The sequence below is a fragment of the Manis pentadactyla genome, chromosome 3, assembly GCF_030020395.1.
Source record: "Manis pentadactyla isolate mManPen7 chromosome 3, mManPen7.hap1, whole genome shotgun sequence".
NCBI classification, from domain to species: Eukaryota; Metazoa; Chordata; class Mammalia; order Pholidota; family Manidae; genus Manis; species Manis pentadactyla.
The window spans coordinates 554,682-686,532 of record NC_080021.1 but is presented as its reverse complement, the minus strand read 5'-3'; the positions used below and the strand labels follow the sequence as shown (position 1 = coordinate 686,532).

At 55.8% G+C, this 131,851-nt stretch overlaps 11 protein-coding genes across 36 annotated transcripts; 3 read left to right on the top strand and 8 right to left on the bottom strand.

The window, feature by feature from the left end:
• Positions 1 to 54: 54 nt before the first annotated feature.
• On the bottom strand, positions 55 to 3,122 carry FBXL6 (F-box and leucine rich repeat protein 6). 5 transcript variants are annotated; one of them, XM_036923104.2, is made up of 9 exons: positions 2,702 to 3,122; positions 2,252 to 2,410; positions 2,028 to 2,091; positions 1,591 to 1,722; positions 1,409 to 1,516; positions 1,290 to 1,322; positions 909 to 1,140; positions 574 to 820; positions 55 to 303 (listed from the first exon to the last, which is right to left on the bottom strand). In XM_036923104.2, exons 1-9 carry the CDS (start codon positions 3,079 to 3,081, stop codon positions 153 to 155), a joined length of 1,506 nt encoding a protein of 501 aa, XP_036778999.1. In that variant the 5' UTR covers positions 3,082 to 3,122; the 3' UTR covers positions 55 to 152. The 5 variants fall into 5 exon arrangements, with proteins under 5 accessions (XP_036778999.1, XP_036778998.1, XP_036779002.1 ...); XM_036923103.2 differs by having other exon boundaries at positions 1,209 to 1,322; positions 2,702 to 3,120; XM_036923107.2 differs by having other exon boundaries at positions 1,209 to 1,322; positions 2,963 to 3,113.
• Positions 3,123 to 3,136: 14 nt separating this feature from the next.
• On the top strand, positions 3,137 to 5,807 carry SLC52A2 (solute carrier family 52 member 2). Of its 6 annotated transcripts, none has more exons than XM_036923111.2 (6): positions 3,169 to 3,250; positions 3,624 to 3,683; positions 3,860 to 4,051; positions 4,162 to 5,029; positions 5,127 to 5,250; positions 5,359 to 5,807. In XM_036923111.2, exons 3-6 carry the CDS (start codon positions 3,922 to 3,924, stop codon positions 5,569 to 5,571), a joined length of 1,335 nt encoding a protein of 444 aa, XP_036779006.1. In that variant the 5' UTR covers positions 3,169 to 3,250; positions 3,624 to 3,683; positions 3,860 to 3,921; the 3' UTR covers positions 5,572 to 5,807. The 6 variants fall into 6 exon arrangements, with proteins under 6 accessions (XP_036779008.1, XP_036779006.1, XP_036779004.1 ...); XM_036923109.2 differs by having other exon boundaries at positions 3,232 to 3,484; XM_036923113.2 differs by lacking the exon at positions 3,624 to 3,683 and having other exon boundaries at positions 3,137 to 3,250.
• A 22,027-nt stretch (positions 5,808 to 27,834) lies between these two features.
• On the top strand, positions 27,835 to 42,120 carry ADCK5 (aarF domain containing kinase 5). 5 transcript variants are annotated; one of them, XM_036923098.1, is made up of 15 exons: positions 27,835 to 27,950; positions 35,541 to 35,647; positions 36,464 to 36,613; positions 39,610 to 39,685; positions 39,817 to 40,017; positions 40,095 to 40,235; positions 40,304 to 40,417; positions 40,506 to 40,637; positions 40,707 to 40,790; positions 40,863 to 40,944; positions 41,029 to 41,107; positions 41,177 to 41,268; positions 41,333 to 41,585; positions 41,660 to 41,776; positions 41,861 to 42,120. In XM_036923098.1, the coding sequence occupies exons 1-15, from the start codon at positions 27,939 to 27,941 to the stop codon at positions 41,964 to 41,966; spliced, it is 1,746 nt and encodes a 581-aa protein (XP_036778993.1). In that variant the 5' UTR covers positions 27,835 to 27,938; the 3' UTR covers positions 41,967 to 42,120. The 5 variants fall into 5 exon arrangements, with proteins under 5 accessions (XP_036778993.1, XP_036778992.1, XP_036778996.1 ...); XM_036923097.1 differs by having other exon boundaries at positions 40,506 to 40,790; XM_036923101.1 differs by lacking the exon at positions 36,464 to 36,613 and having other exon boundaries at positions 39,916 to 40,017; positions 40,506 to 40,790.
• CPSF1 (cleavage and polyadenylation specific factor 1) lies at positions 42,108 to 62,534 on the bottom strand. 2 transcript variants are annotated; one of them, XM_036923094.2, is made up of 35 exons: positions 62,255 to 62,533; positions 49,978 to 50,005; positions 49,742 to 49,884; positions 49,526 to 49,606; positions 49,279 to 49,430; positions 49,050 to 49,196; positions 48,806 to 48,945; positions 48,624 to 48,734; positions 48,430 to 48,523; positions 48,244 to 48,331; positions 48,043 to 48,165; positions 47,910 to 47,961; positions 47,714 to 47,808; positions 47,577 to 47,651; positions 47,414 to 47,494; positions 47,251 to 47,340; positions 46,908 to 47,018; positions 46,694 to 46,835; positions 46,418 to 46,596; positions 46,188 to 46,324; positions 45,941 to 46,115; positions 45,663 to 45,869; positions 45,501 to 45,590; positions 45,273 to 45,416; positions 45,040 to 45,192; positions 44,102 to 44,218; positions 43,924 to 44,014; positions 43,769 to 43,853; positions 43,552 to 43,693; positions 43,078 to 43,474; positions 42,958 to 43,005; positions 42,730 to 42,885; positions 42,530 to 42,659; positions 42,312 to 42,450; positions 42,108 to 42,231 (listed from the first exon to the last, which is right to left on the bottom strand). In XM_036923094.2, the coding sequence occupies exons 1-35, from the start codon at positions 62,396 to 62,398 to the stop codon at positions 42,184 to 42,186; spliced, it is 4,335 nt and encodes a 1,444-aa protein (XP_036778989.2). In that variant the 5' UTR covers positions 62,399 to 62,533; the 3' UTR covers positions 42,108 to 42,183. The 2 variants fall into 2 exon arrangements, with proteins under 2 accessions (XP_036778989.2, XP_036778990.2); XM_036923095.2 differs by lacking the exon at positions 47,577 to 47,651 and having other exon boundaries at positions 47,414 to 47,504; positions 47,652 to 47,808; positions 62,255 to 62,534.
• A 5,685-nt stretch (positions 62,535 to 68,219) lies between these two features.
• Positions 68,220 to 73,155, bottom strand: SLC39A4 (solute carrier family 39 member 4). Of its 3 annotated transcripts, XM_036923087.2 has the most exons (12): positions 72,470 to 73,152; positions 71,700 to 71,984; positions 71,024 to 71,219; positions 70,787 to 70,932; positions 70,523 to 70,694; positions 70,068 to 70,240; positions 69,774 to 69,911; positions 69,567 to 69,698; positions 69,386 to 69,440; positions 69,138 to 69,290; positions 68,624 to 68,811; positions 68,222 to 68,531 (listed from the first exon to the last, which is right to left on the bottom strand). In XM_036923087.2, exons 1-12 carry the CDS (start codon positions 72,833 to 72,835, stop codon positions 68,403 to 68,405), a joined length of 2,133 nt encoding a protein of 710 aa, XP_036778982.1. In that variant the 5' UTR covers positions 72,836 to 73,152; the 3' UTR covers positions 68,222 to 68,402. The 3 variants fall into 3 exon arrangements, with proteins under 3 accessions (XP_036778983.1, XP_036778982.1, XP_057353599.1); XM_036923088.2 differs by lacking the exon at positions 68,624 to 68,811 and having other exon boundaries at positions 68,220 to 68,531; positions 72,470 to 73,155; XM_057497616.1 differs by lacking the exons at positions 70,787 to 70,932; positions 71,700 to 71,984; positions 72,470 to 73,152 and having other exon boundaries at positions 68,223 to 68,531; positions 71,024 to 71,100.
• Positions 73,156 to 78,171: 5,016 nt separating this feature from the next.
• On the bottom strand, positions 78,172 to 83,149 carry VPS28 (VPS28 subunit of ESCRT-I). Of its 2 annotated transcripts, XM_057497617.1 has the most exons (10): positions 83,105 to 83,149; positions 81,557 to 81,620; positions 80,928 to 80,956; positions 80,772 to 80,809; positions 80,394 to 80,483; positions 79,556 to 79,661; positions 79,330 to 79,431; positions 78,760 to 78,813; positions 78,565 to 78,656; positions 78,172 to 78,425 (listed from the first exon to the last, which is right to left on the bottom strand). In XM_057497617.1, the coding sequence occupies exons 2-10, from the start codon at positions 81,591 to 81,593 to the stop codon at positions 78,215 to 78,217; spliced, it is 759 nt and encodes a 252-aa protein (XP_057353600.1). In that variant the 5' UTR covers positions 81,594 to 81,620; positions 83,105 to 83,149; the 3' UTR covers positions 78,172 to 78,214. The 2 variants fall into 2 exon arrangements, with proteins under 2 accessions (XP_057353600.1, XP_036778985.2); XM_036923090.2 differs by lacking the exon at positions 83,105 to 83,149 and having other exon boundaries at positions 78,172 to 78,477.
• Positions 83,150 to 83,268: 119 nt separating this feature from the next.
• Positions 83,269 to 95,333, bottom strand: TONSL (tonsoku like, DNA repair protein). Of its 3 annotated transcripts, XM_057497614.1 has the most exons (26): positions 95,101 to 95,333; positions 94,913 to 95,008; positions 94,608 to 94,750; positions 94,150 to 94,333; positions 93,710 to 93,839; positions 93,278 to 93,449; positions 93,085 to 93,199; positions 92,633 to 92,778; positions 92,406 to 92,558; positions 92,113 to 92,238; positions 91,782 to 91,962; positions 90,667 to 90,746; positions 90,479 to 90,568; positions 90,104 to 90,176; positions 89,853 to 90,016; positions 89,647 to 89,770; positions 88,780 to 89,513; positions 88,599 to 88,675; positions 88,023 to 88,176; positions 87,874 to 87,952; positions 87,056 to 87,357; positions 86,751 to 86,922; positions 85,902 to 86,077; positions 85,391 to 85,464; positions 84,794 to 84,927; positions 83,269 to 83,692 (listed from the first exon to the last, which is right to left on the bottom strand). In XM_057497614.1, the coding sequence occupies exons 1-26, from the start codon at positions 95,300 to 95,302 to the stop codon at positions 83,499 to 83,501; spliced, it is 4,275 nt and encodes a 1,424-aa protein (XP_057353597.1). In that variant the 5' UTR covers positions 95,303 to 95,333; the 3' UTR covers positions 83,269 to 83,498. The 3 variants fall into 3 exon arrangements, 2 of the variants coding, with proteins under 2 accessions (XP_057353597.1, XP_057353598.1); XM_057497615.1 differs by lacking the exon at positions 83,269 to 83,692 and having other exon boundaries at positions 85,391 to 85,460; XR_008996087.1 differs by lacking the exon at positions 83,269 to 83,692 and having other exon boundaries at positions 84,869 to 84,927; positions 85,391 to 85,460; positions 86,751 to 87,357.
• Positions 95,334 to 106,780: 11,447 nt separating this feature from the next.
• On the bottom strand, positions 106,781 to 119,334 carry ZFTRAF1 (zinc finger TRAF-type containing 1). 2 transcript variants are annotated; one of them, XM_036923083.2, is made up of 4 exons: positions 118,770 to 119,334; positions 110,062 to 110,300; positions 109,126 to 109,337; positions 106,781 to 107,550 (listed from the first exon to the last, which is right to left on the bottom strand). In XM_036923083.2, exons 1-4 carry the CDS (start codon positions 119,106 to 119,108, stop codon positions 107,159 to 107,161), a joined length of 1,182 nt encoding a protein of 393 aa, XP_036778978.1. In that variant the 5' UTR covers positions 119,109 to 119,334; the 3' UTR covers positions 106,781 to 107,158. The 2 variants fall into 2 exon arrangements, with proteins under 2 accessions (XP_036778978.1, XP_036778977.1); XM_036923082.2 differs by lacking the exon at positions 106,781 to 107,550 and adding an exon at positions 107,909 to 108,738.
• Positions 119,335 to 120,265: 931 nt separating this feature from the next.
• TMEM276 (transmembrane protein 276) lies at positions 120,266 to 121,423 on the bottom strand. Its single transcript, XM_036923086.2, has 2 exons — positions 121,227 to 121,423; positions 120,266 to 121,033 (listed from the first exon to the last, which is right to left on the bottom strand). Exons 1-2 carry the CDS (start codon positions 121,317 to 121,319, stop codon positions 120,548 to 120,550), a joined length of 579 nt encoding a protein of 192 aa, XP_036778981.2. The 5' UTR covers positions 121,320 to 121,423; the 3' UTR covers positions 120,266 to 120,547.
• Positions 121,318 to 129,483, top strand: KIFC2 (kinesin family member C2). Of its 6 annotated transcripts, none has more exons than XR_008996086.1 (19): positions 121,318 to 121,520; positions 122,471 to 122,528; positions 122,772 to 122,853; positions 123,005 to 123,156; positions 123,252 to 123,369; positions 123,516 to 123,640; positions 123,719 to 123,784; positions 123,865 to 123,993; positions 124,408 to 124,485; positions 124,600 to 124,714; positions 124,796 to 124,905; positions 125,362 to 125,470; positions 125,578 to 125,735; positions 127,320 to 127,424; positions 127,508 to 127,629; positions 127,725 to 127,848; positions 127,926 to 128,083; positions 128,174 to 128,430; positions 128,539 to 128,754. XR_008996086.1 is itself a non-coding variant. In XM_036923074.2 (19 exons), exons 1-19 carry the CDS (start codon positions 121,318 to 121,320, stop codon positions 128,791 to 128,793), a joined length of 2,496 nt encoding a protein of 831 aa, XP_036778969.1. In that variant the 3' UTR covers positions 128,794 to 129,483. The 6 variants fall into 6 exon arrangements, 5 of the variants coding, with proteins under 5 accessions (XP_036778969.1, XP_036778970.1, XP_036778968.1 ...); XM_036923074.2 differs by having other exon boundaries at positions 127,954 to 128,083; positions 128,539 to 129,483; XM_036923075.2 differs by having other exon boundaries at positions 127,954 to 128,083; positions 128,523 to 129,483.
• A 98-nt stretch (positions 129,484 to 129,581) lies between these two features.
• FOXH1 (forkhead box H1) lies at positions 129,582 to 131,563 on the bottom strand. Its single transcript, XM_036923085.2, has 3 exons — positions 130,924 to 131,563; positions 130,486 to 130,590; positions 129,582 to 130,389 (listed from the first exon to the last, which is right to left on the bottom strand). The coding sequence occupies exons 1-3, from the start codon at positions 131,221 to 131,223 to the stop codon at positions 129,592 to 129,594; spliced, it is 1,203 nt and encodes a 400-aa protein (XP_036778980.1). The 5' UTR covers positions 131,224 to 131,563; the 3' UTR covers positions 129,582 to 129,591.
• Positions 131,564 to 131,851: the final 288 nt, after the last annotated feature.

Genomic DNA, 131,851 nt, shown 5'->3' with positions numbered 1-131,851 from the left:
GGCACTATCAGGTACAATCCCTGTCCCCTCACCCCAACCCCAAGGACCACACAGTTCTTAAAAAAACGCTTTATTGTAACAAAATGTTCAAACATCCAAACTGGGTAAGGGGGCAGGGCTGGCTGGCTGAGGGGTCTGTGGCCTACAGCCACCTAGCTGGGGCAGGGGAGGCTGGTGAGCAGCTGTTCCAGGCACCACTGGACTTCGTTCTGGCCACGGTAGGCCCGCTTCAGGCCCCGGGGAAGGCAGCGGCAGGATTCCAGGTTGAGGTACAGCAGGCCTGGGCACCTGCTGACCACAGAGCTGTGGGGGCAGGGCGGGCCATGAGGAGTTGAGCCACTGGATCCCAAAAGACACAGGCCTCCTCAAGGCTGAGCCCGGTGAGGGAACTCGCCAGGTGCTGAGACTGGCTCTGCCACCCAGAGCCACTGAGACCAAGCCCAGTACCCTTCCTCTCTCCAAAACCAATCCCAACGGTATGCACTCCCCTTTCAGGGCCAGGAAGCCGGAGAGCCAGGCAGGACAGGGAGGCAAGCCCTACTGGCTCCAGGGGACTGGGGAAGTGGTGCTGACCTGACCGTGCTTGGTGTAACCCGGGTGCCCCTGAGGTTGAGTGAGCACAGGACTGAGTGTGAGCCCCCAGGGGTGCCTGAGAAGGCAGCGAGGGCCTGTTCCAGGTCCTTCTCGATGAAGCCCTGACCACTCAAGTCCAGTTCCCGCAGAGTGTGGCACCACTTCCAGGTCAACAGGGGACTGCCCTCTTTGGCGAGAGTCAGCCGGTCTGACGTGCCATAAAGGCCCAGGTGAAGCTGCTCCAGCTCTGGAGGTGAGAGGAGCAAGCACGAGCTGTAGGGTGGGCCAGGGTCCCCACATCCCACCTGCCCGGCCACCACCCAGGGAGAGCTAACCCTGACACGGCAGATCATGCAGGCCAGCAGGAGTGATGCGAGCACAGCCACGAAGATCCAGCAGGCGCAGGTTAGGAGAGCCATGGAGCAGGCGGCCCAGGGTCTCATTGCTCACAAAGTTACAGGTGGAACTGGCAACACAGAGCTCCTCGAGGCTGGGGAAGCCTGGGCCAGGGATCACCACTCGCCCAGAAGGCTTGGGCAGCCACATCAGGTTCAGTAGTCGCAGTACCTGGGAGCAAAGCCCAGGCTGCAGATGGGGAAGGGAGTGACAGGTGGGCAAGGTGGGGCGTCTGATACCTGCAGCTGGGGACAGCCTTTCTGCAGAGCCTCTACAGGCAACTGAAGGGGCGTGCTGTTTCGGCTGATACCAGTGCTCACCTCCAGGACCTGGAGCTGGGGGCAGCAGCTGCCCTGCAGAGGTGGGGTGAACACAGGGTCAATAAGCTGGCAGTCACTGGCTTGGCATCCAGCTCTGATCTTGCCTGTCACCAACCTACCAGCAGTGTACCCAAGATGGCTGTTGTCTGGGAGCTGTAGGTCAGCCACAGCTTGCGCATTCGGGGCCCCACCTCCTCCAAGAAGCTCACCACAGCTGTGGAATCCACCTGGGGACCCAGCACAAGGGTACCTGTCATCTCAGCCCAAGTTTCTTCAGGGCTCCTAGGGACACAGGGCTCACCATGGAGTGCTGTACATCCAGGCTGTGAAGCTGGGGGCAGGCTTTGGCCAGCATGACCAGAGTGTCAGGGGTCACACCGTGGCAATTGGAAAGCTTGAGGAAGATAAGCCGAGGACAGGACTCGCTAACCAGCTGTGGATGACAGAGGGCCAGCAAGGATTATAAGAGGGCAAGCTGTGGTCCACAAGGGAAAAAAAAATCAATGGCTGGCACCATCCTCACTGTACTGCCTCAGTTATAACCTTTCTACCCATGCCAGGCCTTCCTGGATGCTCCCACCTGATACTTCCCTGCTGTTGGAGACGACAGAAAAAGAGAACCGGGCAGGCATCCCCATGGGGCAGTGCTGGACCCCATGGCACTTGACCCGCTCCCTGGAAGTACTGGGCAACCCCAGAGTGTCATGGCTGGTGTGCAGGGCAGCCTTGAGCTCTCACCTTCAACACGGGTTGTACCTGGGACTTCCAGTGGATGAGGGTCAGCCTCTGGAGCTGTGAGAACCTGGGCCGACAGCAGAGGCAAAGCTGCACAGTGGTCCCACGCTGCCCCTTCGGTCAGTGTCCTCCCCACCCATCACTTTGGTGCAGGGAGACAGGAAGGGGCCCTTGGCCATCCACACACCACAGAGATGGAGTGAGGGGATAAGGAAGAGGGTCCTTACCGATTGGGTATAAACCACGCCAGGGATGCAAGGAGGTTCTTCTCCGCCTTGGCCCCACCCTTGGGGGGACGGCCAGCCAGCGGGGGCGACAGGGTCACTGTGTGCCAGAGTGCGGGCTGGGAGGCGGCCTCGTGCCAGCGGCGGCACACGCGCGCAGCCCTGGGAGAAAAATCTCTGCTGAGGGGTCAGGCCTTTCGTGGCGAATGCCCTGCCACCGGCTGCTGCTATGGGGTCCTCTAAGAGGATGGACCTGCCTCCGCAAGTCTCACAACGCTGCGGACACCTTTCCCAAAGGCGGGCCTCTGGGGCACCAACTGGACCCTCAGAGCCTGAGCTCTCCCGCAAGCGGGTGTGCGCGCTCAGACGTTTTCGCCCTCTGCTCCCGCCTCAGCCAAGCGCTCGGTGGGCAACAGGTCAGCCTGAGCCATGCTTCTGATGGGCCTGGGGTACCTGCCGAGGAAGGGCATGGGCCCATCGGCCGCCACTAGCAGCCCGAAAATTTGCAGCAGGATTTCCAAGGGGATGCGGTCGCCCCAGCCGGGGTCGGGCTCCTGAGGCCCAGGCGCGGGCCTGGTCTTGGCCGCCGCTGCGCGGGGTCCGGGGCGCAGCGGCCGCTGAGCGCGGCGGGCGACGCGCCTCTGCGCGCGGGTGCGGACCGGTCCCGGGCCGGGCAGCACGAGCAGCGCGCTGTCCGAATGTAGCAGGTGGTACCCTGAGCCGCTGGGCGCCAGCCGGTCCCACCACCAGTCCTCGGCCGACCGGGCCCACGCCCCGGGCGGCGACGTGCCTCGGAACCTGCGGCCGGCCCGCCGGGTTGCACTGGGAGCCATGGCCGACTGCTCGCTGCCGGGGCCGCCCCGGCGGAGCGGAAGGGGCGGTGCCTGCGGCGGAACCTCCCCTCCCCCACCGCGTCGGCCCCGCGCTCACCTCCAGGGGCGGGGCTTCTGGCGGCGGGCCTTGTCGGGGGCGGCCCGGCGCCCCACTTCCCCGAGCGGGCTGGTGAGTTGGAGTGCCCGCTGCGGCGCGGCAGCGTTCTCATGCCCCTCCGGCGCTGGGCTGGGCCGGACGCGGCGCCCTCAGTCGGGGAGGGGCGGGTGCTGGACCGGGAACCCCGGGAGGCCCGTCGCCGCCCCCCTGACGCACGAGGGGCGGCGCCGGGGCTGCTCCTCCAGCCGGGGCCCGGCTGGGCTCCGACCGACGGTCCTGCTTCTCGCTGAAGTCTCGGATTCCCAGGTGGGCGCAGCAGCCTCAGAAGTGTGCGAGGCCCTTGAGAGGTGCCCCTGTCCCGGGGTCCGTGTCCCTGTGTCTGTTTTGGGGTGAGGGTGGTGCTGGTCTCGGCAACTCAGGCCCGAAGAGCCGATCCCTCTTGCAGCATCCTCCCCCGGAGCCGGGGCGCCTGCTTCTCCGACTACTGGCCTGGCTGTGCTTCTGGGTATGCTGCTGACCCCCCATCCCACGGCACCCTCAGTGTCCCTGGCCTTGGCGGGCTGGCCGTCTTCTGGCTCCACTTCCGTGTCCTTTCCTTGTGATCCCGCATGTCTATCTGTTCTTCAAGCTCGAAGAGGTCTTAAGATCCCAGAAGAGGGCAAGTGTCTTCTGCACATTTAGGTGGCGATAAAGGAGCTGTCGGTGACCTCCGCCCCGTCCTGAGGGGCCCAGTCTTGGGCTGAATGGCAGCACCCCCGTTGGGCTGTCTGGTGCTGACCCACGTGCTGGTCGCTCTCTTTGGCATGGGCTCGTGGGCTGCCATCAACGGGATCTGGGTACAGCTGCCAGTGGTGGTGAAGGACCTTCCAGAAGGTGAGTGGGAGTGTGCAGGGAGGCGGGGCAGGTGGGCCCAGAAGGTGAGCTGCAGCTGCAGTTTGTCCCTTGCATCCTGCCCCTGACGTGGTCTCTTCCCTTCCCCACAGGCTGGAGTCTCCCCTCGTACCTCTCTGTGCTTGTGGCACTGGGCAACCTGGGTCTGCTGGTGGTGACCCTGTGGAGGCGCCTGGCTCCGGGCAAGGGCGAGCGGGCCCCCATCCAGGTGGTACAGGCGCTGAGTGTGTTGGGCACAGCCCTTCTGGCCCTGCTGTGGCACCATGTGGCCCCCGTGGCAGGGCAGTCTCACTCTGTGGCCTTCCTAGTGCTTGCCTTGGTGCTGGCGCTGGCCAGCTGTGTTTCGAATGTCACTTTCCTTCCCTTCCTGAGCCACCTGCCACCTCCCTTCCTGAGGTCCTTTTTTCTGGGCCAGGGCCTCAGCGCCCTGCTGCCCTGTGTGCTGGCCCTGGTGCAGGGCGTGGGCCGCCTCGAGTGCCCACCAGCCCCCACCAGTGGCACCCCCGGACCTCCCCATGACTTCCCAGAACGTTTTTCTGCCAGCACGTTCTTCTGGGCACTGACCGCCCTTCTGGTAACTTCAGCAGCCGCCTTCCAGGGTCTCTTGCTTTTGCCATCACCACCGTCCATACCCACAGTGGGCCCAGGGCCTGGCCCGCAAGCAGGAGCCGCAGGAGTGGAGGAGGAGGAGGAAGAGGCCTTGGCACTGCAGGAGCCGCCTAGCCAGGCAGCAGATGCCACCCCTGGCCCAGACCCTGGGGCCCATCGGCTCCTCTCTGCCCACAGTGTCAGCCTGCTGGGCCTGCTGGGCGTCACCAATGCACTGACCAATGGCGTGTTGCCTGCTGTGCAGAGCTTTTCCTGCCTGCCCTACGGGCGCCTGGCCTACCACTTGGCCGTGGTGCTGGGCAGCGCCGCCAACCCCCTCGCCTGCTTCCTGGCCATGGGCGTACTGTGCAGGTGCACAAAGGGCCCCAGGTCACTTGAGGGGTGGGACTTAGGGATGGGGGCCAGGCCCTAGTACAGCCAGCCCTGAGCTCCTGCTCCCCCCTCACAGGTCTTTGGCAGGACTGGTCAGTCTCTCTGTGCTGGGTATTCTCTTTGGGGCCTACCTGATAGCACTGGCAATCCTGAGCCCCTGCCCACCCCTGGTGGGTACCACCGTAGGCGTGGTCCTTGTGGTAAGTGCCCTGGGAACACTGGAGCAAAGAGTGGCAGTTGCAGGGTGGGGCTTGTCCTAGAGCAGGGGGCATCTCAAGCTCAGCCAGCTGTTATGTCTACTCTTTCAGGTGCTGTCATGGGTGCTGTGTCTGGGTGTGTTTTCATATGTAAAGGTGGCCGCCAGCTCCCTTCTGCATGGTGGGGGCCGGCCAGCATTGCTGGCAGCTGGTGTGGCTATCCAGGTGGGCTCCCTGCTTGGGGCTGTTACCATGTTCCCTCCCACCAGCATCTATCATGTGTTCCGCAGTGGGAAGGACTGTGTGGATCCATGTGGCCCCTAAGCCTGGGCAGGTGAGGTCCCCATCTCAGGCTGGGGCTGCCACAGAGCCCCCAGGCCTGAGGCCCAGGGAGGCCCTCCGCACGCACAGGTACACTCATGGACACCTGCACACTCCACAGAGGCCCTGGCACTCAGGCCAGGTGGGGACCAGAGCCAGGGCCTGGCTGGGGCTGTGGACTTGGCCCTTGCCCCAGAACCTATGTGGGATTTGCAAAATAAAGCAGTTTTATTCCATGAGTCGGAGTTGTTAATCCTGGAAGTACATTACCCTGTATAGATAGACCTCCCTTGAGCTGGATTGGTGGCCTCCAGTGGGGACCTGCCACCCCTAGGCTGCTCTCATAGACCCTGGGGTTATTCCATGAGCCCAGGACTCCTGCCCCCACTTATTGCTTCTTCCTCTAGAGAATGGCCTGGAGTCTGGGCCAAGCACCCCACAGACTGCCATGGCCAGAGACACATGGTGTCTGCCCAACGGCAGCCTGTCCAGGATCACCAGCTGATGGCGGGGCCTCCTCCCCACAGGGTCACTGCCCCGCAAGCACCCCAAGGCCGTGTGGTGGGCTGAGTCAGCTGGGCGTGAGGGTCAGGCGTAGGACGGGCTGTCTTGTGGGTGGATACTGCCAGGGGATTTACACCAGGGCCTTGTTGCAAGATCTGGGCACAGAAGGAGCTCAGCAAGTGGGACTTTGAAGAGGCTCGGGGGTAGGTTTCCAGGAAGTCTCAGGAACCTTCTGCACAAGTGTTCCGCACTCCCCAGAGCCACCAGCGTCTAATTTGCAGCTCCTTCCACAATCAAAGTCCCCAACCCTTTATTCAGGCAGACATGGTAGCAGCTGCCTTCTCTTTGGGCTGCTGGCCGATGTCTGGGGGCTTTGGGAAGACCATGCCTGCCCCGACCCCGGGGCAGCAGTCAGGGCCTCTATGTGTTGGCATCTGTGGGGAGCAGGGCCTCAGAACCAACCACGGCCTGTCTGGCTCTTGTGCTCCAAGGCCTGGAGGAATAGAATGAGTGCCTGAGCCAGGCAGGTGGCCTGGGAGGACTTGAGCAAATTATTCAGTTGGAGACTGCAGTGGGCTGGGGCTTCCACCACCACATCCTGGCCTCCTGGGTCCCCAGGGGAGGCAGGGCACCTAAGCTGTGGTTCAGTGCGACTGGCCTGTCACCATGACCCTTTTCTCAGACAAAAGGCCCTGCTTCTGCAGGGGGTCCTGTCCACAGGGACCAGGGGGTGTGGGTGCTGAGAGAAGTGGCTTCTGCCCCACTGCCAGCCCCTTCCTGGCATTGTTCTGGTCTCCAGATGCCTTTTCTGAACTTGAGAAGTTGCCTGTCCTTGATTTGGCCTGCATGTGGGCCTTTGAAGGCCTTGTCTTCCTCCCCCTTCATCCTCCCGCCTTGGCAGGATCAGCTGAGCAGGAAGGAGCTCCTGAAGACAGGGAAGGAATGCAGGTCTTGATCACGGTGCCTCTGGTCTGGGCCTCCATCAAGCATCCAATGGGCCAGGGTCCCAACTGGCTTGGACACCGCCCAGCCCTGAGGACAGGAAGCCACCTGCCATGCCCTAGCTTCCCAGGGGGCTGACTGGGGGTTGGGGTTTGGAGCCCAGGGGCTGCTGGACTTGGTTGCCTGCCTTTGGGGGTTGGTGGCTGCTCTTGGTGGTGGTGAGTGGAGAGATTCAGGGGCCAAGGACTAGGGGTGGGGTGTGTGGTATGGCATGGGCTTCACGCCTTCCCCCCACTTTGACATTCATCCACCATTGGCATCCTCCACCAGGCCCACCTTAAGGTGCAGCTGGTAGAGCCACGTCCCAGGTCCCACCTGCCACCCTCTCTTCCAACAGGTGATGCCGGGAGGCATCATGGAGCCTCTGCTCTGCCCTGTGTGTGTGTGTGTCAGGTATGCCAGGCCTGAGGGCCACAGAGGAGCAAGGGGGCACATGGCCCGGAGCCCAGGGTAGGGGGCCGGGGCAGGAGGGGGGTGCTCTGAGGAAGCCACTGCCCTTTGAACTCTCCAGGACCTTCCTATCAGTGCCCCGCAGGAAGCAAGGCCAGGCAAGATGACGAGGGGAGGAAGAAGCTCAGGCCAAGTCCTGGAGAGCTGCCCGCCCAGCACACCCTCCCTCGAGGCTGAGGCCAGTCGCCAGGCCCTGGGCGCTCCTCAGGGGGTAGGCAGCCCCCCACACCAGGCCCCTCAGAGCTGAGCCCGCTCCTGTACCTTGTCAGGGCTGTTCAGAGGCTCACAGCCTTGCCCAAGGGTCTCAGATCTGGGGCTGGGAGAATTTGAAGGAAACCCCAAAAGTGAGGCAGTGGTCAAATCAGGGCCTAGGCCACCTGGCTGTCCCCAGCAGGCAGTCCCCTGGGTGAGAGTAAGCTTGAGCCACAAGGCCCACCACCAGGAGCTGGCACCCCAGTGCCTCAAAACCAGAGAAAGGCTAGCCAGGGTGTGCCATGTGGCAGCTCCCAGGTGTGTGGCTACTTCCCTGAGCCAGAGCACAAGTCTGTGAGTGCTGGAACAAGGCTCACCTGGCTGTGGCTGAATGGCAAGGTAGAGGCTTCACCTTCCTTCAGTCCTGGGGTTCTCAGCCCCGCAGAGTCTTGAGGGCAGGTGTGCGTTCAGTGTGGCCAAAGGCATGGTGACACCTAACCAACTGCACCTGCTCAGAGCGCCCCCTGCCTGGCCTGGGAGCACAGGACAGTGGTCCTTTAGGGGCCCCCTCCTCTCCATTTGAGCAGACCTCCTAGCTTCTCTGACACCAGAAAATGGGGGTGGGAACAGCGGGCCCCCAGCCAGGGATGGATGCAGGTCATCAGTGACCCCCACGTCAGCCACCTGGCCACGCCAGGGCCATGCCCACCCTTAGAGCACCTGCTGCCAACCTCCATGGGGCCACCTAGGCGTCCCCCACCCCAAGCACTGGCCTCGTTCTTTCCACTGTGCCTTCCAGGGACTTGGATGCCACTAGTGCTGTGGTGGGGTTTTCATCCCAGGAGCCCCTGTCCCCTCTCTGGGACCGGGGTGGTGACCCAGGTGATCCAGTCATGGTTTCCATCCTCCTGCCCGTGGTGACTGACCTGGGGAGCAATGCCTGTGTGGGGCAAATCAGGGGACACCATGATATCCATCTAGGGGTATCGGCCATCCCAAGAGCTATAAACACCACCCTGACTGTTCAGGGAGCACCCGAGAGTGAGGGTACCCAGACGCAAGCAGAACAAGAGGTGGAGAGAGGCAGAGCCCTGACAACATCTTAGGGTCTCCCAGACCCAGCTGCGTCTGAAGCTAGACCCCTGGGACTTCCAAGTTCTGTGGGCCCACAACCCCTTGCTTGTTTAAGCAAAGGTAGGTTGGTTTCTGTCTGTCACAGCTAAGGGAGTAGTGAGGGCCTCTCTCATCCCCTCCCAGAAGTATCTGTGACAGTTCATGCCTTTGGCCACAGGGCACTGGTCCATCTTCCCCTGCCTGGGGGAGAGTCAGTCATTCTCTCGGTGACTATCTGTCACACGCCCTGTGACCCCTCTCTTCCTAGGTTCCACCTCTAGCTCCTTAGCAGGTGCTCCCCCAATGGCTCCTGAGCCGCAGGGAGAGTTCCCTGGGTGTCTGATCCCCCAGAAGAACAGAGAGCCAAGCCAGGTGGAAGCAGGCAGCACCATCCTCAGCTGACCAGCCAGCCAGGGTCCTTGGGGTGTGTCGGGAGCCGGTCCGAACCACCAGCCTGATGACACAGTCCAGGCAGTCGGATGGAAGGGACTGCACAGCGGCCTTCCCAGAGGAGCAACCCCGATGTCCCTCCTACTCAAAATGCCCCTCCTAATAAATTTGCTTATTTCAATTCAAGCTGCCCCTTCAGGGAAGAGGCCATATCCAATTCTCCCTCAAAATTTTAGGTACTGGCCCTAAAGGAAATTGGAAAAAACCACTACTGCCCTTGTGACTACCCCTGACGATGGGAGAGTGAGACCCCATGAGAACTGGACCCAGGTTTATGGGGGGAAAAGATATGGAAAATTAACCTGGGTTGAGGTTCCTTCCCCCACCCCTACATGGCTTCCAAATAACATATTCAATGATTAATGGCAACAGGTGGGTACAGAGAACAAATGCTATTCTTTGGCTAGCCTGCCAGAGAACAACCTGGCAAACTATAAAACAAATGAAAACAGGGCATCACCTAACTCCAGATCAGAAAAACCTCCACTGTAAGTCTTACTGAAAACGGGTCCGAGGCGCAGTCCTTAAAATTTGTCCCTGCCCGCCAAAAGGTCATCGTGTCCTTTTAGAGATAGCCTCTTTTTTTCCTACCAGAGATGAAGAACGGGAGTATAACTATGAAAGAATGAGGGCCCTACATAAAACAATAGAATAGTGAGCTTTAGATAGTCATCTGTAAGGAAACCTAGAGTCTGGCACCTACCTGACCTTTGTGAGATTTTCTGGCCGCAATAACTAAAAACCAAGCTTACGTAGAAACAAGTTAATGGCTAAGACCTGCCAAACGACGTAATCTCATTCTCCAAACTCATGTAACTGTGCTATGTGTCAATTAAATGATTCATATCTGTACTTTATGTAATCAGAGTATAAAAACAAGCTGCTACTTGTCATTAGAGGCCAGGCTCAGCTTTGGCCAGTGTCCATGTCCTCACTCATCCGTTCAGTCGCCGACACCGTCCATCCTTCAGGGACTCCTGGACTCCCTGGAGCTGGACTCTGGCAGGGGTGCTCTCGGAGGGAGTCCAGGGGTCCCCAGGGGGCGGGGGCTCAGGACAAGCTGCAGTTGAGGAGCTGGGCAGCCGTCCCGCGGAGTCCTTGGTGTGAATGGGGCTGGGCCGCCATGCCGAGTGGTGGCCTGGCTAGCTGGGTGGCTCTTCTAAGAGGTGGTGGTATGGGGCCTGGTCCAGGGCTTTCGGCACAAGGAACATCAAGTTTATTTTTCTGAATCAAGAGCCACCGTCCTCCTCCCCAGCCCACCCACCGAGCCAGAAGTCAGCCCAGCTCAGCCACAGTGGATCCCCCCTCGCCCCCCCATCTCCTTGGATTAACTAGAGGCCCAGGGGCTCTGGGCGGGGTGGGAGGTGGTCTTGGGAGGTGCAGTTGCCGTCAGAACTGGGACCAGTTAAGTGGGGAGTCTGAGGGTCAGGAGACCCAGGGAACCGGAGGGACTGGGGCCTAAGGACGGGCGGGATGAGCGGTGCAGGTCCTGGAATAAGTGGAGACAGGTGTGGGGTCTGGGAAGGTCGTCTGGGGCTGAGCGGAACAGGGTTCCTAGCGGGTCTGGGAATCCTGGGGACTGGAAGCCTGGTCACTTGGGGATGAGACCTGGGATCTAAAGCAAGTTCAAGACCTAACAAGCAGAGTGGATTACTGGTGTCTCTAAGGAAAGCTCTGTGCTATTTGGAGCACACCACTCCAGGATCTAATGTATGAGGTCGGTTCCTGTCATTGTCTTTAAGCTATTTTACAACTTTGTATTTGTAGATGACGGATAGCAATGTAAACAATTCTTTTCTGTAGACCTGAAAATGAATTCCAACCCCTGGAGGTTTGATTGATTTCCTCCCCAAGTCATGGAAAAAGCCAGTTTTGGATCCACTTGTAATTTAATTTCAGTATTCCTTTTTCTGTATAGATTTGTGATCCTTAGTCTTCTCTGAGGCAGCTGTAACATTCCTGGATTGGTCATTAATTAATGACTTAAATAAAATCTTGGGACATGTGTTCATGTACAAGGAATACTCAATAAAACTAGCAGCTGATTTCCCATTGGAAATCATGCAGACAGAGGTGGTAGGATGACATATTCAAAGTGCTGAAAGAAAACAACTGTTGATCAAGAATTCTATATTCAGGAAAACTATCCTTCAAATATGAAGGAGAAATTAAGGCATTCCTAAATAAATTTAAAAAGTGAGAAAATTTGTCACTAACAGATCTTCCCTATATGCAATACTAAAGGTAATAAATACTTAAATCCATATAAAGAAATAAAGAGCACTAGTAAAGGTAACTACATAGATAAACACAAAATTCAGTATTAATGCATTTTTTTCTTTGTGACTTTTTATTTTCCTATAAGATTTAAAATATAATTGCATTAAAGCAATAAGCTATGTTGATGGATTTATAACATAAGAACATACAGTTTGTATGACAATAATAGCAGAAAGAAAGGATAGAATGGGGATATAAAGAGTGAATATATAAGAGCAAAGTTTTTGTATATTATTGAAATTAGGGTGGTATTAATATGAACAAGAATGCTATAAATTAGATGTTACATTTAATTCCAGGGAAATCACTAAGAAAATAAATAAAAAATATATAGCATGAGAAATGACAAGGAAATTAAAATGGTATACTAGAAAGTATCTATTTAGCACTGAAGGCAGTAATGGAGGAACAAAAACATACAAGACATATAAGAATGGCAGATGTAAATCTTACCGAATCAGTCATTACATTGAATTTAAATGGATTTAACTCCAATCAAAAGGCAAAGACTGACAGTGTAGATTTAAAAAATAAAACATGATCTAATTTTATGCTGTCTATAAAAGGCACTTTAGATTAAAAAATACAATTAGATTAAAAGTTAAAGGATGTAAAAAGAGACTCCACACAAACAGTAACCGAAAGAGCTGGAGTAAAAGCAAACAAAATAGACTTAAGGGTAAAAATTGTAACTAAAGACAAAGAAGGACATTTTACAATAATTGAAGGGTTAATCCACATAATATATGACAATTCTAAACATATATGCACTTAATAACTGAGTCCTAAAATACATGCAGCAAACAACTGACAGAATTGAAGAGAGAAATGGATAATTCAGCTATATTATTTGTAGACTTTAGTATGCTGCTCACAGTAGTAGATAAAACAATTAGACAAGAAAATCAACAAGAAATTGAATATTTGAATGACATGATAGTCCAACCAGATCTAACAGACTTTGACAGAACACTCCATCCAGCAACAGCATTACACATATTGCTCTCAGGGGTGTATGGAACATTATCCAGAACAGACTATATGTTAGTTCATAAAACAAGTCTCAGTCAACTTAGAAGGATTTAAATCATACAGAGCATGTTCTCTGACCACAATTTAGAATTAACAAAAAATTAGGAATTAGAAATCAGTAACAGAAAGGAAGTTGGAAAACCTACAAGTATGTGAAAATTAAACACTGTATTCCTGAATAACCAATGGGCCAGATAAAAAATCACAAGGGAAATTAGAAAACACTTCGAGGTGAGTGAAATGAATACACTACATACCAAAACCTATAGGATGCGGCAAAAGCAATGTTTAGAGGGAAATTTATAACAATAAACTCCTATATTTAAAAAGAAAAAATTCTTAAAAACCTTAACTTCCACTTTAAGAAATCAGAAAAAGAAGAGCAAACTAAACCCAAAACAAGCATAAAGAAGGACATGATCAAGATGAGAGCATAAAAGAAATCAAATACAGACTACAAAGTCAGTAGAGAAAATCAATAGTTGGTTTGAAAATATTTTTTAAATTGACTAACCTTTACCTAGACTGACCATGAAAAACAGACAGGATTCAAGTTACTGAAATCAGGAGTGAAAGAGGGGACATTGCTACTGACCTTAAAGAAATCAAAAGGATTGTAAGGGAATATTTAAAATTGTATGCCAAAAGATTAGATAACTTAGATTAAATGGACAAATTCCAAGAAAGACATAAAGAACTAGAACGGATTTAAGAAAAAACAGGGAATTGGAATAGACCGACAATAAATTAAGAGATTGAGTAAGTAATCTAAAAACTTCTTGCAAATAAAGTTCCATTCACAGATGACTTCACTGGTGAATTCTAACAAACATTTAAAGAATTAACACAATTTCTTCACTTACAAAAAATAGAAGAAGAGGGAACATTTCTCAACTCATTCTATGAGGCCATGTTACTCTTTCACCAAAATCAGACAAACTCATCACAAGAAATGAAAACTCCAGACCAATATTCCTTATGAACATAGATACAAATATTCTCCACAAAATATCAGCAAACTGAATGCAGCAGGATCTAAAAAGGAGTATATATTCTGAACCGGTGGGATTTATCCCATGAAGGAAAAGTTGGTTTAAGATATGAAAATCAATCAATACAGTACACCATATCAATAAAATGAGATAAAACCACATCTACCTCAATAGACTCAGAAAAAAAGCATTCAGCAAAACCATCACCATTTCATGGAAAAAAAAACCCCTCAACAAACTAGGATTAGAAGAGAAATTCCTCAACCTGATAAAAGGCACCCATGAAAAAACCACAACTACCATTACATTCAATGGGAAAAGACCAAAAGATTTCCCCGTAAGATCAGGAACAAGATGAAGCTGTTTGCCTTCTCTTTCTATTCAACATTGTAACGGGGGTCCTGGCCAGGGTAGTAAGGTGGGAAAAAGAAATAAAAATGCATCCCGATTGGAAAAGAAGAGGTAAGTTACCCTCTCTTCTCAGATGACATAATTCAATGTATAGAAAATCATAAGGAATCCACAAAAAAAAATATTAGAACAGGAACTTGTTACAAAACTCGGTTGAAAAAAATTAGAGAAGACCTAAGGAAATGGAAATATATCCCATGCTCATGGATCAGAAGACTTAACATTGTTAGTAGGGCAGTACTCCCCAAACCGACCTACAGATTCAAGCAATCTCTATCAAAATTCCACCTGGCCTTTTTGCAGAAATTAAGAAGCCGATCCTAATATTCATTACTAAAGGCAAGAGACCAGAGTGGTCAAAACAGGATTTAAAAAGAATAAAGTTAGAGAAATCACTCACACTTCACAATTACAAAACTTACTACAAAACTATACTAATCAAGACAGAGTGATCCTGGGGACTGACATCAGAACAGGCACATACATCAGTGCAATGGAACTGAAAGTTCAGAATGGAATTCTTACATTTATGGTTAATTGATTTTTGACAAAGTGCTGAGACAATATTGAAAGAGTAATCTTTTATACAACTAGATATCCACTCACAAAAAAATGAAGTTGGATCCCTACATCACACCATATACAAAAATTATCTCAGTATGGATCATTGATCTAAATTTAAGAAATTGTTAGAAGAAAACATAGGAATAAATCTTTCCAACCTAAAAGCATAAGCAAGAAAGGGAAAAATAGGTAAATTGGACTTTATCAAAATTAAAAATTTTTGTACTTCGAAGGATACTATCAAGAAAGTGAAAGGACAATCAATAAAATAAGAGAATATATTTGTGAATCATCTGTCTGATAAGGGACTTGTACCCAGAATCTACGAAGAACTCTTACAGGTCTAATAGCCCAATTTAAAAATGGGTAAATAACTACATAGATATATAACTAAATGGGTAAAATAACTATTAAAAAAAGATGTTCAGCAGGTGGAGAAAGACAAGTATCAAATGATTTCACTCATCTGTGGAGTATAAGAACAAAGCAAAAACTGAAGGAACAAAACAGCAGCAGACTCACAGAACCCAAGAAGGGACTAACAGTTACCAAAGGGAAAGGGACTGGGGAGGGTGGGTGGGGAGGGAGGGATAACACACAGAATAACACACAGAAGACAAGTAGTGATTCTACAGCATCTTACTACGCTGATGGACAGTGACTGTAATGGGGTATGTTGGGGGGACTTGATAATAGGGGGAGTCTAGTAACCATAATGTTGTTCAAGTAATTGTACATTAATGATATCAAAAAAAAAAGATGCTCAGCATCACTAACAGAAAATAGTTTGGCAGTTCCTCAAAATGCCTAATGTAGAGCTTCTATGTGCTGCAGGAATTCCACTCCTAGGTACAATCAACTGGGTTTTAATACCTTAGCAGAGCTGAGCAACCATCACTATTATCTTACTTCTAGAACATTCATCATCCCCAGAAGAAGCCTCATCCCCATTAGCCATCATCATCCCTCCCCCCTCCCCCAGCTCCTGGCAACTGTGAATCCACTTTCTGACTCTAAGGACTTGCCTGTTGTAAACATTCCATATGAATAGAATCACACACTATGTGGCTTTCTGTGATTAATGTCTTTCACTTTGCACATTGTCAGGGCTCATCCACGTTGTAGCATTTATCAGTACTTCATTCCCTTTTGTTGCCCAATAATATTTCATTGTATGGGTAGGTCACATTTTATTTATTTACTTATTGATTGATAGATAATTGGTTTGTTTCCATTATTTGGTATTATGACTACTGCTGCTATGAGCATTTGTATACAATTCTTTGTGTAGACATGTGTTTCCATTTCACCTGGGAGTGGAATTACTGGGTCATGTGGTAACTGTATATTCAACATCATGAGGAGCCGCTAGGCTGCTTTCCAAAGGGTCACCAATGAGGGTCCCGCCTTCTCTCAGGATGCCTTTTATATCTAAAACCATCTCAGAGATTTCCCAGGGGTTTGTTTCATATGCTGTTACTGTAAAGAGTCCAGCCAGAAGAGATGCTCAGTCTTCCCTAGGTCAAATTTGTACAGGAAAATGGTGGTTAATATATACATTTTACAAATCACAGTCTCCAAGAGAAGTCCCCAGAGATCTGTCAGTGTCTGCACAGTCCCACAGTATGTTCTGACCTTGAAAGACTGACCAAAACTCATGCAATAGTTCTGTTGCATTTTCTGCATTGTTGGAGTCCTGCTGGTGCTTTGTGGGACAGTCTTTGGTAGTAGGGGTATCATGTCCTGCCAAAGCATCAGTTATTATTTAAATGTCAGCTCTGCCCTTTCTGACTTCTCTAATTTGCATCTTGCAAAATTTTATAGACCAAGGTGTTCACCCTGGAATGCACATCAGACCCACTAGCGGAATTTTACAAAAATATAGATGTCAGCCCTGCTCCAGACTTGCTGAATTGCTTTATTGCTACTTTTGGTATACTTTTGGTGTATTTTGGCACTCAATGTATATTGTGCCTCAGGATTATTATGTTATATATCAAAATTGTTTCTACTGTAAAAATTAACATCCATATTTATACATCAGATGTTACATTCAGTGTCTTCTCTGAGGACAGGTTAAAACATTGTCCTTAAAGATGTATTGTCTGGTTTTTTAAGTTGGTTTACTATCTTTGCTTTGCACATCACAGAAACAGCTGCATTTCTTTGTCAGTTGCATTTTTCGTTTGCACTCTCACCAGACTTGTGGAAATGCTGGCTAGTAAATTAGCTACACCCAGAGCCTGTTTTGCCTGAGGATCTGCAATCATCCACAGGTGGGAGATGGTGTGTCCACCAAAGGCAGCCCCAGAGCCCCTAAAAAAGGTCGGAACCAGGCCCTTCAAACTGTGATCTTGGCTACAGCTTCTGCTGGCGTCATCCCAATGGCCTTAGGCCGCTTCTGGGGCTGAGGCTGCATTTTCAGCCTCTCTTGAAAAAGAACATGGTTCCATGGACTATTTACCCCAAACCCAGCAGACCAGGAACTGATTATAGGACCATGTTGTTGCCAGGCAGCTGCATCTGGGGGGGGGGGTCTCTCCCTGCACACGAGGTAAAACCTCCACCTGGGTCGGGGAGGATTCTTGATTATGACTGGGAAAAAATTCTTAACCAGGTTGGACAAGTGTAGGGAAGGAAGGAATTCATTAAAGTGAGAGTAGCAGTGAATGGCAGCACCATGCAGGCAGCAGAGAGTGAGGAGGAGCAGGGAAAGGGGGAGGGAGAGGGAAGCCCACTGAGCTCCTGCCCAGCACAGGGCAGATCTCCTGCCAACTCCTGAAGCCGGGGTCACCTGGCATCTGGTTTCCACTTGGATCTGCACAGCGTGGGGACTAGCCCCTACCACCTCAGGATTTGGGGGAGCTGTGGGGCATGGGATGGAGTGAAATTATATTCTGGGTACTTCCCAAAGCAAAGAAAGGGTATTTCCAGGCAGGCCACTAAAGAGCATGATCATACAGCTGCAGTCCTGCCTAGGTCACCTGGTGACGGGAACTTGCAGGCCCAGATCAGAGATGTCAGTGACCCTTCCCTACTTGTCTGAAGTAGGAGACAGAGACCGAGACCTGTGCTTAAGTCTAGAAAATTGAATGAAATAGCAGAACAACAAAGACACCACCGGAAGAGTGCAGAGACAAAGCACAGTGAGTGAGCAACAAGGCTTTATTTAAGGCAAACTATACACTGAAAGAAGAGATCAGACACACTCAAGGGCTTAGGAAATCCTTAAAAAGCATGTAAGGCCTTTTAAGGGTTTCAAGAATGGGGCAGAGGACCAGAGGTGGGAGGGGGACCTACATGCGGTCTTAATGTAGGGCAGGGACAGGGCACAAGCATCATGATTGATTTTTCAAAAAAGCCAAGATATAAATGGCATACAAAGAACAGGAGGGACTCCATCTTAAGGCCAAGATTCCATTTTAAAAACCCGGGAGTTAGGAAGTAAGATTCCTAACATGTTCTTTTGTAATCAGCCAACAGCCTATCTTACAGCAGGGCAAGCAGTCGTAACTGTTATGTCCCCAGTGCTTGAGGGTGACCACTGTCCTGGAGAGGAACAGGATCAGTGACTTCCTTGTGTTAAGCTCACTGACTGTGGATGAGGGCATAGAGTCCTTCACTGGACAGGCATCACGAGACCACAGGTCAAGCCTACAACTCCCCCACTCTGCCCCACTGCCCATTGCCGCATTCTTGGAAACCTTAAAAGACAGAATCCCCAACCTTTTGGTGCACCTTCTCTCTGAGGCTGCCCAAACGCCCCTTTCATCGAGTGTGTACTTTTCGTTTTTTATTAAAGTATCACTGATATACACTCTTATGAAGGTTTCACAAGAAAACCAACGTGGTTACTACATTCACCCTTATTATCGAGTCCTCCCCATACCCCATTGCAGTCAGTGTCCATCAGTGTAGTAAGATGCACAGAGTCACTATTTGTCTTCTCTGACCTACACTGTCTTTCCCATGACCCCACCACACCATGTGCACCAATCATGATACCCCTCAGTCCCCTTCTCCCTCCCTCCCCACCCACCCTCCCCCACCCCTCCCCTTTGGTAACCGCTAGTCCCTTTTTGGATTCTGTGAGTCTGCTGATGTTCTGTTCCTTCAGTTTTTGCTTTGTTCTTATACTCCACAAATGAGGGAAATCATTTGGTACTTGTCTTTCTCCACCCGGCTTATTTCACTGAGCATAATACCCTCTAGCTCCATCCATGTTGTTGCAAATGGTAGGATTTGTTTCTTTCTTATGACTGAATAATATTCCATTGTGTATATGTACCACATCTTCTCTATCCATTCATCTGCTGATGGACACTTAGGTTGTTTCCATATCCTGGCTATTGTAAATAGTGCTGTGATAAACATAGGGGTGCATGTGTCTTTTTGAATCTGAGAACTTGTTTTCTTTGGGTAAATTCCTAGGTGGAATTCCCAGGTCAAATGGTATTTTTATTTTTAGTTTTTTGAGGAATCTCCATATTGCTTTCCACAATGGTTGAACTAATTTACATTCCCACCAGCAGTGTAGGAGGATTCCCCTGAGTGTGTACTTTTTAAATAAAGCCTTCTCACTGCAACTTACTGTGTCTTGTCTCTGCACTCTTCCAGTGGTGAGCGTCTTTGCTATTTCATTCTGTTTCCAAGTCTTCACTCCGTCTTCACTTCACTCCTAATATGCAGGGAAGGGCAGCTGAGAGCTCAGAATAGGGCCTGCAAGTTCCCGCCGCCTGGGTGACTCGGACAGAACTGCAGCTGTGTGACCTGCTCTTAGTAGCCTGCCTGAAAATCTACTTTCTTTGGGAAATTCTCAGAACATAATCTCACTCCATCCTGTGCTCTGCAACTCCCCCAAATCCTGGGGTGGTAGGGACAGCAGGTGACCCTGGCTTCAGGAGTTGGCAAGGGAATCTGCTGTAGGCTGAGCAGGAGCTCAACAAACTTTCCCTCCTTTCCTCTGCATCTCCCTGTTTTCAGCCATCTGGAGGGCCACTGCCATATGTTACCACTCTCGCTTTGATGAATTCCTTCCTTACCTATCCTCGTCTGACCCGTTTGTGAATTCTTCCTTGATCAGAATCAAGAGCCCCCACTTGGGTTGAGTTCTCACCAAGCGCAAAGGGAGATCTCAGGTTGGACTGCCCGGCAACAGGCTCATGATGTCCGTTTCTGGTGAGCAACATCATGTCGTCACCCGTCCAGTCAGTCCTCCAGAGACACTGTCAGAGAAACTTAGCACAAGGAATTTCCTGAACCTGTTCCCCCAGACGGTGTTTGCCCTCAAGCTGTGGGACACATCATTCAGTGCTGCTTGCCCTGCCTAAGATAGAATCGGTTGTTGGCTAATTACCACAAAATACTTTAGGAATCTCATCTCCTAACTCCCTGGTTTTTAAAATGGAACCTTAGCTTTAAGATGGGGTCCCTCCTGTCCTTACTATACTGTTTATATCTTGGCATTTTTCATCATAGGCAGGAAAAATTAATCACGATGCTTGTTGCATGTCCCTGCCCTGCCTCAGTATGAGCAGAAGGACGTGTTACTATGGTCATCTGCGTGAATGCTCTGATGTTGTCAATGTCCTATTTCCTGGGAACATGAAGAGGCCCTTCCTTTCTCCCCAAGGTATGTGACCATATCAATTCAGTAGATGCTGTGTGTACTGAAATGCTGACCTTTTGAAATGACAAAGGTTCCCACCAGCTCAGCTCCCTGACCCAGAACTTCAGAGACTCCTAATGAGCGTCCTTACTGTTCATGGCACTACAGATATGTGCACAGGTTCAGTAAGAGTCTATTCTCTTTTTTACTAAGGTATAATTGGAAAAATTGGTTATGTGCCTGATGCCTTGTGAAAGTGTTGCTCATTAACCACATGATGATAATCTCCTTTTAGTGAACTTGGGTTGGCTTTATGGAGTCAGTGGTGGTAAAACCCTCCTTGCATTGCAGATTCTGGACCTTACAGAGATCAGGAAGGTCTCTTCCTAGCAGGTCCAGGAAAGCAGAAATTCACGCAGATTATATGTACTGTGTTTATCATATTGGGATAGAAAATAATAGAACTTTAGAAAGCTTTTGAAAGTCCAACCTGAGATAGCCTATGAAAACTTCTAGCAAAGCAAATTTACAGTGGTGTGTTTGGTATAAGAACACTTGCTATATCCAAGAATACTCTACCTGGCAAAATTATCATTTAAATTTAAAGGAGGGATTAAACAATTTTCAGATAAGAAAATCTGAGAGAATTTACCTCTCATAAACCACCTCTACAGGGCATTTTGGAGGGACTGTTATAGATGGAAGTATTCCTAAGGCTAAATAGATGTCACCAGAGGAAATAAAACCACAGCAAAGAAAGTAGAACAATTAATTACTAAACAGAAGCAAAATCAAATCAACTAGCCCCAAAGTCAATCAAGGGATAGACAAAGAGTACAGAATATGATACCTAATATATAAAGTATGGAGGACTAAGAAAAAGGAGGAAAAATAAAAAGAACCTTTAGGTTGTATTTGTAACCTTTGCATACAAAGTGAGTTAAATTAGACTGTCATATAGTAAGGGAATTACACTTGAATCACTGGTAACTATGACTCTAAAGCCTGCAGTGACAATAAGTACATGCCTACTGATAATCACCCTAAATGTAAATGGTCTGAATGCACCAATCAAAAGACATACAGTCACTGAATGGATAAAAAAACAAGACCCAACTATATGCTGCCTACAAGAGACTCACTTCAAACCAAAAGACATACATAGACTGAAAGTAAAGGGATGAAAAAAGATATTTCATGCAACTAATAGGGAGAAAAAAGCAGGAGCTGCACTACTTGTATCAGACAAAATAGACTTCAAAACAAAGAAAGTAACAATAGACAAAGAAGGACATTACATAGTTATAAAGGGGTCAGTTCAACAAGAGGATATAACATTATAAATCCAACACAAGATCAGCTACATATGTGAAACAAACACTAACAGAATTAAAGAGGGAAATAGAATGCAATGCATTCATTCTAGGAGACTTCAAGACACCACTCACTCCAGAGGACACAGCAGCCAGATGGAAAATAAGTAAAGTGACAGAGGCACTGAACAACGTGGTAGAACAGATGGACCTAATGGACATCTACAGCACACTCCATCCAAAAGCAACAGGATACACATTCTTCTCAAGTGCACATGGAACATTTTCAAGAATATATCATATACTAGGCCACAAAAAGAGCCTCAGTAAATTCAAAAAGAGTACAATTGTACCAACCAGCTTCTCAGATCACAAAGGTATGAAACTAGAACTAAATTACACAAAGAAAACGATAAGGCCCACAAACACATGGAGGCTTCACAACATGCTCCTAAATAATCAATGGATCAATGACCAAATAAAAACAGAGATCAAGCAATATATGGAGAAAAATGACAACAATAATTCAACACCACAAAATCTGTGGGATGCAGCAAACGCCATGCTAAGAGTGAAATATATTGTAACACAGGCCTACCTCAGGAAAGAAGAACAATCCCATATGAACAGTCTAAACTCACAATTAACAAAACTAGAAAAAAGAAAAACAAATGAGGCCCTAAGTCAGTAGAAGGAGAGACATAATAAAGATTAGAGCATAAATAAATAAAATTGAGAAGAATAAAACAATAGAAAGAATCAATGAAACCAGGAGCTGGTCCCTTGAGAAAATAAACAAAATAGAAAACAGTAAATCTGAATAGACCAATCACCAGCAATGAAATTGAATTAGTAATCAAAAAAGGTATCTAAGAACAAAACTTCTGGACCAGATGGTTTCACTGCTGAATTTTATCAAACATTTAGTGAAGTACTAATACCCATACTCCTTAAAGTTTTCCAAAAAGTAGAAGAGGAGGGAATACTCCCAAATTCATTCTACGAGGCCAACATCACTCTAATACCAAAACCAGGCAAAGACACCACAAAAAAAAGAAAATTACAGACCAATATCCCTGATGAACATAGACACAAAAATACTCAACAAAATATTAGCAAACCGAATTCAAAAATACATCAAAAAGATAATCCATGATCAAGTAGGATTCATTCCAGGGATGCAAGGATGGTACAACATTCGAAAATTCATCAACATCATCCACCACATCAACAAAAAGAAGGACAAAAACGACATGATCATCTCCATAGATGCTGAAAAAGCATTCGACAAAATTCAACATCCATTCATGAAAAAAACTCTCAACAAAGTGGGTATAGAGGGCAAGTAGCTCAACATAATCAAGGCCATGTATGACAAACCCACAGCGAACATCATACTTAACACAGAGAAGCTGAAAGCTTTTCCCCTAAGATCAGGAACAAGACAAGGATGCCCACTCTCCCCACTTTTATTCAACATAGTTCTGGAGGTCCTCGCCATGGCTATCAGACAACACAAAGAAATAAAAGGCATTCAGATTGGCAAGGAAGAAGTTAAACTGTCCCTGTTTGTAGATGACATGAAATTGTACATAAAAAACCCTAAAGAATCCACTCTAAAACTACTAGATCTAATATCTGAATTCAGCAAAGTTTCAGGATACAAAATTAATACACAGAAATCTGTGGCATTCCTATACACTTAACAATGAACTAGCAGAGAGAGAAATCAGGAAAACAATTCCATTCACAATTGCATCAAAAAGAATAAAATACCTAGGAATAAACCTAATCAAGTAAGTGAAAGACCTATACTCTGAAAACTACAAGACACTCATGAGAGAAATTAAAGAAGATACCAATAAATGGAAACACATCCCATGCTCATGGATAGGAAGAATTAATATTGTCAAAATGGCCATCCTGCCTAAAGCAATCTAGAGATTCAATGCAATCCCTATCAAGATACCAACAGCATTCTTCAACAATCTAGAGCAAATAGTTCTAAAATTCATATGGAACCACAATAGACCCCGAATAGCCAAAGCCATCCTGAGAAGGAAGAAGAACGTGGGGGGGGGGGATTAACACTCCCCAACTTCAAGCTCTACTGCAAAGCCACAGTAATCCAGACAATTTGGTACTGGCACAAGAACAGACCCATAGACCAATGAACAGACTAGAGAGCCCTGATATAAACCCAAACATATATGGTCAATTAATATACAATAAAGGAGCCATGGATATACAATGGGGAAATGACAGCCTCTTCAACAACGGGTGTTGGCGATACTGGGCAGCTACATGCAAGAGAATGAAACTGGATTACTGTCTAATCCCATACACAAAAGTAAACTCAAAATGGATCAAAGACCTGAATGTAAGTCATGAAACCATAAAACTCTAAGAAGAAAATATAGGCAAAAATCTCTTGAATATAAACATAAGCAACTTTTTCCTGAATGCATCTCCTCAGACAAGGGAAACAAAATAAAAAATGAACAAATGGGTCTACATCATCCTAAAAAGCTTCTGTACAGCAAAGGACACCATCAACAGAACAAAAAGGCATCCTACACTATGGGAGAATATATTTGTAAATAACACATCCAACAAGGGGTAACATCCAAAATATATAAAGAACTCACATGCCTCAACACCCAAAAAGCAAATAACCCTATTAAAAAATGGGCAGAGGACATGAACACACACTTCTCCAAAGAAGAAATTCAGACGGCCAACAGGCACATGAAAAGATGCTCCACATTGCTATGCATCAGAGAAATGCAAATTAAAACCACAGTGAGATATCACCTCACACCAGTAAGGATGGCCATCATCCTAAACACAAACAACAACAAATGCTGGCAAGGATGTGGAGAAAGAGGAACCCTCCTACACTGCTGGTGGGAATGTAAATTAATTCAACCATTGTGGAAAGCAGTATGGAGATTATTCAAAAAACTCAAAATAGAAATACCATTTGACCCAGGAATTCCACTCCTAGGAATTTACCCTAAGAATGTAGGATCCCAGTTTCAAAAAGACATATGCACCCCTATGTTTATCGCAGCACTATTTACAGTAGCCAAGAAATGTAAGCATCCTAAGTGTCCATCAGTAGATAAATGGATAAAGAAGATGTGGTACATATACACAATGGAATATTATTCAGCCATAAGAAGAAAACAAATAATACCATTTGCAACAACATGAATGGAGGAGCTAGAGGGTATTATGCTCAGTGAAATAAGCCAGGCGGAGAAAGACAAGTACCAAATGATTTCACTCATCTGTGGAGTATAAGAACAAAGCAAAAACTCAAAGAACAAAACAGCAGCAGAATCACAGAACCCAAGAATGGATTAACAGTTACCAAAGGGAAAAGGACTGCAGAGGGTGGGTGGGGAGGGAGAAGGGGGGAAAGGGAACATCTGGATTATCACACATAATGTGGGGGGGGCAGGGGAAGGGCTGTGCAACACAGAGGAGACAAGTAGTGACTCTATAGCATCTCACTATGCTGATGGACAGTGACTGTAATGGGGTGTGTGGGGGGACTTGATGATGGGGGGAGTCTAGTAACCACAATGTTGCTCATGTGATTGTATATTAATGATACCAAAAAAAAAGAACACCTGCTGTGCCCATGTAAGTAACCAGAGCACGCTTACTGAGACAAGCCTCATTCTGTGGCCTAGAGTGATCTTTATTTGAGAGTTTTCTTTTTAGTAAAAAGGATTGGGGGAGATACTAATGAATATTTTAAATTTTGGAATAAACACAATGTATTACTGGTATTTCCAATGGAAATTGTTGGGGGCCGCCTTCCATGTCACCTGATTCTGGTTCGCTCAGATCCTTCCTTTCACCCTCTCTGAGGCTCTCAGCTCTGTAAGTTGCGGATGGCCAACAGCAACGCAAACACTTCCTCTTCATAGATTTGCAAATAAACTAAGTCTAGTGGAGATTTAATTTTTTTTTTCCCTGGAAAAAGCCAATCTCCAATCTCCATGTATTTTTAAATTCATTTCAGCCTTCCTTTACTCTATATAAATTTGTGGTTTTGGAACTTCTCTTTTGAACTTACAATCACTTTCCCTGCTCTCTCTTTAGTTACTAGGTTGAATAAACCTTTATCACACTGTACTATTTTTCTGGGGCTGCTGGAACAAATTACCACCAACTTGGTCACTTACACGGACAAAAATGTATTCTATCACAGTGCTAGAGGCTGAGTCTGAAATCAAGGTGTTGGCAGGGTTTTTCCTTCTAGAGGCTCCTCAGGGGAATCTGTTCCCAGGCTCTCCCTTGACCCTGGTGATGCCAGCCATCATCAGTGCCGCTGGGCTTGTGGCCTCACTGCTCCATCTCTGCTGGTATCTCCACATGGGCTTCTCTGTGTCTCGGATCTCCTCCCTTCTAAGTGAAGCCATGCAGGTGTTCCCCTCCTCAAGCCTCTCAGACTTCTCAGTAACAAATCAAGGGGAATCTGAGTCCCTCCATGGTATGTGGACTGGCAGAGATTCAGTGAGGGGAAGTTGTAACAAGGATGCCAGTCCTTGGATTTAGGGCCCATTCTCATCTAAAGAACCTTAGTTTAATTACATCTGTAACAACTCTGCTTGCAAAGAAAGTCATCACAGAACTCAAGAGTCTGTGACCTAGACGTCTCTTCTTGTGGGAGGCATTGCTCGGCCGTCACACACACACATGGACTGTGTCTGGGGTTTGAGTGGAACAGGGGTGGTGGTCACTTGGGGAAGGTGTTCTTGGTGCTCTGGGGCCCAGCAGTCCTAGTTTTGGGGAATTGACTCCACACAGCACCACCAGGGGCAGGTACCCCTGTTCATCCCGGGGCCTGTGTATGCAGTGCCATGCAGAAGGAGGCCTCGCAGCTTGGGACAGCTCAGGCCCATACTCTGTCCTTTGTTGTGAACACAGGATAGACCTCATTCCTTTATTCTTTGGGGACTGGGACATGACTACATCTTGTTTCCAGAGAGTGGACAGGAAAGCCGTCCTCCCACCCCTGTCCCCTGCGACAGGACGTTAGTGGCCCAGGCTTCCAGCAGTGTGGTGCCTGAGCACTCGTGATCCAGCTCCTCCTAGCTTTGCAGTTGTCACTTCTCACACGCTGGAGGTGTTTCCACATTGGCTACACTGTCTCCGGGACCTGTTTCCTTAAACAATACGGAGCAGGTGCGGAGGCTGAATGTGTGCCACTGGGCACATTTCAAAAAGCCTGGCAGTGGGAGGGGTTTAAGATGTGCTGTGTCAGGCCCTGGCCTGGACACCACGGGCACTGCACTGAAAACAAGAAGCCAAGACCCTGTCTTGGCAATGTGGGCAGAAACCCAGGGAGAGCCGCTGTCTGCATTCGGCGAGGGTGTGGAGCCCCGCATCTGTTACCCTGGGGAGGGGGTAACACGATTCTGGGTAAGGCACGCTGCAGCAGAAGAGGCCTGGGGTGCTGTTAGATGGTCGGAGACCCTGGGATAGCTGCAATGAGCAGGTACCCCTAGGCTGACCGGTGCGCAAGGAGAGGCCATGCAGGAGGAGACGGGGCCGTGCGGGAGGGGGAGAAGCCTGTACTTTACTCAGAAGGAAGGTTTCTTTCTCCCCAACAGCCCAGCCGATAAGCAGCAAAAACGCTGACAAGCCCTTCTCCTCCATGAGGGGGCCGCCTCTTCTTTTTTCTCTGGACTTGCCAATCATTTTGCACTAATTTGTCCCACGTTGCAAGTGTCTGCTACTCCCAAATAAACCCATTTTTGCTGCTAAAATAGCTGACAGTTTTATTTGTAAGGTTCACGGGGAACCAGGAGAGTGCGGAGCCTTGACTGCCAGAGGAGAACACCCGGAGCCAATGGTGCCACTGGCGGGTGAACGGAAGGAGGAGAGGCCTGCGAAGGAGAGGCCGTCCGCCCTGCCTAGGCAGGGATACCCTCCGCTGTCCTGCCGCCTCTGCTCACCTTCAGGGCGGCATGCAGCCCTGTCCCGCAGCAGCGGGCACACCCGGGCGCTCAAGGGCATTGCAAGGGGCGAGGCGCTTCTTTAGCTCCCGAGTTACCTCATTTTGCAGCGAGGAAAGCAGGACCCGAAAGCTAAAAATCCACCCTCACCTGCGCAGGTCCTTGGCTCCAGCTCGCTCCGCGCTGGCGCCCCTGGGGCCCGGTCCCTCTCCGCTTCCGCCCTTGCAGTTCCTGGGACCCGAGTGCTGACTCCCCGAGCTCCCATCCGGGCGGGAGAGACCCCGCCTCGCGCCCCGGCCCCCGCAACCCCGAGACTGCGCTGCCCCAGCCAGAGAGCTAGGCCGCGGAGGGCCGCCAGGGGGCGCAACACGCCCCCCGGACGAGGCCCTCCGGTTCCGGCCCCCGCCGGGGTGCGCGCGTGCGCACTGCGCCCCCCGCCGGGCCTGCGCACTGCGCAAAGCGGGATCGGAGCCGCGGCAGGAGGATGTGGCGACCGGTGAGCCTCCTGCCGACGCGGCCCCGCGCCCCTTCCCCGCCGGCCGCCTGCCCGGAACCCTCAGGGCCCTCGTGGGAGCCTGCCCCAGCCCTCAGACACCCTGGGTTCAGACGCGCTCGTAGGCCCCGGGCCCCGAAGAAGCCCCCCAGGGACACCGCCCGCCGCGCAGGGCGCCCTCTCCTCTCAGGGGCAGGTGCGCCGTGGGGAGCCTCGCCTCGGCGGCGGCCCGTCCCTGCTTCCTGGGCCGGAGGACGCCCTTCCCACCCCGTTTCCTGCGCCGTGCCTGCCTAGACCCCTCTCCGCTGCACCCTCGGCCGGCGCCCCATCTTTCCTTTCATCTGCTCCCTCGGGAGCCCTTTTCCCCTCTGGTCACCAGCCCACCCCGGATCCCTCTGCCTCTGAGGAGGCGAGAGGACTTTGGGGGTGCTGACCCCCGTTCTGCTCGGAAAGCCCCCCTCCCTCAGGCCTTCCCCGACGCCATGCCTGCCTTGACCCTGCAGTGGCGGCTGGCTTTGCAGGCTGCTTCTCGGCTGGGCCTCCCGTTCTGTTGCGTATCTGCACTTAGGAGCGGCACCTTTCAAACTGGGTGTCATGATCGTTGACCCAGATCTTACCCACCACCCAAGAACCTGGCTCTTTCCTCAAAGGATTCAGAGTGGAAGAGACTGAGGGGATTCAGCGGCATTTCCAACTTGGAATTTTCTGTACAGCCTGTACTTTTCTAGTAAGCTCAGCCTTGTAGGCTTAGATATTAATAGTACAAATGAATTTCCATGAACTGTTGTGACTTGCAGTGAGCAGTACCCTTGCATGAGGGTGTTTTATGGGCTGAGATAACAAAGCAGTGTGGGTCTGTGAGTCAGCCTTTGGTGCAGCACTTTACGGTTTACAAAGCCTTTCACAGGTTCAGGTCACTTAATTTCCCAGACAGCCCTAGGAGTGGATGGGCAGTGGAGTGGGGCCCGTAGGCTTCTGACTGGTGACTGGTGCTGAGGGGGTCACAGACCCTTGGAAAAGAAAAGGGCAGGGCATTCATGGTCCTCAGCACCTCTGCTTCCTCACCATGAGAACCTTTCTGTACTCTGGTTTCCTCTCCCAGTGAGGTGCGTAAAGCTGCTGACTGCCCAGGTTCTTGCTAGCTTGGTGTGGTTTTTGTTTCTGGCCTCATCCTGAGATTCTGCCGTTGCTTCTCACGTGGGCTGGCTTGTCTGCAGCAGCCTTTCATCTCTCTTACCATTCGCTGTGTCTGATCTACAAGGCGCTAGAGAAACAGATGGCTCGGCTTGTGCCTGAATCATGAGCACACATGCTCATGGTTCTGTGTTCAGGTGCACACTTTTGTGAGCTTTGTACTACCTGTTTGAGTGTTACTACTTGGAGCTCTTTTTTGCTTCTTTATAGGTTGCTGGCTGAGCCCCGGATAAGTGCTCTTTTTCTGCAGGCAAACTGCACCCATGCCAAGAGAGCACAAGAGTTTGGGGTGGAGGAGGCTCATCTTGTCCAAACTGGAAGGCTTTGGGTGGGAGGGTGTTGGGACAAGTGTAAGCCTCGACTGTCCCAGGCAAGATGAGCTGGGTGGTCGTCCTGGGGAGTCACTGGCATGTGGGAGCATCTCACACAGCCCTGTCTGTGCCGTTTCCTGACATGCTCTGGTGCTCTGGTATGGTTTGCGTTATATGGGATGTGGTGGAAATCACCCTGGACTGGTTCCTGGGAGGTCTGGCTACAGGCTCTGCCCCATGTTTATAGCTGTGTGACCTCTTCAGCCTTCAGGGATGTCTCCTGTGTGATGTTGATGGTTTGAAGAGCATGGCGTCCCAAACTGGCCGGAAGGGCCCAGGCACCTGCACAGCCCTGTGTGCCCCAGCAGGGCCTCTGGGGCTGTGGGCACATGGCCTCGTCCTCGGGGTCCTGCCCAGGGCAGGGCTGCTGTGGGGGCCGCCACCCTCTCCTGCCTCACTGCTGCCTTCCACCTGTGGTTTGGCTGACTTCCTCACTTGAGCCATGTGGTGTTCTAGTTCGTTCTGTGCTTTAGCCACTGTTTCACAACTCAGTAAGCATTGGAGTTTCTGCTGCTTCTAGCAAGCACCGGATGCTAGTTCCTGGAAGAACAGAGATGATTGAGAGGTGGGCCATGCTCAGTCTAAGGGAGTCTGACTGTAAACTGACAGTCCCATGCCTGTGCGGTAAGGACCGTGGGACAGACATGTACAAGGTGCAGAGGTGGGGAGGGGCAGTGGCAAGACAGGAGCAGTGGTGAATCTGTGGGCAGAGGGTGTTCCTCATTCTAGGCAGGACGGCAGCCTGGAGAGCAGCCTGGGTCCGGCTCTGCAGGGTCTGCCAGAGGGATCTGTGTCGGTGGCGTGTGAACAAGGAGGTAGTGCTGGGAGACGAGTGGAGGATGACCAGATATACCTATGCTGTGGTGGTTCCTCAGAGAACTGTTGCTGGGGCTGTGGTCAGGGGTGGTCACTCTTGTGGCCTTGCACCCTCTGAGCCTGTGTACGCGAGGGCACTCAGCACCTCGTGGACTGTGGTCTTCAGCTTACCCCCCAGACCCCCTGACAGTGGGGTGGCAAAAGGAGGTGGGGCACCACCAGGGCCTCATGCTTTAGTATAAAATGATTCAGATATAGCATGCTCCTCCATAAAGAGCTGTAGGTTTTCATATGAAAATGACGTTTAAAGTTACTGGTGCATACTCACTAACCCTTGCATATCAATGACTCTCCAGGACAATGTGCTCTGTCCTGGGCTGTCAGGACCCCTCCATGGGGGTGGGGGGAGGTGTCTCACTGCAGCCACTATGGGACTGGAAAGGGAGTTGACTGAGGACGCAGCCCACCTTGGGTCCTGGCTGTGCCAGCAGTTCCATCTGGGGGTCATGTGTGGGGTCTTTTGAGAGGCAGGTGCACAAAGAAGTTGTACCCACGAAATGCCAGGCCCTGAATGAGGTGCTCCGTTTCCAGCTTTGCAAGGTGGACACTGTCGTGTCCATTTCACACGTGAAAGGTGTCTGAGGAGTGGAGCCCCCAGGCACGGGGGAAGGGCATGGGGCAAGCAGACCAGGCCAGTGTCCTCCAGCATGGGGCTCAGCATTCAGCTGGGTCTGCCCTGCCCCGTCTGTATATTCTGTTGTTCCACTGGGCCATCAGAAAACCTGAGCGGCCCCTGAGGGCTGGTGCCTGGCCAGCGTCACACAGACTTCTTTGAGGGTGAGTCCTGAGTCCCCACTGTGTGCTCCCCCGAGCCTCCCTAGTGGACCTGGGGCCTCCTCCAGCTGGCAGGACCACGGGCAGGGCTGAGCCTTCTTGGGGAGCTCTCCTCAGCAGCAGGCTGCTGCTATCTCTCTGTTATACCAGTGTGGCCCTCACAGGAGTGTGGGCAGCCCCTGGTCCTGGAGCGGGCACGCCTGGGCTCCTGCATGTTGCCCCCTCCTTCTGCTTCAGCTCAGGGACTCATGGCCTCTGCATGGCGAGGCCCTTGCTGTTCCTGCCATTGACTGGCACACAGACTAGAGTAACTCCTAGACCTCCTCTCCTCCTGAGTGCTTAATGGCTCGGGATAATCACTGCCCACCAGCTTCAGCCATATCCCTTCTTCACCACAGGGAATCAGGGAACCCACTGGAGCTGTGAGCACACATGCCCATCCACCCTGCTGGTACCCTCCCGCTCCGTTAGCCGCAAGGCATTCCTGCACAGCCTGTGTAGAACCCAGCTCTGGGCTTCTCCCTGTTGGCAGTGGTCTCTCTCATCTTCCAGTCCGTTTTTATTCCTTCTGTAAAACCAGGAGGAAGCTGACAGTCTTCTAACAGGAATAGTTCAGTTCAGCCCTGCCAGCAAGTACGCACTTGGTGTCAGACGGGGAGGGCCTGGAGGAGCGGGGCTGTCGGGAGGACGGCAAGGGCACTGGGGACCAGTGGACAGCGTGGCGGGCCTGTGGGAGGGCAGCCTCAGTGGTACCTCCACCAAGCCTGCACCGCAGTGTCACTGCACCCGGTGGGCTGACGGCCCCTCCCAGAGCCCTGCCAACGCCAGCTGACCGGCGCTTCAGTAGTGCTGTGGTCCCTGCTCTGCAGACAGAAACTGAGTCACAGGGCGGGAGCAGCTCACCCATACTGCGCAGCTGGCAAGTGCTGGAGCCAGACCCCAGCTCCAGTCCCACAAGTCTGGGTCTGGAGTCTGCCCCAGGTTCCAGCCTGGGCTCTACCCAGCCTCTGGGGTGGGTTGTCCCTGGACCATTTGCAAGTGAGCCAATATAGTAGACATTGTGATAATCCCTAAACTCGCCCACTCACTCCCCACAACAGGACACGTTCACACAGCCAGGGTGATTTCACGGTGTCTGAAATACTAACAATCATGCCCTGAGTTCCATCCACACTCTGGCTTGCCTGCAGGCCCGGCAGTGCTGTGAAGGCTCTTCCTGTCAGGCCTGGGCCGCGCTCTGCGCTTGGTGTTGAGTCTGTCCAGCCTCTGGGCTGTGACACTCCTACTTTTTTTCTTTTTAAACCTCTTGTCATGAGAAGTTGCAAATATTAGCAGAAGTAGAATTGATAGGACGGTGCCTAGCTCCAGCAGTTCCCACCTCGGATGCAAAACGACCGTTTGGAGGGTGCCCCACACTCTGGCCCTGATTGGCGGGGTGTTCTCAGGGTCACAGTCATGGATGTCGACCCCCCAGGGCAGGCCGCTGGCAGCTGTTGTCAGCTCTCAGTCAGTGGTTTGTGGTCTTGCTGGGAAGATCAGAACCACGGCTGAACCCTCACTGGCCAGAGAGGCGGGCAGTGTGGTCCCCAGCCCTCAGGTGCCAGCCTCGGGTCATCTCACATGTTCCAAGTCTACGTGGCTCCATCCCCCAGGCCCCTCCCTGGGCCTCAGCTGTCTGGACACCTGCCCCTGCCTCCTCCTGGGCTGATTGCTCCTTTCCTGGAGGAAAACTCAGGGGCCCCTTGGGATGCCCCGACTGGTTCCAGCTCACTTTATTGCCCACCTGTTTCTTTTTGGGCAGCCCCTTCCCCACCTCTGAGCACTTACTGTTTTCCAGCCACACAGGCCTGTCACCCTCTCAGAAATGCCCTGTCATCTCCTGGCTTCAGGCCTTTACTGACGCCATGTCCTCTGCTCAGAAGACCCTCCCCAGTGTCCGCGTGGAAGTCCCATCCAAGCCAGCTCTCAGGACCCCTCCTTCGCTCATACCCCAAGCTGCCCCCGGCGGCCCCTTGGCTCTGCTTGCATCCGTCTGTGGCCCCTGGTCACATGCTGGGCCTTTTGGGGAGAGTTTGTAGTAGATGTGGAATCGGGTGATGAGTATGGTGGGGGGTGTAGAGACCTCCTTGGAGAGATGACAGGCCAGATGAAGCCTGGCAGTTTCATCTGGGGGCAGGGGACACTGCAGGAACACACCTCCCAACACACCTGCTGTCGTCACGAGCCCTTGTGGAACGTAAGGTTGGAGGTGGTCGGGGTCTCAGCCTGGAACCGTCCATCCTGCAGGCACTTAATGTTCTAAGCAGCTGTGGGCACAAGCTGGTTCTTGGGGATGCCTCTGCTGTTCTGTGTGCCATGCTTGTGGCCGGTCAGCCTGTGCTGCCTTTGGGGCACAGAACGCCTAGGCGCCCTAGGCCCCGTCTGCCCCCTGCTCGCCCTCCGCTCCTGTCCCACCTCCGCGGGGCCCTCCTTGAGGATCTGTACTCACTGGGCGGCTGCGCCAGCCGGGTTCTCACTGGCGCCTGCTGCCCTCTTGGGACGCCGGGTCACGGACCTTCTCCGCGGACTCCTGCTGCTGGCAGGCCTTGAGAGAGTTTTCAGGGCTGTGCGCTTTGGCCGGAAGGTGAATGGGAAGTGAGTTCCTTACTCAGCCCAGGGTTCAAAAGAATAATGTTAGTATCTATGCTGTGGGTTATGACTTACTATGCACAGTTTTTTTCCCTAAAAACTGAGAATACAAAGTTGGGAATTTTGCTGTTCAAGAACTCTTAAGACCTCCAAATTCAAGTAAGTGGGAGACTGTTAATCCCACTCCTAGGACACCAAATGCAATGGTGTTTCTTTCCTCTAAGTATGTGTAACAGTAACAACATTCTGCAGAGCAGTAAGACTAGTGTAACTGCGTTCGGGTTCCCAGACCTGAGTCTCGTCTGTGAGTCTGTGGGCGGGGGTCTTCCTACACATACACCAAGCAGTTCTCCAACACCAGCAGGGTATCCAAGAACTCACCTCTGACACTTTCTGCCCGGAGGAGACAGCACCAGATTCCCCAGGTTAAGGGCTCTGTCCTGCGAGACTTTCCTCCACCCCCGACTCCAGGCACAGTTCCCTGTGCTTCTGACCTACCAGCTGCAGATTGGAGGCTCCCACGACCTCCCTGTTAGGTTTGGTTAATGTACTAGAGCGGCTCACAGACCTCAGGAAAACACATTTACCAGTTTAGTAAAGGATATCATAAAGGATACAGGTTAAGCCCAGTGAAGAGATGCACAGGGCAAGGCCCCCAATGAAGGAGCTCCTGGCCCCCCTGGGGCCCAGCTGGGTGGCTCCTGGAGGTGCTCCTGTTCCCCCAGCCTGGAAGCTCCGTCAGGATCCAGGCAGGCAGAGAGATCAGCTCCTCAGGGGTGTTTGTGAGGGCTTCAGTCAGTCATTGTCGTGACTGACTTAATTATTAGCCATAATGATTCAGCCTCCAGCCTTGGCCGGGAGGGGGGAGGGTTGAGGGGGATCCTAAAGTCTCATTAACATGACAAGACACCCATTTCACCTTTAAGACTCTGCAGTGCTTTCAGGAACTGTGGGTGAGAACCAAATATACCTGGGTAATATATATTTGGTCATGAATGACCAAATATGTATTTCTTAAGACTCAAATCACCGAGATCAGAGGAAACAGTATAGTAAAAAAAAAAAAAAAAGAGATCGGGAGACCAAGGTTGCTGGTGGGCGGAGCAGAGCCATGTGCTGTCGCTGCAGGGAGGTGCCGCCTCGGCAGGGTCTCCATCGCTCCAAGGCTCTCGGCTCCCACCTGGCCTTCCCTGCCCCCTCCTCCAGGTGGCAGCTTCCCAGGTCCCCACCTCTGGGGCCATGTACATGGAAGTCCTGTGTGTTCACTTGCTTTCCAAACAGCAGCCCACACACACGGGCTGTTTCTCCTGCGTTGCGTCTTCTGGCTCAGAGTCTGAGATACTCTTTCTGATTGTGTGATTAGGCATTCTTGACACCAGTTCTGAACTGTGAGGGCCTTCCCAGGCTTCTGGCCAGTGGTCTGAGCAGCAGGCAGGGACTATCAGGACCTTCAAAGGCAGGTAGGTTTAGCAGTAGCCCCCTGTGAACTGTGTGCAGTCTTCTCCACATGGTCCTTTGACCCAAGCCTTGCTCTTGAGAGGTGGTATCATCTTTGCATCCCAGAGTCAAATACGTGGGCCCACCCTGTGCATGCCCCCGGAAGTGCTGGCATTCCTGGGGAGCATATCAGGGTGCAGGTAGAGGGAGGCACAGCTTGCCCCCAAGCATCAGGCTTGTGTGATGTCAGCTTGGCAGAAGGCCAGGCGTGCCCCTGCGTTGCCTGACCCTGTGCCATTTGCTCACTTTGCAGTCACAGCTTTGCCGCTTACACTGTGCTCTGCTGCAGAGCAGGACGAAGCCCTGGCCACTGCCTGCTGCCCTCTCCAGGAGACACCTGAGGGCCCTGCCTGTGAGAGGGTGAGTTCTCGTTAGCCATGGGGCCCTGTGGGCACATGCCTCTCACCAGGTATTGATGGACAGCCTCCGCTGTGGGCCTGACACTGGATCTTTTTTGTAGCCCCACCCCAAGATGGGGTGTGTTGGCTCCTGGTGTGGTGCCCTGGGACCCACAGCCATCAAGGTCCTGCCATGGGACCAGTCCCAGGGACGACTACCTGCAGGCCCCAAGGAAAACAGGAAGGGTTCAGAGTGAAGGGGTTGGGGCCAGAACAGGTCGGAGCAGCAGGAGATGCAGGGGGTGCTCCAGGCGGGAGGCCAGACAGGCTGGCAGAGCAGCAGGTGAGCTGCCGAGCACTCGGGCTGCTTGATGTGGGGCAGACGCATGGTGCTTGTTGGGCGCCCTGGGTTCCGTTTTGAGCCCTCTCCTCATTCAGTATGTGTCACCTACTGCCCTTCATCTGCAGCCCGGTTGGGCTGTCAGCAGGGTGGACCGCGGCTGTGGCTCTGTGTAGTGTGTGTGCCCTGTGGCTTGAGGACACAGCCCTGCCCTTTACCCACCCACCTCCTGTCCAGTGCCCTGTACACGTGGAGGGGAGAAGGCAGCCCCCCAGCAGAGCCCCAAACTCTCTGCTGGACACAACTCTCCTTGGAGCAGTGGGGGCGGGAAGGAGGAGGGGAGGCAGCTGCCCCGGTGGCCACAGTCCTGACATGAGGTAGCCTGCAGAGGCTTGTGGCCCAGCTGCAGGTCCCTGGGCTGTGGGAGCGCACACAAGCCCGCAGGACGGAGGCGGCAGGTGGGAGATGACCTGGGGGTGCACCTCCGTCTCCCTCCAGGTCCTGGAGACCCCGGCCCCTGTGGAGGAAGGCCCTCTCCGCCACAGTGATGGGAATGCCCCTGCTCCTCAGCATCCGCTATTTCACGGCGGAGCCTCAGGAGAAGAGGCGGATGCGGCTCATGGCAGACGGCATCGGGCGCTTCAGCAGGCAGGAGGGGCTGGGGTGGGCGGGGCTGCAGGGTCCCACCATGGGGTGCCAGGTACATGTGGTGCAGTGTGGGTGAGCCCCCACAGGCCCTGCAGTGTCGAGTCACCACAGCCTCCCTCAGGCTGATGGCCCCAGGATGGCTCACAGACCTCAGAAACATGCTGTGCTGCGATTGCAGCATTAAGATGGCAAAAGGAGACACAGCAGAACCAGGCTGAGGATGCAGCAGTGCGACGTTCAGGAGGGCCCAGAGTTATCCCCCTGCCATGGGTGTCACAGGATGTTGGGATCGTCCTTCCGAGCTTCGGTGTCACACTCATCACACAGGCACCGTCGACTAAATCGTTCACACTGTGATCAGATTCAGTCTCCAGCCCCATCCCTTCCTTGGTGAGGCTGTCCTGGCTCAGAGCCCCCCAGCTCTGGTCACATGGCTGTCCGAGCCCCTTGCTGAAACTCTGTGGGCTTGGAGGCCAGCAGCAGGACAAAGGCCAGGTGCCTCTTTGGGTGAAGTTGATTCTTCATGACACAGTGTCTCTGGTGCATTTGGAGGCTTACAGACCAGTAATATTGTACAGCAAGGGTCAGCAAAACTGGGCAGGTGAAGCTTACAAAATAGAGCTTTCTTGGAAAGGCAGCCACACTCACATGCTTTCACCGTAACAGCAGAGTGGAGACCAGAGGGCCCCAAAACATCAAGTACTTACTGTGCAATCTTGTAAAGGAAAAGTGGACTGACTCCTGGGTAAATGGTCCCTTGATTTGGTTTGTTTCGTGCCTAGTTGCATCTTGGCAAGAACAGCCCAGGAGGGGTGCCGTGTCCTGGTTTGTCCCGGGCACGGGGTTGCGGCCCGTCTGCTCAGTCTCACTGGGTCTCCTGCCTCTGACCTGAGCCGGAGCCTGCCTGCCCCTCAGGGTACTTACCGGTCCATCTCCTGCCGTAGGGGTTTCTTGCCTCCCTGTTCGCTCTCGTGTTCATCTGGCCTCATGGCTCTTGTTCCGCGGCTCACCATCTGCTCGTGTTGCTGCTCTTCTGCCACTAAGACCAACCATTCCAGGTTGGCTGGAGGGAGCCCCTTTAACCTGACTTTTGTGACCATTTTCTTTTCTTTTCTTTTTTTTCTTTTTACATTTCTGTTGTTTTAAACCACCAAGTTTGTGGAAATTTGTAATGGCAGCCCTAGGAACCCAATGTAGATGCCTATTGGATAGCATTGAGATGTTGAAATGACAAGTGAATTTGGATTTTGGGGAAAAGATCTGGACTGGAGATATAAAATTGCAAGACTTTAGTACAGAGGTTATGTTTAAAGCAGTGACAGTGGTTGAGATCCCCAGGGAGAAAATGTGTCAAGAAGAGAACAGGTGTGACCATTTTCTTTTATCTGCAACATTTCATTCTAAAACCTAAGCACACACTGGGGTTGGGAAGGCTGCACAGTGAGCCTAGTTCTTGCTATCAATATTTTCATGTCCTTTTGACGGGTCTCCACTTCTTGAGCATTTTACTTGGTCTGGTACTACAGGACGCCCCGGGCCCATTTCCTCTCTCCCAGCCGCGCACTGGTCCCTCCCCAGGGAGCCTGGGTCCTCAGGGCCCACGAGGGCCCACCACGCCACCACCCTGGGCTGCCCGCTCCTGGGCCCTCCGGCGGACGGGCTGGGGATGTGCAAGCTCTGTCTGCAGCTGTGGGTACCCGGCCTTGGCTCACGCGGTGCGCCCCACTTCCAGCACAGGACCATTCTTGTGCTCTCCCGTGTTTGCGACCCCCTCCTCCGGCTGGGGGAAACCTGGCTCCCTTGTCCTTAGTGACTTGCTCCACGAGTCACCCTGGGTGTAGCTGTCACCCCCACCACCCTCGCTGTGGCCCCTTTGAGACCTTGTACTGGCTTTTGGAAGGAGGGAAGCCCTCCATTCTGCGTCTCCAGGGAGCACCTTGCTTGCCTGGCCATCCGCACACGCCCTTCTTCACAGACGACGCTGTGGGCTGTGCGGAGCTGAGGTGAGTGGGACACAGCTGGTCGTGGAGGCTGGCTTGTCAAGCACCAGGCATGGGCTCCTCGTTGCTCTAAGATGTCCCCCTTGGCTGCCGGCTGACATATGCCCAGCCAGTGCTTCTCACTTTTTTTTTTTTTTTAGCATTTTTGTGGGTTTTTTTGGTATCATTAATCTACAATTACATGAAGAATATTATGTTTACTAGGCTCCCCCATTCACCAAGTTCTTCTCGCCTTTTAATTCTGGCCCTCCTGTAGTGGCAGGGAGAGGCCTGGACCCGGACCCGTGGCCCCGTGCCTCGCAGGGGCTTCTGTCACGAGGAAGAGACCCACACCCCTCTCGTAAAGGTCCAGGCCAAGGCCTGGGGTCTGCAGCACTGGAGGCCTGGATTCCGGTCCTGGGTTCTTCTGTCCATAGCCTGGGGTGTGGGGCAGTGGGTGAGAACCCGGACCTGCCACCAGAAGGGGATGCAGAGGACCACACCCTCAGCTGGAGAGCTTGGGAGCCCCAGCTCGGGGACGAGCTGTCTGGGTGCCCCCGTCCCGTGTGTGGAGCAGGACCCCGTTTGAGGGGAAGCCTGGAGCGAGGGCATGTCCTCAGGCACTGCGGCCAGCTCTGCTGCCCATCACAGCTCTGCTAGGTTTTGGATGGACTTCGTTTTATAATGAACGCTACAAAAGGATGAAAAAGAAACCACGCCTGGGTGTTTGGGCCTGAGGCTTCCACCCCTGCTCTGGCCCCCCATCTGTCTTGGGCACCCACTGGTACCTGTTCAGGGACTGAGGGGTGACGTGGATACAGGCTGCCTGTGCTGCTGTCCAGGAGCTGAGACTGACCCGCTGGCAATCCTGTCCCAAGAGCAAGGAGGCTGGACCAGAGTTGGTCCTCTGCCCCAACCATGTGCACCTGGCTGGCAGAGGCTGGCAGGGGCGGGCTAGGCACAGTGGTGTGTGGGACTGAGAGCCTGTGGGGGGCTGAGGGCGGCCTCTGCCAGCAGGTCTCTGAAGATTGGCCTCCAGATTTCGCTGGACTACTGGTGGTGCACAAACATCGTCCTGCGAGGGGTGGAAGAGGTTTGTCTTGCATCCTGGGCCCCAGCCAGGCCTGTCTGCAGTGTGGGGGTGGGGAGTGCCCTGGAAGTGGGTGTTGGGAACCTGAGGAGGCGCCCACCCGCCCTGCCCTACCCCTCTATGCCTGTGGTCAGAGCAGCCCAGGGTACTTGGAGGTGATGTCTGCATGTCACCAGCGGGCAGCTGATGCCCTGGTGGCCGGGGCCATCAGCAACGGGGGCCTCTACGTGAAGCTGGGCCAGGGGCTCTGCTCCTTCAACCACTTGCTGCCCCCTGAGTATGTCAGGACGCTGCGTGTGCTGGAAGACAGGGCCCTCAAGCGCGGCTTCCAGGAGGTGAGCTCTGGAGCAGCGAGGCTGGGAGCTGGGCCTTGGTTGTGGGCCCTGCCCCTCCAAGAACCCTCTCCTGCCAGGTGGACGAGCTGTTCCTTGAAGACTTCCAGGCCCCGCCGCAGGAGCTCTTCCAGGAGTTTGACTACCAGCCCATAGCCGCTGCGAGCCTGGCCCAGGTGCACCGAGCCAAACTGCATGACGGCACCACCGTGGCTGTGAAGGTAGGTAGGCCTCCCTGCGCTGCGGGGGGTCTGTGGGCGGCCCAGCCCCCTGAACGGCCCCAACGCAGGTGCAGTACATCGACCTGCGAGATCGCTTCCACGGGGATATCCACACTCTGGAACTCCTGCTTCAGCTCGTGGAGCTCATGCACCCCAGCTTTGGCTTCAGCTGGGTCCTCCAGGTACCCGCAGCCCACAGCTGGGGCGTTCTGCAGGTGCCAGGGTGGGCTGGACCCCGGCCTGGACCCCAGCTGCTCCTCTGGCCCCCAGGACCTGAAGGGGACCCTGGCCCAGGAGCTGGACTTCGAGAATGAGGGCCGGAATGCCGAGCGCTGTGCGCGGGAGCTGCGGCACTTCCGTTACATCGTGGTCCCCCGCGTGCACTGGGGCGTGTCCAGCAAGGTGGGCTGGGACGTCTCATGGGTAGGGGTGCACGGGCCTGCGGAGCTCAGCATTCTTATTCTCTCCCAGCGTGTGCTGACAGCCGAATTCTGTGAAGGCTGCAAGGTCAACGATATGGAGGCCATCCAGACCATGGGGCTGGCAGTGCAGGATGTGAGTGGGGCATGGGTGTGGGGCATGGGTGCTGAGTGCCCGGGGTAATGATGCTGTGGGCTCCTCCCCCAGGTAGCAGAGAAGCTGATCCAGGCTTTTGCAGAGCAGATATTTTACACTGGCTTCATCCACTCTGACCCCCACCCAGGCAATGGTAGGAAAGGCCCAGGGGAGGGGGGTAGGGGACCAGGCCTGCGCAGCAGTGCTGACACACCGCGAACTGACACCATGTCCCCAGTTCTGGTGCGGAAAGGCCCAGATGGGAGGGCACAGCTGGTGCTGCTGGACCACGGGCTCTACCAGTTCCTGGATGAAAAGTAAGCAGGGGGTTGGAGGGTGCTGGCCCTGCTGGCTCCATGTGCTGGGCTCACTGCCGGACCCCACAGAGACCGGTCGGCCCTGTGCCAGCTGTGGCGGGCCATCATACTGAGGGATGACACGGCGATGAAGGCGCATGCAGCCGCACTTGGGGTGCAAGGTGAGGCCGGCAGGTGCAGGTGCGGGACATACGGGGCACGTGGCCCTGGCTCAGGCCCCCCCAGACTACCTCCTGTTCTCTGAGGTGCTCATGCAGCGGCCAGTGCGCCTGGGGCAGCTGTGGCGCTCGCACCTGCTGAGCCGTGAGGAGGCTGCCTACATGCAGGACATGGCGCGTGGCCACTTCGAGGACATCATGGCCGTGCTCAAGGCGCTGCCACGGCCCATGCTGCTGGTGCTGCGCAACATCAACACCGTGCGCGCCATCAACACCGCCCTTGGCACCCCCGTTGACCGCTACTTCCTCATGGCCAAGAGGTGGGTGCTGGCGGGGTTGGGGGTGGGGCTGGGGTCGTGGCAGGGCCAGGACAGGTGATGGTGTCTCTGGGCAGTGCGGTCAGGGCCTGGAGCCGCCTGGCCAGTGCAGCGTACCAGAGCATCTACGGCACCAGCCTCCTGCGCCATGTCCGGGCCACCTGGGAGATGTTCAAGTTTGAAGTTGCCCTGAGGTGAGTGGGTGGGAGCAGGGCTGGTGGGCATGTGACCGCGGGTCCTTGCCCCACTAACCTGCAGCCCCTCGGCCCCCACCCCAGGCTGGAGACCCTGGCCATGCGGCTCACCACCTTTCTGGTTCGCATCTTGGTGCCCCTGGGCCTCCTGCCCGAGGCCGAGGGCCTGTACCAGTACCTGGAGACCTAGGGAGCCCCTGGGCAGGAGGGCCATGGAGCGCACCCGCCTGGAGGTGTGGACACCCCAAGACCTCGGCGCTGGAGCAGCTGCGGCCTGGTGGTGGGGAGACGCGCACAGTCAGGCCGGGAGGCCTGCAATGACCACAAGCTCTTCTTAAATCAAACATCTTTTTTCTCGTGTTTTGTACAAAAGGGGGCTGGGGGGAGCAGCGACAGCTTCCACAGGTCTAGAAGTGGGCAGTGACTCGGTCAGTCTCCAAGAGGTCATCCAGGATCTGCGCGGGGAGGGGGCTGGTGAGTGGGAGTGGTTGGGGAGGGCAGTGGGGTGGGGACAGGGCAGGCCAGCGGCACTCACGATGTCTGGCGTGGTGCCGATCTTCTTGGCCAGCTCGCTGCGCTCCATGGTGCTCAGGTACAAGTAGCGGTTGAGCAGCTCCCCGTCCAGGACGTTCCGGACCGCGTTCTGCAGGATGCGCCGGTCCACATGCAGCATCCTGGGGGAAGCACGTGTGCGTAGTTCAAGGTCAGGGCAGACCCAGGGGTGGGCAGGGAAGCAAGCAGAGGTGTGCTCACCGGAAGGCGCGGGGGTTGAGGCCGGCATGGTGGGGCAGCATGGTGGTTAGCGCGTTCTGCAGCATCAGCAGCCGCCGGTAGGTCTTCTCCTGCATGGGCAGCAGGAGCCCAATGCCGCCGTCCAGGGTGGCTGGGGAGGGGCACTGTGAGCACCAGGCTGGCCATGCCACATGCCCACCCACATCCAGCTCTGCACTCACCAAACCACGTGATATGCTTGTTCTCCCACACAACTGACTTCTTGCTGGGCCCCTCGGCAGCTCCCCGGCATGGGGTCCTCCAGAAGGTGTTCACATGGGCACCCACGTGGAAGTCAGCTCGGCGCAACAGGCGCATGCCTCCGAAGCTCTCCTTGGCTGGGCAGGAAGAACTGCGGTCACTGCCCGCTCAGCCTCCCGACCAGTGAGGGGGGCACGGGTAACACTCACCTTCTGGCAGGTACATGTACACCATGAGGTTGCGGTCACGGTCAGACACTGGGGGAGCAGAGCCTAGAGTCAGCACCCACTCTGAGGCTCCAGGAACCCTGCCCCAGGGCCTACGCTCACCCAGGAAGCCCAGCTGGGCATTGTCCACCATGAAGTCCACACTGTACACCTCCAGGGGCTTGGCGTCCCGGGACACGAGGCTCAGCGTCTTGCTGTCCTCCTGGTAGCGCAGCAGCGAGATGCTCTTCATGACATCTGCAGCCAGGATGAAGTTCTTAACGCTGATCATCTGGTGGATGTAGAGCTGAGTGTCGATGAAGGCCATGCCCGTCAGCTCACTGGCCCGCAGGCTCCACAGGAAGATCTTCTGGCCAATGGCTGACACCAGGTGGCCGTTGCAATGGCACAGGGCAGTCACTGGCCCCTTCTGCTCCTTCTCATACAGGACCTTGAACTTGTTCTTGGTCAGGGGCTGGCCAGGCTCTGGCACCACCTCAATCACATCCATGATCAGGATCTGCCAGGGAGAGTGGGTGATGCTTGGGGATGGCACTGGGCTGCTGGGCGCTGCCCGCCCCCTCACAAGCCCCTTACCCGCCCGCGGCACGTGACCTCCTCTCCCTGCATGAGGCAGGTCCCTGCAGCCACGTAGCCCTTGAGGCCAGACACGGTCTCCTCGCTGCGCAGTGACACCGTCTTCATGCACGTCACGTGCTCCCACTCCTCCAGCTCGATCCTGTGTGAGGCCAGTCAGGGTGCGAGCTGGGCTGGCTGCCGGCCCCCGCCCCCCACCCCACAGCCCCGGCCTCACCTCGCGTTGGGGACAGCCTCCCAGCTGACTGGGGAGATGAGCTGGATGGAGAAGGCCTCCTGCTGGGGATGGACGTACCGGTCATCTGCAGGGACAAAGGGGCAATGGTCAGGGCAGGGGTGCCCCAAGAATGGGCCCAGCTTGGGGTGGCTCACCTCTCTCAATGGTCTCAAACTCCTTCTCCTCGCCCGTCATGCGAGGGATGCGGGTGCACGGTGTGTTGGTGCTGGTGGCCACAGCATACACCTGGGGGGTGGGGAGGGGTGTCACATGCAAGGCATGGGGCCAGAGAGGGTCCCTGGTCTTGAGATGGAGGGGTAGGGGGCAGCAGACCTTGGACTCCACGTGGTAAGCCACATAGTGGGCTGTGCAGCGCAGCGGGATCTTCCTGACGGGCCACGGGGCATCATAGGACAAGTAGGCAGGCAGGACACTGATCCTCAGCTCACCCTGGGGGCAGATGCAGGAGCCAGTGAGGCATGGCACCCGCTGCAGGAGGCAGGCGAACCCAGGCCTCTGAGGGCTCCCTGGGGTCAGCTCTCAGTACCGCTGCAGCAGGGGCATGCAAGGGCTGCTGGTCCAGCAGGGCCCTGGGAGGGCCACAGGTGCTGCCCCGTGCTTCACAGGCTTCCCACCCCTGATCCTGGGCTCCTAGGGCTGGGGCGCTGGTACCACGGTCGAGCCAGGGCAAGTAGGGGCCTAATCCAGAGGGCACTGGAGGCGGCAGGCAATGGGCTGCACACGCTGGCCATACCAGGGTCTGCACCGACGGTGAGGCCCTGCCAGCCGGCTGTGTGCTCCACCCCAGCCCTCGGCTCCCATGCCTCAGAAGTGCAGCCATGTTAGGATCACAAGTCTTCAGAGTGGCCCAGGGGCCACTGCTGGCATTTTGGGGACAGGGATACAGACAAAGGCTGAGAGGGTAAGCACTCTGCCCAGTCACACAGCCCTAAGGGGCAGAGCTGGGGTCCAAGCCAGCAGAGTGGCCATCACCCCGGCTGCCCAGGGGCACATGCTCAGGGACTGCAGTCCCCACTGCTGACTGCCCCATCCTCCCAATCTTCCCAGCAGTTAAGCTCCCAGTTTCACCTCCCAGCCTTGAGCCCCACCACCCTCTGAACACCCCCTGGCCATCCAGGTGGAGCCCCAGATGTAGAGGGCCTCATTTCTGGGGCCCCCACACCTCCTCCTGCCCTCGGCAGCCTTGACGAGTGCTGGAGGGCATCGGGCTAGACCGTGGGTGGGCAGTACCAGCTTCAAAGCCTCCCTACCTGTCTGTTGAAGTACAGGAAGCCACGGGGACAGTTGACATTGTGGAACGGGGCAAAGGAGTCAATGGGGCCATCGATGCCCATGGGATGCAGCCTAAGGGCGCCCCGACCAGTCACCAGGAGCCAGTGGGGTGAGGGGCCGCAGATGAACACCTAAGGGCAAGCCCTGTGAGGAGGCCACTGGGGCCCGGCCCCGGCCCCCACCCCAGGCCCCTGGGAAGCCACTAGCCTACCCCTGAATAGCCATAAATGTCCTCAAAGTAGCGGAACCGCGCCACACGGCTCCGGGCTCCAGCCCCCTCCTCGGTGCTGCCGCCTTCTGCCTTCTTCTTGGACAGCTTTGGCTTCTTCTCCCGGAAGTTGATGTTGTGGGGAACCTGGGGGTGCTGCTGTGAGGGCCGGGGCCTGCCCCCACCCTGCTCTGCACCGGCCCCACACCCAGCTCGGCCGGCCACCGTTACCTTCTTGAAGCGGACTTTGAGGTTTCCCTGGCCAAGCTGCGAGTCGTGGGGGAAGGCCTCATAGATGAGCAGCTCCTGGTCCACGTGCACCTGGTGGCAGTGGGTGGTCAGACGAAAGGGGCAGCAGTGCAGGGCCCCCGCCGGGGGAGGGCCGGGGCTCACCAGAAGGTAGGGCCGGCTCTGGCGGCTCCCCAGCGCCACCAGCAGCACCTCCTTGACGAGGGGCAGCTCGCCCTGGCGCGTGGCCTCCTCCTTCCGGGCCTCGCCCTGCGTGGTGGGCTGCCCGAAGGAGCTGTCCACCAGGACGCGCTGCCCCACGGGGAAGTTCTTCACCAGGAACACCAGCCGCCAGTCGGGGAGCTGGTAGACCTGGGGGGGGGGGGGAGGTGAGCTGCGGGGCGCGGACCGGGGCTGGGGGGGGGTGCGGGGGCGCCACCCACCTCCATGGCGCCGTTCTCCCGCACCAGCAGGCACCAGTGCGTGGGCTCCGCCCGGAAGGGCGTGGGGTCCCTGTCCGCGGGGGGCTGGCTGCTCCTGCGGGCCTCCTCCTTGCTGGGACTGAACAGGGAGCCCGAGTCCCCGTACAGCATCTCCTCCTCATCATCCACCGTAGGGCTGGGACGGCAAACGCGTCACGGGCGGCCTGCCGCAGCGACCCTCGCCCATCCGCGCACCGGCCCCACGCACCTGGTCTCCGAGCCCTGGCCCTCCGCCTCGGAGCCACCGCGGCCCCCCAGCTCGTCCCGGGCGCCGCCCAGGCGGCTCTCCGTGGTGAACATGCCGCTAAGGTCACGGTACACGCAGAGCGTGATCACCTTGGACTGCTGCGGGGAGAGGAGGGGCGGGGCTCGAGGAGGGGCGGGGCTCGGGGAGGGGCGGGGCTCGGCACCCAGGGGAGGGAAGAGGGGCGTGCTTACGTGGTGCAGCGCGGGCTTGTGTAGCGCCAGGCGGTGGTGGCGTCCCCCGTACGAGTCACTCTTGAGCAGGAACATGGTGACCTGGCCCTCAGCACTCATTATGACCACGTAGGGGTCCGCCACCGCGCACTGCACGATGGGGGAGCCCAAGTCCACAGGGATGAAGTGCAGCTGGTTCACTGCAGACCCAGGATGATCAGCACTGTAGGGTCAGCACGCATCCCCTGCTCCCCTCTCCTCCAACAGGACCCCACTTAGCTCGGCAGCCCTGCCCACCTCCTTCCAACAGGCGGATGCCCAGCGGTGACACTTGCACGATGTAGCGACTGTCCCCGATGTTGCCAGCAAAGACAGTGGGGCCCTGTGTGGCGAAGCCGCTGGTGTCCAGCTCCATGATCTCCTGCCCTGTCTGCAGGATCTGTGGGTGGCAGAGGATGAGGCGCACCGCTTACAGGGGGAACCCCACCCTGGCGGCCAAGCCGCCTCTCACCATGGTAGAGTCCTCCCGGCTCAGAATAAGGAACCCGTGTCTTCGTCCATCATCATCTCCTTCAGCGGCGCTGGGCTCCTGCTCTGCCCCCTCCCCCTTGGGGGTCTCTTCCTATGGAGACAGAAGATTAGGAATCCCACCACCCAGCCAGAGGTGCTTGGAGAGCGAGGGGGAGCCCCTCCCCCTGGACAGACCCCACAGCCCAGACAAGCTTGTAAATGTCCCTGCTGAACCAGCACCACAGAGGCCTGTCCTGGGCCCACTGCCTCCAGGCGACCCACATGCAAAGTCCAGGCAGAGAGCAGCCAGTCCCCGCGGCCTCACCAGTCCAGGGCACACCTACCTGCTCCTTACGCACAGGGGCAATAACTGTCCACATGTCATAGCACCCAGGAAGTTCAAAGGTCGTCACCACTTGGGGCCGGATGCTCTTCTGGAATGATGATGGTGGTGTCAGCCTACCCGGGTCCCACCAGGAAGTGCCACCCCCAGCAGCCCCCACGCACCTGCAGCACTGACAGGGCCCCATTCTTCCCGTAGCCAGAGCACACCACAATCTCTAGGTCTGGCTCTGGGCTGTTCTGAAACTGCACAGGGCTGAGGGTGAAAACAGGGTCCCACCTCTGCGCCTCGCCACCCCACCCCACCCCACCCTGCCCCCCAGAGCACCTCTTCAGAGAGGAAGGCAGGCTCGCCCATGGCTGCATTAGCACAGGGTCCGATGTTGAGGATGCTGTCACATACCTGCAGACAGAGCACTGGTCAGGTGGGCTGTAAAGTGGGGGCCCCCCCGTGCCCAGCCTCACCTCAAAGGAGTAAGTGGCCAGCTGTGTGCCTGACTGGGCCTCACTGCCATACACCTCGATCTCATCCACCTCATCCTGCGGCACTGACTTGCCCCCTGCAGCACGTGGAGAACCTGTCTGAGCCCACTCTGGTGGCCAGCCCAACCTCACAGGCCGGCCTGGCCCTCCCCATCCAGTCCTGGTCGCTGGCCCTCACCTGACCAGCCCACTGTGGCCTCCACCCGCTTCTTCTTGGAGGGGGGTTCCTCCTGTGAACAGGAGGGGACAGTGAGCGGCCCTGAACCACCCCTGCACAAGGGGGCAGTGTCCCGACGGGCCGCAGCACCCACCTTGTCTGCAGCTTCCCGGACGGCACTGGCTGGTGGCTCCTGCAGCTTCTCCGTGTACTTGAGGAGGAGGGAGTTGCCCAGGCGAGAGCCGAGGAACAGATACCCGAGCTCCATGGTGACCATCTGAGGGCAGGTGGGCAGTGAGTGAGGGGCAGGCCCAGGGCCAAGGCCAGGCCCCACCCGACCCAAGTCCCGACTCACACTGGTGGTGAGGACGCTGGCGGCAGCCTTATCGAAGTGGAAGGCCCGGACACTGCGCATGCCGTCGGTGACAAGGGTCAGCACATAACTGCCGGCAAGGGGGACACTGAGCTGGGGACAGCACCACAGGGTTTTGGGAGAACATACTGAGGGGGACAGGGCTCACAGAAGGGTGGGGAGACTCACATCTCACCGCCCTTGAGGGAGATGACCATCTTGTCGTACGAGATAAAGGCTGCCTGGGCGCAGTCAAGGGTGATCCGCACACCCTCCTGGGTGCCTATGAGGGGGACAGTCAGACAGACTCGGGAGCCCCCGCCCTCCGCCCTGCCGCAACCTCCCTCCCACTCCCCCCTTCCCCACCGCCACCTCCCACTCACGCAGGGGGAAGGCGGTAGTCCCGGCGGTGAGGCCGTTGAGAGCCACGCCGTACGGGGGCACGCTCTGGTTCAGGTACAGCAGTGAATTGACAGCAAAGATCACCACCCCACCTGGAAGCAGACACGCTGGTGGGCCAGGCTCAGCGCCTCCACACTACCACCCCAACCCACACAGCCCTCACCTATGGGCTTGGGCACAGCCAGGGCCTGGGTGCAGTCGAAGGGCAGGCTGGTGAGGGACCAGATGACGGGATGGACCTTCTGTGTGATGTTCAGTGAAATGGCTACGATGGAGCACGTGTCCTGCCGCACAGCCACCCGCCTGGACCACAGTGGCGGTTAGACTAGGGGGAGCCGCGGCGCCCCAGGGGCTGGTGACCACCCCAGACCCCCTGTTCCGGAGCAGTCCTCTCAGCGGGACCTCACCCAGGCCAGGTCTGGTTGGGCTCAAACAGGATGAGCAGGGTGGGCTCATAGTAGCCGTGTAGGAACTGCAGGTCCACAATGTTGAGGAGCTTCTCATCCAGGGCCCGCACGTCAATGATGTAGCTGGGCAGGAAGCTGGACCTCTGCCTGGGGGCAGTGGGCTTCAGCAAATGGAGGTGGCATTGGCAGGGACTCGGGTTCAGGCAGCCCCTCCTGCCCCAGCACTCACCCCTCGCCTACAAGCCCCTCGTGCTCCTCGGCCAGGCTCTCTCTGCGGAAGGGCAGGACCACCAGCCGCGAGCCGTAGATGAGCATGGCTGCACAGCGCCCGTCAGGGTCCACCCGCACCCTCGGTGTGTGCACGTTCTGCACGAACCCGTCCTGGGGACAGGGGGGGCATCAGGCAGGCCCAGGGACAGGAGATCCCAAGGGAAGAGGGCAATGGGCTGGGCAGAGGGAGTGGGGCATGGCCCTACCCGCAGCTCAGGCTCCTCGAAGTAGTGCAGAGACAGGGTCTTCAGGTCGTGGGTGCCCGGGTCATACTCCACCACTGACAGCTGGGGGTGGCGAGTCAGAACTGCGTCCTGCCCACCACCAGCCCTGCCAGCACTGCCCCCCAAACACACCGCTGTGCGCCAGGACCACCCACCTGGCCTTCTGCACCCACCCCCACCTGCAAGCCCGCTGCCCACCTTGGCATCCTTGAAGCTCAGAAGCAGGGCATCCCGCTTGGCACCTGCCAGCTGCACACTGGCCATGGACATGACGTTGCCAAAGAAGGAGAAGGAAGCCACCAGCTCCAGCTTTTCCCGGTGCTCCCGGTGGGCTTTCCCCTCTGGAGAGAGGCCAGTGGGTACAGGTCTGGACCCCGGGCCCCAGCCGCCCACACCCCCACACCCACGGCGAGGGCAGCCATCCGTGTGCTCACCTGCGCTCCTGTCATTCTTGGTTGGCGCCTGGAAGAGGGAAGAGGGAGGGAGGGTGGTGAAGGGCTACACTGCTGCCACTGGACACCTGGACCCCACCTTATGGAGGGACAGTGGGAGACCACCACCCAGAGCTGGCCCTGCTACAAGGAGCTCTGCCTGAACCCTCACCGCAGTGGGGACCGTGCTACCAGGCACTTCTGGAGACAACTATGCACCCCCAACCCGATGTGCACAGACTTCCCCTGGGTCCCCAAACTGGCCACAGGACTCCTTCTCAAGAAGCCTCCTCACAGCCTCCCCAGCATCCCACCCCAACATTGGGGGCACTCAGGGCTAGAGGCTGGACAGAAGCTCCCCATGCACCCCCAAATCCACATGGCTGTGCCCCGACTCACCCTGGGGCCCAGCCATGACATGGGCAACTCCTTACAAGATGCATTTCCAGCCTGAGCCTAGGGCTGCCACCAGCTGCCGACTACAAGTGACCAGGAGGGGACTGTGAAAGAGGAGCCCTTGGCTCTGCTGATGCCCAGGGTGTGTACCCTCCTGAGCCCAAGCTGAGCACGCTGATGTGGAGGGCTGCAGCCCTTGCCCTGCCCCATGCCCCGTTGGTACATTCCCTACAGCAGTGGGGGTGTCTGGACTGCATTATATAAACTGCAGGCCTATCTTCTGCACCACACAGAGGGCTGGTGGTTGCCACCTGGCCAAGAGCAGTCACTCATTTTTCTTTGACAGAAAAAAAAGGGCTACAAGTTTCATTACCTTCCCATGATGATAAGAAGCTGTTTTTTTGCCACTAAGTAGTTATTTAAAGCAAACTAACCAAACTAACAAATGTATTTATATGCCATCCCTTTGCAAAGCAAAGTTTAAGTAATAAAGAAGCTCATTTTTGATAATACGTTTGTGTCATGGGGAAAGTATACTGGGAAGAGCGGTGGACAAAGGCCATGTAATTAATCCCACAGACACAGAAAAGGCATTTTATACACCTATTCCCTATTTCACAGCAACAAAACTCCAGACCCAGAGGACTTCATCAGCAAATTCCACCAAATGTATCAGAAAAAATGACAAACCTCAAAAACACTAAGCAAAGCCAAATGAAACCAAAAACCCCACTGTTTGGGCTGATGGCAACTCAAACAGCATAGGCATCTCCATTCCCAACAGAGCAGACATGTGGGCAGGAAGTTACCCCAAACACATCAAACCATCTGCAAACGAGTCCAGCGACCTATGGGCTGGAAACTATACACAACCAAATGGGGTTATCCCAGGAATGAACAATTAGTCTGCCACATGAACACCATCACTAAATTTGTCATGCCATCAAAATTAAGAAGAAGCACATATTCTCTCAATGGATATAAAAAAGCACTTGAGGATTCAAGATGGCGGCGTGAGAGGTGAGATGGAGAATTCCTCCCAAAACCAAAAACAGTTAGAAAATGTAATTAAATGATACAACGAGCCCTAAAACAGCAACCGGAAAGAAGGCTGCGCCAGGCTGCGCGCAGACCTCAGGAACAGGGCCGACCTCACGGAGCAGGTAACGGACCAAAGCCTCGAACCGGCGGGACCCGCCCCCGCCCCGCCCCCGCCCCCCGGCGGGAGGAAGAGAAGCGGGGCGGAGCGGGGCGGGGGAGGGCTGGATGCGGACGTCTGGGCGCCGCTGCCCCGCTGGTTGGGAGCTTCAGGCGCTGCATCCCCCGGGCTCGCTGCTCAGCTCCGAGGCCCCCCGCCGCGACCCGCGGCCTGCAGAGCCTCCCTCCTACCTGCCGGCACCGGCTCGCACACCTGCAGTCACGGTGCTGGCGTCAGGCCAGCCAGAGGGAGGCCCCGCCCACAAGAGCTGGAGGCGCGGAGCACAGAGGCTCCCACCTGGGTGCTCGGCCCACGGGCTCCGACCCCGGAAACGGGCACCGCAGACGGGAGCCAGGAGACAGCTCTCTCCTCCCCCAGGCACCAGCGCCGCTCCCCGACGACCCCCAACCTCCCTCCAGGGGCCGAGCAGCTCCAGAGACTGGAGCCTCTGGGCACTAGAGGGCACCACACAGAGATATGAAACGTCCAAACAACACGGTTCACACCAAATTTCACAAACCCCAAAAAAGGGGTCAAATGAAACTGAACTCGCCAATTTTCCTGAAAGAGAGTTCAAAATAAAAATAAACATGCTCATGGAGGTACAGAAAAATATTCAAGAACTCAGAAACTAATTTAAGATGGAGATTCAATCATTAAGAAATTCCGTATCTGAAATGAGACATACAATGGAGGGATTTAAAAGCAGATTAGATGTAGTAGAAGAGAAGGTAAATGGAACAGAAATTAGAGAAGAGGAATACAAAGAAGCTGAGGCAAAGAGAGAAAAAAGGATCTCTAGGAATGAAAGAATATTGAGAGAACTGTGTGACCAATCCAAACAGAACAATATTTGCATTATAGGAGTACCAGAAGAAGAGAGAGAAAAAGGGACAGAAAGTGTCATTGAGGAGGTAATTGCTGAAAACTTCCCCAATCTGGGGAAGGAGCTAGTCTCTCAAGCCATGGAGGGGCACAGATCTTCCAACACAAGGGACCCAAGGAAGACAACACCAAGACACATAGTAATTAAAATGGCAAAGAGCAAGGATAAGCACAGACTTTTAAAAGCAGCTACAGAGAGAAAAAAGATACAAAGGAAAACCCATCAGGCTATTTCAGACTTTGCAACAGAAACCTTACAGGCCAGAAGGGAGTGACATGATACATTTAATGCCATGAAGCAGAAGGGCCTGGAACCAAGAATACTCTACCCGGCAAGGTTATCATTTAAATTGGAAGGAGGAATTAAACAACTTTCAGATAAGCAAAAGCTGAGAGAATTTACCCCAAACAAACCACCTCTACAGTGCATTCTGGAGGGACTCCTATAGATGGAAGTATTCCTAAGGGTAAATAGATGTCACCTGAGGATAGACAAAGAGTACAGAATATGATTCATAACATACAAAGAATGGAGGAGGAAGAAAAAGGAGGAAAACAAAATCTTTAAGTTGTGTTTGTAATAGTGTACAAAGTGAGTTAAATTAGACTGTTAGATAGTAAAGGAATTACACTTGAACCTTTGGTAACCACGAGTCTAAAGCCTGCAATGGCAATAAATACATACCTATTGATATTCACCCTAAATGTAAATGGTCTGAATGCGCCAATTAAAAGACACAGAGTCACTGAATGGATAAAAAAACAAGATTAATCTATATGCTCCCTACAAAAGACTCACTTCAAACCCAAAGACATACACAGACTGAAAGTGAAGGGATGGAAAAAGATACTTCATGCAACTAATAGGGAGAAAAAAGCAGAAGTTGCAGTACTTGTATCAGACATAATAGACTTCAAAACAAAGAAAGTCACAAGAGACAAAGAAGGACATTACATAATGATAAAGGGGTCAGTCCAACAAGAGGATATAACTATTATAAATATCTATGCACCCAACACAGGAGCACCTACATATGTAAAACAAATACTAACAGAATTAAAGGGGGAAACAGAATGCCATGCATTCATTTTAGGAGACTTCAACACATCACTCATTCCAAAAGACAGATCAACCAGACAGAAAATAAGTAAAGAGACAGAGGCACTGAACAATGTATTAGAACAGATGGACCTAATGGACATCTACAGAACTCTACACCCAAAAACAGCAGGATACACATTCTTCTCAAGTGCACCTGGAACATTTTCAAGAATAGACCATACTCTAGGCCACAAAAAAGAACCTCAATAAATCCAAAAAGACTGAAATTGTACCAACCAGCTTCTCAGATCACAAAGCTATGAAACTAGAAATAAATTACACAAAGAAAATGAAAAAGCCCACAAACACATGGAGGCTTAATAACATGCTCCTAAATAATCAATGGATCAAACACCTGAATGTAAGTCATGAAACCATAAAACACTTAGAAAAAAATATAGGCAAAAATCTACTGTACATAAACATGAGCAAATTCTTCATGAACATATCTCCCCAGGCAAGGGAAACAAAAGCAAAAATGAGCAAGTGAGGCTATATCAAACTAAAAAGCTTTTGTACAGCAAAGGATATCATCAGTAGAACAAAAAGACATCCTACAGTATGGGAGAATATATTCATAAATGACATATCTGCTAAGGGGTTGACATCCAAATTATATAAAGAGCTCATGCACCTCAACAAACAAAAAGCAAATAAGCCAATTAAAAAATGGGCAGAGGAGCTGAAAAGACAGTTCTCTAAAGAAGAAATTCAGATGGCCAACAGGCACATGAAAAGATGCTCCACATTGCTTGTCATCAGAGAAATGCAAATTAAAACCACAATGAGGTATCACCTCACACCAGTTAGGATGGCCATCATCAAAAAGACAAACAACAACAAATGTTGGCGAGGTTGTGAAGAAAGGGGAACCCTCCTACACTGCTGGTGGGAATGTAAGTTAGTTCAACCATTGTGGAAAGCAGTATGGAGGTTCCTCAAAATGCTCAAAATAGAAATACCATTTTGACCCAGGAATTCCACTTCTAGGAATTTACCCTAAAAATGCAGCAGCCCAGTTTGAAAAAGACAGATGCACCCCTATGTTTATCGCTGCCCTATTTACAATAGCCAAGATATGGAAGCAACCTAAGTGTCCATCAGTAGATGAATGGATAAAGAAGATGTGGTACATATACACAATGGAATATTACTCAGCCATAAGAAAAAAACAAATCCTACCATTTGCAACAACATGGATGGAGCTAGAGGGTATTATGCTCAGTGAAATAAGCCAGGCAGAGAAAGACAAGTACCAAATGATTTCACTCATATAGTACCAGTGGAGTATAAGAACAAAAGAAAACTGAAGGAACAAAACAGCAGCAGCAGCACAGAACCCAAGAATGGACTAATAGTCACCAAAGGGAAAGGGACTGGGGAGGACAGGTGGGAAGGGAGGGATAAGGGTGGGGAAAAAAAGAAAGGGAGCATTACGATTAGCATGTATAGTGTGTGGGGGACACGGGGAGGGCTGTGCAACACAGAGAAGACAAGTAGTGATTTTACAGCATCTTACTATGTTGATGGACAGTGACTGTGAACGGGGATGTGGGGGGTACTTGGTGAAAGGGGGAGCCTAGTAAACATAATGTCCTTCATATAATTGTAGATTAATGATACCAAAAAAAAATTTTTTTATTTTTATTAATCCAAAGTATGACAAGAAAACAGACAAAGGAACGTAAAATATGTGAGGTCAATATACAAATAATAAGATGGTAGCCGTAAAGTGATCAGTAGTTAAGTAAACAGACCACAAAAAAAAAAAAACTAAAAATAGAAATACCATTTGACCCAAGAATTCCACTCCTAGGAATTTACCCTAAGAATGCAGTAGCCCAGTTTGAAAAAGACAGATGCACCCCTATGTTTATCGAGCACTATTTACAATAGCCAAGAAATGGAAGCAACCTAAGTGTCCATCAGTAGATGAATGGATAAAGAAGAGGTGGTACATATACACAATGGAATATTATTCAGCCATAAGAAAACATATCCTACCATTTGCAACAACATGGATGGAGCTAGAGGGTATTATGCTCAGTGAAATAAGCCAGGCAGAGAAAGACAAGTAGTGACTCTGTGGCATCTCACTACACTGATGGACAGTGACTGCAGTGGGGCATGGGGGGGGACTCGATAATAAGGGTGAATGTAGTAACCACATTGTTTTTCTTGTGAAACCTTCATAAGAGTGTGTATCAATGATATCTTAATAAAAAATACTTAAAAAAAAATAAAAGCACTTTATAAAATTCTGGATCATTCATGAGTTGCCCTCTGTGATCAGGACCAGCCCAGGACACCTGTTTTTCCTTGCCCGGTACAAGGTCAAATACACAGACCAACTGAACTCTGTATACATGCAAGACACAGAGTGTGAAAATCTTAAAAGATTTTAAGACATGTGGATGTAGTCACATGATCTAACATGACGCTGGAATCCGGGAAGGCAGGAGGGAGGGAAGGGGTAGAATGAGTAACAAAACTGATGAAAAGCCTCAATCGACAAATTCAAGGTCAGTAAATCCCAGAGCAGGATAAATATAAGGAAAACCACAACCAAGCACATCACAACCTGAAGACAGAAAACCAAAGACAAAAATTTTAATAGCAGCCAGAGGGAAAAAGAGGCGCCATCTTCATAAAAGCTGACTTTCAACAGAACCATTCAAGCTGGAGACAGCGGAATAACGCCTTCAGGGTGCTGAAAGGAAAAAGTCAGTCTAGAATCCTAAGGCCAGTGAAAATATCCCTTGAAAACGAAGTTGAAATAAAGACATTTCTCAGACAAATGAAAGTAGGGCAAAATTACCGCTGAGAGATACTCTGCAGGAGCTACTGAAGAGCCACGTAACAGGAAAGGTCAGAATCCACAAGCCTGTGACGTACAGATGAATAAGGGAAAAGGAGTTTCCTTACAGTCGAAAGCCCATTACTAAATGTAGAAGAAAGGCTAGGATCAAAATTTATTCTAACACAAATGATCGATGGATGCTGACACTAGAAGATGGGAGTTTGAGGGATCAGACAGTATTTACACCCAGTTTCAAAGTAAGTCCCACAAGCTGCTTATTTGTTACCAAAGAAAGAACAGTAATGTTACGATGGGAAGCCTAGCCTATCACCTCGCCCAAGCCATCCAAGCCAGCACCCAGTGATACCACCAAACATTGACGTGCCACTTTTGCTACAAAGGACATCATTCAGACAAACGGACCTGATCTGGCCGGTCTGGCCTCAGATCAGGGCCACTTCGGATTCAGAGCCCTGTTCTGGGGTTCTGTGCACAGCATGCTGACCTCCAGGAGCTAAGTGTGTCTCCAGGTTCGGGAAAAAGGTGAAGGAAGAATGCAGCCACCACAGAAGGTTCTCCTGGGACTCAGGGTAAAGGCAGGAGCTCTGGGCTACTCTTGAAACTTTTGGGTGAGTCTGAAACTACGTAAAAGTGAAATGCTAAAACCACCACAACATACTTCAGGAGGCCTTGTAACATATGTGGAAGTAAAACAGGGGGAAGGCGGTAAACAGGGCTCCAGAGTTTGGGGTTCGTGGGGGTAGAGAGTCAGCTGTAGTGAATCAAGGAGGCCTGTGTGATCACTACTGTTACTAACTGGAAAATAATATAGAATGGGTAACTGAAGATCAATAGAGAGGATAAAATTAATAAAAAAATACCTGCTTAATCCAAAACAAAACAGAGAAGGGAAAAGGCAGCATGAAGGAGCAGAAAGACACAGCAAGCCAGGGTTCCAACCCGGTACCTAGGCAGCCACAGCAGGGGTGGCAGACACCCCATCAGACAAAACCTTCACGATAATAACACCCGGCTATTTGCTACTGAGACATTTTAAATATAAGGACACAAAATTTAAAAGGACATTCAATGCAAGGACTTAACAAAAAAAAAAAAAAAAAAAGAAAGCTGGGGAAACCATGGTACTGTTGGACAAAGCAGACCTTCGGCCAGAAAGTATGAAATAAAAGGGACATTTCATGACAAAAAGTTCAGTTCAAAAACCGAAAGCTTCTGTAATGACTGCCCTTGCACTGTTCACCATGTAACTTATTCACTATGTAAGAATTTGTACTCCATGTAAGAATTTGTTCGTTATGCATCAGAAGATTGGAGACTGACGAAAATTAGGCTTGGGGTGGATTAATGATTGTGCATTGAGTATTGACCCCCCTATACAGAAACTTATTGTGGTTAACAACTATTTGATCAATAAATATGAGAGAAGCCCTCACAAAATATATATATATATATATATTTTTTTAACACACTTCCAATTGTAAAATAAATAAGTAACCGGGATGTAATGTATAGCATAAGGAATATAGTCAAAATATTGTAACAACTTGGTATGGTGATACCTGGTACCTAGAATTATCATGTATATAAATGTTGAATCACTGTGTTGTACACCTGAAACTAATGTAATGCAATACTGTTGTCAACTACCCTTCAATAAAAAAAAAAAAAAAAGTTCAGTTCAAAAGTAAAATGTTTTTCTAAATTTGTCCTGCATGTACCTAACAAGGCAGCTTGAAAATACACACACACACACACAAAACTCTTGACAATCCTGCAGGACAGAAGCCCCATCTTGTTCATCTTCAAAATCAGCTCATTCGTTCCTGACTTTGGCTCTTTGGTATAAATCTGAGAATCAGATTAAATCTAACGAGAAACCTCTGAGCGGAAGGATGGTGGGTTCACAGGCCGATCTGGAGGGGCTGACACCTCAGCACGGAGACCCCACCCATGGCTGCAGCACACTTTCTGTCTCCTTGGGGCTTCTACTCGCGTCCATAAGGTCTATATGCTTTCCTCCCAAAGGGTACAGGGGCGGCCTTTCCCTGCCCTGGGGGGTGCGCTCCATAGCCCCTCAGCTTTTTTGCAGAGTGGACGTCATACCTCTTACTCAGCCACCCTTGCTTCCTGCCTCCCCCAGAGAACTAGGAACCAGCTACACTGCCCACAGCCGGGCCGGCTGTCTGCTTCTGCGCCCTCTGCCTTCCCTCCCACCCCAGGAGTGAGCCATTCGCTACTGCACCTGCCTGCCCTTGCACTGGACTCCTTCAGGAGATTCAAGACGACCTCAAGAGGGGGCCCACCACCCTTATATTGAATCTGGGCTGGGGGCTGCCCCGAAGGGCAGGCTGTGATGGAAGGGGCACGATGCCCCCAGGGTCTGGCCCTTGTGACAACTGGCACCTTCCACTTTAGTCTCCTGAGCTGGAGTAAGAAGCCCAACTACCTCAAGGCCACTAAGCTGCCAGGAAAACCATGCCAGCCACGTGGGGAGAAAGGGGCAGAGGCAGAGAGACATGCCCAGCTTGCCTCTGGTCCTTCAAGTCACTTGGTTGGGGCTCAAACCTCACAGAGCCAAGGCCAGGCATCCTTGTGGGCTCAACTGCGCCATCCCAACTGCCCACGGGCCCACAGATGCACGCGACCATGGCACAGGCTGTTGTCTGCTCCCAACACTCGGACGCACTCCAGGACCCCAACTCCAGCCCCCCATCACCCCCACTGCAGCACCACATGCTCTACTCTCCAGCACGGGAGCTGGCGGACGTTCCTAGAAGGACCAGAGAGCAAATACCTGACAGGCTTTGCATCTGACCTATTGAGCATCTGTTGGGATTTTTGGCAACTCTTTTCAGATGTAAAAAGCCTGCTTAGATCTCTGCCTAGAGCAGCTGGTGGGGCAAGCCCTTCCTACTGGCTCCCTGTTTGGCACTCTCTCACTCTGAAGAAATTCTCTTTCCCTGTCATTTACAGGAAAAAGGAAAGAAAGAACAGTAATGGTACCATGGGAAGCCTAGCCTATCACCTTACCCAAGCCATCCAAACTCACTCCTGTTTGGCACAAATCTTCCTCAGAGAGCTGTCTACGTTCACTGCCACTAATTCTCCTGCACTGGGCTCTGAAGCTGGTGGGCCTCATCCCTGCCCACCACCTGACTGTTGCCAAAAGTCACCAAGGGCCTCCGGACCTCAGGCCTCTCCTGGGGCTCGGCAGCGTGGCACCAGCCTCAGGACCCGCCCTCAGTGCACCACTGCCTTCCCGTGGCTGCTGGAACCCTCTCTGGCCTTCTTCAGGCTGCTCCGGCTGCCACCCTCCAACCCTTCAATGGTTGCTCCTCTTTTCCCCCCGACCTCCTAAGGTCCTGGTGGCCATCGTGTGGGTGACCCCAACCAGCTTCAACATCTGAACACCACCCACAGGCTGAAGACCTCAAATTTAGCTCCAGCCTAGACCCCACTGCTCAACTCCAGACTCCTGCCTCCAACCCCTCAACATCACCACCAGCTGCAGAATCGGCACCTCCACACCCCTGCAGCGGCCAGTGTCCAAGATGGCCCCCACAACTCCTGCCACCCAGAGCTCACACCCGCACAGTCCCTTCCTGCTGCACAGAGCACAGCACAAGCACAGTGTGTCACTTCTGGAATAGGTTCAAAAAGACACCACGGCTTCTGTCTTGGTGGTCTCTCTCAGCCCTTATGATGGGGGAGGCTGCCCTGCAGAGAGGCCGACGTGGTGAGGAATGGAGGCCAACTTCCAGCAGCCATGAGAGTGAGTTACAGCAGAAACACCAACCCCAATGGGGCCTTCAGAGGAAGACAGCCCTGGCCAACACCTAACCACGCATCATGAGAGCCCTGAGCGGGAGCCACCCAGTGGAGCCACTCCCAGCTTCCTGACTCTCAGACACTGACACTTGTCTGCTGCTTTAAGCTTGTAAGTTTTAACAAGTACTAATACCATGTCCCAAATGTGCTCCTGATCCCTTTTCCCCATCCCAACAGCCTTCTCCATGTCAGAAAGCAGCACCTCCAGGCATTAGGCCAGAACACAGGCCCTGGCAAACCCCTGGTATTGCCCTAGCCGCCTCTGCTTTTCACACCCACATCCCATCTGTCACAGCCTGCCTGCCTCCCAGCAGCCTCCACAGTCTCTTTCCAACACAGCAGCCAGAGTGACCCTTGTAAAATACAGGTCAGGTCAGCTCACTCTTCTGCCAAAACCCTACCCATTGCCAGAGTCAGGGCTCAATTCCTACAATGGCCCAAAAAGTCAACAAGCTGATTACCACCCCCAAACCCCACCCCACCCCTTACCTGACCCTCTGTTCTCACCTCCTCACTCCTCTCTCCCTTGAGGCCTCTTGGCTGGCCCTTGAAAACCAGTCCCTACTGCCTGGAACCTCTTTGGCAGACCTCCTCACCTAATGAGAACTCACCTTCCCCAGGAGGCCGGGACCCTGCATCTAGTTCCCGGCGCCCCCGTCCTGCTCTTTCACTCTCTGTGACTTTCACCTGTAGCACATGATTTTATTGGCTGTGTGTGGCCTGTCACCCACCAGAACATGAGCACCATTAGAGTAAGTCTAGCTATAGTGCTCAGCAACATCTGTCAAGATGCCTATAAAGAACACTTAATAAATGTCTACTGAAGACAAATGAGGAGTTCCAGGAAGCTGTGAGCCCATTTGTTAAAAAGGAAAAACGTAAAAACTTCCAAATTGTCTCTAAAAGTTGACTGCCTCAAGGAAGTGGGAACGTTATAGTAAGCTGGGACTGAAAAACCAGTCTCAGATTTAGTAAACAGTAAAGATTTTATTTGCAAGATACCTTTCCCAATTTTGACTGAAATTTTGACCAAAGCCAAATCTGCCCTTAAACTAGTATTTTTAATGACACATAACCAGTCACAAAGCTCACTATACCGTCCCATACATTCCCATTCTGCACTTTACCACACGTGTTAGCACCCATATGCCATACAAACACACACACCATCCTGAGGTAGGTGCCCAGCAAAGCTGGCCTCCTATGGCTGGTCCTCTGACCCCATCTCCTCATTGCATCAGCCCCTGTGCAAAATCCCTCTGTGACCCTTCCTGCTCTGTGGACAATCCAAACACAGCCTGCTTTTCTCCCCACCCCACTTCCAATGTACCCCAGTCCATTGCTGCATGCCCTCCCCACCCTCAATTGCTTCTGGCCTGTGCTCAGGATGCTGCTTCTACCTGGAACAACCTCCACTCTCCAACCTGTGCCTGCCTAAGTCTTAATCCCCCTTCCAGAACAGATAAGCCACCTCTGGCAAGAGGACTTCCTGGACCAACTGCCACCCTTCCAACCGCCAAAGCACCCCTATTTCCTCTACTGATGGGTTCATCACACTTTCTTAAAACTCTTGCTAGCGGCCCCCAAACTAAACTCGGCCTTGTTCCTTTTGCCGGAATGTTCTTCCCCGACAAAATCCCACTCCGCTTCAGGAGGGACCTCCTGACCAGCCAGCTGGAGACACACTCCTCCCTCATTCCCTCCGTCTCCTCAGCTGCACTTGTTGCAGCCACAAGTGTGCCCCCAAGTGTGTATTATTTAGTGGATAATCTCATGCCCCCAGTTACTTGTAGGTTTGTTCAGCACTGTACCCCTACTACCTAGCACACAGTGTTTATATCATTCGCTGAAAAAAAAAAGGCAAGAGAGATGCCTCGGGCAGGCCGCCATGCCCAGCAGGAGGAGGAGACCAGGGCAGTGAGGAGGGCGGGCTCCGGAGGGCCCACCGGGCTCGTCTGCCTTTGCCTCTCGGTCTGTAACTGGGCGCCCACTCCAGCCCGCAGTGTGAGACCGGAGGGGGCGGCTGGACCCCGGCGCGGCCCGGGCCTACCTCGGCGTCGCGGTTGAGCCGGTACACGTAGAGCTGCGAGGTCCCTGCCACCACGAGGTTGCGCTCGCTGTTACTGAAGAAGTTGCAGTACATGGAGAACTCGAGGCCGGTGGGCGGGTGCGCCTGTTTGTACACGGCGTACATGGCGCCAAGCCCGGGCTGCGCGGGGCCGGAAGACAACCGGGTGAGCTGGGAGCCCGCGCACGACCGCCGCCCACCTGGCAGTTGGAGCCGGCCCGCGGGGGACGCGCACGGCGATGAACACGGCCCGGCCGGGCCCGGAAACTGAGCGCTGAGGTTCCGGGCCTCTGCGCCTGCGCAGCGCCGCCGCGCCGGAGCGGCTGCTGGAGCCACAGCGTCCCCTGGTGGCCCGGGTGGCGGGGCTGGGGCGCCGCGGAGGGTCTTGCCCCGGAAGCCCTGAGAGGGAGGCGCAGCGTGGGGCCGCAGGAAGGAGGCGCCCAGACATAAACGCGCCAAATTATGCTCCCGGCGAGTACCGCTGTGTGTAGGAGGCGCGGCTGGTCCGGGGTCGCAAGAGTTTCCCCGAGAGATGATGGGCCCTGTGTTTGCTCAGCGTTCCTCCGCAGAGCGACCCCCAGCACCGAAACGCGCGCACTGAGGACACGCGGTCCCCGCGGGTACTGGGGCCACGTGTCTGCCAGCCCCTCTTGGACGTGAGCTCCCAGGGCGGGCAGCATCTCTCACTGCTCCCTTCCCAGGTAGACCCAGTTGCCCACTTGGAGGACCCTGGAGTTAGGGGAATGGACCAAGTGCCATGCCACTTGCCAATGGGTTTCAGCCCCGGGCAAGTTTGCTATGGATTCAATGTGACCAAAGAAATTGACAGCAAAACGTTCTTGGGGTGAAAGGGTTATACCCAACTTTATTTCCAGGTGGCAGGTCAGTCTCTAGAATCCCATTGGCTCAGAGCGAGTCTGTATGCAGCAAGCTGGTCTCTGCCTCTGGGACTCTGCCTGCACAGCCGTCCTCTAGGCCTCTGTCCTTGACACTGCCACCACTCCAGCCTCTGCTCCGCTCTCCTACAGCCTTGCAGCCGTACCACCGTGTGGCTCCCAGAGCACTGGGCCAAGCTCTTTATATAGAGTTAACAGCCATGCATTGCCCACAGGTGTGCAGCGAGCCAGTCAACCAGGGCCAGGTGAGAATCCTGGCCGCAGGAACTCTCTCATTTTATCCACACTACTGTAAAATATTTTTTCTGTCTACCATCACAGACCTAGTTTATTCTTTAACATGGTCTTCCTACTTCCAGTCACATTTGTCAATTAAGTAACATTGTATCCAGGTGTGGAAAAAGTGAAGTTACCTACAGCCAGAATTCTCACCTGGCCTTGGTCGGCTTACTCACTACACACGTGTGGGCAATACATTCTTACTGGCTCCTGCTCCAGGCTGCATGGCTATACAACTGCACAGCTGCAGGAGAGCAGAGGCTGGAGTGGTATCAGCGTGGAGGACAGAGACTGAGACGGCTGCAGGGGCAGAGAGGCCCAGAGGCAGAGAGACCAGCTTGCTGCCTGCAGACTCACTCTGAGTGGACAGGATTCTAGTGATTGACCTGCCGCGGTGGGAATAAAGTTGGGCATGCACCCTTTTGAGACAGGGACTGTGGGTTTAGGCAGAGTAGGGTGAGAGCCTCCAGAAAAAAGCAAAGCAAGATAATTACAGTCAGAACAATGTAACAATGTGCAAAGAAGTCCCTATGGAAACTCTGTGTTAAGCATTACACAAAGTCAGAATCACACTAATTCTCTAGGGTAAAGATGATACCAGGTAAAGACTAGGAATATAAACATTCTTCAGTGAATTCAGTTAAAACTCAAAAGGCCAGGAGCAACTTGGCCTGGAATATTTAAATGTTCCCCAGATAAAGAAAAGTACCTCAGCATAACCCGTGACTTCATTGTATCAATTAGTTCATGACATTGTGAAATTGACCTTAGGCTGCTAAAAGGCCCAGCTTATTTTTTTATTTTTATTTTTGGTATCATTAATCTACATTTACATGAAGAACATTATGTTTACTAGGCTCCCCCTTTCACCAAGTCCCCCCCCACATACCCCTTCACAGTCACTGTCCATCAGCATAGTAAGATGCTATAAAATCACTACTTGTCTTCTCTGTGTTGCCCAGCCCTCCCCTTCCCCCCACCATATTATAGATGCTAATCTTAATGCCCCCTTTCTTCTTCCCCGCCCTTATCCCTCCCTTCCCACCCTTCCTCCCCAGTCCCTTTCCCTTTGGTAACTGTTAGTCCATTCTTGGTTTCTGTGATTCTGCTGCTGTTTTGTTCCTTCAGTTTTTCTTTCTTCTTTTACTCCACATATGAGTGAAATCATTTGGTACTTGTCTTTCTCTGCCTGGCTTATTTCACTGAGCATAATACCCTCTAGCTCCAACCATGTTGTTGCAAATGGTAGGATCTGTTTTTTTCTTATGGCTGAGTAATATTCCATTGTGTATATGTACCACATCTTCTTTATCCATTCATCTACTGATGGACACTTAGGTTGCTTCCATATCTTGGCTATTGTAAATAAGGCAGCGATAAACATAGGGGTGCATCTGTCTTTTTCAAACTGGGCTGCTGCATTCTTAGGGTAAATTCCTAGAAGTGGAATTCCTGGGTCAAAATGGTATTTCTATTTTGAGCATTTTGAGGAACCTCCATACTGCTTTCCACAGTGGTTGAACTAATTTACATTCCCACCAGCAGTGTAGGAGGGTTCCCCTTTCTTCACAACCTCGCCAACATTTGTTGTTGTTTGTCTTTTTGATGATGGCAATCCTTACTGGTGTGAGGTGATACCTCATTGTGGTTTTAATTTGCATTTCTCTGATGACAAGCAATGTGGAGCATCTTTTCATGTGCCTGTTGGCCATCTGAATTTCTTCTTTAGAGAACTGTCTATTCAGCTCCTCTGCCCATTTTTTAATTGGATTATTTGCTTTTTGTTTGTTGAGGTGTGTGAGCTCTTTATATATTTTGGATGTCAACCTGTTATCGGATCTGTCTCTTATGAATATATTCTCCCATACTGTAGGATACCTTTTGGTTCTATTGATGGTGTCCTTTGCTGTACAGAAGCTTTTCAGCTTGATATAGTCCCACTTGATCATTTTTGCTTTTGTTTCCCTTGCCCAGAGAGATATGTTCATGAAGAAGTCACTCATGTTTATGTCCATGAGATTTTTGCCTATGTTTTTTTCTAAGAGTTTTATGGTTTCATGACTTACATTCAGGTCTTTGATCCATTTTGAATTTACTTTTGTGTATGGGGTTAGACAGTGATCCAGTTTCATTCTCCTACATGTAACTGTCCAGTTTTGCCAGCACCATCTGTTGAAGAGGCTGTCATTTCCCCATTGTATGTCCATGGCTCCTTTATTGAATATTAATTGGCCATATATGTTTGGGTTAATGTTTGGAGTCTATATTCTGTTCCACTGGTCTATGGCTCTGTTCTTGTGCCAGTACCAAATTGTCTTGATTACTGTGGCTTTGTAGTAGAGCTCAAAGTTGGGGAGCGAGATCCCCCCCTAACTTTATTCTTCCTTCTCAGGATTGCTTTGGCTATTTGGGGTCTTTGGTGTTTCCATATGAATTTTTAAACTATTTGTTCCAGTTCATTGAAGAATGCTGTTGGTAATTTGATAGGGATTGCATCGAATCTGTATATTACTTTGGGCAGGATGGCCATTTTGACAATATTAATTCTTCCTAGCCAAGAGCATGGGATGAGTTTCCATTTGTTAGTGACCTCTTTAATTTCTCTTAAGAGTGTCTTGTAGTTTTCAGGATATAGGTCTTTCACTTCCTTGGTTAGGTTTATTCCTAGGTATTTTATTCTTTTGGATGCAATTGTGAATGGAATTGTTTCCCTGATTTCTCTTTCTATTAGTTCATTGTTAGTGTATAGGAAAGCCACAGATTTCTGTGTGTTAATTTTGTATCCTGCAACTTTGCTGAATTCCAATATTAGTTCTAGTAGTTTTGGAGTGGAGTCTTTAGGGTTGTTAATGTACAATATCATGTCATCTGCAAATAGTTCGACTTCTTCTTTACCAATCTGGATTCCTTGTATTTCTTTGTTTTGTCTAATTGCCGTGGCTAGGACCTCCAGTACTATGTTGAATAACAGTGGGGAGAGTGGGCATCCCTGTCTTGTTCCCGATATCAGGGGAAAAGCTTTCAGCTTCTTGCTGTTCATTATGATGTTGGCTGTGGGTTTATCATATATGGCCTTTATTAGGTTGAGTTACTTGCCCTCTATTCCCATTTTGCTGAGAGTTTTTATCATGAATGGATGTTGAACTTTGTCAAATGCTTTTTCAGCATCTATGGAGATGATCATGTGGTTTTTGTCCCTCTTTTTGTTTATGTGGTGGATGATGTTGATGGACTTTCGAATGTTGTACCATCCTTGCATCCCTGGGATGAATCCCACTTGGTCATGGTGTATGATCCTTTTGATGTATTTTTGAATTCGGTTTGCTAATATTTTGTTGAGTATTTTTGCATCTATGTTCATCAGGGATATTGGTCTGTAGTTTTATTTTTTGGTGGGGTCTTTGCCTGTTTTTGGTATTGGGGTGATGTTGGCTTCATAGCATGAGTTTGGGAGTATTTTCTCTTCTTCTAATTTTTGGAAAACTTTAAGGAGAATGGGTATTATGTCTTCTCTGTATGTCTGATAAAATTCCGAGGTAAATCCATCTGGCCCGGGGGTTTTGTTCTTGGGTAGTTTTTTGATTACCGTTTCAATTTCGTTGCTGGTAATTGGTCTGTTTAGATTGTCTGTTTCTTTCTGGGTCAGTCTTGGAAGGTTGTATTTTTCTAGGAAGTTGTCCATTTCTCCTAGGTTTTCCAGCTTGTTAGCATATAGGTTTTCATACTATTCTCTAATAATTCTTTGTATTTCTGTGGGGTCCGTTGTGATTTTTCCTTTCTCGTTTCTGATTCTGTTGATGTGTGTTGACCAGCTTATTTTTAACTGTACCTGTATGCTGTTTTTCCTTCTCTAATCCTAATCAAGTAATCTGCAACCTGGGTAAAAGATTAATTTGGTATGCAAGCCCAACTATAAACACCCCAAGAAGTCAAGAAGTAAGATTCTTACACACCCTTTAGCAAACAGGCAACAGCCCAGCCCACCTTTGGGGCAGGGCAGGGAGTCTTCATTGGTATGCTCCCAGTGGGAAGCTGCTATCCTGAGAAGGAAACAGAGGAGCAAATTTCTTCTGTTACTCATCAAAAATGAGCATTCTGGGACCACTCAGCAAGTCAGCACCCCTAGCCCTTTACCCCCATTCCTGAAAATTCTTAACTGCCTATCAATCCCCTAGACAACGCACCATCCCAGGCTCTCTTGTCCCCTCCTGGTGTGAGCCAGGAGCTCTGTCCTCTCACTTTATCTCTAAAGAAAAGCCGCTGGCTCTCCTACCTTGAGTGTTTGCAAAGTTCATTCTTTGACTCCTTGAACAAGACCCCTGGTATCACTTTAACCCCAAGAACGTTCTACTGTCATTTTTTCAGTCTCATTGAATCCATACTGAACTTGTCCGGGGCGGAAACCCATCGGCCAGATAGGGCCACACACTTCAGAGTTAGCGACATGGACATGGAGTTAGACAGCCCTAACTCCAAGCCTGTTTTTCATGAGAGAGAAATAAGCCCTCATCTGTGTAAGTATTGCTGGTTGTTTTGTTTTTTCTGCTATAAGTAAACAAGTTTGATCCTTATTGGAGGCCAGGTCCATCCGCTGCCCACAGAACCTGGCCAAATTCTGACTCTGCTCCCCAGGCAGGGTCTCCACTTTAGAGGAGGGGACTAGGACCCGGCTGCACGGAGGTCCCTGAGCACAACTATCCAGACCTGGGGAGAGAGCTACTTTCCCAGTCATTGGCCTTTATTGTCGGGAGACCTTCCCTCCCAGCGAGGCAAGCAGGCCTCCAAAGACAAAAATGTCTTTATTGAAGCGGGGTGGGGCATGGAGGAGAGAGACTCTCGAAGGCCTGGTGCTCTCTCGGCTCCGGGCTGCAGGCTCAGGTGTGGCTGGTGGGTCCAAAGATCGAGGAAGCTGAGCCAGGAGCCAAAGTCAAGGGTCCGAGAAGCCCCGGAGGCTGTCAAAGGGCAATGCTGTCCTCATACAGCGCCAGCAGCAGCAGGACGGTCCAGCCGCCCAGCAGGCCTGCGTTGTGCAGCAGGAAGAGGAGCCAAGGCCTCCGATCCCTCACGTTCAGCATAGCCGGGAGCTGAGGAGGAGGTGGGCGCTGGGTCAGCGGCCAGCTCAGCGCCCCTGCTCAGCTTCCCGTCTGGGTAGCCCCCGCCCGGCCTCGGGCCTGACCAAGTCACAGAGCGCCACGTAGAGGAAAAGGCCAGTGGCTACCGCCAGGATCCAGGCCTCGCTGTCCTCGCCGACGCCGACTGCGAGCGCCACGTAGAGGCCGGCGAAGGCGGTGAGCGCCGAGGCCAAGTTCAGCTGCAGCGCCCGGCGCACCGACAGCCCGGCGTGCAGCAGGGCCGCGAAGTCCCCTGCGGCGGGCGGGGCGCGTTCAGGCCGCAAGGACCCCGCCCTCCAGAGGACCCGCCCCTCCCCTCCCCTCCCCAGACGGCCTGCCGCACAAACTCCGCCCCCGGAGCCCCGCCCAGCGAGCCTTGCTCCCGGGAGCCCCGCCCCCAGACCGACCACTCCCCGGAGGCCACGCCCCTGAGGGGACCACCACGCCCGAGACCTTCTTCCCCGCAGCCCCGCTCCCAGGCCGACAACGCCCCAGAGACCTTCACCCAGCCCCGCCCCCAGGCCGACCACGCCCCCGGAGGCCCCGCCCTCCAGCCGGACCACGTCCCTCGCGGCTCACCCAGCTCGTGCGGCACCTCGTGGCAGAACACTGCCAGAGAGGTGGCCAGCCCGGTTTTCCAGGAGGCCGTGAAGGCGGCGCCCACAGCTAGTCCGTCGGCGAAGTTGTGCACGGCGTCGCCCAGCGTGATCGTGTAGGGCAGCAGCCTCAGCTCTGCGGACAAGGCGGGCGACGATCGGCATAGGCCTGCGCCCGCGCCTCGAGCCCGGCCCGACCCAGACCCTTCCCTGGGCCCCCTCAGTCCTCACCTGGGCTCCGTCTCCGGGGCTCCGGGGTCAGCAGCTCTGGACTCTCCTCCGCTACCTGGAGGGGGGTTCACGTGGAAGAAGGGGCAGAAGTCCTGGAGGGGACTGGGAGTGCAGGCACAGGAAGGGGTCCTGGGAGGGGGGCTTCGCCTGGGGTGGGGACGTCGGGGTGGGGCCGGCTCACCAGGTCTGCGCGCGAGCCCTCGTGGGGCTGCTTGGGCGTCAGGAGCTCGCTGGGAGCTAACTGCAGGGACACGCCGTGGCTGTGGCTGCTGTGACTGTGGCCGCCACGGCTGCAAGGCCCGTCCTTTGGGTCCTGCAAGGATAACGACTCAGGCCCACTGGGCCTCCACCCCAACCACCCACTGCGTCCAGCTCCCAGATGCCTGACCTCGGGGTCCGGGGGCAGCAGGAGGTTGACGAGGGTCTCAAACAGGAAGAAGGTGTAAAGGCCTCCAAGCATGGCCATGAGGCGCCATGTGGGCTGTGAGCCAGTGCTCTCCCTGCTGTGGATGTGCAGACCCAGCACCTGTGGGGGCAGAGGGCACGGGACCAGGTGCCTTAGGGCCTCCTCAAGGTCAGAGATGGTAAGGGGTGGGGAAGGGCCCCCGGAGCACAGGCCTGGAGGAAGGACCAGGTGGGGGAGTTCCTGGTGGGGAAGGGAGAGTGGGGGCTGGGGCCTGACCTTGGGTGTCAAGTGCAGGAGGGCATCACCCGTGAGTGCGCCCACGGCCAAGCTCAGGAAGGCCTGGAGGACGTAGTGGGTGACAGCACTGCAGCTGGCGCAGGTCAGAAGCAGGAGGCCAAAAATGGCAGAGAGACAGATGAGCAGTGTGGCCAGCGAGCCATACAGGTACTCTGTCGGGGTGGGGTGCCGGGTGAGAGCCTCCCTCTCAGTTTCAGCCCCAGCTCCTGCTTCCCAGGGCCAGGCCTCTGGTCACAACAACCCTCGAAGCCACATCCTCTTTCCTTCCAGGCCCCCCATTTCCCTGTGACCCTTCTACTCTGATGCCGGTCGTAGCCCAGCTCACCCCTCCCCCAACCCAGTGGTCACCCCCTCCTCCTTGTGTGGCCCCACCTCCATGACCCCAGAGCCCCTGGGTACATCCAGGCCAGCACTCCAGGGAGGCGGGCACTCACTCTCTGCTTGGCTGAGCTGGTCCTGGGTGGGGGACCTGGGCCGAGGGCTGCAGGCCCCACTCAGTTGCTGCTGGAGCAGGGAAGGGCTCAGGCGGGCCCAGGCCTCCTGGGTCACCCCAGCCTGCTCAGACAGCCCATATATAGCCATCACGTCCCTGGCACTCAGGCATACCTGGGTGGTGACAGGATGGGTGGGGGTCAGAAACCTGAGCAGACTTGTGGGACCCCACCTCTTCCCAGGACTAGGGTGCATGGGCTGCTCACTGTGTCCCACACGCTGGAGCTGCTGTTAGGGGTGGCGAGGAACACAGGGCCCTGGTGGTCGGCCCCCTTTCCCGCATCACTGTGGTCACTGTGTTCACCATGGGTCTCACCACCCACCCCCAGGCGCTGCATCAAGACCTCCAACTCTGGCAGGGAGAACAGAATCACAGGTGTCTGTGGGCCCAGCCCTGCCCTCACCAGGGCACTGCCCACCCTGTGGCCTAGCCCAGGCCTCACCAGCCAGCGTGATGTTAGGAGTCTCACTGCTGTGCTGCTGGAACACAAAGTCCACAAAGTACTGGGGGCTCGGCAGGGCGCGGAAGCACGACCCGCTCCTCACATGGTCCAGCAGGGCGGCCAGCACAGGGCCAGCTCTTCCGGGAGCCCCTGCCCTCGCTGCCTCCTCCAGCAGCTGAGGCAGGTCCACACAGGCCTGGGGGAGGAGCTGGGCCTCAGCCTCACCTGCAACATGGCCTTCTTGCCCTCCACCACTGCCATTGCCCTTAGTGCCCCCTAGATGCCACTGACCCAAGGATCTGCCCCAACAGGACCACAGACCAGCCTCCTCAGAGCCCCCACCTTTTCCAGCTTGCCTAAGACCTGGGCTGCCCCCTCCCCCACGAGGGCCTCTCCCTGGGGTCATAGCCCTTCCCTTCCTGGGCTCCTCCCTCCGGCCCAGGAGTATTTCCAGCCCCATCCCTGCTGAGGGGCCTTCCTGGTACCCCCAGTCCCCACCCCATTCGATGTTGAGCTTCCATCTGTGGTTCCCCAGCCTAGTCCAGCCTCCCAGGTGTGTTCCCAGGGGCCTGGGGGTGTCCTGGGGAGGCTCTATGGGATGTTCTGTTCTGCATCCCACCTAACCCCCTAACTGGTCTCCCCTATCCTCACATCCCCCACTGCCCCCAGCCCTCACCTTCTTTGCAGTGGGTGGGCCAGCAGCCCGGGCCAGAATTCTCTGCAGCAGCCTGCTCAGGCCTGGGATTAGGGCCTCAGGGCCTTCCAGCAGGGCCAGGAGGTGGTCGGCACGGGAGGCCCAGCGCCCAGCCCGGATGTCTGCACATGTGCCTTCAGGGTCGCTGAGGTAGACGGCGGCAGCAGCACTGAGGCGGGCAATGTGCCTGGGCTCTAGGACTGACCCCAGGGGTGTTCCTGGCCTATCAGGCCTGCCCAGGGCCAGGGCCTCATCCACAGACAGGCACTGTGAGCAGAGACAAGTACAGAGACCGGGTGCCCACAGTGGGGGAGCTACTCACTTCCCTGTAGGGCCCCCCGCGCCGATCGTTGCTTTCCCCCCCACCCCCCGAGCTGCCCCCCTGCCAGCTGCTCTCACACACCCACTCGCCATGCCCCCTCTCCATCACAGACATGCACACGCACAGGGGTCCTGGGCAGTGCGTCCCCCATCCCAGGATCGTTTCTTCCTGGGACCTCTGACAGTTTGATAGCCTGGGTGGGGGCTGAAGAGGGAGGCAGCCCTGGGATCCTGGAGCTATGTGTCCCCTCGAGCCCAGGGAGGACACGGCGTAGAGGACGGTGGGCCTGGGCCTGCCTACCAGCCTGCGGGAAGGGCCAAGGTGCTCGGCCACCCGGCCTTGGCCCGCCTCCTGGAGTTTGCCCAGGGCCCTTTGCTGCCGGCCTCGGGGTGGAGCGGCTGGGGCTGAGGGACCCGGGTGGGGCCATTACCTTTCCACACGGCCCGCCGGCACAGTGCACACGGGCCACCAGTGTATTTAACAGGCCACGCAGCACCTCACGGTCCAGAGCGCCCTGGCCTGAGGACAGCAAAGTCAGCAGCTGGGCAGGCTGGGCCCCCATCCCAGTCACCACCAGCATGGTCAGCAGCAGCCCTAGCTCACGTGGGCCCAGGATTGCCATGCTGAGACCCCCACGAGCTCGGTGGCCCGGGGAGCCTGTGCGCACAAGAGGAGACTGCAGGCCGCCGGCCACCTGGGACCGGACTGGGGCTGGGCTGGGGCCCGCCTGGCGGGCCAGCACAGGGATCTCTCCCAGGTATTTCCTGCAGGGCTCTGTGATTGGCTGCAGAGACATCGCAGGTTAACCATTCCAGCAGCAGATCCTCCCCACAAGGAGCAGCTGCCTGTGGGGGGCGAGGGCTGGGCCCCTTCCCCTGGATGGAGCAGCCTGGGTATCCACCAGCCTGCCTGCTGCCCCCAGAACTGTGGGGTAGGGCCACCCCATCTGCTTCCCCAAGGGCTGGGGTGTTGCCCCTGCAGCCCTCTCTCTAGGGGCTGTCCTCAATCAAGGGAGCCTGGGGCAGGGTGCACAGAAGTCCTCACAGTCCCACAAGGGCCCCATCCCTGACTTTCCACCTCCACACACACCCCTGCCCCCCCTCCACACACACACACACACACACACACACACACACACACACACACACACACACACACACCCTTGAAGGTCCCAGTTGGAGGTGGAGATACAGAGCCCTCTCCTCCTGGGTCCTGGACTGTGGTCTCTGAATTGGAGGCACATTGGAATCCAAGTGGAATCATGTCCTTCCTCTCCGAACCCTCCAGGGAAAATTCCCCAGGAAATGGCCAAAGCCCCAAGGACAAATGGAAGCCTGTGCCCTCTGCCTGCCCACCTACCTAGCAAGGGGGTCTTGAGCTCTGTAAGCAAGATCCTTGGGGCAGGACCCTGAGCTCTAGGCCCAAGGCAGTGGGGGAGGGCTGTGGCTCCAAGCCTCGCACCCCCAGCCTTGCACCAGCCCGCCCCTCCAGTTCCCTCTCTGGACTTTGAACCTTAACCTTGTCTCTGCCTGGTTGGCAATCTGGAGGAAGAGGCAGGCCCCGGAGCTGCAGGTCTTAGGGCAGTCTTGCCTTGTAGAGGGTCTGGGTGGGTGTTCCCCACAAATCTGGCTCAGTGGCCGCTGACGTTGGGCCCTGTTGGGTGTAGCTGGGATGAGGGAGGAATATCTCCAAAGTTCCTGGGAGTCTAGTCCGGAGGCCTCTGTCCCCGAGCCCGTGGCAGCCAGCCGGGACAGGGCATCTGGCTGAGGACGGTGTCCTGGGCCTGAGGTCAAGCTCCTCCCCTGCTCCGCCCACACACATGCTGGACGGCACCACGGTGTCCTGAGAGTCCTGGGGAGGGGCGGCGGCAGGAGGCACCCGCTGGGGGTTCAGGAGATTCCTGGTCCCTGGGTCAATGCGGAGGGAAACTGGAGAGATTTCAGGCACTTCTCACACAGTTCCAAAGACTATAGGCCCAAACTGGCCTTTTTCTGTCCCCACTATGTTGGGCAGAAAGACAGATATGAGTGGGAGGAAAAGAGGGTGGGGTCCACCAAGAACACGGAGTCAATCAGATAAAGCCAGAGAGCAAGAAGGGACTCGGAGTGAACGCCCTTTGTAAGGTGAACTCATTCGCTCGCTCTGAGTGGGGGCTGACCTTGAGACCCGCTCCAGCTGATGCAGGTGAGATGGGGCAGGGACACGGGACAAGCATCATGATCAATTTTCCTAAAAATGCTGAAATATAAATAGCATAATAAGAACAGGAGGGACTTATCTTAAGGCTAAGATTCCATTTTAAAAGAGACTTGGGAAGTTAGATTCCTGGCATATTCTTTGGCAATCAGCCAGCAGCCTACCTTGAGGCAGGGCAAGCGGTCCTGACTGATGGGCTCCCGGGGCTCGGGGGCAGCCGCTGCCTTGGAGAAGAACAGGAAGTTCATCCTGAAGAATCTACCTAGAGGACCGACGACAGATGACGGCATGCCGTCTCTCACTGGAGACAGACATCAGGAGATGGCCTGACCAGCCTGTGCCCCAACCCTTTCCCTTTATCCCATCCCTGAAAGCCTCGACAGACGGAATCCCCAGCCCCCCAGGGTGCCTCCTCTCCGGGGCTGCCCCTCACTCCCCTTTCTTGGAGCTGTATTTTTAAAAGACTTTTTGCTGCTCAACTTGCTGCGTTTTGTCTCTGGCTCTCCCAGTGGTGTCCCTGTCACTTTGCCATTTCATTCTGTTTTCCAGACTTCAAGCCCACGCCTTTCTCTCTCGGTCCCACCTCAGGTGAGTGAGAGCGGCTCCTGCGAGCTCTGCTTTGCCCCTGCAGGTTCCCCTCAGTGAGCCCCTCCTTCCCGTCTGCTTTATTCGAGCAAACCTGCCTTTGTCTGCCTTGACTCTGGCTGGTTCCTCCCTTGGAGCGGATTCAAATAAAACTTTGGCTCCACTTCACTGCTGTGTCTCTGCCCTTCAAATCTTTGTTGCAGCAGGACAAGGACCGGGGGGAACAAACTAACCCCCCAACAATTGCACCAGGATCACTGGGCTAGCTAGAGCTGGAGCCTGGGGCCCCTGCTCCCTCAGGCCACCCTCCGCTCAAGGGCCTCAGCCCAGCCATCCAGCCCAGCCCTTCCAGGCCCCCAGACCTGCTTGAGCCCTTGAAGGCCTGCAGTGTGGCTGGCACTCCCCTGGACAGTCCCTTGTACCTCAGCGGAGGCCCACATGCCTCTAGTGCTTGTCCCCTAGCTCTCCCAGCTGACAACCCCCTTACTAGCCCAGAGCAGCCAGAGAGCATCAGCGCCCTCCCACATCTGCCTACTCCTCGCCTAGGGCCCCTCCCTCTCCAGCACCCCCGGGCCCTACCTGCTCCATTCCGTCATCCCACAGGAGCACTGTAATCGCTTATGTCTTAAAGGCCCATGTGCACAACAGCATTATTCACAGTAGCCAAAAGGCAGAAACAGCCCAAGTGTCCATCAGTTGGTTGACTGTGATGCCAGAGTTCCCGTTTGTGGAGTTGAAGAATGAACTTAGCAAACAGTCAAGGTAGGAGAGCCAGGCAGAGGCTTTAATTAGAAATAAAGTGAGAGGACAAAGCTCCTGGCTCAGGACAGGAGGGGACAAGAGAGCCCGGGGTGATGTGTTGTCTAGGGGATTTATAGGCAGTTGAGGATTTCGGGGAATTGAGAGCTTAGGGTGTGGACTTGTGCCACCTGCCCTGCCCTCAAGGTGGGCTGGGTTGCTGTCTGTTTGCTAGGGCTGTTTACAGTGAAGTCACGGGTTATGCTGAGATACCCTTCTTTATCTGCAGGACACTCAAACATTCCAGGCCAAGTTGCTCCTGGCCTTTTGACCTTTAGCTGATCTCACTGAAGATGTCTATATTCCTAGTCTACTATCTTTACCCTAGAGAATTAGTGTGACCTTGACTTTGCATAATGCTGAACACAGAGTTTCGATAGGGACTTTACATTGTTATATTCTTTTCTTTGACTGTAAATATCTTGCCTTGCTTCTTCCGGAGGTCCTCACCCTACTCTGTCAAAGCCCAGGGTTCCTGTCTCAATTGGATAAAATGTGGTCCATCCATATGACGGGACATTCTTCAGGCTTAAAAAGGAAGGGAATTCTGTGATGTGCTACCACATGGACCAACCCTGAGGGCAGGAGGCTATGTGAAATAAACTGGACACTAAAGGGCAAATACGTCTGATCCCACTCATGCGAGGTCCCCAGAGGAGTCAGATCCGTAGAGACAGAAAGTGGATGGGGTGCCAGGGGCTGGGGGAGGGGTGGGGAGTCGGGTATGATGGGGGCACAGGTTCAGTTTGAGGAGATGGTAAAGGCCTGGAAATGGATGCGTGGATGCACATTGTATACGCACTTGATACCACTGAACTTCAAAATGTTTCAAATGGCAAGTTTTAGGTTGTATACATTTTATTGCAATAAAAAAAATAAAAACAGGCTAAAACAACCCACCCTGGTTCTCTTCCATTTCACTGCCCTCAGCGGCAGGACTTGTGGGCTCTCGCAACAGCAGCCTCTCCCTAGCCTCCCTGCAGCCGCACCTCCCACCAGCTCCTCGGGGCCCCGGGAGCCCCTCAGACCAGACCCGGCTGCGCCTCTCCTCGTCCCGGTCTGCCCAGCCCCACTGCTCCTCCGCTGCCTGGAGCCCCTCCTTCGGCTCCTTTCCTGGTCTGCCTCCAGCCGTCAAGTGTGGCAGCGCCAGTCCTGGGACCTCAGGTGGAATTCCTGGCACCCAGCTTACCCAGGTGACCTGGAGTCACCGAGCCTTCCTCCTGCACACGCCCCTCTAGAACTCCAGCCTCTGGTGTCCCGCCCTCTCCTGGACAGTCCTGGGACTGAGAGACAAGTCCACTGTCCTGGGCAGCAAGCTCTGGCCACACCCACGCTTAGCACCGCTCTCCTGCAGGCATCCACATTTCAACAGGCGTTTCCAGGCCTGTCGAGCTGTTCAGGGGCCACGCCTGGGCGTAGTCCTGGAGTCCTTACTCCTTGCATCCAGCCCGGCAGCAAGCACACAGCACAACGCTCGGCAGGATCCACACCCTGGACCTGAAGGTCCCTGCTTAGCCCCTGGCTGGCCCTGGCCCCCCACACCAGGTGCCCTGTATCTGTCTTTCCCTCGTAGAACACACGGTGGGGGAATGCCTCTGTTCCAAGCCCTGCACTGGTGTCCAGGACTCCTTGAGGAGATCCTGCGCCCCTCAGCAGAGCTCATTTACTCCTCCTGGTCCTTCTGTTCAGTGTCAGCAGAGACGGTGACCTTGGCTACCCACGTGAAAGGTACCTCCCCTCCTCGTGGCCTCCAATCTCATCATTGCCATCTGAAATGCTGCACCCCCTTACTTCATTGCCTCTAGACACCATAGATATTGAGAAGCACCACTAAGAAAAACTGCAATAAACTCCGGCAGTGTCTCTTATCCCAATGCCACAATTGCTAAAATATGAAATACATTGGGATCTGCAGCCCTGGTCTTGGGGTTTGCTGCCTGCCCATGAGGATGTGCGTGTGACGGCCACAGAGCACCATCTTCAGTGCCAACAGCAGTCTGCCTCATAAATACTGGTTAATGAACCACTGCCAGCATTTGCATAGCACGTCCCCCCTGCAGCCTGTTGCTATCACCAGGCCTTGGGTAAGGCTGGCCCAGGACGTCCCTGTAGAGTTCATCTGCTACACCTTGGTCCCTGTCAAGGGGCATCCTTGGCATTGGGCAGGAGTACGACCTGCCGTCCACCCTCGAGTTATCTATCTACTGGGGCTCCAGGGAGCCACTGTACAAGGACAGGGCCCTGATGCGAAGGTCTGAAGCCCTGTGCTGGCCTGCAGTGTCCTCCAGGGCAGCGAGATGCAGGTGAGCTGCAGTCAAACCTCCGAGCCTGGGCAGCAGAGGCACCTGCACCCAGCCAGCTGGGCACCCAAGCTGCCCAGGACTCCCATGAAAGGTTGGGGAGGTGTGAGCCTCCTCTGCAGTGAGGATTGAGCCACACCTGGCCCAGGTGGAGGCTCACACGGGCAGTGCCCCCAGAGGCAAACTGGCACTTAGGCCCAGAGGGCATCCAGACATGCAGGGCTGGTGTTGGGGAGAATACAGGAGCAGGGAGGTCAGAAAGCATCTTTATTGTGGGGAGGGAGGGGACTCCAGGGTCACGACACCATAGACAGACACACAGACAGGCTGCTATGGACAGCCAGACACATGCAGACCATGCAGGGGCCAGCATCCGAGGAAGCAGGAGGGCTGCTGTGGGAGGCTCCTCTCCCAGCCCAGCCTGGGCAGGGACCACGGGACTCAGGCGTGCAGGAACCGGTTGAAGGCATTGTAGGCCGACTCCAGGTCAAAGAGCATCTGGCGCACCTGGGAGTCGTCCAGCTCGTCGGATGCAGACATGCCGCTCAGCGTCTGCAGCCTGTGGGACACAGGGCTGGGCGCGAGGGGAGGAGCGGCAGCCGGGGCCGGGAGGGCCAGGGCTGCGGGCCTTCGGGGACACACTCACCACTGGCTGACCGTTTGGCGGCCCTCAAAGTCAGGGGGCAGGTGGCTCATACGGTGCATGGTCTCCATCAGCTCTCGCAGGTCAGGCTGGATCTGCAGAAGTGACACAGAGAGGGATCTGGGACCCCTGCCCCTGCACCCCCCCATGCCCTCCCGGCACCTGTGCTCAGCCTCCCGCCCTGCCTGGGAGACGCACCTCATCCATGGCACGGATCTCCAAGCGCAGCTTGTCCATCACTGTGATGAAGAGCTGGGGGCGAATGTGTGCATGAGGCGACCTGGACCCAGGGGGCCGAGGGTGGGAGCCGCCTTGTCGCCCACAGGCCTGATTCCTCTGGGAGGCCGAGCTCAGGTCAGCCCTGCCCAGGACCCCTCTGGCCTCAGGGACTCGCTCCTCCTCCTCAGCCTCCCCACTCCACAACTTTGCTGTCCAGTGGTCACTCAGACCTCACACCCATTCCTGAAGCCCTCTCCCTGCAGCTTGGCCCCTGGGTGTGGGGAGCTGCTGTTGTTCATGGCCCTGCTTTGACTGGGCCTCCTAGGCATAGCCTATGTGGGTCTCAGGCTGGAGAGGAGCTTGGGGGGCTTCCTGGATGCAGCTAAGGGGGAAAGGTCTGCTCACCCCTCTTGTTCCCAGCTACAGGGGTTCCCCACCCCGAGTCTGAGTGCTGCGCAGCCCTGGGGATCCCAGGGCTCCGCGCGTGTGGCCAGTGGCTGGCATTAGCTCTCCTGATGCCCCCAGGACCCCGGGGCCATGGGGACGCACTGAGACGACGTCGGCGATGCAGCGGTTGAGGTTGCCCTTGTCATCCTTGATGGTGATGGGCCGGTCCTCCTTGATCCTCTCCATGGCCAGTGGGCAGTCCAGCTGAGGACAGGACGGTGCAGGGGCCGGGCCTTACAGGGTAGCCCTGTGCCGGACAGGCCCACTGCAGCGGCACCCACACCTCCCACATCCCGCCCCCTCAGAGTGCAGGGGCCAGCTCTCTCACACGGAACTTGCGGCAGAATTCATCAATGGAGCTGATCTCTGAGCCCTGAACCTGCCGGAAGGCGGCTTTGTACTGGACCAGGAGGCGGGAGCAGGCTGCAGTGTACCTAGGGAGAGGGCCAGGCTGATGCCCTCTCCTCCCTCGGCCCATCCAGACCAGGCAGCACTCACAGAGGGCTGGACAACAGGGCAAAGATGGACCGTCAGGGGCCGAAGTTTCCCTTCAGGTGTATGTGAGAAAAGAACTCTGGACGAGAATGAGTTGGGTGTGTGTGTGGGGGGGTGGTGGCCAAAATATGTCCACCACATGTGGCCAGGCCTGGGCCATGCAGACTGGCCCCAAGTCCAATATTGGGCTGAGGCCTGCCTGACCCCACCTGCCCTCTCCTGGAACACATTAGCTGTTGCCTACACACCGGCAGTTCATGGTCCTATGCGGCAGGCCTGCTGCACTGAACAAAGGCCCCATGTACCTCCTGGGGGCCAGCCAGGCCTGGTCAGCAGCGTCTCACAGACAGACCCAACCTTCCTGCTTGCCTTCTGAAGGCAATAACCCAGGTCCAGGTTGGTGGACATGCATGTACCCCAGCACATTTCAGTACCGCTGCTGGGACTTCCTGGTTGAGCCAGCACCGAGGCCACTAGTACCCAGGGGTGCCCTCCTTGCGCCAGGTGGGCACCCTCACAGCCTGATGTGGGAGGTAGAGGTCCACATGGGCCACCCAGCTTGGGCCTCAGACCTGCTCTTGCTTCCTACTAAGCACCCAGGTCCTGGAGGGAAGAAACAAGCTTCCAAGGACAGGTGTCTTGGAGTTTGGGCACAGGGACAGCAAGCTCACTCATTGGGTGTGACACAGTCCTTGATGTATGCCTTCTCCAGGGCCTGCATCGTCTTCACGACTGCAAACAGCTCTGCCATGTTGTCATACCTGGAAAACACGTCCATCAGGACACGGCTGCCAAAGGCAGGAAAGCAGAGGCCCCAGGGCCCAGGGCGCCAGTCCTGCTGGTGTGGCTAAGGCAAAGCTCCTCACCTGGCTGCCTCCTATCCCACTCCAGGTGGAGGCTTCTGGGGAACCATTTCGCCAACTTGACCCTACATACTCCTGACCTCAGTGGGGGTGGGTCTGGGGGTTGGAGGAGGCTGCTCAGGGGAGGTGGGTTGGGTGGGCACAGGTATGTGTGTTGGGGGTGGGCAGCCTGCTGGTTGGACTTACTTCTCCCGTTCCCGTGCATTCTTGTACAGCTTCACTTCCTGTTGGAGAGGGGCGCAGTGTGTCAGCTAAAAGCAGCAGGTGGCTACCAGGCCCTGGAGACACTCACACCGGTATTTACTGCTAGCCAGTGCTGGCCAGGGAGTGTCTGTCACTCACCTCATACAGCTCCGGCTTGTTCCCAGGGGCTGCAACAGAGCAGGCAGAGAGTTGGCAGGCTGGCCGCAAGGATGGCCCTAAGTGGGCCTGGCCATCTATCCTGAGCACAGCCTCATTCCAACACCCTTCCAGAGGCTTCCCCCTGTGTTAAATCCCAAAGAGCCCCGAGGAAACTGGAGGATGGGGATTCCAATCTTGACTCCCCCCATCAGTTTGTTAGGGGCTCTGAGCAGAGGGCATGGCTTGGGCCTCGGAGCTCTGTGCCAGGCCTGGTCCATGTCACTGCTGTTCCTTGGCTGCCTCGTTGCAGCGGGGCGTCTGCACCTTCCTTACGGCTCAGTGACGGCGCAAACATTCATTATGTGCTTCATCACCCTTCCTTGGTTTGGTGACTCTGGGATGCCCAGGACCCCTGAAGTTCTGGTCACATTAAAGCTGTCTGTGCCCAGCTGGCCCCTCCTGGGGCAGGTCTCTGGGGTCCCATGGTAAACTACACCAGACCCTGGCCTATGGAGCAGACGCTTACAGACCCCCGGCCCCCAATGTCCAGCCACCACTCCCATCAGCCTCTGCAGAGAGGCTGAGAGCCTGGGCCCTCTGGGTCCCTGCCCAGCTTGGGCAGCACTCACCTCCCGTGCCCGGAGTGACTGGGATCCCGTGAAACATCCTGTGGGCTCTGGTCGCAGCAGAGACCTGGGGAGCAGAGCCGGGGTCGGCCCAGAGGTGCCCTTCGACACTCCTGAGTGCTGAGGTCGTGGAGAGCGCCCTCACCCTCCACAGAGACAGGTGAGAAACAGCATTAAGGACACAAGGCACTGCGGGCAATGCAGGGGGACACCGGTCCTGCCCTGGAAGATGTCAGGAGGAAGCAGGTGCAGACAAGCACCTGAGGAGAGCAGACCCGCGGCAACGGGCGGTTTGTCAGGGCTGCTCTGAGCCAGGCGCTCAGGAGGAAGAGGGGGTGGCAGTTGTCACATGTTCCACCTGGGGAGGAACGTTTGGGTAAAAGGAATAGCACACATAACATGAGGCCTGAATATAGGAACAAATTTCGAGGAGCAGACAAGCCTGGGATATAGTTAACGGGCTTCGAGTGAGGGGCATCCTTGGGAATGAAGATGGAGAGGTGGGCTGGATACAATATACAACATTAAAAGATACTAATGTACTAATGCAGCAAGAGCTGTCAGAGGGTTGAAGACTCTTGGGGCTCCCAGCTGGATAGAGGGCTGAGGAAGCAGGAAACCCCTGGGAGGGTCCTGCCCAGTCAGGAAGCAGATGCAATGGCTGGGGCCAGCTCAAGACACACTTTGGAGGTGGAAACCACCAGACCAATAAAAGATTTTAAGTGGAGTGAAGATGAACAAGGAATCAAAATGACAGCCCTGTTTACCAGCCAAAGAACCATGACGTGAGATGGAGCAGAACAACGGGGGGCAGGCTTGGAGGGCAGGCGTGCACTCTGGTTCCCATGTGGTGGTGTGAGAGGCTCCCTAGGTGTGCAAGGAGGGGCGCGGAGGCGGCTGGCGGTCAGAAGAGGCTCAGGCCGGCAGCCCTGGGCAGTGACACCCACCGCAGGGAGGGATGGTGTAAACAAGGGCTTCAGGGGCGGAGACAAAAGAAAAGCAGCCCAGCTACGGCCTGGAGCAGCCCAGCGTGTGCAGCTGGCGGAGGGGAAGGCGGGTAAGAGCTGCGAAAGGGCAAGTTAGAGAGCAGATCTCCGCAAGGGAGGGGCTGCATTTAAGACGGAGGAATTACAGGAGCCCTAGGGCGGGGGCACGGAGACCTCGTCGCCCTCCCGGAGCATCTGGGAGGCGGAGGCGTGCCCAGCCCCAGTGCGCGGAAACGAGGAAGGAGTCGTTCCTACAGTGGAATCCCATTTAGCCACGAAAACGAACGCACCCTGGCTGCCGGCGGAGACACAGCTAAGCCTCACAAGGCGGCATCAAGCCGGAAAGCCGGTTTCTAGAGGACGCCGCTGTCAGGCCACTGCCGGCCCGGGCGAGCAGCGGGTCCACGCCACCTGGGGCTCCCGCCGCGCTCGGAGGCGTCGGGGCCGGGAAGGCGGCTCCGGAACCCCAGGGTGAGTGAGGGGCCCGGGCACGAGGTGCCCCCTGCAGCGTGGCGACACCCGCGGGCCTAGGCCAGTTCCTGCCCGCCCCCTAGCCCCGGAGTACCTGGGCGGGATCGGTCGGTCCCGGAGATGGCGGCCCCGCGTGATATCTGCGCCTGCGCGCGGCCTCCCCGCGTGACGTCTGCGCCTGCGCGCACCCTCCCCGCCCGCTCACCAGGGAGTGTAATTCAAACGCGGCCGCGGCCTGGGAGCGGACGCAAAGCCGTGGGTACAGCTCGCGGGTGGGTAGAGGACCCAAGAACGAAAAGGCTTCACTCTCAAACCGGCCACCTCTAAGTGGCCAGATCTGCCTGCAATTCCAGCGGGCTCTGTTTACCTACAGCAAAGCAAACCTTTGGCGTCTGGCGGCAGCAGCGGCTTCGTTTATTAGGGGCTTGGGCAGCAGGCAGAGGGCAGGGGGCAGAGGGCAGGGGGCAGTGGGCAGGGGCGGGCCGGCCTCACAGGCGCCTGAAGAAGAGCTTGGGACCTCGCTCCAGTGTGCACGCACCCAGGACTGGCTGGCTGCCCAGCATCTGGCGCAGGGTGTCGCGGTCCTCTGCAGAGAGGTGCCTGTTGCACAGTTGCAGCTCCTGCAGCTGCGTGGTGATCTTGCTCCATAGATCCAAGCCCAGGGGGCTCCGGACAGCACAGCCTGCAGAGGGGAGGCAAGAGCAGGCTTCAGGAAGCCGCTCTCAGCAAGCGGAGCCAGGGGAGCCCTGAGGAGCCAGTGCTGTTCAGGAGGTCCCGTGGGGCTCTCAAGCCTGTGTTTTTTTCTCTTCACCAATGTGACCCTCAGGACAACACGCTTTCTCTGAGGCCCCAAGGGCTGCAGCAAGGTGCACAACAGAAGGCCAGGAGAGGCCTAATGACGCTCTAGGAAGGAACATATTCTCCCCGAGGGGCAGCCTGGGATGGTGAGCAACGTTCCCAGGTGGTGGTGGGGCAGGAGGGACGCTGAGTAAAATAAATGCTGCTCCTGAACGGTGTTTATGATGGTATCTGGGTCTCTCCATCCATAAAATGGACACAATCGAGCTGCCTGTGAATCTCAGGACACTAGGGTGTCAAAGGCTTGCTCCTCAGAGAGTGCCCAGTAGGCTCAGGATCCGAGGGAGCCTGTGAAGGTGCAGATGCCAGGAAGCCCATTAGTCTGCTTTCAGGAGGTCTTCCCAGAGGAGCCAGCCTAGCCCGTGGGGCAGGGGACGAGGAGCAGCAAGAACCTGGGGACTCCCATGTGCCTGCCAACGCCCAGCCCTTATCCTCAGGGAGGCAAAGCCTGATGCTCTCCTGCCTGAGACCCCAGCTAGGTGGTCAGTCACCAAATGCCACCTCCCAGAGGACAGTCAGCTTTGGTAGGGTACTGTGCCTAGGTGGAGCCAGAAGAACAAGTTAAGTCAAGCCACTGGCAGGGAAGGCAGGGTCAGAGCAGCCCCTGCCAGGAAGTGGGAAGATCCCTAGTGGCAGTGTTTGCCATCCTGACCTTGAGCTCCCTCTTGCGTGTGGCAATGACTAAGTCTCTGTGGAAGAGGATCACCTGCCGTGGTCTCCCTTCAAGGGACAGGCGGAACAGACCAGAGGCAGAGACTCCATGCTCCTGCCTCATCATTTTAGGAGCTGGGGGTTCAACCCACCCTTGCTGTCTGGCTTGTGGCAGCAACACCCCTTTAGAGGCACCTGGGACTCAGGTCCCTAAGGAGAGAGCTGTATCACCAGCCCTGGTATGACACTTGTGGCCATGACACCTGGCGCTCACCTGACAAGCCAAGGAAGCGGAGGCCTAGAGGCCGCGCCTGGAGGGCAGACAGCAGCTCCTCCAGGCCGGCCCTGCTGATCTCGGGGTTGGCAGACAGATCCAGTGAGACAAGAGAGGAGCAGAAAGAGAGACATCTGAGACGAGGGGAGAAGAGCAGGGGGTCAGTTTCCAGGGAGGGAAGACCCTCAGCCCAGGGAAAGCTGCACCAGACAAACCCACAGCTCTGCCTAGGTATTGCCAGGGGCCAGGACCACAGTGGCTGGGCCTGGGTATGCCTGCCTGGCTTGGGTGCCCCTCAGGAGCCAGCTGAGTATGGAGAGTCATGAGAGCAGTGGCCCTTGTGTGGGCTTCACAAAGGGTGACAGGAAGGGACACACTGGAGGGAAAAGCTCGCAAGAGCCAGGGAGCATGGGGAGGAAAATATGGAGGACTGCTAACTTGGAAGGCAGGGACGAAGCTGAAGGGAGCCCCATTTTGGGTCTCACTTGGGGAAGGAGCGGGCACCACCCCCAGGGCCCCTCCTTGCCTGAGCCAGCGTCCCCAGCCTCCCGGGCCTGGGGATGAGAGCCCTGCTGACAGTGGAGGCACGGGCGTTACCTGCTCAAGCCCCTTGCCGCCTCGTCACCCAGGTGGTTTGCAGACAGGCTCAGGTGCACCAAAGCACAGCCTTCCTAGAGACAGCAGAGGCCTAAGTGGGGCTGGACGAGTGAAGCACCTGCTCTCTCTGCTTCTAACAGGTGTCACCACACCCAGGCCAGACAGCCTTGTCCCTTGGGAATAAGGGGCATAGACTGCCTGACCCCCAAGGGGCCAGAAAGGAGCAGTGTCCCCACAATCTGAAGAAGCAAATGCCTCTTCCAGGCAGAAGCCACACTCAGCACACAGCAAGGCCCCGGCTCTGCCTGGAAGAGCCACAAGAGGGCACTGGAGGCCTGGACACAAGGGGGGTGCATCCTGGGTCCCAGGTGCTTTTCATGCTGGCCAGGATTCAGTCCACAGCGGCGGGCTGATCTATAGAAAGCTTGCTCTACAACGGCCCTCTTCCCCACCTCTGCGTGCACCCTAGGCTTCAGCAGTAGGACCTCTGGCTTGGATGGTACCCACGTACCTTGGTCAGGTATCTGACCACAGGCTCCACAAGGCCTGAGTCACTCTTGCTGGCTGCCACAGAGCTGAGTTCCAGGTGTAGGAGGTTGTGGGTGGGCAGGCTCTGCAGGACCCGGGTTAAGGTGGTGGCACCCAGGATGTTGTAAGACAGGGACAGTGTCTTCAGGCACTTGGCTTCTGCCACCAGTGGCCAAAACTTCTGTTAGCCCCACACGGCCATCACCCAAGCCCTGCTAGAGTCCTAGGCCCCAAACCCTCATGATTCCTCTGGGGAAGCTGTCTGGAAAACTATCATCCCTGAGATTTTGTGCACATGGAAGACAAGGTAGGTCTTGCCTAGGTCTCCCAGTTTCTCTGGGTCCTCTGCCTGCTCCCATCTGAGGCAGGCCCTGGGCTGGGATGGCCCTGCCTGGTGGCGGGGGCTAGGGAGCGCTCTGCTGTCCCAACCCCAGACCCCTCCCCTGCCGCTGCTCTTAAGAGTCCTGGGCCCATTTCCTAGCCCACCACCTCTGCAGAAAGTCCCCCTAAAGGATCCCCCAGTTCCCTTATTGACACCACAGGCTCTCTGCAGCCCTGGCGGGCTTATGACAGAATTGTCTCGGGCATATGGAACTCAGACCCAGTGAAAACAGTGGGGTAGGTCTCTGGCCTACAGTGTGGCTGGGCGGGGGTGTATCCTGTGGGGACACCTCTGAGCCCAGGCAGGTCCAGCTCCCACACATCACCTGCGTCATCCAGAAGCCAGGCCTGACACCCAGGGCCCCTCCTGCTCGAGGCTGAGCCCCTGGACACATACTCTGAGGGCAACTGGAACCCTGGGGCCAGGGAACAGACATGCCCATCAGCTCACCTTGGAAGGCGCTGCCCAGGGTCACTTGGTGGCTCAGGAAGAAGCTGCGGCCGAAGCCACAGGCCTGGAGGTGCAGAGTGCTGAGCACAGGGCAGGCCCGCAGGATGGAGGCCAGGGCCTGGCCACAGCCATCCCCGAGGGGGTTCATGCTTAAGTCCAGGTCTTCCAAGTTCTGTGGAAGACAACGGGCCCCCCCAGGATCTCGTCCCCTTCCCATCCCAGAGCTCTGCCCTGCACCTCCCCACCCAGTGGCAGACTGAATTCGAAGGCTGTGACATTGCCCTGCTGCTTCCTCGTGTCTCTACCTGCAGGGCGGCCTGACCCAGGAGGCCTGCTGCAAGGTGCTGTAGGCCTTCAGGGCCCAGGTGATTGGAGGAGAGGTCAAGGAGGACCAGGCTGGGCATGGTGCCCAGGGCAGCCAGCAGCTCAGTAACACATCCATCTCCCAGCCGGTTCCCTGCAAGGCGCAGCTCCCGCAGCGCTGCATGCAGCTTGAGGGCCCGCAGCAGGGGGCTGAGCTGGGCCTGGCACAGGGCCAGGGAGCAGGCGCTGAACGAGGGGCCCAAGCCCTGGCGCTCCATGGCCTGCAGCACCTGCTGGTGCTCCGCTAAAGGAGGGATATGGCGTCACCAGGGCCGGAGCCTCCCTGTTCTCCCCTGTGATCCCAGGGGCAAAGTGGGCCACCCCTCCTCACTCACTAGAGTGCTGTGGAGCTCACTCCCACAGCCTGGAGACCCAGGGCCACGTGAGTCCCTGTGCATGGCTCGTGGGTAGTGCTGACCCATCTCTGCTGCATCAGGCCCTCCCCAGCAGGGCCCTAACTCCCACCAGCCACCCATCTCACAGTCCACGGCCAGCTTCCCTGGCAGAGCCCAGCCACACAGACTGCCTACCCGGGGCCCAGCGTCTGAGGCTCTGCTGGCTCTATGCTGTGCCCCCCTGCACGTGGGACCATCTTCACCCACTGCCCTGGGAGGAAAACCCCAGGGAAGTATGGCAGGACTGGGCCTTGGCTGATACCCAGGGTCCTGGGAGAGGCCTGGAGACCTGGGAGTGGCATGGGCAGGGGACATGCGCACCCGGCTCCCCTGCCCAGGCCACTATGGGCTCTCTGGACCCTCACCTTGTTCCAGGCTCTGGCAGGCCCTGCGGTAGCGGTCAGTCAGCGGGGGCAGGTCCCACGAGGTCACCTCAGCCAGCACCTGGAAGGCAGCACTGGTGAGCATCCCCAGGAAGCACACCGCGCCCAGGGCCCCAGCTCTGGCTGCTCACCTCCTCGTTGCTCTGCAGCACATCGGGGATGGGGTCCTGTGGAGCCAAAAGGGCCCCCTCCTTTCGCAGGGTGAGCTTTGGCATCAGCCCACAGGCCTGGTGGTAGCGCCGGGCAGCCTGGTTGGCCAACCACGCCACAGAGTGGGCCTCCTTGCTGTGGGGACAGAGGGCACACTGAGCCCAGGGCTGGCCAGTCCCTACGCACGCCAAGGGAAGGCCTCCAGGGTCCCACCGCCCTTGCTGTGGCTCCATAGCTGCCTCATCTGGCTCCTCCTCTTCCCCTCCCTCTGCACAGGACACACCGAGCCCCCATGCCGCCCAGCACATCTCCTGCTCCTGAGTCGTTTCTCGGGGCCGCAGGGCCTGACCTGACCACACCACTCTGGGAGTCCTGCCTGTCCATGTGCGGGGCACCCTTGCCTTGGCCTGCAGCCTTGCCCCAGCTACCAGGCCCTCTGGCCAGCAGGAATGAGACATAAAACCCAAGTGAGCCCTTCTCACACGGACCACCTGAAGTGCAAACAAGGGGGTCCTCACAGGAGGGAGCTGGGGCCAGGAAGGCAAGTGGAAACTTACCTGTGTGGGACAGGGACTAGGAAAAGATTATCCTCTACCCTCACTCGCACCCGGATGGGAGGGGGCAGGGCCGGGCCCTGGTGGGAGGGACAGGCTGTGTCAGGAAGAATAGCCTCCCACCCTCACTGCCCCCCGCACCCTCAGCCAGGGAGCCGGCTCTGCTCCAGGAGCACACACCCACCAAGGACTGGCCTGCCGAAGGGCTCTCCCTGCTGGGCCCCAAGGGCCTGGGGATGTCAGGGCTCCGTGGGGGCTCTGTGGCTGAGCTGCAGTCTCCACCTGCCCTGGCCAAACCACTCCAACTCTTGAGACGGGGCAGCTGGCTCTGCCTGGCCCGGGCCTGAGGCCCGACAGCGCTGCTGCTGCTTGACCCCAAGGCCCTGTGCCTGGTGCTGTGGCCCCTGCCTTGGGGGCGGGGCGGGTGGCGGTGCGCCACGGGTGAGTCATCCTCCAGCCAGTCATCAGCCAGGCTCTGCTCAGAAATGAGTGCCGCCTGGGCAGTGGGGCCCTCGCCTGGGTCCTGAGGGGGACCAGGCTCCAGGCGGCAGCTCTGGGCACTGCCCACACTGTGGATGGCTGCCTGGAAGGTTGTACAGTCTGCACTCCCTGCAGCTGCCTCTCTGTCGCTGGTAGAGCCAAATGCCCAGGACTTGGCTTGTGGGGCAGAATGCCGGGACCTCTTCTGGGTTGGCTGTGGGGTGTCCATGCTGTCCCCGCCCTCCGAACCGCTGCTGGGCAGTTTGTGCCTGCCCTTCCGTGGCCTGGCCACAGCTGGCACTACCTGCCCCGGGGAGACCCTGGCAGGGGCCTGGGACACCTCGGGGGTTCCTGGGCAGGGGCTCAAAGGAGGAGAGGTCTCAGCGTCAAACAGATGGCCACTTGGGAGGTCCCGGAGAGCCAGGGAGCTGTGGGGAGCTGTGGGGAAAAAGGGTCCACTGTGAGGCAGGGCCCGGTACCCCCAGCAGCCTCACCGAGGCGGCCTTAGAACCAGGGCCTGGGCGCCCCTAGGCCAGTGACATCCCCAGAGGCAGAGGAGGCCCCTGCTTGCCTTGGCCAGAGGAGGCTGCCCGAAGCAGCTCCGCCATGGTGCTGGCCTTCTCACAGGTCTCGCTGTCCAGATCCTTGCGGTACAGCTTCACCCACTGCTGCAGTGTCTCCAGCGGGCTGTGGCCCTGCATGGCACCCAGCTGAGCAGGGCCTGCAGGAGCACCCGCCACAGCAGCCCGCACCCGCTGGGCACACGTCCTCACTCACCTTCGCGGTTCGGAGGCTGACAGATGCCCCCCGCTCGAGGAGCAGCTCAGCGACCTCGAAGTGGCCACAGTTGAGGGCATCATGCAGGGGGGTGATGCCCTCACAGCCCTGGCCGCCCGGATCGTCCACCACAGCCCCCCTGTCCAGCAGGAAGCGAACAATGTCTGCAGGCAAGGAATGTTCGTCAGCCCCCAGAGTTGTCGTTAGACCTTTCCCCAGTGTGTGCCAGCAGCCCCCCTGCCCTCGCTCACCCAGATGCCCATAGTTGCAGGCCTCGTGCAGGGGAGTCCAGCCACAGTAGTCCCGGGGGCTCAGCGGGTGGCCCTGTAGCCAAGGATGGAAGGAGCCTGGCCTTGCCCCGAGGCTCTGAGGCTTGAGGAGCGCCAGGGCCTCAGTCCCAGACCCCAGAACAGGCCCCGAGGGTTTGTCCCCTGACCCTGGCCTAAGTCCAACCACTGGGCGAAGCGTTCCCAGAAGGCCCCTGCAGGGACTTGTGTGAGGCCAGCAGCCACAGGTGTGCCCTCCAGCCCCCATGCCCTGCCATGTCTCCCTGGGGCAGACAGTGTACCCATCAGGGAGCCCCTGCTATAGCCTGCAGGCTGGCAGGAACAGGGCAGCAGGCCCACCTGCCTCACGAGATCCTGGACGCGACCCAGATGGCCCTCGATGCAGGCCCGGTGCAGCAGGGTCTCCCCCACGTCATTGCGCCGGTTCCACTGTGGGCAGTCACCAAGACAGGGAGCAGAGGTGTGAGGGGACCAGGCAACACTGGGGGGCACGAGAGGGAGACACACACCCACCCCACCGTCCTCACCTTACTTACTCTCTGCTGACCCAAGCAGCCCTGCAGCTCCTCCTCCTCCAGCTGCTGGGACTGGCCATCAGCCTCTTCCTCTGCAACAGAGGCAAGCCCACCGTTCCAGCTGAGCCAGGCTCCCTGCCTGGCCCCCAGGCTCCCCTGACATAACAGCTCAGAAGGGGAGGGCCCAGTGCTGGCTCCTAATCCACTCCCACCCAGAGTCTCTGCCCACGGGGATGCAGTGCTGACCTTTCTGACCACCTGTCACCCATCGAGCACTGACCTCTCATCCTACACCCAGACTGCACACATGCGCGCCCACCCAACCTCCTGCCTGCTCCATGTCCAACCCCTCTGCTCCCTCCTACACCACTGGCCTTTTCTAGAATCTCCTTCCTCATGGGCTCCTCTTACTGTGACTGTATGTTGGACGGCATCGCCTGACATTCCTGCCTCCCCTACCCTGTGGCTCCCTGCACCCACACACCAGCCATACTCAGGCTGGCTGACGCTGCTTTAGGGCACAGCTGGGCCTTCCCACGACCCCTGGCCACTCACCTAGAGGTTCTAGAGGCCCTCCAAGTTCAAAATTGAACCTGTTCCTTCTGGCCTCAGGGAGACCACTCAGCCAGAACCTGTCAACTCCTTAGGCCCACCCGCCTCCCTGGCCCTGCTACCAAGATGGCAGCAGTACAAACCCACCCAACCTCTCCCACTCCACCTTCCATGAGGCTGGCCATGCCTGCCTCGGGAAAACCTGCCCTGGCTGGAGGAGATGCTGAGTGCCTGTTCATGGAGGCCAACATGCCCACCTCCACTCCCACCCTGCCTGCCCGCTGCTCCGCTTTAGGGTGCTATTTCCCCAGGTCAGGCCCCATGCCACCCCCATAGCAGACATCGCCAGCTTCTGTCACCAGCCCCTGCAGGAAGGGTTACAGGACCGCCTCGTGTTCCCTGTATGCAACTCTCCTCTGTCTGCCTCACCGTCACTGGTGACCCTTCCTGTGCAGGGCTGCCTCTTCCTGCCCCAAGGCCACGAGGGCCCGGGTCCCAGCCTGAGCCCTGGGCCAGCACAGGGAAGGCTTCAGGGAGAAAACTCCAGGGCCAGCCAAGGCAGCATCAGGCCTCACCGCTCTCCGAGAGCTCCACCTCACTGGCCTCTGGGGCGCCCTCCGCACCCTCCTCGCCCTCCTCGTCCTCCTCCTCTTCTGCCTCAGCCACACTCAGCTCCTGAAGTCTGGCTTCCGTGCCAGGGGCCTCCTGGGGCTGCAGCCTCAGCTGGACGGCATGGAGGTGCTGCAGGACCCACCTCTGAGAAGCAGGGATGCTGACTCAGGGAAGGCCTGGGCACCAGCAGTCCTGAGCGGGAATGGCCTTGGGGAGCAGGGAGGGCAGGCAGGCTGCAGGGAGGTGTGCTTGGGGATCCCAGAGCGGGTGGGGGTGGGGGGTGGGCTCCTGCACCTGCAGCTGCTGCCGCTGAGCCTGCTGGGCACAGCTGAGAGCCTTCTGGAAGCATGGCGCCAACAGCTCGTAGGCATCGCCAGCCTCCTCACGGGACAGTGCGATATTCAACCAAGTCTTGGCCTCCTGGAGCAGGAGGAGAGAGGAACTCAGCGGCTGCTGCCTGCTGCACTGAGCGGACCGCAGCCTCTCGGAAGCTCACTCCTGCTGCTCACACAGCACAGAGGGGCAGGCCCAGTGCAGGAAGCACAGAGCTCTGCATGCTGGGGAGTCCAGCTGTCCCTGCTGCTCACCTCCAGGGCATCACCGCCACGCAGCCGTAGCTCCTGTTTATAGTGGTGCACAGCCCGGTGGTGGTCCTTCATGTCTCCGGAGGTGGCAGCCAGGGATACATGGATGACAGCCAGCTCAGGTCCTGGCCTGCTGAGCAGCTCTGCAAAATGCAGCTGGGGAGGCAGCAGCCGTGAGGCCAGTCCAGAGTGGCACCACCTCTCTCCTCCCATGCCAGCTGGACATGCACCTGCTTCTGGTAGGCCTCAGCTGCCTTGGGGAAGTCGCCTGCCTTGGAGAACAAGTCCCCTAGCTGTTCACAGATGCCCATGGCGCCCTGGGGGTCACCGCCTTCAGACTCCTCCAGCTGCTGCTGCAGCCGGACCACTGCCAGCACTGCCAGAAAGAGAACTGTGCAAGGGTGGCACAGGGCAGCACTCTGACCCGGCTCTACCACCTGTGAGCCAAGTGTCCTCAGGAGGGCCAGCCACCCTCCCTGGGCCTCGGCTCACCTGCCAGTAAGGGGGTGGTACCCTGTGGGGCTGTGGCAAAGATCAGACAAACTCATAACAAAGCAGTGCCTGCCTCACAGCAAGAGGGGACCATGGCTGGCTGCTACTTGTCAGTCTTCCCAGGCCCCATGCACTGACCACTCCATCCCGTGAGGGAGGGACAGCTCCTCAGGTCCCTTTTCAGGCTCACCATACTTGAGGGTCTGGCATACTGCCACCTTCTGCAAAGGCTTCTGGGAGCCCAGCCTGTAGGCCTTCTTCAGGACTCTTTTGGCAGCCAAGAAATCCCCCAGGTCTTGGAGGACCTGGGGACAAGGGCAGGTGAGGCTTGCAGACCCCAAGGCCTGCGCCCCCAGGGCGAGCCCAGGTAGCTGAGGGCACACCTGCGAGATGAGCACGCAGCACTCGCTCTCCATGCAGCCCCTCCTCAGGACACGTGCGCACTCCCGGGCCCCCTCCAGACAGCGCATGGCCTGGGAGTGCCGCCCTTGGCGCCAGTGGATGGCACCCAGGTTGTAACGGGCACGGAACAGGTCTTCATAGAGGTGGTTCTGCCTGCAGGAGGTGACAGGCACTCGGTGTACCCGCAGCACTCCTGCTCTAGGACAGCACAAACATGCACCCGACGTGCCGGTGGGCAGCTGCTAATGCCACTCCGGGTCCCAGCCCCACAAGCCAGCCTGTGTCTCCCCCAGCCAGTGGCACAGAGCACCTCTGATAATGGGAAATGACAGGGGCAGGGGGCACCCTCTCGAAATGCCCTTGGGAGCTGCCCACCCCGAGCGAGTGCCTCCTGGGGCGGAGCTAGGCCTTACTCAGCAAGAAAGATGCTCTTCCTGAAGTAGTCATTGCACAGGTCCGCCTGCTGCAGACTCTCAAAAGTAAGGCCCAGGTTTAGGTAGAGCCGTGCCCTCATCTCACTCAGCTCTCGCTTGGCCAATGTCCCTAGAAAATGCCCCAGCAGATGCTCGGTGCCGCATCCCCACCTGAGATCTCCAGCTTCAGGCTGTCCAGCTTCCCTATCCCCCCTCCCACCTCTCACTGTGGGTGCCAGGGACCCTGCTACAAAGCATACAGGAGTGAAGAGCAATTACAAGACATGGCTGCAGAGGGCATGGGCCACAGGTCCCTTTCGGGGGGGACTTCTAAGGACGTATGTCAGCTTCACAAAGTGGGGGCACCCGGGCAGGTGGGACCCACCACACAGGCAGGTCAGGAGGCAGCCGTAGGGGATCAGGCCCCTGAGGGCACTCACCCTGCAGCTTCTCATCCACGATAGCCAAGCTCTTCTCAAAGGCGGTCTGTGCCTGCAGCAACGCCTCCTGTGACTGCTGGTGATCATGGATGTCCAGGTGGGTGCGGCCGATGGTGGCCCAGGCCCTCTGCACCTCGATGTGGTTGGACAGGGAACAGGCCAGCTCCAGGTAGCAGTGCTGGTGCTGGGTGCAGAGAAATGGCCCCAGTGAAGCAATCCCCACTTCAAGCAAACCCCACATGTTCCTCCAACTTCAGGGGGCCCCCACCCTTGCCCAGGAGAGCTCCCCTAAACCCCTAGGGCAGGCCAAAGCCAGGCCTTGCACCCCCACATCTCCTCTAGCCAGAAGCCCGAACAATGGAGACTGAGCATCCCTCCTCAGAAAGGGAGCCCCACGAGGCGTGGGTCCAGGAGGGCTGGGTGCAGCAAGGGTGGGCCCAGGCCGGATCTCCACCCACCTGCAGGGCAGCGGGGTAGTCCTGCAACTCCGCCAGCCGCTCTCCGATCTTGCGGTGGGCCACTGCGCGGCCTAGGGCGTCGCCGGCGCTTTCCAGGAGCTGCAGTTCCTGCTGATGCTCCCGCAGGGCCTCCGCGTACTGGCCTGGGCGAGCGGGCGCCGCAGGCTTCAGCCCGGGCGACCGTCCAGCCGGCTACGGCCGCCAGGGCGAGCGGACAGCGGCCGCCAGGGGGGGCGCTCAACAAGGTCCCCTTACCCCCACCCACTCCCCGGGACCCCACCCTGAGTCGGGGGCGGAGCACGTACCATGGCTGGCCAGGAGCTCCCCGAGCTGGTGGCAGGAGGCGGCCTCCTCCCGCAGGTGCCCGCTCCTCTGGGCCTTGGCCTTAGCCTTGGCCAGCTCTGCAGAGAGAGGGTTGGGACCGGGAAGCTGAGCTCTCCGCCGGGACGAGCCAGACCCGCTTCCAGCCCCCACGCGCGCCGTAGGGACTCACGGCGAAGTTCGCGCTCCAGGATTATGCTGGGCCGCGGCGCGCGGGGATCCGGACTTCCCGCGCTCTCAGGCGCCCCCGCGCTCCGCCCCCCGGCCCCGCCCCCGGGCTGCACGGGCCGCGGAGCATCCGGGGAAGTGTAGTCCAGTCGCCCGGGGTATCGTGGGAACTGTAGTGTGACGGGCGGGCGCGTACCTGGACTCATGCGGCCTCGCGGAGTCCGGCCACGTGGAGTCGAACCTCTGCCCGGGCCCCGCAGCCTCCCCTGGGTGGGGCCTCTGGGGCTCCCGCCGCGTCCTGTCACTGACGCGTCGCACACAACCATCCTGCACGTGCGGCTCTACCAGAGGGACACACCGCCCTCACATAAGAGGCGATGACGGTGTCTGCGCGCACACACCCGAGCAGTCGGGGGATCAAGGAGACCTCGCGCCCTCCCGCAGACCTGCGGAACCGCTCGGATGCGGCCACGCGGTCCCCACATACGGGGACTCAACCCCCAGTGCTGTCGGGGGAAATGAGCAAAGTGCTGCTCCCTCCTTGTGCTTGCCAATTGTACTTCTGGAAAACTCACTGTATGTGCCTTTAAAACTGCAAAACCATTTTGTGCTGAAAAGAAAGGAGTAGGATGGGGCTTGGAGCACTGTAACCCAGATTTCTCACCTGCAGGATAGTCTGGTGGACGCCTGGGTGTGTGGACTTGGTGAATCCAGGCCCCAGACCTCTAAATGCTTGCCCTGCCCCCCACCACCTTGAGAAACAAACACCAGTCACCTTGGAGCTCTCAGTCTCATTAAGCACCCCAGCTCTGGGCCCCTAGCGCCTCAGAGGAGACCTGGAAGGAGCGGGAGAGGACACGTTTATTTTCAGTTTTTTTCACTTTTTTATTAAAGTATTATTGATCTACACTATTATGAAGGTTTCACATGAAAAACCAATGTGGTTACTACATTCACCCATGTTATCATGTCCCCCCACACCCCATTGCAATCACTGCCCATCAATGTAGTAAGATGCCCCAGATTCACTATTTGTCTTCTCTGAGCTACACTGTCTTCCCTGTGACCCCACACACACCATGTGCACCGATCATGATACCCCACAATCCCCTTCTCCCTCCCTCCACACCCGCCCTCCCCCATCCTTCCCCTTTGGTAACCACTAGTCCCTTCTTGGAGTCTGTGAGTCTGTTGCTGTTTTTGTTCCTTCAGTTTTGCTTAGTTGTTATACTCCACAAATGAGGGAAATCATTTGGCACTTGTCTTTCTCTGCCTGGCTTATTTCACTGAGCATAATACCCTCCGACTCCGTCCATGTCGTTGCAAATTGTACAATTTGTTTCTTTCTTGTGGCTGAATAGTATTCCATTGTGTATATTGTAAGATAAATTTTAGCCAAAATAAGCAGGCGACGAGAGGCAACAAAGGGCCAGGGCAGTTTATTTGAGCACAATCCCGGGCGAGGTTCACCAGTCCGCACTGGGACAGGCTGGAGAAGCCGCACTCAGCAGGGCAGGCAGCAAGTTTTTAAAGAAGGTAGGGGGAGGCAGAGCTTAGATTTACAGCGGCGTGAGGATTGGCTAGCCTAAAGCACATTTTTCGGGTTGGGAGGGGGCAGCAGCCGGGGACTTTGGCACGTCATCAGTGTCCGATGTGCTCACCCCTCCCTCCGGTGCCTCCAACCTTACATTCCAGCCTTTTGGTTATAATGGGCGCTGACTCAATCTGGCTACTTCCGGCTGAGGAGGGGCAGCGCGGGTAGCGTTGAGGCTGGTGGGAGGCCAGAGGCAGCTTGGAGGGAATGGGCGAGTACTGATGTACCCACATGGTCTTGTGCACTTCTACTGTCCGACCTCTCTATTGGTGGCTGGAGGTTCTAGCAGATATGTTGTCTTCGAATCTCAGGACAGATATATCTAGCATGATCACTCAGGCTTTGCCCCATCTAGTACTGTAGTCTGGACGATGAGAGACAGATGGGGCTTGTTCGTAGCAGGCAGCCTGGATGAAAGAATGGAAAGATGAGCATTGGGCGGAACAAGGGGGTATCTTTCTTAGGAGTGAGAAGTAAGGTAGGTAGGAGAGGTGGCCGGGGGAACTTGAGATAAGAGTATAAGGGTTAGGGACACCGGGTGAAGAGGGACTACAGCTTCGTTGATTATCTGCAGGTCTTGAACAAGCTGGTAGGCTCCTGATGGCTTCTTGACTGGAAAGTTTGGAGTGTTACACGGAGAATTAGTTGGTACCAGAAGCCTTTGAGAAAGAAGATGGTTGATGATAGGTAGGATGGTCTTGCGATAGGCTTGGGAAATAGGAAATTGGGGTCTAGAAAGAGAGGAGGATGGGTCTTTGAGGCAGATGAGGACCGGAGCATGATGGCTTGACACTACAGGAGTAGAGGTGTCTCAGACTATCGGGTTAACGCTGATTGACGGTACAGGAGGGTCTGTGGAGGGCTCAGGGCTACAACTTATATTGGCTAAGATGATGAGTGAGCTCGGTTGGGGATGACTAAGAGGCAGGGAGATAGAGGCACCAAGCTTGGAGAGGAGATCTTTCCCTAACAAAGGGAAGGGACAGGACGGGATGACTAGAAATGAGTGGGTAAAAAGATGGCTCTGAAACGTGTAGGCTACTGGACCTGTCTCTAGAGGCTTAGAGGGGGTTCCCATGACACCCTTGACCGAGACCTGGGAAGGATGTAAACGCCCATGAAAGGAAGGTAAAACAGAGTAGGTAGCCTCCGTGTCCACTAAAAAGGAGATGGACTTACCTGCTACCCCCAGCGTGGCCCTGGGCTTGGCAAGGGTGATAGGGGTGTTCACGTTTAGGCATCTTCAGTCTTTGAGTAGGCCCAGCAGGTCTGGAGGGGAGTCCCTCAGGGGGGCCTGCCTCCCACGAGACTCTGTCGCGGGGGGATGACTTTCCCCAACTGGGCACTCTACTTTCCAATGACCTCTCTTACCACAAACTGGGCAGGATTTAGTCAGCTTGTTGGTCGGGTTGGGGCATTTCTTTGCCCAGTGGCCTTCTTGGCCACACTGGAAGCAGGGTCTCAGAGGCTCACGAGCTCCGGACTGATCTTTGGTGTGATGAGACCCCTGTCCTGCTGGCTGCAGGGCTGCTGCGAAGGCTTGGGTTCGGGACACTGTCCCCCTGTCATGTTCTTCATCACGAATATTAAAGACTTTAAAGGCCATGGTTACAAGGTCATGGAGTGGAGGTTGGGATCTCTCTTTTGCCTTTTTAATTTACGTCTTATGTAACTAATACTTGTTCTGGTGAAATCTAGTTCTTTACTAGTTTAGGAGTAATAAAACAGTGACTATAAATGACAAAAGACCTACAAATGACAATGGTCAAAGATCTGATGAGAGCTTACTGTAAGACAGTTGACATAAGGAAATTTGGATATTTCTTTAACACAAAACATTCAGTAACAAAGTTTAGCATTATTCTCTTTGACGGTGCTTTCTTGGTAATTAAGCAGGTAATTTTATATCAGATAAATAAGCCAAACCGGCTAAATACTTTCTCTAATGAGAAAAAAAAAGCTAAATTGGCTAAATACTTTCTCTAATGAGAAAATATTATTCTGACATGTTCCAGGGGCCCTCTGGAAAATATCAGAGTTAACTAGAGGTAAGAGCACCTTTTTGAATTTGATTTTGGGAAGCTCTTAAAGTTTTTTTTTAAGGCATTTGTCTAAATAGAATCATAAGTTACTATGAAACAATACTTATCTTTTTAACTAGAATGACAATAAAAGATTTTAAAGGCAAATACAGAAGGTTACACAGTTATTAGCAAAGCTTAGCTTTTAGTTTTTTCATATTAAGATCTCATTATCTTAAATATTCAGACAACTCATTGAGACTTTAAGCATGAGAAACTGTTTTGATAAAACAATTAGAGAACTCTTTGCAATCTTTCAGCACTGAGAGCAGACTAACAGTTAAGAAAACTTTGTCTTTTTAACTGAAAACAAAATTCTAATTTTGCTGTGTACTTGATACTGAGACTTATTTGCTTTAATTTTATGTAGCATGGCCATATTAAATTCTTCCACAACTTTTCTACAACTTTCTTTTTACATTCAGTGTTCTCCCTCTTAAATAAACAGCTGTACTTTAGAACAATTACCTTCTTTTACCCTCAACAAAACGAATTTCCATTCTTTATGCTTTCTCTTATTAAAACACATCTTTTTAGCAAGTAGAGATGTTTTCTTCTTTAAGTAGCTTTAATTAGACCTCAAAACCATTAGGAACGTTAATTTTCAGTCAACACTGAGAAGTGGGCTATTGTAAACCATTGCACTAGCATTCTTTAGATTAACAAATTCATGAACACACTTTATAATTGTTGACACCATGTGCTTTACAGGATAATCTCTAAGCACAAAATATGTCTACTTAATTTAGCAAAACTTTAAGATTCTAGGTCACTCCAAAACTTTTCAGGCTGCAGGCAGGCACGGCACACACACTGCAATACACAACCACTAAGGTGTTCACTTGCTACACCCGCCTCACCCACTCCCAACAACCACGCCAGACCTCTTACAAAACGGCGGGTGTGGGGAGGGGTGTAGGGTCGGGAGAGAAAGGAGGCAGGTCTGTGCTGGGAGGAGTCTTGTCTGTGGCTTCCGGAGCCGGAGGGCGTCGGGGGAAGAGGGCGGTGAAGGCGGAAGGAGAGGGGAGGGGGTGGTGCAGCCACCGGAAGAGGAGAGGAGCAGGACGATGGCTTGGTTGGGAATGCAGGACTTGAAGATGGCAGCCACACGGGGAGGACAAAGAACTTAAAGATGGTGGCGGAGGGGGTGGGGGTAGCGAGCTGAGGGAGGCGGGAGACCGAGGTCCTCGGGTGGATCTGAAAGTAAGGAGGACTGGGCGGAGTAAGAGGCTGACAATCCTTAACTGGAGGTCGGGCCGGGAGAACCTGGGTCAGTGAACACTTAACGTAAAGGTCTGGGCGGGAGTGCAAAGGCCAAAAAGCCTGCACATATGGGATTTCACCCCACTCTCCGCTTCGGTGGCAATAATTAGTCAAGTCGGTGAGGAGGCCAAAATCGAAAGTTCCCTCAGGGGGCCAGCGAGATTGATTGTCCAAAGGGTACTGAGGCCCGGCCTCAGAGCAAAGGAAGACCAGCTTCCGTTTGCAAACTTCCCGGGACAAATACAGAGCAGCCAAATTAGAAATGAGACACCGCAGCGGGGTCTGAGCCTCTGCTTTCGGGGGCTGGTTCCCCATGTCTGCACCACCCCACAACTAATCCCGCTGAGAGGAGCACCCAGCGTCCCAAGTGTGCCAAGTCAGGGGAGACGGCCTGGGAGCCTGGGTGACGGACTTCTCCCCCACCGCAGGGCCAGGGGCGGGTATCCTGGATGCCCACAGCGGATGGGCTGGATGCCCAAATCTGGACGTAGCTACGATTTCAGACGGACCAGGTGAAACGGAGTTAGGAAGGGAAACAGACTGGGGGAAACTGAGGGACTCACCGGAAAATAGTTTACACAGCAGAGAGCAGGCTGAGGTCCCGGGTCAGGGAAGGAGGGGGCAGGGCTTCTGATGGCTGGTTGGGGCCCTGCGCTCATGCTCCTTCCTGGGTTTTTTGGCACCAAATGTAAGATAAATTTTAACCGAAATAAGCAGGCGATGAGAGGCAACAAAGGGCCAGGCAGCTTATTTTAGTGCAATCCCGGGCGAGGATCACCAGTCTGCACCATGACAGGCTGGAGAAGTCGTGCTCAGCAGGGCAGGCAGTGAGTTTTTAAAGAGGGTAGGGGGAGGCAGAGCTTAGATTTACAGAGGCGTGAGGATTGGCTAGCCTAAGGCACATTTTTCGGGTTGGGAGGGGGCAGCAGCCGGGGACTTTGGCACGTCATCAGTGTCCGATGTGCTCACCCCTCCCTCCGGTGCCTCCAGCCTTACATATATGTATCACCTCTTCTTTATCCATTCATCTACTGATGGACACCTAGGTTGCTTCCATATCTTAGCTATTGTAAATAGTGCTGCAATAAATATAGCAGTGCATATGTCTTTTTGAATCTGAGAAATTATTCTTTGGGTAAATTCCTAAGAGTGGAATTGCCGGGTCAAATGGTATTTATACTTCTAGTTTTTTGAGGAACCTCCATATTGCTTTCCACAATGGTTGAACTAGCTTACATTCCCACCAGCATTTGTTGTGTTTTTCAGTGCCTGTCTCCTTGCTTATTTTCTGGCTGGTTGATCTGTCCTTTGGAGTGCCTGCAGTGTTGAAGTCTCCTAAAGTGAATGTATTGCATTATATTTCCCCCTTCAATTCTATTAGTATTTGTTTCACATATGTAGGGTGATCCTGTGATGGGTGCATATATATTTAGAATGGTTATATCCTCTTGTTGGACTGAGCCCTTTATCATTATGTAGTGTCCTTCTTTGTCTCTTGTGACTTTCTTTGTTTTGAAGTCTATTTTGTCTGATACAAGTACTGCAACACCTGCTTTTTTCTCTCTATTAGTTGCATGAATTATCTTTTTCCATCCCTTTATTTTCAGTCTGTGTATGTCTTTGGGTTTGAAGTGAGTCTCTTGTAGGCAGCATATAGATGGGTCTTGTTTTTTTTACCCATTCAGTGACTCTGTGTTTTTTGATTGGTGCATTGAGATCATTTACATTTAGGGTAGTTATTGATAAATATGTACTTATTGCCACTGCAGGCTTTAGATTCATGGTTACCAAAAGTTCAAGGGTAACTTCCTTACTATCTAACAGTCTAACTTAACTCATTTAGTATGCTATTACGAACACAATCTAAAAGCTTTTGTTTTCTCTCTTCTCCATTCTTTATATACTATGTGTCATATTCTGTACTCTTTGTCTACCCTTGACTGACTGAGGATAGTTAATTTAATTTTGCATCTGCTCAGCAATTACTTGTTCTACTCTCTTTACTGTGGTTTTATTTCCTCTGGTGACAGCGTATTTAGCCTTAGGAACACTTCCATCTATAGCAGTCCCTCCAAAATACACTGTAGAGATGGTTTGTGGGAGGTAAATTCTCTCAGCTTTTGCTTATCTGAAAATTATTTAATGCCTCCTTCAAATTTAAATGATAATCTTTCTGGATAGAGTATTTTTGTTTTGAGGCCCTTCTACTACATTGCATCAAATATCTCATGTCACTCCCTTCTGGCATGTAAGGTTTCTGATGAGAAGTCTGATGATAGCCGGATGGGTTTTTCTTTGTATGTGATCTTTTTTTCTCTCTCTGGATGCTTTTAATTGTCCTTATCCTTGATCTGTGACATCGTAATTATTGTATGTCTTGATGTTGTCTTCCTTGGGTCCCTTGTGTTGGGAAATCTGTAGACCTCCACGAACTGAGAGACTATCTCCTTCCCCAGATTGGAGAAGTTTTCAGCAATTACCTCCTCAATGACACTTTCTGTCCCTTTTTCTCTCTCCTTCTTCTGGTATCCCTATAATGCAAATATTGTTCTGTTTGGATTGGTCGCACAGTTCTCTCAATATTATTTCATTCCTAGAGTTCCTTTTTTCTCTCTGTGCCTCAGTTTCTTCGTATTCCTCTTCTCTAATTTCTATCCCATTTAGCATCTCCTCCACTATATCTTCTTTTTAATCCCTCCTTTGTATGTTTCATTTCTGATACTGTATTTTTTTTTCTATTTTTTATTTTTTATTAAGGTATCATTGATATACAATCTTATGCTCAGGTTTCACATGAGCAACATTGTGGTTACCACATTTCCCCTATTATCAAGTTCCCCCCCACATACCCCATTACAGTCACTGTCCATCTGATACTGTATTTTGTAATGATTGGATCTCCATCCAGAATTACTCCCTGAGTTCTTGAGTATTTTTCTTTACCTCCATGAGCATGTGTATGATTTTTATTTTGAAATCTCTTTCAGGATGGTTGATGCGTTCGGTTTCATTTGACCCTTTTTCTGGTGTTTGTGGGATTTTGGTTTGAACCAGGTTCCTTTGACGTTTCATATTTGTATGTGGCGCCCTCTAGTGTCCAGAAATTCTACTCTCTGGAGCTGCTCAGCCCTTGAAGCGATGTTGGGGGTTTCAGGGGAGTGACACTGGTGCCTGGGGGAAGGAAAGAGCTGCTTCCTGCTTCCCAGCTGCTGTGCCTGCCTCAACTGCCAGAGCCAGTGGGCCAAACACACAGGTGTAAGCCTCTATGCTGTGCATTTTTAGCTGCCATAGTCTGGGCTTCTCTCTGGCTGGCCTGACACCAGGGCAGTGGCTGTCAGTTTGCAAGTCAGTGCAGGCTGGCATGGAGGAAGGCTCAGCAGGTTGCATATCATGTTGGGAGGCTTTGTAGCTGTGTAACCAGCCAGGGGGATGAAGCTCCTGAAGCTCCTGAAAGTTCCCAACCTGCTGGGAAGAATGCACCTGTACAATTTTGTCCACTTGTCCTTTCTCCTGAGCAGTAAGCTCTGTGCCATCCTTGCCCCTTTAGCAGCCCTCTTGCTGTTAGGAAGTCTCTCCGACTGCCCATCTTTCTTTTGTCCCAGAGCAGCTGAATGTGGATTCCTGTTTTCCAGAAGCAGCTGGAATTTCAGTCTCTCCAGGTATTCTGCATCTTACCTCTCCAATCCCACCAATCTCCAGAGCACCATGCAACGTAGGTTCGTGCTTCAAGAGCAGATCTCCACGGCTGGGTGTTCAGCAGCCCCAGGCCTCCACTACCTCCCTGCTCTGTTTCTCTTCCTCCCGCTGGTGAGCTGGGGTGGGGGAAGGGCTTGGGTCCTGCTGGGCCACAGCTTTGCCGGGTCACTGCCTGCAGACTACCCTGTTCCCAGAGGTCTGTTCTTTCCCCCAGGTGTATGCAGTCTGGCACAGCCTTCTTTCCTGTTGTTCTCTCAGGATTAGTTGTATTAATTATAATTTTGTATTCTATGTGGTTTTAGGAGGAGGTCTGTCTCACTTCCCACACTGCCATCTTTAATCCAGGACACATTTATTTTCTATGGAAATCGAAACCGAGCCAGTGGGGTAAACCCCTCAGCCAGCAGATGGACCTCTAGGCCTGTGTGGGAGTGATGTGGAGGGCAGATGGGTCCCTGGGCCCAACTACGACTTTCTGGCCACAGGTTAGGGCAAGGCCAAGCTTGAGAAGTGGCAGGAGGCAGGAAGTTGGGCCCCAAGGACCCTCCTCTTCTCCTCAAGGGTGTAGTGCTCTGCTGGGCCCCCAGGTGGGCCAGGGGCAGGACAAGGAGGCCCTGAAGCCAAGGTGGCACAGGTGGGATGAGGGAGCCATGGACATAGAGATTGGCTCAGCTGAACAGGCGGCACCTCCTCGGAGCTGCTGGGAAGACCATGACCAGGCACCCCTCCAGTAGCGGCATTTGCAGGACAGCCCAGAACAGTTTCCCTTCAGAGTGGAGCCAGCTTCTCTATGCCTGTTTCCCCACTCATCAGACTGGGATGTGTATATGAAGCAGTGCAGAGCAGGGGCTGGAGAACCAGAAGGGGCAGTAGTTGATGCCTGGCCAGGCTAGCAGAGCTCAGGGAAACCCTTCCATGGAACTGTCTTCACATAAGTAAACACAGACAAAACATGGTTTGGAATTTTTAAAAAACTATAGTTACATACAGAAAACATCCAAAGAGAATGCAGACCACAAAAGTGACATGTAAGTAATTTCCGACAGTGGTAAAAACACCTCTCTCTTTGTTCTTTAAAAAATTACTTTTATTGTGTTTGTCAGTTTCACTTTGGGCAAGCTGAGGGATGCAGTGCCCATGGTGGAGATGGCAGGGGTGTGCCCCAGGCTTCCCCATGTCTGCTGGGGTGGCACTCTCACTCTTCCTGGCCAGGACACCAAGATGGCACAGAGGCCTACAGACAGACTATTGGTGTCTTCTAACAACATGAATGGCACATCCCCCAGTAAATCAGTGACACCAGTGACATACTGCAAGTTCTGTAGTGTTAGTTTGCAGCAGTGGCCAAGAGGCACCATACTCTCCCTGGGTGCCTGCTCTACCAGGCTGTAAGGCTCAGCTGTGGAGGTGACTGTCACGGGGCAGGGGCAGTGCTGGGGGTGGTGACACTGGGATATATCAGCTGTCTTCTTGGGCCCTTCCACATGGCTGGCCCTAGTACAGCAGAGCCCAGCCCCTCCTGTACCCCATTCCCCATACACAGGGTGGCCAGCCCCCAGACTGAGGAGGCATGTCTGAAGGCGCTCAGTCAACAGTAGTTTCCTCATTGTGGCCTCTGGCAGCCACATACCTTCCCCTGAGGCCTCCCACCCTGCTCCACCCCAGGAGAGCTGCCAGCGGTTCGCCTCTCTGCTGATACAGTCTCTCACACAGACACCCAAACACAGGTGGACCTGGCAAGACCACCCCCGCCTCAGCTCCCCTCCCATGCTCACTTTGAAATCCAAAAACTCTAGAGAGGGGTCTGTTCTCAAGAGATGCTGAAACGCAGTGCAGTGCCATCCCCAGCACACAGGAGACCCAACATGACTACATGGATGATGTTGTCCTCTGTGCCCAGCAAGCAGGGGGCAGCCCCTGCAGGCAGTGAGACTCACACAAGGATGTGCCCCAAGGATGTGCTGGGGACTGGGGGGTCTTCCATGGACAGCAGGAAAACTAGGTGCAGCACATCGGGGCCAGGCAGTCAGCCTTGCAGGATGTGGTGGTCTGTGAGCCCCATGCCCTAGGCTGGGAACAGGAAGCCAGCCTTCTCAGAGCAAGTTGGGAGATGTCCTGGGGGAGAACTGGCTCAGATGGCCACCTCAGCCACCAGGTACGGGGTGAAGCTTGCACTCTACCCTACAGCTCATCTATCTTTCTCAGCCCCAACTTGAGGGCCAGGAGAGAGAGGAGCCCCCAAAGACCGGCCAGGACTGCAGCTCTACACTCACAGTGCCCGGCTGCAGGGCCTGGACACCACATGACCCGGCCTGTGCACGGGGCAGTGCAGTTGGGGCATGAGTGCAGGGAACAGTTCTTTGGCATTAAAGCAATGGAAAGCTATCACAGAAGAGCTGTGTCCTTAGCAAAGGAAGGGGACTGAGCTCTCCCTTTCCCAGCAGCTCAAGGCCCCCAGGGCCTGCTCACTGCAGCCTCAGGGCCTGGGCAGAGCCCATCTCTGCAGATGAAAAACTACACTAACCAAGGGCTGACCTAGGCAGGCCCTGGATGCAGACCAGCAGCCATTCCCTGAGGGCAGCATGGGGCAGCCAGCCCACCCAATCCCTCAGCCAGCCAGGCACAGTCTCCACCAGTGGGTCCCAGAGCTTTCCTCACAGGCTGGGGACACTGCACCTCTTAAGATGATTAAAGTCAATTGATTCTCTTGCTAAATTTGCATAACTTATAGAAGAGCCTGTGAAGAGTTTTTTTCCCTGGGAAGAGACAGAATTTCACCCTGCATTCCGAAACACCTGCTGAGCCTGGTGGCCAAGTCCTGCCTTCCTGGAGTGGCTGAGGGAGTGCAATGGGGCTGCAGCCAGACCCCCAACTGCCCGCTCTCCTGCCCAGGCCTACGACAGAAGGGACAGCGTCTCCAAGTCTCTCTTGGGGGGGAGGGGTGCATGGGGTGCAGTAACAGGGACCAGTGGGCTCTGACCCCTAGGCCAAACCAAAGCCCCCATGCTGTCCAGTCACAACCATGCCTTCCCCTCGAACAAAACAGAAAGTAGGAAACAAGGGTGCCTTTTTAATTGTAATTACATATGCTGTCTTAGGTCAGCAAGCTCCCCTGAGCCCCGGCCCAGGGGCCTTGCACAGCCCAGAGCCAGCAGTGTGCCTCACTGCCCAGTGCAGGCTGGGGCACGGCTGCTGTGCTTCGACCTGCTGCGTCCCCGAGGGGCTGCCATCTCCTCTGCAGGTGACCCAGCCTCTGGGGCCCAGGACAGGGGAGGCGGACGAGCGCGAAGTGGCAAGTGCTCCTGCCTCTGCACACACATGCAGACTTCGCCAGTGTTTGCTTTCGTTCCTCCTCCTCCTTTGCTAAAACGGTCAGGGAGCACTGTGAGGCCACTGCTGGGCAGGCATGGGCAGCACGGCAGTGCCCCCTACTTCTGTATCTGGAACAGGAAGAGCCGCAGGTTGATGTTCTTGGCGGCCAGCAGCTTGTTGCACTCCACGGAGTCAACGATGGGCAGCGGCACATAGTCCGTCTCGTTGCTCTCGTTGGTGAAGACGAAGTGGTAGATGACGGGGCTGATCTTCACGTCATCATAAGGGCCCTTGAGCAGCAGAAAGGAGCATTCGAGGGGTGCCGTGACCTTGCTCTTGAGGAGAAGCTGGAAGGAGAGGGTGCGCTTGCACGACAGGTTGGGGTTGCGCTCTGAGTCGTTGACGCGTGCCTTCAGGACCCACGTCTGGTTCAGCACTGTGAACCGCGGCGTCTCGTAGTACAAGCGCGTGATGAAGTCGTCCGTGCGGTACGGCCGGAACTGGACCTCTGTGGAGACAGGCCGGGAAGAGCCAGCAGTCAGTGTGGGCAGGGCCGGGGGGTGGCGCCTTCCCTGCGGCCGAGGACACGGGCTCAGCCGGGAGGAAGGCAACTTACCGGGAGGACACTGCGTGCTCTACTTGTCACAAGGCAAATCAAACGCAATTATGGCAAATGGAGGCGCACACAAGCTTTGGGGAAACAACTACAAACAGAAGTAACACGCATTAGCTGCAGGGAGTCGAGGCTGCGAGGTGGGCGCTGGCCCCGCCCCTGCTGGCCTCCCGCCCCGCCCCCAGGGCCCCGCCCAGGCAGAGGGAGAGGCCCCACCCCAGGGGCGTGGGTAAGCAGACACAGACGATGCAGATCTGAGAAACAAGTGTACTTTATTGGTTCCGATACAGAGCTGCTGGAAAGCCGGTGAGCGCCGGGCTAGCACGTGGCACTCGAGCCTGCACGGGACCTCCAGGCGGAGCGGCGGCGTGTGGCCCAGTGCTGGGCTCTGACGGCTGTCTCTGCAGGGCCCACCAGTCAGTGGGTGGCTCTGCCAGTCACACAGTCCTCTCAGCACAGCCTGGGGTCCATGGCCAGCAAGTCCCTCCAAAGAGGAGGCCAGTCCTTCCTGCACGGACGGGGCTTCCTGCCCAGCCACCAGTCACAATGCTTTGGCCTGCCGGGACCCTTGAGGCCTGGCCTAGGCTATTTGTGCCACAGCACCCACCAGCATGGCTGAAGCTGACACTAATCAGGGGCCATGGCCTTCTGCTGCTGAGGCCCTGGGGCCCTCAGCCTCTTGGGCCTGAGCAGGCCCACACCTAGCCAGGCCCAGTCCAGGCAGCTTGGTGTGACTGGCTGCCCATGACCGCCCTTGGCACTCTAAGCTGGCCTCCTGGCGTGGGCTGGGTAGTAGAGGGCTGGAGTCTCCCTGAGGCCCCAGCATCAACAGGTGCTTCTTGCTGTTCTGTGTCTGGACCAGGCTCTGGCCTGGCGCCTGCTCCCGAACATGTCCAAAGGCAGTGGCAGTGGCCAGGAGAGCCCACAAGATGCAGCAGGCCTGGGTGTGGTCCAGCTTGCCCATCCCTGGGCATCCACTCCCAGCTCTGCATTTTGAGCTGGAGACCCTCAGCTCATTCTGGAGCCCTGGCTCTGAGCATCTTCTTGCTGGCCTAGGAGGCCTGTGGCCAGTGCAGTGGCCACCTGCAGGCAGAACCCAACACGGCAAGTACTCCTGCCCCTGCCTCTGCAGGATAGGCCCCCAGCTCCCAGGCTCCCCAAGACACACCCACCTTCTGGTTAGTCCCCAACTGTCCCCACACAGGACAACACCTTGCTAGAATGGGCCAGGGTGGGGAGGACAAGTGGGAGGGGCCTCTGTGAGAGCCATGCAAGTGCCCCCAGGGTCCAGCCCCGGCACCCCCTGCTGCTCAGCCCCCTCCCCATCTTCTCCCCCAAGGCATCCTCCCATTTGCCAGGAGTTTGTCCAGAGCCCAGCCATCCGGCGCAGCCTGTACCTGTTGTTCCCCAGGCTCCCAGCCATGGGCCCCCCAGCCTATGTGGCATGCAGTGGGAGGCAGGGCGCCTCACCTGTGTAGCCGATCTTCTCAAAGCTGAGTAGGCTGAAGATGCTGTTGTAGAGCTGCATCTCCTTGCGGTGGCTCTGGTCCATCTCGTCCAGGATCTCCATCAGCTCGTTTCCTGTCTTGGTCGGGTGAGCACACGCGGACTCATGCACTGTCAGCTCGTGGAAGGGGCCATGCCACGGGCAGCCGATACGCTTGTACTTGCACTGGGTCACCCTGGGGCAGAGGCAAGCACCCCAGTCATGGACCGCACTCCAGGGAAGAGGGCTGTGCCCAGCCCTGTTCATACAGGAACTACTCTCTGAAGAACATACTTGCTGTGTGCCGGCCCCGAGGTAGGTGTGTGAGATGGAGAGAAAAGCTGCTGCAAATGCACGTGATGCCTACATCCACTGCTATAGGGTCTCTCCTGCTTGGCAACAGGGGCTAGAGACCATAGTCCTGAACTCTGCATAGCTTCACTCCAGATGAGGCATGGTGGCCAGGCCCCACAGGCAGGCAGCTGTGACCACCAGCTGGGGTTGGGCTGGGATGCCAACGCAGCTTCACATCGAACCCCCAGAGGACCTGGGCTGGCCATGCTTTCCTGGGCCCCAGATGCCAAGAACAGCGTCTTAAGAGGCCACCACTCAGCTACAGAGAACCCTGGAGAGCTAGGGTGATGTTCAGATTCCACTGGGTACAGATCCAAGTCCCCCACCTCTCGTGGGGCCTCCGACCCACTCTGACTCCAGGGTCTGGGCCCTGAGCAGCTTCATGCTAGCCAAGCCCTGCAAGATCATTGCTGGGCTGTGCGAGCAGAAATGGAGCTCAGGCCACGTGTACCAGATAGACAGTCCTGCATACTGGGGCCTCACCCGAACAAGGGTGGCTTCCAGCCCCACCCTGGGCCTCATAGGGGCCGCCAAGCATCCAGCAGGCAGGCAGCCCAGGCAGTTACCTGTCCTGGCACTCCTCTTTCTGGTGCCTCTCCAGGAGGGAGCGGGGAAACTGACGCAGGCAGAAGCCACACTCCGACGGCAGCTCACTCACAGCTTTCTCCACAGCCAGGTTGCGGCAGCAGAGGCTCTTACTGATCTCGCAACGACAGTTGGGGCACGTGGCTTGCTCCTCCTTCAGCCGGGCATCTGCTAGTAGGTGGATAAAACAGCCAGCGCACATCAAGTGACCGTTAGTACACTGCGAAGAAGGAAAGGGAGATGAAGCTCACAGATCTGCGGGACTTGCACACACGCAGGTGCCTGCCTGCCCTGCTGGCTCCGGTTCAGGCCAGGCTGGCCGTCTCGAGGGGCTCCAGCTGTAGGAGGGGAGGGTGCCAGCGAAGAGGCACAGGCGTGCTAGTGTTTGAGGGTCACTGCTCAGGAGATGGGCCTTTTTCCCAGAGCACTGCAAAGAGCCAACTGGGTTCCTGTGAAGAGGTGGGCATCTTGAAAGTGGCCCTCGGTGGTGCAGAGGTTACAGATCTTCACTGAAGGAGGCCCACTGGCAGTGACTGCTTAGGCCACACTGGGGCTTAGAGCCTGGCCTTTTCCTGTCCCAGGGGCCAGGGACTATCCCAAGAGTCCTCTACAGGGCCTGATCTCACGATGCCTTTAGGATTACAGGTGTTTGACTGAGGCATTGCACTGAGCCAGCAGCTGTGCAGTGGGGCAGTTGATACTGCTCCCCTGTGCTGAGGCGGGTGCATCCTCTTCCTGGCTTTCAGAAGGGCCATTCATGCTGGGAGTTGGGGGCCTGGCTCAGATTGACCCTGGTCCAGCCCCTCCATTCCAGCTTTCCTTGGCCAGCACAAAGGAGAAGGCAGCTGCCAACCACCAGTGAGGCTGGAGTCTTCCCAAAATCTGATGGCATAGAGCTGTGGAAGGTGGGGAAGCCAAGCTGGTCCAGGACAAGGGTGCACTGACATTATGTGGCTGGGGGAGGCAGGCTCAGGGGCTGCAGGCCAGCCATGTTGCTGAGTTGGGTCACTAAGAGCCATGTCCTCTCCCTTCCTGAACCTGAAGATCTTAAGTCAAGATGCTGCCCATCAGCAACCTGCCTCTCCCACTGGGGGAGGCTCTTGTACCTGCAGAAGGTGGGCTGCCAGCTCAACTCCTATCTTGGGTCTCTCGCTGGTTCTATACACCCCCCTTGGAGCACTCACTTGGTGCCCTTGATGGGCTGTGCATCTGGCCCTCCAGGGGCTCAAAGTGTTGGGGGAGGAGAGGCCTACACAGGAACCTAGAGGAATGACAGCAAAGACAAGCTCTGTCTCCTCGAGTCAGACAGAGGTTCCCAAGCCTGGCCCATATGGCAGGGGCAAATGAGGTGGTGAGGAGCGGCAGGTGCAGTGGTCCCAGAGCCCATGGAATCTTAGGGGCAAGTGGAGGGCCTAGGATGGCTTTGCATGCAGGGCTTGCCAACAGCTAACTGGATTCCCATTTGGACACACTCTCCCATAGCCTGGTGAGTGGGCGGGTAGGGCTTTCACAGTCACAGTCGCCTCCAGTGGCTGGCCTGGGCTTGCCAGCCAGGGGAAATGTCCAGAAAGCATTGGGCCGCAGACTTCCACTGCGGTCCAGGACCCTTTGAGGGTGGGATGCAGAGGTTGGCTCAGTCTCCCAGGCTCACTGCCTGGCCATGCCTGCAACACTCTGGGTCCTTAGTAAAGCCAGCTTCCATCCCATCACTTCAGGAGTCTGGGCATCCTGGGCTGAGGAGCTGCGGGAGGCTGAGTGCGCTCTTCATTCCCATGAACCAGGCCTGAGGTCTGGTGAGTGATGGGATCTATGTGCTGAGGACCAACAGTGGGGATGGGGATCGGGGACAAAAGCCTCATCCATGGAATCCATGTCCACACACACACACACCAGAATACCTGCACTCAAATATCAACTAAGTCACGTCAAAAGTTACGGCGTGCAAGATGAAGGGGAGCTGGCTGGGATCAGGCTTGGAGGCACAGGACCTGGCAGGGAGGGGCAGGCCAGCACCAGCTCAGTACTGGCTGGGCATGGGGAGTGAGCCTGGTCCCAGGATGTGTCAGGATGAGCTGAAGCCTGCCCAGATGGAGAAGAGTAGAAAAGAGCAAGTCCTCTCCACCTTCCAGGGATCAGTAGAGAAGCCAGAAATGCAGTGAGGGAAGGCAGGGGGCACAGCTGAGATGGGTGCTGCACCCCATGGGAGGCACAGACCAGGGGCTGAGGGCACACCTCCAATCACAGCCTCCTCAAGGGCCTGAGCCTGTCAGAGGCCCAACTTCATCATACCACGGCCCCAGTGAGAGATCACAGCTTTCAGAGAGCTGGGAGGGAAGCAGCATATGCTGGCTTGACTGCTTGTTCACGGGGCGGGATAGAAGCTCAGGGTGCTGAGGCCAGGCCAAACTGTGCAGCAGCATCACACTTGGTAAAGCCCTCACTGCTGCCCAGCACCACCAGTGAGGAGACCCCTGGGCCACTGTGTGTGCACGTCTCTACTTCCAGAGGCCTCCACGTGAGAGGCTGCCTGGGCAGGCCCAGCTCTGCAGTCTCCCCCAGGCCCAATGGGCTACGCAGAGTAGCCACATCACTCCGCTAGGTCCCGACCAGTGGAACTTCCTTTCTGTCTCTGGTGGACCTAGCCGGGAGTGTGGGCCTGAGGGTGAGAGGCTCGAGATGGAGCCTGGGATCTCCTGAAGGGCACCAAGGCAGCTAAGTGTGTGACTGACCTCCCAGCACCTCCCGGAAAGCCCACTGCCATACAGCAGAGGGGTGACCTGTAGCCTCTCCTGGCGGACCTTTCCGTAGAGCCCGGGGGCTGCAGGAACACCTAAGCTCCCAGGGCGGCTCTTGGTCTCAGAGCCTCTAGACCCAACCCAGGCTCAGGTGGGTTACAGTACCATGGGGAGGTGGTGCTAACCCTACCCTGCCCTGGGCCTTGGAGGGAAGCCTGCAAGATCTGGGGAGAAGTGGTTCACTGCCCAACAGCTCAGCTTGAGTCAGAACTCACTGAGCCAGCAAGATGCTCCAGAGCGCTGCTGGCCTGGCCAGGGAGGTGATGTCCACATGTGACCAGCTCTGTCTCAAACACCCAAGGGACATTCTCGGGGTGGATACCAGGTGGGTGGCCCAGGCCCAGCCTACACCCAGCCCTGGAAGTCTGTCCAAACAGGGCAGTCACTATGCAAAAGCCCTCCCCACCATTCAGGTCCCCTTGGCCTCCCAAGCAAGATCCTGACTCCTGGTCGCAGGGCAGCATAAACAGCCTCCCCATGACCAGGTTAGACTGCACCTGCCCCAGTTGACCTGCCCAGAATCCAGACCCCAGAGGACTCCAAACAGAGCTGGCTGCATATTGAGCCTCCGAGGAACAGTACCAGCCAGGGCAGGTGAGAATGGCCCACTTGACATGCTTGGGCCAAGCTCCCAAGAACCTGGGCACCCCAAAAAACAGCTCCTGCAGTGCCCAGGCCAGGCTGCCCTCCAATCACCTGCCAGGAACACCCTGGTGGAAGGAAGGGGTAAGGAGAGGGCCCCACAACTGGGATGGCATTACAGGGCCTCTCCAGGGATAGATACTGGCTTAGACCTTGGCCCACAGGTCACCGGCAGCATGACCTTTGGCTGGTCACTTCACTCTCTAGGCCTCGGTTTCCTCAGGCACAAAGGGCAGTAACAGGACTGGCCTCATGGTGTGCTAAAGAGATGGGAGGGACAACATACAGGGTACTGTGCCTTAGCCCCCAGCACATGGTGGACACAGGAAATGCCTGCCAAGTGGTCAATGCAAGGCAGAGCCTGGCTGGCCCCTCAAAGGGCCCCTGCCTAAAATTTTAGCAAAAGCACCTCCCTCATCCCTGGGGCCCCCAGCTGGACCCAGGTAGTGGCCCACCCCAAGTCCTTCTGCAGGTGGCCCAGTAGTGAGCATTTGCACCTGCCTCCATTGCCCAACAGCCCCTCCCTCTGCCCAGTCACAGGCAGCTCCCCTGCACCCTGGCTGCACATGCCTGGGGCCCCCATGTGAGCCAGGCTCTCTCCTGGGCTGAGGGGGAACTGAATGGACTGTCCAAACTCACAAGCAGGAGCTCTGATCTCCAGGCCTTGGGCTGTAAGCAGGTGTTAGAAAATGCCCCCTCCAAACATCTGAGAAGCAAGCCTTGGCCATTAAGACTTACAGGCCCTTTTTCAAGCCTGGAGTGCACAGTCCCCTCAAACTCTCAGGTTACCCCATACTCCACTCTTTCCCAGTCAGAGGTCTCCCCTCACCAGGCCCAGCAGGACCTCAGGGCACCCCACAACCCTGCACGTTCAGCCTTAAGCCTGCTTAACAAGGGCCTGGAAGGAATCACACAGTGTCCAAGGCACACAGCTATTTCAGGTGAGGTCAGGACTCCAACCTTCTGCCAGGTTTCAGGTTTGAAGTTCTGGGCCAGTGGCTCCTGATATCATGCCAACCTCAAAGCCAAGACTTGAGTGGGAACCAGTCAGTCCCACAGGGTCAGGCTATTGCTCAAAACCTAAATGGTGCCTGAATGAAGTAAGTCAGATGACAAACTACAACCACAAAACTGTAACTTCTTACCCAGCTACTCAGATACTTTCTCCTCCCTCTGCCCTTATTTTGGACTCCTAAGCAGAATATTTTCAAAGCTCTTTTTTGCTACCTTTCTCACCTCAGAGCACAAGCCAGCAGTCCAGGAGCAGGGCAAGGTGGTCACAGGCCATTTGGGTGGGTGGCCCCATTGAGGATTCCTTAAACATTCTGAACAGAGCCTGCAGCACCAGACATGCTGACAGCCACTGAGACAGAGGGCTTGGATGCTCCTCAAGGCCCCTGTCCACACTGGCCTGGGCCCAGGCAGAGACGCAGCCACCCCTGCTTCCTGGACCTTTTACCAATTTGACTGCCAATCAGGTAACCAGTCCCCATGAGCCAGGGCCTAAGCTGAGTCCTGGCAGAGACAGGAGACCTTCCTGGGTGGGGCGAGGAGGCGGGGGAGGTACAGCAAGACACAACCACCACTTCTGCAGGGCAGACTTTGGCAAATGTCCTAGTCAGGTGAGGAGGGATCACTGTGTGATCAACACCTGTAGGGTGGATAGAAGATGGGTACAGCAGGCACCGCCTTGGTGGGGTCCTTGAGGCGGAGGGAGTGGGCAAGGCAGGAGAGCATGCACTCAGGTGGAAGGGGCACTGGGGTAACAGGCTAGAGGAGCTGGGTTGCTGCCAACAGGGCCCAGGTGGCCAGTTGGGGCCCCATCCTGTGACAGAGAACCCCTAACTACTACTTTACCCTGATGGGGGTCACAGGGAACTCTTCTGGCTGAGAGTCCGGTAAAGGGTGGGAACACTGCACAGCCCCTCTTTCCAGACAGTAGTCACAGCTCTGGGTCTCAGCTGACGCAGTAAGGTCAAGGCTAGGTCCGTCTTAGGGAGTACATGCTGGGCTTCATGTGAACAGCTGAGGGACAGCCCAGGAGGGAGGTCAAGGATCACAGCTCCAGGAAACACCAAGGCTGTTTCCCCAGAATAGGTGCTACTGTGGGCAGAGGGGCAGTGTCACAATGCCCTGGGGCTACAGGGCTGCTTCCAGCGCAGGTATCCACAGGTGCTGCATGTCACCCACTCATGCACAAATGTCCCTGCTGCATCCCCAGCCCTGTCCCCACCTTGGAGCCTGCTCAAGACTCTGGAAGGTGACAGCACACCTTGTCAGGTACCAATCACCAAGAACACACCTAGCACCCACACAGAGAACACTGAATCAGCCATCTCTCTACCTGTTCTAGCCCTGACCTGACCTAACACAGGCCATGGAGAGAGTCATGTGCATCAGTGCCTTGGTCTGACACTGGAGCAAGTTTCCCAAGCAAGGGTGTGAAGTGAAGTGTCAGGTGGGTGGGGTAGCCAGACCTATGGCGTCATGGTCTGACTCGGGGGCAGGCAGATAACCCCATGGTGCGGTCCATGATTGCTCAAGATGTGCCCTCACCGTCACCAAGGCTTCCCTGGCAGCACTGAGGTAGGGTCCAGTGGCTGGAGAGCAAGCTCTCAAGTCACCATGTACCCAGCCAACTCCAGAGGCCCATGGAGTTGTCCTCTACAGCCCCAGTGCCAGGCATAGCACCCAGGCCTCAGCATGGCACCTACTCTCATCACCCCAGAACTGGGCACCATCTGAGACAGCCCCAGATGCAAGGTGTGGCTGGTGCCTGTCCTAGTCATGTGTTCTGGTGGATTCAGGCAAAATGTCAGTAGGATCAGAGAGCAGAACACACCATATGCCACTAGCCCACAGAAGACAGTGAGTCAACACAGCTCACCAAAAGTGGCCAGCAGAAGCAGAGGGGCTGAGAAAAGGCCAAGAGGTGGCGGCCACCGGTGGGCCCCAACCAGGGACACAAAGGTGTCTATGCCTGTCTGTTTCCAGGCAGTGCATATGGGGCCATGCCATCTGTGACCAGACTCTCGTGGGGACAAACCCAGTTCTGATGCCCACCAGGCAATGGCTAGGCCTCCAATCCCTGCCCTCAATGTCCCCATCCAGGATCACTGTGAGGGTGAAGTAGGACACTGAACACAGCAGAGAGCTACCAAGAAGCCCTCCCTCGTCCCGCAGGCCCCTCATTCCCTAGCCTCAGCATGGGCATTGCTGTGCAATCATGCCCCTGCACCTCTCCATCCATGGCAGGTCTAGAAGCCAAAGTGAGTTCTGACCTGTGGCAGGGCTCTAGCCAACCCTTCTAGAGCCAAGGGTTCTTCCACTGATCTCATATTCTAGAGCTTTCTCTAGGCCTCTATACATGAGAGAGAAACAACTCCCTACCAAGGCCCAGCTGTCACTTGAAAAGAACGGAGGCAGGGCGGGAGGCCAGGGGTCAGCATCAGTGGGTTCTCCTTGCTTAGTGGGCCTGTTCCCAGGGCAGCCACTGAGCAGAGCCCACCAGGCTGAGGGAAGGGCCAGGACCAGGGAGGCCCCAGAGCCTTCACCTCACTCCCCATCACAGCTGCTCAGCTGCCTCTGGCCTGCCCTGGACAGAGCCCTGCGCCCAACATAGTGTGGGCCAGTTTGAACCAGCCAGGCTTAGCGACTGGGTCACCAGCAGCTCTGGCCAGAGGCAGAGCAGCAGTTCTCATGCTGAGTGGCCAGAATCCAGCACCACTGTGGCTGATCATGACGTCGGGTTCAGCTCCAGACAACTAACAGGAGGGTAGATGAGGAGACTCCCGGAATTTCCCTGGCACTTCCCCATCATTGGCTTGGCTTCTTGTTCAAGGCCCAAGAAAAGATGAGCTCTTCTACCTGGTTGTGGGCAACAAAAAAAGTGCCAAAGGACAAGTCCTGAAGGGCACCCCGAAATCTGAGGGGGTTATGAGAAGCAATCCCCAATTGGCACTGAGCAAGAAGATCTGCAGTATTCCTGAGCTCGGGCCTCTAGCCAGGACCTTCCCAAAGTCTAGGAGGGTGGGTTGAGAGCCAGTGCCCTTTTCCCAAAGAACTCAACCCTCTTCCCTGCCAATTCCTTTCCTTTCCTCTCTCTGTCACCTGGGCATACTAGGAACCACCCAAGCAGTCTCACTCCAGCACAGGAAGGATTTGAAGATCCAAGGTGTGGGGAAACGGCAACCCAGGCTGACCCCGCACTGCTATGACAAAAATGACAGCCTCACCCATGGCCCTCAGTTTCAGAAGCAGGGGGAAAAAGCCCACCAGCCAAGTCCAGTTCCTGTAAGTGCAAAGAAAGGTAATAAAGAATCTGTCTCATTCCTCAAAGGGGCTCTTGGGGGAGGAGGATCAGAGGAGGGAGGGTTGGGGTGGAGAAAGGCAGAGAAACAAAGGAGAAAGCAGGACACTACACACTGCCTCTAGGGCTACAGCGTGACCCCAGTTTGCTGCGCGGTACACATGTAAGACCCATCTGGGCCAGGTACCCTCTCTAATCGTCCTGAACTGGTTATGGGCACTGAGTCCAACCACCATGCTAGATCTTCAGATGGGAGGAGGGTGGACAGGCCTCCTGGAGCACTGGTGGCCTAGGAAGCCAGTCTGGTGTGCGTGAGGGGTGAGGCGGGAGCCTAGGTTGGGGAACAGCATGTCCAGAGGCATGGGTTTGGACTGGCGCTGGAGAAGAGACCCAGACTGTAGCCTGATGTGGGCAGTTCATCCAGACCAGGAACGAGGGGAAGGCATAGGGATTCTTCTACTTAGAAGAGGGAGCATGAGGACATGTGTGTGCGTGTGTGTGTGTGGGGGGGGGGTGGCTGCCAAAAGGGTAGAAAAGGAGCTCTTTAGTGAAATACCAGGGTTCCCGGGGCTCAGGAATGAGGGGAGCAAGTTCTGCGATGGGGTCGGAGGAAAAGGGCATCTGTCACTAGTTTTCTCTGCGGTCAGCTGGAGACGGTGGGACGGGGAGTGCAGACGGGGCAACGAAGGAAGCTGAAGAGAAGAAACATCTAAGCGGGAAATAACAATTCAGACAGAAAAATAGTCAGAACAAGTAAGATGTTGTAAGCATTAAATAAAATCCTGACAGGAGAATAAGGACTTTCGGAACGGGCGCCGGAGTCCCTACCGCTGGGCCCGAGGCTCGGGGCTCTGGCCTGGCCTCCGAGGAGACGCGGTGAACGGGGGGCCGGCCGCGGCGGGGCTGGAGCCGGGCCGGGTCGGGGTCGGGCCGGCGGCCCTACCTGGTACACGGAGGCCTTGGGCAGGTCCAGGCAGACGGTGCAGCACAGCACCGAGTAGAGCCGCTCCTCCAGCTTCCCGCTGCCCGCCGCTGCCGCCGCCGCCTCGGCTGCCTCGGCCGCCCGCAGCCGCTTCTTGGGCGGCGCGTCGGGATCGCCGGCCGCCTCCTGCAGCTGCCGGACGCCGGCCAGGCCCGCCTCGTCCGGGAGCCCGGGCCCCGCCGCCTCGCCCAGCGCCGCCGCCGCTGGTCCCGCGGCCGCCCCGACCCCGACTCCGGCCGGCACGGCGCCGGCGGGCCCCGCGGCCGGGACGCCCCCGCCGGCCTCCTCGGCGCCGGACATCACAGCCGGCCGGCCTGGCGGGCAGATGCCGGCACGCTCCCGCGGCTGGAAGTTAGGGGCACCGCCGCGCGCTCCCGCCGCCCTCTCGCTGCCGCCGCGACCCCACAGCCCCGCTCCCAAGCCGCCGCCTCAGTTGGTCCAGCCCGAAAGTCGCACCACAGCCGCCGAGGGCACCGACCCCGGCACGGCCGCCATCTTTGTTTTCGCTGCGTGCTCCCCCCACCTCCCATTGCCCCCGCCCCCTTTCTTCCAGTCACGTGAGCTGCGAGGGGCCAATTGGAACGCCTCTCAGGATAAGACGTCTCAGAGGTCAGATTCAATGGGTGCGCGAAGGCGCCTGAAAGCCCGCCCCTGCAGAAAGTGGGCAGGAAGGGGCGGGGCCCAGGGCGCCCTGCCGCGGGTCGTTGCGGGGCGCGCCTTAGAGCGGGGAGGTTCTGGCTACTGGGTGAGCGCGTTGCTTCCGGTAGGTATAGGGCGTGGCCCGCAAGCCTCGAGTCACCGGGGACAGGAGTCAACAATGGATTCCCGCGTTGGCATACCTGTGCCTGTCACTGGACACTCGGGCTTGGGTCGCGAAGCTCCGAGAGGCCGTGCCTGCCATCCCTCCTCTCCCTGTTGGGTGGGACCACATGCGCTTCCTTAAGACTAGCACAGGGCCTCCCCAAGGGAGGACCACGGATCCTGACTAGCCCACTGCTCTGCCCAATCCTATTTCCTAACCCTGGAATTGGGAGGTGAAGAGATGTCCATTGAGGAAACTGAGGGTCTTAAGGCCTTGCCTTGCACAGGCGGGAGGGCAAAAGGTAGTGGTCAGGTGGGCACTGGGGTGAGGATGTGAATTTCTGGGAACAGCTCTGGTATGGCCCTCTTCTGCCCCCACCCGCAGCTAGCACCCCCTGAAGATCACTGCCCCAGAAGGCCACCTGCCAGGCCATACAAATTCCACCATGTTCCAGGAGAGCAAGGCTCCAGGACTATCCCTTCTCAGTCCAGGGGCCTTCCTGGCAAGGGTACCAGCAGGAAGCCAAGCTGGGTGAGACCCTGAGCTGGTTCTAGCACATCCTCTTTCTTTGTTCAAGGAAACCAGCTGCTGCCCTGGGAACCTTAGGAAGCTCACAGGAGAACCCAATCACTCTCAAGAATGGGCAGATTCCACATTCCCGTTGAATCCCTAAGCTTTATTGGAGGCCAAGCCTCTGGATCCGCAACCATGGCCTGCCCAGAATCAGTTCCCAAATGTGCCTGGGATCCTGTCCCCTTCATTCCGGTCTAGGCCAAGTTCCCACACTCACCCAGAGGAAGGGCAGTGCCCATCCAGTCACCCTGCAGCAAGCCCACTTTGGGAGGTAGCAGAGTCTATCTTTAGGGAAGGAGGCCCCAGGAGCAGACCTATGGGAGGTGGTAGCCAGGACAGAGCCCTGCCTTGCTGTCTCTGACTATCACTCCCACTGCAGGCGCTGTGTGTGCAGGGCTTGGTGGTAGGCCCAACTGCCGGCGGCCAGGGCCCAGCAACAGACATCCTCCTTCGGCAGCAGCAGGAACTTGTCCTCCTCCAGCCGGCTTAGAAGGCCTGCAGCACCCAGCATTGCACCCCCCCACATTCCATAAGTGTTGGTATTGAAAACGGCCACAATGAGGATGGTCACTGCGACCACCAGTACTACTGCCTGACCAGCTACAGAGCGGCCCTCAGCGCCCAGGTGGTCACCAGCCACTGCCAGCACCATGCCTCCTCCCAGGAGTAGGTTGGCTGAGGAGCTGTCCCCATTCACCCAGTGGAAATCGAAGGCTAGAAGAGGCAGGCCGATGACAGTGGCCACCCAGACTCCAGCAAGACAGTTTTCATCTGTGGCCAGCCCTGGGGCCAGCATGGTGGCTGCGGCCAAAGCCTGTAGCAGGAAGCCAGCAGCAGCCCCTCGACTTGTCTGTCAGGGGAAAGGAAGAAATGTAGTTAAAAGAGGCCCAGAACCTGCCTTTAAGCAGGGATGGTTCTGGTGGTCTCACGGAAGCCTGACTCCAAAACACATCTCCCACCACCCTCTCTCTGATCTAGGATACTGGCTAGGTCCTTGGGGTTTGGGAGTGGGATACACCCCTGCCCGGCCCCGGGGTACTCACCTGGACAGTGCTCAAGGCTGCATGCAGAGACACCACTCCCAGCACCAGGTGAGATAGGGCTGTGCTCCACTCACTCCACAGTTTGGGAGCCATGGTACCTCGGGGGCTTAGTGAACGTGGTGACAGAAAGGGGATCCTCAACTTTGGAAAGGAAGAAAAAACGCAGAAGCTAGCAACCTGGAGCCCTAAGGGTAGCTTTCTGGGATTCCCACGTTCCAGAGCTCCATTTCTAAGTGTTCGGATAGGCTCATCCGAAACTTCCCGGAGCTCTCAGGCCACTGGACTCAACTATGCGTAAGAAAAACTTAATTTGTCCGGGAAAAGAAGGGAGAAAGCGGCGCGGGGCCTGGGCTGGGTGGTCGTGAAGCCCTGAGGCCCTGCAAGTCAAGTCGGGCGCGAGGCCTGGGGGAGATGCGCGGAGGGTCCCTCAGCCTGGTCCCTTTGCTAGGGAAGGCGCTGTCCTCGGAAGCCGCCTAGGAAGATGCGCCTGGACCTTCAGAAGGCCGAACTGCGCGACCCCGACGAAGCGCAAGCAGGAGGCCCGAGTCCAGCCCCGCGCCGCCTCCCGCCCAGCCCCGCCACGGCGCGGAACAACGAGAGGAGCGGAGGCTAGAGCGGCCGGGGCGGGGCCTGGTTGGAAGGCGCTCTGAGAGTGGAGCTGAGATCGTCAGAGAGGAGGCGGGCTGGGAGGCGGGGCCTCTGCCGAGGACCGGGCTGAGTTCTTTCAGGGGTTTGGAGGAATGTGTGGTGAGGGGTGGGGTTGTGGCTCCGAGGAAAGCGCGGAGGGAAGGGGCCAGAAGTAGCGTTTGGCTGTAAGGGGTGGACCCTGGGGCGGGGCTGTGAGGGGAGGGCCCGGGGGAGGTGCCTATTACGGGAGGGGCATTGCACACCCCTGGGTGGACGGCAATGAGGGGTGAGAAACGCGGAGGCCCGAGCAGAGGGCTGAGGGATTCCCAGGAGTGGGGTACGGCGACCGTGGGCGCCTTCATCCGGGGTCTCCGTGAAGTAGGGGTGAAGTCGCGGGGCGGGTGTCCAGGTGCGGCGCCGGGCACGCCAGTCTCAAGCACTCCTCTGGCGCGCGTGCCTTCCGCCCGCGGGAACCTGACCGTGGGGGCGGCCGCCCCGAGCATGCGCACCGGCTCTGCGACGGGCGCGGGGACGTGGGGCGGCGCGTAGCGGGGCCTTTTGCCGCCCCGCGCTCCCATGTACGCCTTCTACTCGCTGCTCATTTACATCTTCTACAGCCTCTTCCGCAGGGATGGCGGGGCTGTGGCTGCCGCTGACCCTGGGGACCCCGCCCAGGTGAGCGGAGGCGGGCACAGCAGGGCCGGCGAGCCCCTCCCTTGAGCGAATCCTGCAGGCCCGCGCTGCGTACGTCCCAAGGGCGCTGACTCTGGGGAGAGGGGCTGTGCTTGAGGTTCCCGTCTCTGTTCTGGTGTTGGAGGCAGAGACCTCAGCCCCAATCCTTTTGACCCATTCCCAGGGGGAAGGAGCCTCACAGGCTGCCTGCCTTCTCCTCAGGAGCACCCCCTGTTCCCTTCCTAGAGCACCCGCTGCAAGCCCGGGGGTCGCCGCCGCCCCGAGCAGCCCGCGGCAGAACTGTGGACCAAGCTGACTAGCCTGGTCGGTAGGTGCTGTTGTGTCAGGAGCGATGCTTCCTCGGGGCCACGAGGGAACCCCGCCGTCCGAAAGGAGGGAGGGACCCGGCAGGTGTCTTCTGGTGGCCTAGCCTCCAGCACGTGACCCGTGCGCCTGCCCCCCACTACTTGGCCTCACAGGCTGCCCCGAATCTGAGGATGGGCCCGGAGGGGGAGCCGAGGGCCGCCCAGCCGGGGTCACCCTGGAGGAAGCTCTCGTGCGTCTTGCTGAGTTCCTCTCAGTCCAGCTGGGGGCGGAAGAGAGCTTAGAGAGTCCTCCCGACCTGAGCAAGGTGAGCAGGCTGAGGTTCCTTGTCCAGCAGTCCTGGTCTCCGCGTGCATGTGCCCTCCTTAGCCTCCTCTGCCCTGATTCTCATCTCCTTTACAGTCTGGTGATGTTCCCCCACTGCTGACCGTGACGGGTCAGCTCTTGGCCCTCTTGGCATGGATTCGGAGTCCGAGGGGGAGGCAGGCAGCCTTGAGGGTGCAGACCCCCGCTGCCACTGGTGCGTAAGGTGTATTTGGGGAGGGAGCGAAATTCCCCAGATCCTCAGCGATCTGGAGTGCCAGGCCCCAAGCCCAGCCGTGCTCCCAAGGTGCCCCCTTTTTAGGCTGGACTTTGTCAGTGCTAACTAGGTCTGTCCCACCCTAGGACTTCCATCCCAAGAAGAAAGCCCTTCCTTTTCCCTGATGGGTGAGGCCCAGGGGCAGCAGCCCCTCCAGTTGGAGGAGGACCAGAGGGCTTGGCAGAGGCTGGAGCAGCTCATCCTTGGACAGGTGAGGAGCTCTGGAGGCCGCAGACACTAGGATGGCACTGGAGAGGTGCTCCACTCTGTGCCCCTCCCTCCTTCCCAGATGGAAGAGCTGAAGCAGCAGCTAGAAGTGCAGGAGGAGGAGCTGGGCCGACTGCGCCTTGGAGTGGTGAGGCCACCGGGGACGGGGGTGGAGGGTGTGAGGGGCCCAGGCTTCCAGGTAAGTCCTGAGGCTTCCTTCTCTGCCAGGGGGCGACAGACTCAGAAAAAAGGCTTCAATATCTAACCTTGGAGAACGAAGCCCTGAAACAGAGCCTGAGCCTCACTCGGGACCTCCTGCTGCACTGGGGCCCTGGCCGCCTCACCAGGGCCCCCCAGGTATCCTGCTTCTTAGGTGCTACTGTTCCTGCAGTCTGGGGGCCCCTGCAACCTGGTCTCCAACAGCGCTGCCCAGGCCTCCTCAGGATCCCATGCTTGCCAGAACAGAGGCCGAGGGCTCTCTCCGACCTTTCAGGGCCAGGGCCCAGGACTGTGGACAGGCTCTGGAACAGTCCGTACAAGTCAGCCCCATCAAAGAGACTGACCCCCATGGGAGAATCCCTCCACCCCGCCCCATGGCTCTTCCAGTGACTCACCCCAGGAAAGTCAAGGGACCTGGGAAAATAATCTTGAATGTAATCGGGAGGCATGAGTTTATGACCAGCTCTGCCTGCCCTTCTCCACTTGACTTTACTGCCTATGAAATGGGGCCAGTGGAGTACCCCTCCCTGACTTCCCTCCTGGCTCCTGTAGGAGGAGACAGAGGCACTGGTGGTGCTCCAGGGACAGCTTCAGGAGGCTCAGGACACCACAGAAGCCCTTCAAGTCCAGGTGGGCACTGGGCCCAGGGGCCAGGAAGGTTGGTGCACTGGGAGGGAGGCATCTGCGGAAGGGCCTGGTAAGTGCCTTTTTCCTCAGTGACAGGGATGGGGTTGGTGGGGGCAGCTGGGGGTGCAGGAGATGCAGCTCCAGGGTCTTCAGGGGGCCCTCCGGCAGCTTCAGCAGGAGACTGAGCAGAAGTGCAGAAGAGAGCTGCAGGACATGCATGGACAACTGGCGGGTAAGGCTGTGGCCGGGGAGCTCATGGGAAGGCTGGCCACAGGGTCTTGGACTCTCCCTCACAACAGCCTTCCCCGGTCAGGACTTCGGGCACGCACGGCCAGCCTGCGTCAGGGTTGTGGAGACCTCCGAGGACTGGTCAGCACCTTAACCCAGAGCTGCCAGGGTTCCCTGAGCGAGGCCCAGGGCCAGGTCAGGACCACCCACTCTCTTCAGTAGCACTGCTCTGAGGCAGCCCAGTCACTGTTCTTGCCTTGGGGGAACCCCTGTTCTTCCTCCTTTCCCAGCCCCAGGGAGTTGTTTATTCTCATGAAGATTGTAGGGTCTGGAACCAAAACAGGTTGTGTGACCCCTGGGTATGATCTCAACTGCCAGGTTTCATTTCTGTCCTATGCAAAGTGGGGTGATAAGCCTTGCCCAGAAGTCCAGAGGAGACAGATAATGTCTTTAGCTGTAGTCCTCCTCAAATTCCAGGGCTCCATCCTAGGTGTACTGAACGACATCCCCAGGGACCCGAATCCACTGAAAGTTGTGGATTACCACAGTCGGGTGGCTGTGTGGTGGCTCCTACTGCCCTCAGCACCCCACCCCACCCCCAGCTCCTCTGCTCACTCCGCCACTGCCTTCCTCACATCTCTGTTCCCCCAGGTATCCTGGGCCCTAGGCGCACTGTCTGCTGGAAGGGCTGGGACTCAGCCCCCTGAGGAGCAGCAGGGGCCCCCAACTGGATGCCCAGGGCGGCTGCTGGAGCTCAAGGGTATGATATGCTTAGGGAGCAGTGGATTGGGGTAGGCAGGCTGGAGGAACTGGAACCTCTCCATGCTCAGGGCCTGGGGGAGCCCACTAACCTGATTTTCACCCCAGGAAATATCCGTGTGTTGTGTCGGCTGAAGCCAGGGACATGCTCCAGCCTGCTGAGCTCAGAGCCTGGCCCCGGGGGCACCGTCACCACCTGCTATAGAGGGCACCAGCGTCACTTCCGCTTGGACTGGGTTTTCCCTCCAAACGCCAGCCAGGAGGAGGTGATGCTCTGCTCTTGTGTCTGTGACCCTCCCTCAGGGTCCCCTGGAGTCCAGGAGAGGCTCTGGTTCCCCTTCCCTGTCTGCCTGCCCTCCAGGAGGGAGAGTGGCTGGACTCCAACAGGGAGGAGAAGGGAGCCAGAGAGTCTGGGAGGCGGGACTCGCAGCCTAGCTGGGTAGCTCCTTTCCTTCCAGGGTTCTCCCTCTGCATCCTCCCACCAAACTGCAGGCCCAGGGGAAACAGGTCTGTGGTTTAGACGGGAAGGTTGACATTTTCAAAATAATTTTTTACCAGGAAACTAAGGAGAATGAGCCTGTCTGAGGTGACGGTCACTGCTCATGCAGCGCTGGCTGCGGAGCACCACTGGGGTGCTGTATGGTGGGGACAGTGCTGGGGCCTTCATCCCCTAGGCTGCACTGGCTGCTGGCTCCCTCGGCCCAGCATCCAGAGAGGGCCAACTGGGAGGGTAGCACCCCTCCTTGCTTTGTGGCCAGGAGGGTTGTGGGGGGCGGGTAGAGGGGAGCTGGCAAGCTTCCAGTCTCAGCACTCTCCCTCTGCCCTGTGCAGACCCTGCTTCCTTCCCTCTCCCTTTTCCTCTACCTCAGACCCCCACCTCCCAGCTTCCTGGCAGCTAGAACTTCCAAACCTCAGGAAATGGAAGCTCAGATGTGGGAGGGGATTAGAAAGGGGTAGAGTTGCCTTAGACAGTGTAATGTGCTTGGTAGTGGCCAGGGCTCCCTCCCCAACTTCATGGGGCACCACAGCTCTTTCCCACCTATTCCTCTGTGGTCCCCGGCTGCAGCCCTGCACAGGGCCCCTGTGCTGCCTTCTGGGCAGCTCTTCTAGTTGGCCCTTTACAGCAGAACATTGAGCACAAGAGCCAGGGATATCTGTCGCCTACTGCCCTCACTGTGTCCCCTTCTCTACAGCAGCATCACCACAGGCCCCTCACCAGTTCCCGGGGCTTCCAGTTACGGAATCTTAGTGGTCTCACTGGCAATGCTGGATTCTGCCTTCACTTCAAGCAGAACTGACAGCTCATTCAGTTACTGGCCATGAAGGCTTCTGGGCAGGAAAGCTGGCCATGCCAGAAGGCTGCTCTTGGTGTTCACTTGCTAACAGGATGAGTCCCAGCCCTGAGTTCCCATGAACTTGGGGGGCCACCATCCATCCTGCACACCCACGGACCCCTTCTGGACTCATCCTTTGTGTGCCAGGCACAGCTCTAGCCCTTAGTACACTGTCTCTCTTAACCCTTCCAGCAGGTGCCACCATAGTTCGTGCCACAGAGGGAAAACCTCTTCCCTGAAAGGACAATGAGACTTGCTCCCAGTCTCAGCCCAGAGTCTGGGCTCCTGTCTGTCACTCCCATCCTCCACTACTCCGCATCACCTGCCCCCTCCTGTCACATCCCTTCCCTTCTTTGCTTGCCAAGTGATTGTGAATGCCACCTTCTCCAGGGAGCCTCCTCTGTTGGGAGACCCACCCTTCCACCTGCTCCTGCTCTGCTGACTATCCTCCCAGGGAATCAAGCTGTGTGCACACCTTACCCCAGGTCCTGGGGCTCAGGCTCCTCCCTCTCCTAGGTCTTCAGGGAGTTGGAGCCTGCTGTGCTGTCCTGCCTCCAAGGCTACAGTGTCTGCATTTTCACCTACGGTCAGACAGGGACCGGGAAGACCTACAGCATGGAGGTGGGAAGTGGGTGGACTCCGGGTGGCTCATGGGTCCAGGCTTTGGTATGTGAGCCCGATGTGGCACCCCACCCCATCTCCAGGGCCCACCTGAGGACCCCGGCATAGCTCCTCGGGCACTGCAGTCACTGTTCCGGGAGATGGGGACGGGAGGGCAGCACTGCGTGACCCTCAGCATGGTGGAGATCTACAATGAGGCTGTCAGGTCAGAGCCGCAGAGCTGTTTCCTCCATGCCTCCAGTCCCAGCCCCTGCCCCTGCCCCTAAATACCCTGAACCAAATCCTCTCCTTTCTCACCAGAGACCTTCTGGCCCCAGGGCCTCCTGAGCGTCTGGCTGTGAGGCAGGGCCCAGGAGGCCATGGGGGGATCCAGGTGGCAGGCCTCACCTCCTGGGATGTGCCCAATCTGGAGACACTGTACCAGGTAAGGCTGCCCAGTGGTACCTGCAGCCCCCTCCAAGGCCCTGCCCAGTGTTCCTACCTGTGGCATGGCCCCTGCAGAAGGCAGCCCTCTTGCCCCTCCCTCCAGATGCTGAGCCTGGGGAGGAGCAACAGGACCACTGCCACGACAGCCATGAACCAGCACAGCTCCCGCTCTCACGCTCTGGTCACCCTGACGCTGCATGCAGCAGCCCCACCGCGGGGACCGGGCACTGCAGGTACCAGGGCCCAAAGCCAGGCCCTGTGGGAGGCCTCACCACACTCAAGTCCAGGGTTTTCCTCCACATCGGGTTTGCCCACCCCTGTAGGCACGCTTCACTTGGTGGACCTGGCAGGATCTGAGCGAGCCTGGAAGGCAGGGGCGGCTGGCCCATCACGAGGAGAGCAGGAAGGCGCCCAGCGTCTGCGGGAAGCCCGGACCATCAACCGCTCGCTGCTGGCACTAGGAGGCGTGATGGCTGCATTGAGGGCCCGGCGGCCCCACGTGCCTTTCCGTGATTCACAGCTCACACGCCTATTGCAGCCGGCGCTGGGCCCCGGCGCCACTGCAGTTCTTCTGCTACAGGTGGGCTCTGGCATGGGGCTTGGTGCGTGGTGCAGAGCCCCGGGAGGCAGGCTTGCATGCCAGGCACCGCCCACTCAGGTCCTGCCCACCAGCGTTGCACCCCTGCAGATCTCCACCAGGCCCGAGGATCTTGGCGAGACCGTGTGCTCCCTCAAGTTTGCCGAACGAGTGGGTCAAGTGGAGCTGGGCCCAGCCCGGCGCCGCACGGCCCCGCGCTCGGGGACACCCTCCTCCCTCAGCACTGACACACCACTCACAGGGACCCCCTGCACTCCCACGCCATCCCCCGGTGGCCCCCCAAGTCCTGGCCCAGACAGTGGCTCCATCTTGGCCTTTGCACCCCAGGAGGACCTGCCCCTGTAGCCCTGCCCAAGGAGTCTTGGGTAGCGCCTCTGCGGGCAGAGGCAGCAAAGTCCCTACAAGTCTCCACAACCCCCAGAGTTGCACCTACCCCACCACTGGTCCTGCAAGGAGTGTTAGGTCTGGGGAAATGATTCCCCCAGCTCCCACCTTATCACCATTTGCTGTTATCAGCACACAGCAGGGGATCCCAGAGCCCAGGGAGGGAGGCAGACCCTGGTCTGGCCAAGTAGTTACCAGTCAGTCCTGCCAACAAAAATCAGACTCTGCTAGTCAAAACGTTGTCGGTTCCTTTACTATCTATCTTCCTTGATACCACCACCAAAACCCAAGTAGGTTTCCTACTCCCCATCCCTCTTCCCCAAAACGGTGCTACCTTCTAACAGTTGAGGGAGGACAGGACTTCAGTCACCATTAGGTTCTCCCTCCCCCAGCCTGCAGTGAGGGAGGGGAGGTGACATGGTGATGGATGGATGGCTGGATGGACAGAGGGCCAGGAAAGGTGGAACCAGAAAGGGGACAGGAAGGGCTACTCTTAAGCAGAGCCCCACTCTTCCCTGCCTTGTCTCTGGGGCTGAAGAGAAGCATGACTGACCACCAGGGCCAGGGTGGTACCCAACTGGACCACAGTCTTTCATGGGGTAGTCCAATAAACTGTGGGCTCCAGCATGGCTGGTGCCTGATGTCTCAAGACTACTGTGGCCACAGATACTTCTTGTTCCTCTTGGCCTTGGTTTCCCCTCAAGAAGCCAGTGGTGGCAGGAGAGGGTGGGAGAGGAAAGCAGCCCTTGCTCTGGGGTCTCACAGGCTGTACCAAGAGAACAGCCAGCCTGGGGTGGAGGCAGCCAGGTCCCGGGGTCGACTAACCCACACATCATAGATGCTCTTGTTGGGTGGCACTCCCTGGAAGAGAGCATCTAGATCCCAGGGCAGCCCTGGGGGGCCATGGGTTTCAGGGGTCACCCCCCAGTAGGTTGGGCTGTTGGCAGGTGGGCACTGAGGGCAGGAATTGGGTGGGAGTGGGGCCAAGGGCATTGCCACATTGGGAGTGTAGATGGGCAAGTAGGAGGTGGGCAGCTGTCCCCAAAGTGAGGCCCTGTGATTCCCACCGGACAGACCCCCAGGGTCTGGGGTACCCTGCAGTAAGTGAAGGGGCCAGGTTCGTGGCTCAGGAGTGAGGGGTGAGGGCCTGCTGGTTCCCCCTTGGGAAGTCTCCCCTTCCACTCTCATGGGTGCAGCAAGGGGATGGAGGGGCCATAGAGGCCTTTCAGAGGGCAGGGGTGGTGTGCGCACCACCTCCTCTCCGCTGTGTGCAGATGGACCTGGGCTGCTCCGTGGCGCCCCCTCCCCTGGGTCCCCCAGCAGAGACTTAATGCTGAAGCCTTCGCTGAGCTGTGGCTGGGGACTGGGAGGTCGGTAAGGCCAACCGTGCAGCACGTAGGGGCCCAGGTCCTTGACGAAAGACCCCCGCGCGCCCCTGCTCTGCCAGCGTCGGCACAGGGCTGTGTTCTGCAGCCGAAGCGCCTCTGCTGGGATCAGGCTCACATCAACCGCCCAGAAGTTGCCCTTGGCCTGGGGCTTCGCAGGATCCTTGGGCACCTGGGGGGGTGGGTAGAGGGCAGGCTTAGGTTGGGCCGCCCAACCCCAGATGCTCGGGAGTTCCTCCCCGGTGCTCAGACCCTCGCCCTGCCCCACCTTTCGGAAGCACCGGTTGGAGGAGAGGTTATGACGGATAGAGTCCTTCCAGCCTTCGTAGTCGTCCCTGAAGAAGGGGAACACGGCCTGGACCTGACGGATGATCTGAAACCACGGGGCGGCCGACCGGGGCCATGAGCAGGGGCGCGGAGGGGGCGGCGGCACCCCTCCCCCACAGCCCGGCCGAGGGGTGGCTGGCGCCGCCGTCCCCAGGACACCTCTGCGCCTAAGGGAGAAGGGGAGACCTCACGGGCAAGGGTCCCGCCCGTGCACCTCGGCTCTCTCCCCGTTGCGTCCAGGCCGGGCCTGGTCCCACTGGCATAACCGAGTCGGGCAGGGTCGGGGTGGAGGCTGGGGCCTGAACCTGGGAGTAGGTGGGGATGGGTCCGGGGAATGGTCCGACGACCGGGTGTGAGGAGGAGCGGGGGACCCTCTCACCTGGGCCAGCTTCAGCCTGCGGGAGGGCGCGGCCTGGATGACCAGGGCAATCATGGCCAAGTAAGTGTAGGGGGGCTTGTCATGCCGCAGGTATCTTTTCTTCCTCCTCCTTGGGGGCTGGGAGGGCGACCCCGCCCTGGGAAGTCCCAGCCGTGGGTTGCTGCAGGGCCCCATGCAGGGTAGACGGGCAACGTGGGCAGGGGCTTGGCCCGGTGGAGGGCGCGAGGCAGTGGGCAGTGTGGCGAGGTAGGGCCGGGGCCTGAGGCCGGGCGGGGGGAGGCTGGTCGGGCCCTTTATCATTCGAATGGAAGGGGGAGGGGAGAGAAGGCCCAGAGAGGGAGGAATACGGCGGTGGGGGAGGGGAGCGGCCGAGGGCTGCCACAATTAGCTGGATTCGGTTAATCTGGAAGGGAGGGGCAGGCAAGATTCCAGTGGGGGCTGCCGGCGGCCACCTAGGCTCCTCTCCTCCCTCCAGGGCTGCCTGTGAGCCGAAAGGAGGAGCCCCTGGAAGGGACCCATGACCCAGGGTTACTTTATCCCGTCCGTCTGGGCTAGGTCTCAGACTCGCATTTAACAGACGGGGGAGTGATTTGCTCAAGATGAGCTGCGAAGGGCCTGCCTAGAGTTCAAGGCTGAGTAACTAGTAGGGCCTGGGTGGACCAAAGACAGGCACGGTTGATTCAAGGGATTTTCCCAGGGGCTGCTGCAGGACTCCAGTGAGCATCCCAGGCTCTGGAGGCCACTTTCCTCCCCTCCTTGGTGCCTGTCAGCAGTGGTTTCTGGGGACAACCAGCCCTTATTCACTGTGCATCTCGCTGGCAGTGGGTGAGCTGACCTGCCTGGTCCCAAAGGACTTCCTGAAGGTAAGCTTGCTTCCCTCTCCTCACAGGATCCTGTGGGTCCGGATGCTCTGGGATCTGTCCCCTCA

What these genes read in the sequence shown, in the direction of transcription:
- FBXL6 (XM_036923103.2), bottom strand. Translation starts at nt 3,081, where the DNA reads ATGGCTCCCAGTGCAACCCGGCGGGCCGGCCGCAGGTTCCGAGGCACG. An exon ending in CCCATGCCCTTCCTCGGCAG is followed by an intron (nt 2,411 to 2,701) that starts GTACCCCAGGCC and finishes TTTTTCTCCCAG; the next exon opens with GGCTGCGCGCGTGTGCCGCC. An exon ending in GCGTGGTTTATACCCAATCG is followed by an intron (nt 2,092 to 2,251) that starts GTAAGGACCCTC and finishes CTGTCGGCCCAG; the next exon opens with GTTCTCACAGCTCCAGAGGC.
- SLC52A2 (XM_036923113.2), top strand. Translation starts at nt 3,922, where the DNA reads ATGGCAGCACCCCCGTTGGGCTGTCTGGTGCTGACCCACGTGCTGGTC. An exon ending in GGTGAAGGACCTTCCAGAAG is followed by an intron (nt 4,052 to 4,161) that starts GTGAGTGGGAGT and finishes CCTTCCCCACAG; the next exon opens with GCTGGAGTCTCCCCTCGTAC. An exon ending in CCGTAGGCGTGGTCCTTGTG is followed by an intron (nt 5,251 to 5,358) that starts GTAAGTGCCCTG and finishes CTACTCTTTCAG; the next exon opens with GTGCTGTCATGGGTGCTGTG.
- ADCK5 (XM_036923097.1), top strand. An exon ending in TGGGGCTGGCAGTGCAGGAT is followed by an intron (nt 40,791 to 40,862) that starts GTGAGTGGGGCA and finishes CTCCTCCCCCAG; the next exon opens with GTAGCAGAGAAGCTGATCCA. An exon ending in AAGTTTGAAGTTGCCCTGAG is followed by an intron (nt 41,777 to 41,860) that starts GTGAGTGGGTGG and finishes CCCCCACCCCAG; the next exon opens with GCTGGAGACCCTGGCCATGC.
- CPSF1 (XM_036923094.2), bottom strand. Translation starts at nt 62,398, where the DNA reads ATGTACGCCGTGTACAAACAGGCGCACCCGCCCACCGGCCTCGAGTTC. An exon ending in GCCGGGAGGACTCTACCATG is followed by an intron (nt 46,836 to 46,907) that starts GTGAGAGGCGGC and finishes TGCCACCCACAG; the next exon opens with ATCCTGCAGACAGGGCAGGA. An exon ending in ACAAGCCCGCGCTGCACCAC is followed by an intron (nt 46,325 to 46,417) that starts GTAAGCACGCCC and finishes CTCTCCCCGCAG; the next exon opens with CAGTCCAAGGTGATCACGCT.
- SLC39A4 (XM_036923087.2), bottom strand. Translation starts at nt 72,835, where the DNA reads ATGTCTCTGCAGCCAATCACAGAGCCCTGCAGGAAATACCTGGGAGAG. An exon ending in CCGGCGGGCCGTGTGGAAAG is followed by an intron (nt 71,985 to 72,469) that starts GTAATGGCCCCA and finishes CTCTGCTCACAG; the next exon opens with TGCCTGTCTGTGGATGAGGC. An exon ending in CGAGGTGCCGCACGAGCTGG is followed by an intron (nt 68,812 to 69,137) that starts GTGAGCCGCGAG and finishes CGCCCGCCGCAG; the next exon opens with GGGACTTCGCGGCCCTGCTG.
- VPS28 (XM_057497617.1), bottom strand. Translation starts at nt 81,593, where the DNA reads ATGTTTCACGGGATCCCAGTCACTCCGGGCACGGGAG. An exon ending in AATGCACGGGAACGGGAGAA is followed by an intron (nt 80,484 to 80,771) that starts GTAAGTCCAACC and finishes CGTGTTTTCCAG; the next exon opens with GTATGACAACATGGCAGAGC. An exon ending in CGCCAAACGGTCAGCCAGTG is followed by an intron (nt 78,426 to 78,564) that starts GTGAGTGTGTCC and finishes GACGACTCCCAG; the next exon opens with GTGCGCCAGATGCTCTTTGA.
- TONSL (XM_057497614.1), bottom strand. Translation starts at nt 95,302, where the DNA reads ATGAGTCCAGGTACGCGCCCGCCCGTCACACTACAGTTCCCACGATAC. An exon ending in GGCAGCCTCCTCTGGCCAAG is followed by an intron (nt 89,514 to 89,646) that starts GCAAGCAGGGGC and finishes TTTTCCCCACAG; the next exon opens with CTCCCCACAGCTCCCTGGCT. An exon ending in CTGCCAGAGCCTGGAACAAG is followed by an intron (nt 87,358 to 87,873) that starts GTGAGGGTCCAG and finishes TCCCTCCTTTAG; the next exon opens with CGGAGCACCAGCAGGTGCTG.
- ZFTRAF1 (XM_036923082.2), bottom strand. Translation starts at nt 119,108, where the DNA reads ATGTCCGGCGCCGAGGAGGCCGGCGGGGGCGTCCCGGCCGCGGGGCCC. An exon ending in CCAAGGCCTCCGTGTACCAG is followed by an intron (nt 110,301 to 118,769) that starts GTAGGGCCGCCG and finishes CCTTCTTCGCAG; the next exon opens with TGTACTAACGGTCACTTGAT. An exon ending in TGAGAAGATCGGCTACACAG is followed by an intron (nt 108,739 to 109,125) that starts GTGAGGCGCCCT and finishes TTCTGCCTGCAG; the next exon opens with GTGGCCACTGCACTGGCCAC.
- KIFC2 (XM_036923073.2), top strand. Translation starts at nt 121,318, where the DNA reads ATGGTACCTCGGGGGCTTAGTGAACGTGGTGACAGAAAGGGGATCCTC. An exon ending in GCGGCTGCTGGAGCTCAAGG is followed by an intron (nt 125,471 to 125,577) that starts GTATGATATGCT and finishes TTTTCACCCCAG; the next exon opens with GAAATATCCGTGTGTTGTGT. An exon ending in ATCTACAATGAGGCTGTCAG is followed by an intron (nt 127,630 to 127,724) that starts GTCAGAGCCGCA and finishes CTTTCTCACCAG; the next exon opens with AGACCTTCTGGCCCCAGGGC.
- TMEM276 (XM_036923086.2), bottom strand. Translation starts at nt 121,319, where the DNA reads ATGGCTCCCAAACTGTGGAGTGAGTGGAGCACAGCCCTATCTCACCTG. An exon ending in CAGCCTTGAGCACTGTCCAG is followed by an intron (nt 121,034 to 121,226) that starts GTGAGTACCCCG and finishes TTCCCCTGACAG; the next exon opens with ACAAGTCGAGGGGCTGCTGC.
- FOXH1 (XM_036923085.2), bottom strand. Translation starts at nt 131,223, where the DNA reads ATGATAAAGGGCCCGACCAGCCTCCCCCCGCCCGGCCTCAGGCCCCGG. An exon ending in GCAGGCTGAAGCTGGCCCAG is followed by an intron (nt 130,591 to 130,923) that starts GTGAGAGGGTCC and finishes CCGTGGTTTCAG; the next exon opens with ATCATCCGTCAGGTCCAGGC. An exon ending in CCAACCGGTGCTTCCGAAAG is followed by an intron (nt 130,390 to 130,485) that starts GTGGGGCAGGGC and finishes CCACCCCCCCAG; the next exon opens with GTGCCCAAGGATCCTGCGAA.